Source organism: Heterodontus francisci, chromosome 10, assembly GCF_036365525.1.
Source record: "Heterodontus francisci isolate sHetFra1 chromosome 10, sHetFra1.hap1, whole genome shotgun sequence".
Classification (NCBI taxonomy): domain Eukaryota; kingdom Metazoa; phylum Chordata; class Chondrichthyes; order Heterodontiformes; family Heterodontidae; genus Heterodontus; species Heterodontus francisci.
Genome location: NC_090380.1, coordinates 59,893,237 through 60,037,415, shown reverse-complemented (window position 1 = coordinate 60,037,415; position 144,179 = coordinate 59,893,237). Strand labels below are relative to the sequence as shown.

At 44.3% G+C, this 144,179-nt stretch overlaps 1 protein-coding gene across 4 annotated transcripts; it reads left to right on the top strand.

Moving 5' to 3' along the window:
- The first annotated feature begins 46,763 nt into the window (after window positions 1–46,763).
- Window positions 46,764–120,409, top strand: LOC137374127 (nectin-1-like). 4 transcript variants are annotated; one of them, XM_068039892.1, is made up of 6 exons: window positions 46,764–47,013; window positions 58,477–58,797; window positions 89,903–90,172; window positions 95,540–95,578; window positions 97,469–97,564; window positions 119,568–120,409. In XM_068039892.1, the coding sequence occupies exons 1-6, from the start codon at window positions 46,941–46,943 to the stop codon at window positions 119,729–119,731; spliced, it is 963 nt and encodes a 320-aa protein (XP_067895993.1). In that variant the 5' UTR covers window positions 46,764–46,940; the 3' UTR covers window positions 119,732–120,409. The 4 variants fall into 4 exon arrangements, with proteins under 4 accessions (XP_067895993.1, XP_067895994.1, XP_067895996.1 ...); XM_068039893.1 differs by having other exon boundaries at window positions 118,449–119,658; XM_068039895.1 differs by lacking the exon at window positions 89,903–90,172.
- The last annotated feature ends 23,770 nt before the right edge of the window (window positions 120,410–144,179 follow it).

Below are 144,179 nucleotides of genomic sequence, written 5' to 3'. Positions count from 1 at the left end.
GCACACTAAGTGGAAACACTTGTCCCTTGTAAAGTGTGACTCAGATTAAGAATGCCACCATAAAATACAGGCTTCCTGCATGATACTAAACTCACATAAGGTGGAATGTAGGCTCTATATGGGAGTGGCTGTTTCACCAGTTTTTGAAAGATTACCATTTGTAAATTTTGTGTGTCTTTCAGAAAAGGGCAGCACATAGCCTTTATACTGGAGAGACACCTCCCAAACTGAGTAATCTTTTGAGAATATGCACAACATCCTGCAAAGAGTCTCGTAGAGCTTGCAGAATTGCTCCAAGTCTCGACAATAATACATGAGGGATTCAAGTACTTGTGCAGCAACATCGAATAGTTGCAAATCCATGGCCAACTGCAGGGGAATGCTCCAGCAGTCCAGACACAGTGAGGTAGAAATACATTGCCCGTTTTCAAGCCAAGAATCAGGGCTGCTCAGGCAGCACCTTCCCCAACCAGGAGGCCTGAGGCTGGCACAATATTGTGCCTTCGGCCTCAGTTTAAAAATTTGGCTTATTGTTCCATTAGTGGCTGGCTGCTAGGCCGCAAAAGCTAAACAAGGCAGGCCACAGTGCCTACATCATTCAGGATAGCCCAGTTTCCTGGAGAAGACCTAAAATGGATATTAGATCCCTTATTAGCATATGCGAGTGCAGAAAGCCTGTTTTAGGCAGCTATCTCAGACACCTGAAAATTGGTCTGGTCCAATATGGTTTTTAGGAGTCCTTGTAGCACAAGGCAACAACCTTCAAAGTTGGTAATTTTTGTTCCTGTTTCCATCTGGAAAATGGATGCATCAATGACCAATTGTACCTCAGTTTCTCACAAACACTGTTGCTGGGGCTTTTCTGAAATTTGGTTCCAATTTACAGTCAGATTGGGCAACTAAAGGACTCACTTAAGAGACTCCTGAAGTATCAGGCAGTTTCTAGACACAGGGATAACCACTGGCATACAACATAAATCTCCAACAGTTGCCAGGTATCCAACCAAGGGCCTGATTTTCAAAGAGCCGCGGGATTAGGAACCAGTGCTGGCGCCATTTGAAAATTGCAGCACCGGAGGTCTTCTTAGGATTCTGATGCCTCTGGGACAGTTTTGAATTTTCAGTGCTGGTGGGGAGGAGGAAACAGGAAATATGCATGCCGCCAATTAACAGCCAATTAAGCTTCTTTAGGAGCTTGCTCAGGGGCTGGGGCATTCGGTAAGGCAACTTTTAAATCAGATATCGCCAATCCCGAACAGTCTGGCTGCCCGAGGCAAAATCAAGTTTTTTTCCATGTGTGCTGAGATTAAATTTGAGGGACCAACTAGTGCCGGGTCGAGAGCTGTACTTCCGCTTGCGTCCATGGACACTGTTGTTACTGACCTGGCCCTTTCCTGAGCTGCCTGTTCTCCTCAGCAAGGCAGCGCAAGCTCCCAACATGGCTACCATCTGCCTTTGCCTCCGGCATCAGGCATGCAGCTTCCGTCTCCTGGAGGTATTCGGAGGTTCTAATTGGGCACCGAGCTCGCCTCCTGCTCAATTAGGACATTAGAATTCAAAGATTGCATTACGAGAAAGACGCAGCTAAAGCGTGGGGTCGGGACCCAGAATTCATCAGGGTTTCGGCTTCCCAACCCCATTTTGAAGATCTGGCCTAAGTGTGTCACGAAGAGCCCATGAAAGAAATGAAGCATTTTTGCTCTTATTAAATTATTCATCAGATTCTTTCTTGGTGGTCATGGCATACACAAGTTATATGCCACATTAAAATGCATTACTGTCTGGGTTGAAAAAGTACAACCTCTGATGCATTATTCCTAAGACATTTCTTGATACTTTTCTGCTTAGATGTTATTCTATCTGATTTGGTGAGTTTAACATTTAGGTTAGGTACAGAAAAAAAGGCTAAGAAGTGTCTTTGAAATTTACCGTAAAGTGCTGGATGTGTTTGTACGCACAAACATCTGATGCAATTGACAACCAGTAAATGGTTGTTAACTAATTTCATTTTAAGAGTTACAGTTTTTTTTATTCCCTTTGGATCAATACATCTTCAAAGAAGTTTGAATGCTATATCTGTGGGTAACTTAATCCCAGTCAGCAGTCACTCTGATCCCATTGGGAGTATGAAGTTACTCAGTGACTCTGTGGTAACATTTTACTATGTAAGAAGAGACACATTGTGTTTCAAGTATAAAGTTTATTTTGATGATTAGCGCAGGAGATGCATATTTGTCTCTGAATTGCACTCAGTACATTCCCAGTGCAGAGGCACTTTATGCAGTGCACTTTGCGCAGCCAGTGCTTTGAGAGGATCTCAGGATGTTGTACAACACCCTTATTGGCATGTGGGAGTGCAGAGACAGGAGGAGGGGGGATTTCCAGTGAAAGCATTTGAAAATGAGCAGCAAGTCTGGCAATTCCCAGCTTCTAAGCAGAATAACTCCCATTACTGAGTGGGCCTTGTAAATCAAGTTGAAGAAAGTGGGTGCAAAATATGGTGGCAGGTACGCACGAGCCATGCACCACCACGCCGCCACAATCTTGAGCCCGGTGGCTCATTATCATATACAGGGCGGCCACCACCCCCCAATCACGTGGCGGGGCGGCCTCGGTGACATGATGAATGGTGTCAACTGTATCTGCACAGGCACTACGCCATTTTCAAAGAGATGCCAGCCCTGCGTAGAAACTGCAGAGTTTCCCCCGCTCCCCCTCCAACTACACCAAAAATGCATATTTGCCCCATTCTCCTCCCAACTACACTACCAATACAGAGTTAACCCCTTCCCACCCTCAACTGCACAAAGTGTAGAGTGCACCCCTTCCCCCCACTACACTAAAAATGCAAAGTTCAACCCCCTCCCCCACTACACTACAAATGCAGAAATACCCCCTTCCCCACCTCAGTGGCGCCAACTTACCCTGGACGGGAAAATGAAGGCTGAGTGAATGCTGCCCATCATGCTGAATATATGGAACTGCAGGTAAGATTGCTGCGGATTAGGTTTTAATGAATGCAAACAGGTAATTCAAATATGTAAATTCAGGTCCCATCGCAGAGCAGTGGAGGGCCCGCCATGGAGCTTCCCCGCCACTGGAAAGATTGGGCACAGCAATCTGGCATCGGGTTCCGTGGCGGGCCACTGTTGCTCTGATCTTCTGGCACCCCCTCTGCCATGGAGCCCGGCGTCAGGAGGGGAACAAAATCCAGCCCACTGGGTGCAAAACTCAGATTTGTCATGCCCGTTTTTGGGGCGCTATGAGTACCTTTAGAGGTCCAAAATAGCAAACATGCACACACTTCTGGTGCGAGTCATGCCAGACACCATATTGTTGAGCGTGTTAATGAGCATGCAGTGAGCATGCAGAGTAGCCAGCTCATGAAGTCAATTCACAATGCTGATTTGATGCCAGAACTGCAATTTTGGAGCTCAATGTTCCAGCTAACGCCCTCTCTTAATCACAAGTTCAGCAACAGGAAGGAGCTCCCCCACAACCAGTACTATTTAAAAAGGTCATGAACTACTTTCAAGTCAGTTGCTGATTGATTCTTGTTGGCTGTTGCTACAGTTGTACAAGCGTTTGGTGCTTTCCAGAGTTCTATAAAGTTGCTAAGGTCTACAGGGAGTGTTGTTGCATGTGCTGAAGGACTTCAAGGATTTTACACAAACCAGTTGCTCCTAGACATGGGTGGACTAATAGGCATTCTCCTGGGAAAGGAGCATGACTTGAAGAACGCACAGTGACCAAGCAGAACAGGACAAGCTACTGGAAGAGGGAGGACAAGGCAGAGGAGAAGGGTTCTAAGCAGGAGGCCATATTAACTTAGGGCATTCAGGGTGCAATTCTCCAACCTGAAGCTCTGCGAGGTACAGTGTGTGAGATGTCTGCAGTTCAGTAAATACATCCTCACTGAAATCTGCCATGGGCTGCTCTCACAACTGCAGCCTCAGAGCAGGGCAAGGACACCATTGCCAGTGGCATCCAAGGTGACCGGGGCCATAACTTTTATGTGTTGGGCTTCTTCCAGACTGGAGCTGGAGATATTTGCAACATCTTTCAGTTTTCCATCCACTGTTGTGTAAGGGAAGTCACTAAAGCTTTCTATTCAAAGGGAGCTAACTACATTTCATTCTCTCTTGCCAGAGAGCAGCAAGTGGAGCGAGCATGCAGCTTTGTGAGGATTGCAGGTTTCATCATGGTGCAGGGGGCCTTTGACTGCTTTGTGAGCACCGCAGCTCTTCTTTGAGATATTCCAAAAGCAAAAGGGATTCCACCGCCTCAATGTCCAGCTGGAGGGCGACTATACACAGTGGATCATGCAGGCCAATGCCCAGCAACTCGGCAGCAGTCATGATGCCTTCATTCCTCAGCAGTCCGCTGTGTCATCTATATTTGAACCACCATGATAATCCAAAAGGTGGCTACTGGACGACAAGGACTATCTGTTGATGACATGGCGCGTGCCTCTGGTGTGCAACCCACACACCTGTGTGCAGCAAGTGTATAATGAAAGCCATACTTCCACACAAAATGTGGTAAAGCAGACAAATGGTGTGCTAAAACAATGCTTCAGCTGCCTGGAATGCTCTTGTGGAGCCCTGCTGTTCTCGATAGTGTGCATGTCAAGTTTCGTGATGATGTGCTGCATGTTGCACAACCTTGGCATCATGAGAGCTGAGCCCTTGTAGTGAATTATAATCCCAGCCCCTTTTTGGGGTTATCCCAGATCAGGCGTACTTCTCAGATGATCACTGTCTCAAGGTTGAGAAAGATAGATCCTAAAGACACTTGAATGGGTCTGAAGGACTGATTCAACTCTCCCTAAAGGAAAGGAAGCAGCTGAGAATATTACTGTCCTCGAGATAGCCTTACTAACACGTTTCAGCCAGATTATAATAACTCGGATATTATCAGGGTCTGGGAATCTTTCCTCAGTAATGTACCTCCCCACCAAAGAATGTATGGAGATGGGTTCACGTGTTAGTGATACAGAAGACTATGTGAGACAATATAAGTTCGAATTTATATAAAAGTTTGGTAAAGAACCGAACATGCAATTCACAGTTGGTGAGACAGTCAATCACAACGTTATTAGTTCTAGGAAAAGATATAAAGCACAATCTTGTTTCTAGTAGAGAATCTAATTTTTAAATCTAAATATTGTTACAGTAAAATATTTAAGTAGGGTATCCATCAATTATTAAAGTAACATTTATCTTAAAAAACCCCGTACAAGACTATAGAGTTAGCAAGATATGTCTGTCCCTGTTAAGGGGAGAATTATCATCACCTTACTCCAATAATCATACTTTTACCATAAGAGACGTTGGAGGGACTCCAATGAATCTAAAACTCCAATGTCTAATTCCAATATTTATACTGTTTTCCAATTTACATAACTAATTTCATATGCATGGGGGCATTACCTCAACTGTAAGTAAATTTGTCCCCCTTTGCTTTCCAAATAAAGCTGTATAACTGTTAATTTCTAGGTAAGGTCCATCTGTTTGATTCCTAAGCAAGATTGTACAACTATTAATTTCTGGGAAAGGTCTGTCCTCTTTGATTCCTAAGAAAGGCAAGCTGTGAACCTCATTATTGTCAATATTCCATTAGTCATCTAATTGTGTTTCAAGACTATAATTCCATTTTTGGGTTTGGTTAGCTTTGCCAAAAATTCAATTGACTGTGGTTTAGGATGATCAGCATAAAATCATCTTATCAACAATTACACTGTGGTAGATTTTGTGACAGTATGCAAAACCCAGTTAACAATGTTTTATTGTGTGATGATATTCGTGACTTTTGGGAGTGAATCCTTCTTATCAGAAGCTGCCTTTATGGTTCTAAGATGAAGCAAGCTTTCTCACTGAGGCTTTTAGTATTATCAAGATGAACTTTTTTAACCTTTTAGGAAGATGAACAATTTTTAATTTTTTTAAATCCCTCATTCAGAGGATAATAACTCTTTTAGGGGATTGGTTAGCTCAGTTGGCTAGAAGGCTTGTGCGTGATGCAGAAAGACACCTGCAGCACGGGTTCAATCTCCGTACTGGTTGCGGTAGCTCATGGAGACCTACCTCCTCGCTTTGCCCCACGCTTGAGGAGTGGTGAGCCTCAAGCTATACATTACCAATTGTCTCTCTAATGGGGAGAGATGCCTATGGTCCTTTAGGATTATGGCTAGAGCAACTCTTTTAAACATAAAACCCTCACCACTGGCAATATGGCAAGGATCTGAGAAGAAGAGGAGAATAGCTGGAGGAGGAGGAGCAGAAAGATGAAGATGAAAAAGACAACCTAGACATCCCTTTCTAGCTGGGCTGTCTGTGAAGAACTCATCCAACTGTGATAGCAGTAAATGCAATTCCAATTCTCCAATCACCAACTGTCCTACACCTTACCTTCCCTTTGTCACTGACCGTCACAGAGTTCACTTGGCCACAGTGCAAAAATTATATCCAATACAAAATAGAAATTCCAAACAAATTATAAATCAGATTGTGCCATATTGCACAGAAACATAAACCAATAACCCTTGTGCATTCCCTTAGTATCTGTCCTCTGTGTGCTTTTGCCTGTCCGAGAACTCCCATGCAGTGCTACCCCAGTGATTACACCCTGGTTAGTGGAAAGCTGCTGACTTTCAGTGATTGCGACTGCAGATGGCCTTGCAGAATTATCAGCTCTGGGCTTAGAAGACTCGGTTTTGGACTGCACCATCACAGCATAGGCAGCAGCAGTCTGGGCTGGCTGTTTGACAGGCAGCGGTGAGGGCACTGGCAGAGTGGCAGTGTTGAGAGAACAAATGCTGCCATCCTGAGAGAGAACAGCAGGCTCTTCCTTCGTGGAGCACTGCCACTCCCCGGGACAGCACCTCAGCAATTCTAGTAATCTGTCGGAAGACAGATTGCTGGACTGCTGTGACCCCCTTTTACCATTGGTATCCGCAGTGATGATGGCAGCAATCTGAGCTTCCATGGCAGCAAACTGAACTTGCATGACGGAAGTCTGAGCTTCCACTGCAGCCACAGTGTGTGGCATCTGCTTGTGCTGCAATGGAAGCTGAGACATCAGCCACCAGACGCTGCATCATGGTTGTATCTGCAAGTGCACTGATGGAGTTAGCCACCAATTCCATGCTGGAGAGGATGGGCTCCAAGTTCTGTGAAAATCCCTCTGTAAAGTTGATGCTGGACTCTTCCTTGGTCCCTGACATTGCATTCAGGCTTTCTGGCAGACCTGTCAATGCATCAAACATTTCACTTTGCATGCCCATCAGCTCTTTTCTACATGCCGACCCATTGAAGTCCTCATCTAAGTCCTCTGCAGCAGAAACTGTGTGCACGTTCGCCCTCTGGGTGTTGGCACCTTTGTTACCCTTGCCTCCTGCCCTAGCTGCAGGCCACTCATGCTCAGAGTCTCGCCACGTGTAGATCCCACCTCTAAGCAATCCTCTAAATTGCATACTGTGTCAGTATCTGAGCTGGCGGCTGCGAGCATGAAATTGAAATTGATGATATTTCTTTATCATCGGTGTCTTGTTGCTCTTCCATTTGTTCCTCTTCCACCACTGTCTGACTAGATAGCAGTTCTTGGGTATCTGAAAGGAGAAAAGTGCAGGAGTAGGGCAGTGGGTGGGGGATGGGCAGAGCAAGAGGCGCATGCTTACACCATATGCAGTTTGTAAATCAGAAGAGATTATGGGATGAGGGAGAAGTGGAATATGAGAAGGAGGATTTGGTATGAGGAGAGTATTATATTCTCCTGTTTCAGACCTGCCACTTCAACGATGGTGACAACCATCTCCTCCACGGGGGTAAGGAAATGCAGCCATGCTGGTCAACACTGCCTATTAGCTCCTGTTGCCTGCAGTTGTGCACTACCTTGTCCTGCAAGAGAAAGAGATTGTGTCAGCGAGTGTTGTACAATCTGTTTATGAAATGTGGCTGTCATGGTAAATTGCTGGCAATGTGTGAAAGCTGTGAGAGGGGAGTTAGAGGTTTGCAGCAAGGCTAAGTGTGTGAGGATAGGGTGTAGCCAAGAATGTTAGGTAAGAGTCCTGATTGAGATTGTTGGTAGGTGAGTGTTGGGGGTGTGGTGCACTGAGCAGTGTCTGAGGCTACTGGTGAAGTTGGTGGGATACGGCATTTGAAGATGCATTCACTGACCTTAGCCACTCTTATGAGGTCATTGACCTTTTAGTGGCACTGTATCCAGGTCTCCAAGCCTTGCTGGCCTTGACTGGCATGGCTATCTGCTCCCACTGCCTTCTGAGAGTATGTCTGGAGGGCCTCTTGGCCCCTAGTGGATACAGTACTTCTCTTTCTCTTTGAACCTCCTCCACCAAGATCAGTCGTGTACCGTTCGGGATCCTTGGAGCATGCTCTCTCCCAAGTTGTGCTGTTACTCAGCATTTTTCTGTACCAGAATGACTTGTAGAAGGTCTTCCAGCACCTGCTCTAGTCACACTGCAGTTCCCCTTTAAAATGTGCAGGCTGGCTTTAAGTAGTGCAGGCTAGCTTTTGATTGTGCTCACCTTTCACGATTTTCGGCTCCCAGCTCAGCCATGCAGCCACTCAAATGCGTGGTCAGTGGTTGCTGCCTGCTACAATCATGGTAATGAGCAGGCAGCACATTGAAAGGGGTAATTGCGAATCGTGAGCCCCGCGCCATTTAGGGGGATGTCTGATTTAGCCCCCGACATCTGGAATGGTCATCACCAGTCAACACTTTGAGTTGGATCTTTTGACCAGTCTAATTACATGACATAATCGTGTTGTTTTGTCACTGGCTAGCCTGACACAGACATATATTTCATGAGTGATAGACCATCCAAGTTGTGTGATATATTTTTGTTGCATCAGCAGGTGTCAACTCATTAAATTTTAAAATGTCTTCTCCAGTCCCATTTTGCTCTTATGAACAAAATGGGGCGGATTTTCCCAAAGACCCGGAGACATTTAGAGGCAAAGGGGGCCAGTAAAATCACAGAGAAAGAGATGGTGCTAGTTCCTGATGTACTCCCGCCTCAAAGAACAAAGAACAGTACAGCACAGGAACAGGCCATTCGGCCCTCCAAGCCTGCGCCTCCTTGTGCTTTTCCTGGAGGCAGCTTCAGTGCAGTGACAACAACCCACCTGGCATAGCCGATGTCAATTAAGGCTCATCAGCAACCAATTAGCAGTAATTTTCCAGTCTAAATAAGATTTTACCAGAATTGCACGGGACGCTCACTGTGTCTGCAACTTGTCAGGTAATAGGTGGTGCATGCAGAGTGAGAGGCCAGAGCAACATGACAAATAAGTTAACTCTCTTGCCTGAGGATGCAAATTAGCAAGCCTGAGGTCCTCGCAGGCAGAGGAGTGCAATTTCCTCCCAGTCTCCTGAAGACTGCAATAAGGAACAGTGCTGGTGGTGAGAAAGTGGCAGCCGTTGCATCCAGCCATTTCACTCCTCCATTTAGTCCGGCCCTCTCACGTCTCATGCATACACAGTGAAGGCTGCCGGCTGGCCTTGCAGTCTCATGCACTGACTCGCCCTCCTGCCTCCACAACCTGCCTGCCACCCCTAATGGGAAGGCAATCCTAGAGGTGGCCTCTCAATTGGGCGCCTCCTGTAAATTTACCTGGGAGGTGCGCTACTGCTGTGAATGGGGTTGGAACCTGAAAATGGTCCCAATTACCGAAAATTTTCTAATTCTGGAAGATTCAGCCCAATATCTTCCTCATCACTTTTCAACTTTTGTGAAATATTTTGCTTTAACTGAAATTGGAATTTATAAATATTTGAAATTCTTTTCTAACAAGAGGCTAGCCGCCTTTTAAAAGTCAGGAATTTAAATTAACTGAGTTATGGTTGTTGTACATAAATATCTCCTGTAATTTTCTTCCAACTGTTAACGAGAAACACATTTCCATGCTACTTATGTGGTTCTTCTGATGCATATGTGAGGAGTCCAAACTTCCTGTAGTATAAATTGGCACAAGTGTTTCTATTTGGCATAATGCACATTCCAATTTATCAGCCGTGTAACCTACAAAAAGCCTGAAGAATATCACCCAGTACTTCAGAGTTTAAAATGGCATTTGTTGCAATATTTATTCCTATACAAATGCAATCTAGTTATTAATTGTGGTAATGCATGCATAAAATAATTTGGGGTTGAAGCTGGTCTTTGGCGATAGCATGAACATGGAAAAGGAAATGGGGCCTCGTTGAAAACAGGCTGTTGATTAACTTCACACTACCGCCAAAGACTGCTTTCACCTCCTGCGAGTTTCACTTTTTACTGAAATTTCCTGAATTATATGGACAATAAGGTAAGATTTCTGAAATGAACAATAAGCTCGAATCAATTTGGATCCAGGTTTACTCTGATTTGTCACTACGTTTTCAGATCAGAACTCATCATTTCCTCTTAGAAAGGACAGTACAAATACATAGAATGGATTACAAGCAACTTTAAACTGCAGTTGCCTGGTTTATTTCTGAAGCTACAATCTCACATGACCTTGCTGAATATTCCAAGATTTCTGTCGATTGCAGAAGCTGCACTACAGAGACTGTAATGGAAACAAGATCAAGCTAGAAAACAGACCACAAACAGAAGCAACAAAGAGACATGCCTGTGTATTGCTTCTGCTATTCTTATAGTAGTTTCTTTGTTGCCTGTTGGGTTGGTTACTGTGACGCAAATCTGGTGAAAAAGATTGGCGTGCTGCTGCAGGGGCCAAATCACTTCATTTGCAATACTGACCAGCTGATTAACCTACTTTTTGTTCTTCATTTTAAATTTGCTTAAAAAGCACAAAACCTAGAAAAAGGGACACTTTGAGTAAATGACAGGTTACCCCAGTCTGTGAGTAATGTGCACTCTTACCTCAAGAGCTCTGACTCCAAAATAGTTGCATTGAGGTACTCAGTCCCTAATTGGGCACTCCTGGTGAGGATTGGCACTTGTAGTGAGCACTTGCTGGGAAATCACAGGCCTGCAGTACCTAATTTTCTGCTTATTAATTTAAATAGTCAGAAAATCGGGCACTGCAGTCCTGAGATTTTTCTACCAGCAGTCTTTGCAAACGCTGCTCTTCTCCAAGTGTGGCTGATTGTGCAATCAGCCCTGACAGCTCCTTGGATGCAACTTAGAAACCCTTGACACAAAAAATCATGGAAACCTGAGTGAAACAGAGTAAATGATGTTTGCTTCATTTTTCTGGAGTTTCTGAGGCTGTACTGTTACGGTGGATGAGCCGGAGAACCCTCAGTGAAATTCATCCCCAGTAGAAACAATAGAGGTACCATTATATTGTTGGGGTACTCTATAGGCCACCAACTAGTGGGAAGGATAGAGTGGAACAAATTTGTAAGGAAATTAGATCGAGTGCAAGAATTATAGAGTAGTTATAATGGGGGACTTTAATTATCCTAATAAAGACTGGGATAGTAATAGTGTAAAGGGCAGAAAGGGGCAAGAGTTTCTGGAGTGTTCAGGAACATTTTCTACATCAGTATGTTTCCAATCCAAAGAGGGAGGGAGGCATTGCTAAATCTGGTTCTGGGGAATGAAGTGAGTCAAGTGAATCAAGTGGCAGTTGGGGAACTTTTCGGTGAGAGTGACTATAACATCATAAAGTTTAGGTTAGCTGTGGAACAGGACAATGAGCAATCCAGGGTAAAGATAATTAATTGGGGGAGAGTCAACTTCACTGGACTGAGAACGGATCTGGCCCAAGTAAACTGCATCAAAGATTGGAAGGCAAAACTGTAACTGAGCTGGCTGCTTTTAGAGAGGAGATAGTTCGAGTACCATCAAGGTACATTCCCACGAGAGGGAAAGGTAGGGCAAACAGATCCAGAGCTCCCTGGATGATGAAAAAGATAGCGAGTAAGATGAAGCAGAGAAAGGGTGCATATGACAGATGTCAGGAGGATAACGAAATTGAAAACAAGGTTGAATAGAGAAGGTTCAGAGGGGAAGAGAAAAATCAAATAAGAGAAGCAAACAGAGTATGAGAAAAGATTTACGACTAACATAAAAGGAAATATAAAAGTCTTCTCTGGGCACATAAATAGTAAAAGAGTGGTAGAAGGAAAATGGTGGCTGATTAGGGACCTAAAAGGGGATTTAGGTATGGAGTCGGGGGCATGGCTGAGGTACTAAATGAGCACTTTGCATCGGTCTTTACCAAGGAAGAAGATGCTGCCCAAGTCATGGTTTAAGAGAAGGTAGTTCAGAAACTGAAATAGAAACAGAAAGTGCTGGAAAAACTCAGCAGCTCTGGCTGCATCTGTGGGGAGAGAAGCTAGTTGACTACTTTGCGGAACACCTCCGCTCAATCCGAAAGCAGGACCCTGAGCTTCCGGTTGCTGGCCACTTCAACACACCCCCCCTGCTCTCATGCTCACATCTCTGTCCTGGGATTGCTGCAGTGTTCCAGTGAACATCAACACAAGCTTGAGGAACAGCATCTCATTTACCGATTAGGCACACTACAGCCTGCTGGACTGAACATTGAGTTCAATAATTTCAGAGCATGACGGGCCCCCCATTTTACATTTATCTTTAGTTATTTTTTCTTTTTTGTGTGTTTATTTTATTTTAGTTTGTTCAGTTTGTTTCTACTGTGCCTAACCACTGTTTTTTTCATGTTTGTGCTTGTGGCTGTTCAGTTTTCAGTTCATTAACACCCTCTCTGTACTAATGCTTTGTCTTTCAGCACACCATTAACATATTATTTGCCATTGCTCCATGACCTTCTGGTCAGTTATTCTCTGTGACCTTGTCCTATCAACACCTTCTATTTTGTTATCTCCTGCCCCACCCCCACTTTACTTGCTTAAAATCATTTTACATTTTTTATATCTGCCCTTTCTGAAGAAGGGTCACTGACCTGAAACGTTAACTCTGCTTCTCTCGCCACAGATGCTGCCAGACCTGTTGAGCTTTTCCTGCACTTCCTGTTTTTATTTCAGATTTCCAGCATCCACAGTATTTTGCTTTTATTGAAACTGGCAAGGCAGGTTGAGAAAGTAGTTAATAAAGCATATAGGATCCTGGGCTTTATAAATAAGGGCATAGAGTACAAAAACAAGGAAGTTATGATAAACCTATATAAAACTTTGGATTGGCCTCAACTGGAATCTTTTGTCCAGTTCTGGGCACCACACGTTTGGAAGGTTGTGAAGGCATGAGAGAGGGTGCAGAAAAAAATCACGAGAATGGTTCCAAGGATGAGGAACTTCAGTTACATGGTCAGGTTGGAGAAGCTGGGGTTGTTCTCCTCAGAGAAGGGAAGATTAAGAGGAGATTTGATAGAGGTATTCAAAATCATCAGGGGTCCGGACAGAGTAGATAGGGAGAAACTGTTCCCATTGGCCGAAGGATCCTGAACCGGAGGACTCCGATTTAAGATAATTGGCAAAAGAAGCAACAGCGACACAAGGAAAAACTATTTTACGCAGCGAGTGGTTAGGATTTGGAATGCACTGCTGAGAGTGTGGTGGAGGCAGATTCAATCGGGCCCTTCAAAAGAGAACGAGATAATTATTTGAGGGGAAAAAATTTGCAGGGCTACAGGGAAAAGGCAGGGGAGTGGGCCTCGGTGAGTTGCTCTTGCAGAGAGCTGGCACGGACGCCTTCTGTGCTACAACAATTCTATGATTCAATGAGAAAAATCTTTTCTCTAGACTTACCTAAAGGCATTTGCAGCAAGCTGCTAAAGGAACTGCCTGTGTGGTTTTTCTAATCATACTAAATCTAATTGTTAATCTTAATTTACAATTGCTAAACTTAAGTTATCTGATTTACTTTTCCATATTATTTACTTTGTTTACAACAACAACTTGTTTTTACACAGTGCTTTTAATGTAATAAATCATCCCAAGGTAGTTCACAGGCGTGTAATCGGATAAAAAATTGACACTAAACCAAAGAAAGAAGCATTAGGACAGGGACAAAATCCTTGGCCAAAAATATTTGAAAGACTGTCTTAAAGGAGGAGACAGAGGTGGAGATGTGGAGTGGTTTAAGGAGGGAATTTCAGAGCTTAGGGCCTAGAGGGCTAAAAGCATGGCCGCCAGTGGTGTGGCAAAGGAGTTTCAGCATGTACAAAAGCCTGAAGTTGGAGAAACCCAGTGTTCTCGGAGGCCTGTAGGGTTGAAGAAGGTTACAAATTTACTAATGGGCAAGGCCATGGGCTCCATGTCCGTGGGTGGAATTCTATGCGCCTGCTGCCGAAATTGACAACAGGCAAAAAAAGGGGCGGGAGGCACACCAAAGAGCCGCCATGATTCCGAGTGCGGCGGCTCATTTAAATTGCTGGAGTGGGCTGCCCCACGATCTCGGGGGCTGGCTGTCCATCCCCGGCAATGGCGTCAGCTGCCTGTGCACAGGCGTGCCACCATTTTTAAAGGGTTGTTAGCCGTATTGGCAAATCTAAATATTTAAAGAAACATTAAATGAAATTAAATAAATACATCTTTTTGCCCTTCTCCCACCCCACCATGACAATTAAATTAATTATTTGCCCTTTCCCCCGCAAAACACTTACCTTTACCATCTGACCTTCCCCCTCCAACTACACAAACATTAAACTATAACCCTTCCCACCATCCCCAACAGCCATGACCTAATTTGACCCCGATCCGCATCCCCCCCGCAATGGGAAAAATACGTCCACCACCCCCCTCCCCACCAGTGTCACGCCTCGTTTCCCCTGACGAGGATCCGAAGGCAAGGCTGTGCCAGCCACCGGGCTGAAGATCATAGTGGGACATTAGGAGGTGATGGGAGAGCAATTAATTCAACTATTTTCATTTATTTAAATATTTAAATTGCAGTCCCTTTGCTGAGTGGCGAGGGGGTGGTGGGGTGGGCCGCCACGAGGCCTCACCGCCCCCGGCAATATCGGACCCTGTCCTGTCACTTCTGGGGTCATCTTCAGGCTGCCCCCCCTCTCCTACCACCGATCCCGACTTCGAGGGCTCTATAGAATCCATCCCCATAAATCTAAATGTCTAGATCGACAACACAGGGTGTTTGCTGGACACTACCATGCACCAAGACTTCAGTGAGTAAGGCTGGACTTTTACACTTCCCAAACGAGCAGGCTGGTGATGGCTGGCGGGGCATATAATTGAGTGGGAGGCTGGGCGGGGGCTGTTCCAGACACCCTCTCGCCCCCACTACAATTTTACGCCGGGCGACAGTGGCGAGAAATGGCCCGCCCACTCACCCCAGGCTAATCAAGGCCCTTAAGTGGCCAATTAACTGGCATTTAAGCACCTCCACCACCGCCGCGGGTATTTTACCCTTGCTGGCTGGATGGCAGAAGCCACAAAAAGCCTGCCTGGTGAAACCAGGCAGCCTTCTTGTGGGCTGGTGGGGGCTCTTCTGATCGGGCGTTCTGTGCCCCACAGAGGGCCTCCCCCAAATCCCCAACCGCCCCCAATGCACAACTCTACCCCCTCCCCCCTAACTGACCCCCCCTTGCCTCGCCGGGGCGTGACCGATTGTTGCCGGCGAGGCCCCAAAAACTTATCTCCTTTCCCGGGTCATCCTTCCTCTTCCTCCTGAAGCTGGGTGTAGTATTTTTTAGAATTAGAACATTACAGCGCAGTACAGGCCCTTCGGCCCTCGATGTTGCGCTGACCTGTGAAACCGTCTGACCTACACTATTCCATTTTCATCCATATGTCTATCCAATGACCACTTAAATGCCCTTAAAGTTGGCGAGTCTACTACTGTTGCAGGCAGGGCGTTCCACGCCCCTACTACTCTGAGTAAAGAAACTACCTCTAACATCTGTCCTATATCTATCACCCCTCAACTTAAAGCCATGTCCCCTCGTGTTTGCCATCACCATCTGAGGAAAAAGACTCTCACTATCCACCCTATCTAACCCTCTGATTATCTTACATGTCTCTATTAAGTCACCTCTCCTCCTCCTTCTCTCCAATGAAAACAACCTCAAGTCCCTCAGCCTTTCCCCGTAAGACCTTCCCTCCATACCAGGCAACATCCTAGTAAATCTCCTCTGCACCGTTTCCAAAGCTTCCACATCCTTCCTATAATGCGGTGACCAGAACTGCACGCAATACTCCAGGTGCGGTCTCACCAGAGTTTTGTACAGCTGCAGCATGACCTCATGGCTCCGAAACTCAATCCCCCGACTAATAAAAGCTAACACACCATACGCCTTCTTAACAGCCCTATTAACCTGGGTAGCAACTTTCAGGGATTTATGTACCTGGACACCAAGATCTCTCTGTTCATCTACACTACCAAGAATCTTCCCATTAGCCCAGTACTCTGCATTCCTGTTACTCCTTCCAAAGTGAATCACCTCACACTTTTCTGCATTAAACTCCATTTGCCATCTCTCAGCCAGCTCTGCAGCCTATCTATGTCCCTCTGTACCCGACAACATCCTTCGGCACTATCCACAACTCCACCGACCTTCGTGTCATCCGCAAATTTACTAACCCACCCTTCTACACCCTCTTCCAGGTCATTTATTAAAATGACAAACAGCAGTGGCCCCAAAACAGATCCTTGCGGTACACCACTAGTAATTAAACTCCAGGATGAACATTTGCCATCAACCAACACCCTCTGTCTTCTTTCAGCTAGCCAATTTCTGATCCAAAGCTCGAAATCCCCTTCAACCCCATACTTCCGTATTTTCTGCAATAGCCTACCGTGGGGAACCTTATCAAATGCCTTACTGAAATCCATATACACCACATCCACTGCTTTACCCTCATCCACCTGTTTGGCCACCTTCTCGAAAAACTCAATAAGGTTTGTGAGGCACGACCTACCCTTCATAAAACCGTGCTGACTATCGCTAATGAATTATTCTTTTCAAGATGATTATAAATCCTGTCTCTTATAACCTTTTCCACAACCGAAGTAAGGCTCACAGGTCTATCATTACCAGGGCTGTCTCTACTCCCCTTCTTGAACAAGGGGACAACATTTGCTATCGTCCAGTCTTCCGGCACTATTCCTGTCGACAATGACAACATAAAGATCAAGGACAAAGGTTCTGCAATCTCCTCCCTGGCTTCCCAGAGAATCCTAGGATAAATCCCATCTGGCCCAGGGGACTTATCTATTTTCACACTTTCCAAAATTGCTAACACCTCCTCCTTGTGAACCTCAATCCCATCTAGTCTAGTGGTCTGAATCTCAGTATTCTCCTCGACAACATTTTCTTTCTCTACTGTAAATACTGACGAAAAATATTCATTTAACGCTTCCCCTATCTCCTCTGATTCCACACACAACTTCCCACTACTATCCTTGATTGGCCCTAATCTAACTCTAGTCATTCTTTTATTCCTGATATACCTATAGAAAGCCTTAGGGTTTTCCTTGATCCTATCCGCCAATTACTTCTCGTGTCCTCTCCTTGCTCTTCTTAGCTCTCCCTTTAGATCCTTCCTGGCTAGCTTGTAACTCTCAAGCGCCCTAACTGAGCCTTCACGTCTCATCCTAACATAAGCCTTCTTCTTCCTTTTGACAAGCGCTTCAACTTCTTTAGTAAACCATGGCTCCCTCGCTCGACAACTTCCTCCCTGCCTCACAGGTACATACTTATCAAGGACACGCAGTAGCTGCTCCTTGAATAAGCTCCACATTTCGATTGTTCCCATCCCCTGCAGTTTCCTTCCCCATCCTACGCATCCTAAATCTTGCCTAATCACATCATAATTTCCTTTCCCCCAGCTATAATTCTTGCCCTGCGGTATATACATGTCCCTGCCCATCGCTAAGGTAAACCTAACCGAATTGTGATCACTATCACCAAAGTGCTCACCTACATCTAAATCTAACACCTGGCCGGGTTCATTACCCAGTCCCAAATCCAATGTGGCATCGCCCCTGGTTGGCCTGTCTACATACTGTGTCAGAAAACCCTCCTGCACACACTGGACAAAAACTGACCCATCTAAAGTACTCGAACTATAGTATTTCCAGTCAATATTTGGAAAGTTAAAGTCCCCCATAACAACTACCCTGTTACTCTCGCCCCTGTCGAGAATCATCTTCGCTATCCTTTCCTCTACATCTCTGGAACTATTCGGAGGTCTATAGAAGACTCCCAACAGGGTGACCTCTCCTCTCCTGTTTCTAACCTCGGCCCATACTACTTCAGTAGACGAGTCCCCAAACGTCCTTTCTGCCGCTGTAATACTCTCCTTGATTAACAATGCCACACCCCCTCCTCTTTTACCATCTTCTCTGTTCTTACTGAAACATCTAAATCCCGGAACCTGCAACATCCATTCCTGCCCCTGCTCTACCCATGTCTCCGAAATGGCCACTACATCGAGATCCCAGGTACCAACCCATGCTGCAAGCTCACCCACCTTATTCCGGATCCTCCTGGCGTTGAAGTAGACACACTTTAAACCAAGTTCTGAAGTAGACACACTTTAAACCAAGTTCTTGCTTGCCAGTGCCCTCTTGCGTCCTTGTAACCTTATCCCTGACCCTTATCCCTAGTCTCCCGGTGGTGCTGCTGGGACTAAGAGCTGCCGGCCCCCTGATTGCCCAGCAGCTCCAATAGGCAGGACTTCCTGCCTCAAGCAGGTGTAAGTCCCGCCCCAGACCAATTAAAGGCCTGGGGAGTGAAAAGTCCTGGTCTGGCTCCCCAGGCCTGGTGGAGGTGGGCTCGCCACCGACTTTTTGGTCAGTGGACGGGGCCTCCCGCCCAATGAGAAATTCAGGCCTAAATTGCTGTCTGCTCATATGCAAATCACAAGAGCTGCTGAGGGAATTCCCAGCAGCAGAGGTATGATAGGATTTGGAGTTGATGATGGAGATGTCTCTCAGGGTGACACCGGATCCTTTCCATCCAGCCACTCAAATGATGTGCAACGTGTTAGATAGTGTACAGGACCTGCAGCAGTTGTATCTCATAATTTGTGCATAAGCAAATACTGGACCAACCTTTTCCTGAAAGACATAAAGTGACACTCATCGGCAAGTCACCACTGGTTTCTTCTGCCACAATACTTTGTGTACAGTGAGATATATTAGGAATCTAGGTACACACCCTGTTTGTATAACACTATTTGTTCATCATCTGATCTTAATAAATGGAAAATCATACATGTTATTGAATTCCTGATATGTGCTCTCAACATGTGGAACTTCGTGCCAGGAATGCTAAATAACCTCATGGCACACATATGCACCTCATAGTATTAGAGTGAGTAAAATAAGTTTATTTTGCCTCAATTGTATCTTAAGAGTTTACTTAGGATGGGGCAGAATAAGATAGCAGAAGCTGAATGGATTGATATCTATGGTAGTTGAGGTAAAGCTGAGGGCAGTGTTGGGGATAGTGTTTAGCTTGACTTTATCAAGCACATGTGGACAGTACTGTTTGGGCGTTAGGCAGAACAGACACTTACTTAAGTGAAGAGTCTTTTGATTATAATGTGCCCTCAGATTCTTCAGCCGAGATTTTCCCCTCTATTGGGATTAGTGCTAAACTAATACCAACCTACCCAATTTTCCTGGGTCCAGTTTCCTTGCACAGTTATGGGTGGGTTCTCAGGACTCTTAGCCCTCTATTGATGATCAGCTTCTAGATGGGAGAAAACTACGGTGCAGCTTCAAAGCCTGCATTATCAGGAAGCTCATCTTGGAAAAGCCAAACTATTGGAAGAAGAGGAGCAAATATTATAAGCTTCAAGGTAAAGTGTCCATTAGAATGAGACACTCTGGGCACTAATTACAATAACTGAATTAAGAAATGTCAGTGAAATGGTAGATTCTTGTTTCACAGTTATCTGTTGGTCTCTTGGTGATTCATCTAGAATTGAGGGTAATATGGTTCCAAGTTTTATAGATGATAATGATAAATGTTAATCCTCTTATCTAATTCATAATTCATAGTTAAGTGGAGCACAGTACTGCCCACCTTGCATTAACAGTGTTCCACATCATGTCTTACTAATATCTCTGAGGAACCATGCCCTCACATGTGCAGATGTAAAAGTCACACAGATGTTATGATGCAATCCTTCATTTCGAATCTCATCCATTAAGGAATACTTGCTGACACCTGGTTTGCACTGTTCGTGAAAGGCTGACAGAGTGCAGTCACATTCAGTCCTTTCTTCTTGGAGGAGAAACTTGCATACAACTTCCAGTTGGCATGAAAGTCATCATCACCTTAAATTTCTATGTGTCCGGGTTCTCCCAGGTGGGAGCAGGAGACATTTCTAACATATCCCAGTATGCTGTCCATCAGAGCAAACAGGTGTACAAGGAGGTCATCTACTCCAGATGATTGTCTTCTCCCTCAGCAGGTAAAGCAGGATGACAGGGTTCGTGGCTTCACCATCGACTGCATGCATGTGGCTCTGTGGATTGATCCCCATGACAACGGTGATAAGTGCAGGACTATAAGGGGTCCCATTCCACAAAGATGCAGTTAGTGTGCGGCCATGCCGAATGGCCTACTCCTGCTCCTATTTTCTATGTTTCAATGTTTCTACGATCTTACAGAATGGCAGAGCAGACTAGAGGGACTTAATAGTCTACCCCTGCTCCTAGTTCATATGTTCATATGTAAAGGGGCAGGGAGAAAGGACCCTGTACATCTTGTAACTAAGTGGAATGTCAGAGAGCACATTATCAGATTCTGTTTTCAATTAAACTACTTCCCCTGACCACCATGGACTCACCGCTCCCCACTGTCTCATCCATCTGAGATGCCCCATTACAGCATCCCCTTGGCCAACGTCCAACAATAAGGCTACCCACAAAAACCTTCTTAATAACATCTTTATCCAGCAAAACATCCAATTACACAAACAGAAGTGAACTATTAATCTTTATGCAATCCCCAGTGCTTGTCATGTTGGTGCCGTTGTCTGTCCTAGTGCTTCTACACAGTGCTATCCCAGTGCCTGCAGCATGGTTGGTGAAAGATGCTGACTTTCAGTGGGGAAACTGCAGATGGCCTTGTAGGATGACCTCAAGCAGTTTTGGGCCTTGAGGGCCTAGCTTTGGACTACACTAACTCAATATATGTGTCAGCATGTTCACTGGCTGGTTGAGAGGCAACTGCAAGCATACTGGTGGAGTCACATCGATGGGAGCCTGAATGCTGTCATCCTGAGAACAGGTTCATGCACCATGGTGCCACTTCCACTTCCACTCCCACTCCCACTGGGCCACACCTCCACAATCCCAGTAATCTGCTGGAGGACTGCCGCAAGAGTCTGCATTTATCTTTGAGCACTGAGATCCGCAGTCATGATGGCAGCAGTCTGAGCCTGCATGGTGGCAAGCATGGATCTCATGACTGAGCTTCCACTGCTGCCTGTGCTGCAGTGGAAGCTGAGACAGTGACCACCAGACATTGCATCACGATTGGGTCTACAAGTGCTGTGATGGAGTTGGCCACCACTCTCACATTGGAAATGATGGACTCCAAGCTCTGTGCAATGCCCTGTGCCAAGTTGGAGCTGGACTATTCCATGTTCCCTGACAGTAACAATAGGCTGCCTAGCAGGCCTGCCGATGCACCAAGCATCTTGATGTGCATGCCCATCAGCCTTCTCTTATATTGTCCCATCAAAGTCCTCATATGAGTCCTTTGTCTCATCTGGGACCTTGCCCTCCAGTGAGCTGGCACATGAGTCCCCTTTCTCCTGGCCAGACTAGAGCCCACTCATACCTGGTGACTCACCACCTGTTAACCCCAGTGTATACCAGCCTATAAGGTATGGGCAGTGCCAGTACCTGAGCTGGTGGCTCCGATTGTCACATAAAGTGATGGTGCTTCCTTATCACTGATGTCAGGTTGCTCTTCCTCTTTCTCCTGCATATGCTGTGGCTGGCAAGGCGGCAGGTCTTGGGTATCTAAAATCAGAAAGGGACAGTTGGGGTGAGGGAAATGGGGTGGCAAAGAAAGCAGGAGATTCATGGTCACACCATCTGCACTTTCACTTTATGCCAGATATCGGAATGAGGGTGAGGAGGGAGTTGAGAAGGGTATAACGCAGTAACAAACCATGATCCTCAATGGTCTCGGCTCAGTCACAGCCGGCCACATGATTAGCAGCAACATCTTCTCCATCTGGCTTAGTGGATGAAGGCATGCCTGTCCTTCCCTACCAAGTCTCTGCTGCTCCCTCCTGTTATGGTCGACCTTGTCCTGTAAGAGAGAGGACAGAATGTCAGAGGTTGTGTGACACTGTTTTTGGGTGATGTGCCTGCCATAGCTGAACTGCTGGAGGCATGTGGAGGCTGCGCGAGATGGGTGTGAGGCTGGCATCATTGGAAAGAGTCTGAGGGTGAGGTTGAGTATGTGAACGTTCGGCATGATTTCATGAGTGCTTGTGAGTGCAGATGGGTGAGGGATGGGGGAGTATGGTGTATTGAGCAGTATCAGAGGCTGGTGTTTTGTTGGGTATGAGATGTCATATGAAGCTGCATTCATTGACCTTGACCACCCACGTGAGATCATTAAACGTCTTTCGGCACTGCTGTCAGGTCCTCGGGGCCAGACTCCAGACAATGACCTCCCTTGCCAGCTACTCCCACACAGCCTTGAGGGCCTCCTGCCCTCCATGGAAACATGTCTTTCTTCTTGAGTCACTAATGCCTCCAATACCACATTGGTGAACCTGGAAGCCTTCTCCCAGGGCTGGTGCTCCAGTTCCCTTATGTAAATTTGCACCAATATCATTTAGCAGCAGCCTGCTGTGATCCAATGCAGCTCGGGTGCATGCCCCTATCATTTAAATGATCAGGCAATACAAAATTGACATGCTGCCTACCTTCACAGCAACAGGCACAGGCAGGTCCCGAATCCTGACCGCCGCACCCAAAAAATGGTGTGGAACAATTTCTAGCCCGATGTACCTCAAAAGTCTGCCAACCTGCTCCTAGGGTGCAGCTTCATGTGAAGTGAGCACATCCTCCAAGATGTTCCAACCATTAATTTTAATGGATAGAAAATGATGCCAAATTTCTGATCTGCACTTGCATTGGCCATAACATTGACCCATTGGGAATGTTAATCTGTAAAATCTACTCAGTTTTTTCTTCTATGCAATTGGCCAAAATGGCAGACTTTCAATTAAGATTTTAGAAAAGGCCATTCCTGGAACCTCCAGTGTGCAACATCATCAAATGAATATTTAACATACTTCAATGCCATTACTTTGCTATTTTAACAAACAGTTCACACAATAATATTTGGGCTCAGGAATTTAGTTTCCTTCTAAAATTTTCCAGGACAACACAGCAATACCCAATTCCAATTCAAGACTGTCCTTAAGTGTCATTTTCTACATTTAAATTTGTGATTTCCTCATCCTGCCCCCTTTCCGTTTTTTCCCATCTGCTACTTTGTCGTCCTACTCAGTCAGAAGAATGTATTCTTGGCCATGGATTTCTCCAAGGATGAATCAGTGCTGCTCCATATGGACTGACAGGATCTGAGCTTGGAACAGATGGATGTTTCCTACTGTTGCTTACCTTTCGTGTTCCGATAAGTGATCTGTTAGTACAAGACATTCCATCTATCAGCCTGAATAAAATTCTGCAATCCATACCATGAAGGGTGACAGAGTTCAAGCGTCACCAAAGACTGGGATTTAATTCATGTTGACTGATTAAGTCTCTGAATCCTAATCAAAATCTTACCTGTTAGTTCCTTGGCCGATGGTGCAGTTAATTAACAAACCCACTAATAGCAGCTATATAATGCAAGAGGCAATCAGTAAATGGGATGTAAAACAGGATTTATTATTGCTGTATGCCAAGCCCTGATTTTCCCCATTAAAAAGTACTTTCGTTTTGCTGTTGCCATAGCTCCAATAAATTCTCAGCACATTTCACCTGATGATATGCAAATACATCATGCATCGTGAAATGTGAAGATGCCATGGGTAACAACAATTTGGCAGATGCCCTAGTACTATGCAGTGACTGTCCCATGTGAAATCAAGAGCAATGAAAACATATTTTAAATTCTTTTCACTTTTCATCTGGTTGAATCTGCATAACTATATTCATCTTTGCTTGGGTTGAGGGTTGGCTTTAGAAATATGAACCATGGCTTCAGATCATAGCCTTTGTCACCTAAGAATAAAACTAAGAAGTTAGACATGAAGACTCGAGACCATTCTGAAAAGGTACTTATACCAAATAGCGAGTACCCACTTGCTACTCCCTTTTGAAAGTTCCTACGCAAAGACTGATTATTTTAAAATGGATGACTCACATCTGGAAGCTGGGAAATTCTTTAAATCAAAGACTATTTTTTGTTAGTTATGAAGTGGAGATATTTCCTATTGCAATAAACAACTTCAGCAGATACAGATAGCTGATAAACTGGTTAATAGAACCCAGAATGATGGAAAAGCCAGAAATAGCAAATTGGTTTCCACCTGCTGTTGGTCAGACATTGGAATGGTAAAATTTCCTGAGCACCTTTTTGTTCTCTTTAAGGTCAGGACAAATCAAACCTGTTTAGGTAAAATTCAGATAATCTGGAAGGAAACTTGATATGGGCTTATGTTGAATGTTCCACTGCACAGCCCCGTATAGCCTTTTGGAGAAGGGAGCCAGACTCTTGGCGATTATGAGAATGTCCACTGTCTGGAATGAAAGGTAAACAACAGCTGATCTGCAGAGCAGTTTCCCCCAAGATATGGCACATGGACACCCAGGTAACAATTTATCTGGACACATTTTTGTGCCCAGAATTGGCGCAACATCGAGGGCCAAAGGGCCTATACGCGCTGTAATGTTCTAATTCTAATTCTAAGCACATGCCCGAAACAGGAAGACAAATGCCCTCCCAAAATTAGACGTTAGGCTCCTCTAAATGATATGGCACTGCTGGCACCTGCAACTACCCATTTCAGACAACCTATTGGGTGTTAGCCCCGCTGGTAGCGGCTGTCCGGCATGTGCCAAGTGATGGGGTTCGATTGTGGCCGCAGTGAATGTCAGGATTACTGTGTGAACACAAGGAGCACCTCTGTTTCTCCTGGCTCTGTTTGCATTTAAAAATAAAATTAAACTTACCTTTTTGGTGGTTGTCACATGTTCAACTGTATCCACACCAGGATAAGCTGAACAGCACAGGTCCAATGCCTAGTCCTCTCAGGGTGGCCCAATTTCCCTATGGGGCATAAAACAGGTGTTATACCTCTCATTAGCATATGCAAAGGCTCTAAAGCTTGTTTTAGGCGATAGACCAAGATGCCCGACCATTGCCTAGATGGCCAACAAAGACATTTTGTGCCAGGGTTACCTTAGAATTCTTCCCTTCTGCGTTTGCAAGACATTCCCCTGATGACTTACTTAAGTGCCAGTTGGGTGGCCTCTGACCCAGATACAATTTGCCAGCTGGAATTAATGAGCTGCCCCTGGATTCTCATTTCAGGTGGGTAACTCACCACATGTACGATAAGGAGGGCCAACAATTAAAATGGCTCCTGTCAGCAACACCTGAATGGCAGTCCCATATATCCCACCAGCTGACTTCCTGGGTGTTAAAACTCTCCCCTCAAGTGTTCATAAATGTATTGAGATGTGGGGCAACACAAGAGGGGAATCACAGAATCACAGAATAATACAGAGCAGAAGAGGTCCTTCGGCCCATCGAGTCTGCACTGATGCATTAAAGACACCTGACCTGTCTACCTAATCCCATTTGCCAGCACTTGGCCCATAGACTTGAATGTTATAACGTGCCAAGTGCTCATCCAGGTACTTTTTAAAGGATGTGAGGCAACCTGCCTCTACCACCCTTCCAGGCAGTGCATTCCAGAACATCACCACCCTCTGGGTAAAATATTTCTTCCTCAAATTCCCCTTAAACCTTCTGCCCCTCACCTTAAACTTGTGTCCCCTCGGAACTGGCCCTTCAACTAAGGGGAACAGCTGCTCCCTATCCATCCTGTCCTTGTTCCTCATAATCTTGTACACCTCAATCAGGTCACCCCTCAGTCTTCTCTGCTCCAGTGAAAACAACCCAAGCCTATCCAACCTCTCTTCATAGCTTAAATGTTCCATCCCAGGCAACATCCTGGTGAATCGCCTCTGCACCCCCTCCAGTGCAATCACATCCTTCCTATAATGTGGCGACCAGAATTGCACTCAGTACTCCAGCTGTGGCCTTACCAAAGTTCTATACAACTCCAACATGACCTCCCTGCTTTTGTAATCTGTGCCTCGATTGATAAAGGCAAGTGTCCCATATGCCTTTACACCACCCTATTAACCTGCCCTTCTGCCTTCAGAGTTGTATGGACAAACACACCAAGGTCCCTTTGTTCATTGGAACTTCCCAATGTCAGGCCATTCATTGAATACTTCCGTGTCACATTACTCCTTCCAAAGTATATCACCTCACACATTTCAGGGTTAAATTCCATCTGCCACTTTTCTGCCCATTTGACCATCCTGTCTATATCTTCCTGTAACCCAAGACATTCAACCTCACTGTTAACCACTCGGCCAATCTTTGTATCATCCGCGAACTTACTGATCCTACCCCCCACATAGTCATCTATGTTGTTTATACAAACGACAAACAATAGGGGACCCAGCACAAATCCCTGTGGTATGCCACTGGACATTGGCTTCCAGTCACTAAAACAGCCATCTGTCATCACTCTCTGTCTCCTACAGCTAAGCCAATTTTGAATCCACCTTATCAAGTTACCCAGTATCCCATGTGCATTTGCTTTCTTGATAAGTCTCCCATGTGGGACCTTGTCAAAGGCTTTGCTGAAATCCATGTAAACTACATCAACTGCACTACCCTCATCTACACACCTGGTCACATCTTCAAAAAATTCAATCAAATTTGTTAGGCATGACCTCCCTCTGACAAAGCCATGCTGACCATTCCTAATCAAATTTTGCCTCTCCAAGTGGAGATAGATTCTCTCCTTCAGAATTTTCTCCAATAGTTTCCCTACCACTGACATGAGACTCATTGGTCTGTAGTTCCCTGGCTTATCTCTACACCCTTTCTTAAATAGTGGGACCACATTAGCTGTTCTCCAGTCCTCTGGCACCTCCCCCGTGGCCAGAGAGGAATTAAAAATTTATGTCAGAACCCCTGCAATCTCCACACTCGCCTCCCACAGCATCCTGGGACACAAATCGTCCAGACCTGGAGATTTGTCTACTTTTAAGCCTACCAAAACCTCCAATACCTTGTCACTCCCTATGACAATTTGCTCAAGAACCTCACAGTCTCTCTCTGAGTTCCATATCTACATCCTCATTCTCTTGAGTGAAGACAGATGTGAAGTATTCGTTCAACACCCTACCAATGTCCTCTGGCTCCACCCACCGATTTCCCCCTGGGTCCCTAATGGGTCCTACTCTTTCCCTGGTTATCCTCTTCCCGTTGATATACTTATAGAATATATTGGGATTTTCCCTACTTTTACCAGCCAGATCTTTCTCATATCCCCTCTTTGCCCTCCTAATTACTTCCTTAAGCTCCATCCTACACTTTCCGTACTCCACTAATGCTTCCGTTGATTTGCTCTCCTTGTATTTGCTAAAAGCCTCTCTTTTCCTTCTCATCGTACCCTGAATGTTTCTGGTCATCCATGGTTCTCCGGGCTTGTTGCTCCTACCTATTACCCTAGAGGGAACATATTGGGCCTGTACACTCCCCATTTCCTTTTTGAATGCCCCCCACTGCTCTTCTGTAGATTTCCCGACAAGTAACTCTTTCCAGTCTACCTTGGCCAGATGCAGCCTTATTTTACTAAAATTCGCTCTCCCCCAATCCAAAACCTTTTTTTCCAACTTGTTATTTCTTTCTCCATAACAAGCTTAAATTGTACCATGTTGTGGTCGCTATCACCAAAATGCTCCCCCACCAACACATCAACCACCTGTCCGGCTTCATTCCCCAGAATTAGGTCCAGCACTGCACCCTCCCTTGTTGGATCCTCTACATATTGAACTAAAAAGTTCTCCTGTATATATTTTAAGAACTCCACTCCATCTAAGCCCTTAACATGATGACTATCCCAATTAATGTTGGGAAAGTTGAAATCACCTAATATAATTACCCTATTATATTTACACACCTCTGCGAATTGCGTACATATTTGCTCCTCAATTTCCCGCTGACTAACTGGGGGTCTATAATAAACACCTAGCAATGTGGTTGTCCCTTTTCTATTCCTAAACTCTACCCATAAAGCTTCATTTGATGCCCCCTCCAAGATATAATCTCTCCCACTGACTCCTTAACTAATATTGCAATGCCCCCTCCTCTTTTACCCCTTCCTCTGTCTCGCCTGAAGATTCTATATCCCGGGATATTGAGCTGCCAATCCTGCCCCTCCCTCAACCATGTCTCTGTGATGGCTACGACATCACAATTCCACGTGTCAATCCTTGCCCTTAACTCATCCGTTTTACCTGTAATACTCCTGGCATTAAAGTAGAGGCCATCCATCCTGGTCTTACTCCCCTGAAACTTACTTCCACTGTATTCCTTCTGACTTGTTTGCTTTCCTGGGTTTAGCTGTGTCCCTATTCTGCTAGGAGTCTGCGTCCCCTCCCCCTGCCGAATCAGTTTAAACTCCTCCCAACAGCACTAGCAAACCTGCCAGCAAGGATGTTAGTCCCCCTCTGGTTCAGATGTAGACCGTCCCACCTGTACAGGTCCCACTTTCTCCAGAAATGGTCCCAGTGATCCAGGAATCTAAAACCCTCCCTCCTGCATCAACTGTTAAGCCATGTGTTCATCTATGCTATTCTCCTATTTCAAGACTCGCTAGCACGTGGCACTGGGAGTAATCCAGAGATTACAACCCGAGAGGTCCTGCTTTTTAGTCTACTGCCTAACTCCCTGAATTCCTGATGCAAGATCTCATCCTTCTTTCTATCTATGTCATTGGTACCAACATGTACCATGACCTCTGCCTTATCACCCTCTCCCTTCAGGATGCCCTGCAGCCGTTCAGTGACATCCCGGACCCTGGCACCAGGGAGGCATCACACCATCCTGGAGTCACGTTGACAGCCAAAGTAGCACCTATCTGTTCCCCTGACTACAGAATCCCCTATTACTATTGCTCTTCATCTCTTTCCTCCTTCTTGTGCAGACAGGCTGTTAGTGGTGCTAGAAGCTTGGCTCTGTCCTTACTTCCTGGAGGAACCAGCCTCATCAGCCTCCAAAATGGAATACTGATTTGCAAGCGGGACCCAGGGGACTCCTGAACTACCTGCCTGTTTCTCTTGGACTGCCTGGAGGTCACCTATTCCCTTCCTTCCTCAAGTCCCTTCAGCTGCGGTGTGACCACCTCTCTATACTTGCTATCCATGATGCTCTCAGACTCGCGGATGCTCCACAGTGTTTCCAGCCACTGTTCCAGCTCTGAAACCCGAGCTTCCAGGAGCTGCAGCTGGACACATTTCCTGCACACATGCTGGTCCCGGGGACTGGAAATGTTCCCGGATTCCCACATGCAGCAAGAGGAGCAAACCACGGCTTTAAGCTCTCCTGCCATGACTAAACCCTTTAAATGTAAAACTTTAGAAGACTATTATAATAAAAAAAAATCAACTAAGTCTTGCTAAAACAATGACTAACAATTCAATCCAGTTTGAAAAATACCCACCAAGACTTACTCACCAATCAGCTGTACTCTTTGGAAACTCTCGGCTCCCCTCACACTCTTTGAGGACAGGTAGGAAATGAAAAGAGCTCCTCAATGAACTCCCTCAGTCACAAAATTCCCACTTTAGCACTCCGATGCAGCCCCAAGTCAGCAGTCCAGTGCAAAGGAAGATTTCCTACATGCTGCTTGTAGTGAAATCATAAACCTTTGTATGACGAATGCATTTCTTATTTGCCATACATAATACACAGGTTAAATCATTCCCCATTGTGTTTATAAAGAGACTGAATAGGCATATGCTATTGATGAAATTGATGGGATTGAAATATCTGCAGGTTTTTGGACTTTTCCCAGCATTGTGATACTTTGTATAAGAGTTGTCATTAATATGCATAACATAACTAAGTTAAATATCCCAGAAAACCCTGTTTGCTGTCTGTTAAGTGTATTGGAAGAATAAATTAAGAATTCCCACCTGAAATGAATTTATGGATTTATGTTGATCACTGCTATCAAACTCCATTGGAAAGTGAACAGCCCTCCAGCATTTGGCCCAGGATCAAGTGTTCTCTGGGAAACAATAGCTCTGGAGAAATTCTCCCACAGGCTATGATTGTATCAAGACCTGCTTAAAAAGGGCTGCCTTTGAATAAACAAAGGGCAATTTTTACGTGCAACTACTACATGATGATATATCTTTAATTATAATGCGCCTATTTTGATGGGATTAGCAAACTTTGTGGAGATTTACAAGTTTTGATTGTCAATGGGCCAAATTTACTATATTCATTTTGTAGTTTGATTTGCTCTTTGCATATTTTGTGTGCATAAACACGAGAAAACATTTGCAGTATTCTTTTATGTATTTAGGTCTTTTTTTTTACACTATACATAAAAAAATTATCTTTTCTAAAAGAAGCATTTATTCTTCTCACTCCTCTAAGATGGAAAAGCAGGAATTGTGTACTTTGAACATAATGGTAAATTTTCCAGTTGTGTGCTTCTTTACAGAGCCTTGTACATCAGGAGCACAAATCAGCAAATCATGCACATGCAGTCTGTGATTTCCCTGTAAATGGGTTTTCTGATATACAGACTCAGTGGACAAGACCCCAGACTAGAAATGAACAATCAGAAAATATACCTGTATAGTCTGACATTAACATTTTTAAAAGTAGAGAGATTGTGGAGGGTCTCCCTAAGATTTACTGGTTAACTGTTTCCACCACTGCTCAGTGGTAGCTGAAGATCCCAGATTGGATCCCTGGACTGGGTTGAGTTAGTTAATCTTATGCTTATTGCTGGGCTTAGTTTGTAACACTCCCAGCTCTCAATCAGAAAATTGTTGGTCCAAGGTCCACTCCAGAGAATTAAGCACATAATCTAAATTGACACTTCAGTGCAGTAGTGAGAGAATGCTGCAATGTCAGACGTGCTGTCTTTCAGATAAGATGTCAAATCGAGGCTCTATGGGCCCTCTCAAAAAATCCAATGACATTATTTGAAGAGCAGGGGAGTTCTGGTGACCTGGCAAACATTTATCCCCCAGCCAGTATCACTAAAAACAGATCTTCTGATTATTTATCTCATTGCTCTTTGTGGGACCTTGTGTGAAACCTAGCTGTTACATTTCCTTACAGCGACTGTTCAAAAATACTTAATTGGCAGTGAAGCATTCTGTGATGTCCTGAGATCAAGAAGGTCGCCAAATAAATAGATGTTCTTTATTTTCTTTCTTTGATAAGGGTGAATCCCTAGTCCAGACCTTGAGCGCATAATTTGGGCTGACAACTTAATGCACTACATTGTCAAAAGTGCAATGCTTCAGATAATCTCTCTTTCAATCTCAATCTTTGGCCTCCTTGTCTCGAGGGACAATGGGTAAGCGCCTAGAGGTGGTCAGTGGTTTGTGGAGCAGCACCTGGAGTGCCTATAAAGGCCAATTCTAGAGTGACAGACTCTTCCACAGGCGCTGCAGATAAAATTGGTTGTCATAACACATTAAATTAGGGCCCACATGCTTCTTACTGTGTTAAAAATCTCATGGAACTCCTCAAAATAAAATTTTCCTCGTGTCCCAGGTAATATTCTTCCATCAGCCAGTGCCACCAATGAAGAATAATTGGTCCTTATTATTTGCGAGAATTTTGGAATGTGCAAAATGACTGCCACACTTGCCAGTATAATAGTTAGTGCACAACAGTAATCTATTCATATGAAGCACTTTGAGATTTTTCTAAGCGACATGAAAGGTGATATATAAACACAAGTCTTTGTTCAACCAATGACAGAAATAATTCCATATTTGCCTTGGCTGGATCTCTTTAGCTCTGTTGCCCATGTAATTGGTCAGTGTGTGCAAAGCATACCAGTTCTGTCCTAAAATGGCAACTGGGTTGCTGGATATTAAAGCAGGCTTACCATCAAATACAAGTGGGTGTTTCGGGCTCTCAGTGGTAGAGCCTTTTCAAAATGTTGCAGACCTCTTCACCTGTGCTAATAGGGCCACGAGGCAACTGAACCCATTAATGCCAGGCAGTAGAGGAGGAAATTGGCCTAGATATGTGGCTTTGGCATTTAAATAGAACTTGTTTCAAATGTTAATTGTAATTTTCAAACAATGCGTAATACCAACCTATGAATCACTGCATCCTGTATTAATGTTCAGCCTGTTTTGACTGAGGTGGGAGGAGTGCACTGTCTTTTCTAGTTCCACTTCTCCGCAGGTCACAACATATATTTAAATGTTTACCCAGATACCGATGCGGTCAATCATGTACTCTACTTTTTAACCCTGAATAAAATACACCAACAACGTTTCTTTAATAAACAACAAAATTATCAGTTTGTTATAAAACAAGTCTTAACCAGTAACGAAGCAAAGCATTTACACACAGATTGAAATATGAAAGTTCCTTTTTGCCTTAGCCCCTGTTTAAAAAAAAAGGAAAAGAATACTTTGGCCAAATACTTGCTAATTCTTGACAAAAAAAAAGAGAAGATATGGAAAGATGTCAGATGTCCTTTTTTTTTGGTCTTGTGTCTGGGTATATGGTGATAGGTTCTCCTTCTACTTTGGCCTCCTTGTCTCGAGAGACAATGGGTAAGCACCTAGAGGTGGTCAGTGGTTTGTGGAGCAGCGCCTGGAGTGGCTATAAAGGCCAATTCTAGAGTGACAGACTCTTCCACAGGCACTGCAGGTAAAATTGGTTGTCGGGGCTGTTACACAGTTTGCTCTCTCCTTGCACTTCTGTCTTTTTTCTTGCCAACTGCTAAGTCTCTTCAACTCGCCACTCTTTATGACCGTCCGCCAACTCTGGCGATCACTGGCAACTGACTCCCACAACTTGTGGTCAATGTCACAGGACTTCATGTCGTGTTTGCAGATGACTTTAGAGCGTAGGCATGGATGGCCGGATGCGGCTCACATGGCCAAGCCATCTCAAGCACCACTGGGTGTATATGCTGGGGAAGTTGGCCGCCTCAAGGACTTCTGCGTTGGAGATACAGTCCTGCCACCTGATGCCAAGGATTCTCCGGAGGCGGCGAAGATGGAATGAGTTGAGATGTCGCTCTTGGCTGACATATGTTGTCCAGGCCTCACTGCCGTAGAGCAAGGTACTGAGGACACAAGCTTGAAACACTCAGACTTTTGTGTTCCATGTCAGTGCACCATTTTCCCACACCCTCTTGGCCAGTCTGGACATAGCAGCAGACGCCTTTCCCATGCGCTTGTTGATTTCTGCATCGAGAGACAAGTTACTGGTAATAGTTGAGCCTAGGTAGGTGAACTCTTGAACCACTTCCAGAGCGTGGTCGCTGATATTGATGGATGGAGCATTTCTGACGTCCTGTCCCATGATGTTCGTTTTCTTGAGGCTGATGGTTAGGCCAAATTCGTTGCAGGCAGCCGGAATCCTGTTGATGAGTCTCTGCAGACACTCTTCTGCGTGGAATGTTAATGCAGCATCGTCAGCAAAGAGGAGTTCCCTGATGAGGACTTTCTGTTTTTTGGTCTTCGCTCTAAGACGGGCAAGGTTGAATAACCTGTCATCTGATCTTGTGTGGAGGAAAATTCCTTCTTCTGAAGACTTGAATGCATGTGAGAGCAGCAGTGAGAAGAAGATCCCAAACAGTGTAGGTGCGAGAACACAGTCCTGTTTCACGCCACTCAGGATAGGAAAGAGCTCTGATGAGGCACCGCTATGCTGAACTGTGCCTTTCATATTGTCATGGAATGAGGTGATGATACTTAGTAGCTTTGGTGGACATCCAATCTTTGCTAGTAGTCTGAAGAGATCACGTCTGCTGATGAGGTCAAAGGTTTTGGTGAGATCAATGAAAGCAACGTAGAGGGGCATCTGTTGTGCGCGGCATTTCTCCTGTAGCTGGTGAAGGGAGAACAGCATGTCGATGGTGGATCTCTCTGCTCGAAAGCTGCATTGTGCCTCAGGGTAGACACGCTCAGCCAGCTTCTGGAGTCTGTTTAAAATGATTCGAGCGAAGACTTTCCCCACTATGCTGAGCAGGGGGATTCCATGGTAGTTGTTGCAGTCACCACGGTCACCCTTGTTCTTAAAGAGGGTGATAATATTGGGATTGTGCATGTCCTGTGGTACTGTTCCCTCATCCCAACACAGGCAAAGCAGTTCATAGAGTGCTGAGAGTATAGCAGGCTTGGCACTCTTGATTATTTCAGGGGTAATGCTGTCCTTACCAGGGGCTTTTCCACTGGCTAGAGAATCAATGGCATCACTGAGTTCCAATTTTGTTGGCTGTTCGTCCAGCTCATCCATGACTGGCAGAGACTGGGCTGCATTGAGGGCGGTATCAGTGACAACATTTTCCCTGGAGTACAGTTCTAGGTAGTGCTCCACTCAGCAGTTCATTTTCTTGCATTGGTCAGTGATCGTTTTCCCCTGATTTAGACTTGAGGGGGGGCGATCTTCTTGATGATTGGCCCAAAAGCTCTTTTAATGCCATCATACATTCCTCTGATGTTTCCGGTGTCGGAGGCCAGCTGTATACGACTGCATAGGTGTTGCCAGTAGTCATTTGCACAGTGCTTGGCTGTTCTTTGTGCAGTGCTTCTAGCTACTTTCAGTGATACGGAATTTAACTCGCTGGGGGCTTTCTTGTAGTTCAACAGTGCAGTACCTTTAGCAGCTATGACAGGTTCCAGCTCTTCAAAGTGAGATTGAAACCAGCCTGCATTCTGCTTCTCACGTTTGCCAAAGGTGGTCATTGCTGAGTCATAGATGGCGTCTGTGATGTGACGGGTTACTGGGATCCTTTTCAGGAGCAATTTGTTCAGGCGATGTTGAGGATTTATCCGGCAGCATCTCAGGAGAAATGCGGCGTCAAGGGTTTCAAGGAGGAATGCAGCATCAATTTCTCTATTTCTTACACTAGCTTCTAAGAGCATTTCAAAGAGATGGAAATATTGGCAGGCTTTTCAAAGAGCTGGAAAAGGCTGAGTTGGGGGTTTGTCCTTGGCACGTTGATTTTCTAACTCCTCTTCAAAACACTGTCCCTAGCCCAACTGACTGTCTAAAGTGAAACTAAAACAATATCTCAAGAGTCAAGCCTCCTGACCCCCAATAAATCTTGACCTGTCACTTCTCTGTAAACATCTTTCCCAGATCAAAAAGTCCCTGCTAGGTACTTATCTGAAGACAGGTGAATTCCAGTAAGAGTTGTTTACAAACCATGCCAAAAGAGTCATAGAGTCATACAGCATAGAAACAGACCCTTCGGCTCACTGCGTCCATGCCGACCATAATGCCTATCTATACTAATCCCATCTGCCTGCATTAATTCCATATCCTTCTATGCCTTGCTCATTCGAGTACCTGTCCAGATGCCTCTTAAATGTTGTTACTGTTCCTGCCTCCACCACCTCCTCAGGCAGCTCATTCCAGATATCCACTATTCTTTGTGTGAAAAATTTACCCCTTTGATCCCCTTTAAACCTCCTCCCTCTCACCTTAAATCTATGCCCTCTAGTTTTAGTCACCCCTACCATGGGAAAAGACCTTCTAATTACCTCTTTTAAAAAAAAACACCAAGTCCAGCATTTATAAAATCTTCACAATTTAAATATAAGTCCTCAAAAATGCTTAAAAATATAGAAGCACCATCATAACAAGCCAGATCAGTGATATTTGAATTATCAACAAAAATATATTTCAGAAAAATCTTATATGAATAGAGGAAACCCACACAGATAACATTTGGAATATGGAAAATAAAGTGACAGGAAGAATAATTTATCACATTTCAAATCACATGAATATCTCTCTATTTTTAATGGTACTTTTTGAAATGTTGCTGGTTACTTTAAATTTTATTTATCCCAACAAGAACTGAACTGAAATATACACTAGACCATACTCACTTGGGAGGCAAGGGATTATTCAAATGCAATGCATTTTGAATGCAAAACAAGTAGAAAACAATAAACAAAGGCTTCATACTTTGTCTTGGTTACCTAATTGGTGCCTAGCATTTAGATGAAATTCAAGAACTTAACTTGGTAAGCTTTGTCCAACTGTGGAAGAAATATTTTAATATCTTATACTCCAGTGACAACTATACCACCTCACAAATGGTGATACTGTGTCAGAAAGGTTTTAATTACCTCATCTAGCTAGCGAAGGTACAAGATCTTGTGTAGATGCTGAAAAGTATGACGCACCTTCATATCATCCAGAGACAGTGAGGGAAAATGTTATCTATCCCTCTACCTGCCCCCTTCCCTGCCTGCCTTCTAAACGGTGATGGGGGTGTGCACACTATATGTGATATCATTATCTTCTGGGCTACCATGGGGAAGGAATTGGTAGGCCCTTTGAAGGTGCTTCTGACTTCTGGTACTGCAGGAGGAGTCCCACTGCAGTGCCAGTAGAAGTTCCCTCTTCTACAGGGCAGGCTACTCATGATGGGAGCATGTTTTACATACCAAATTATCCCTGATCCAGGAAACTGGGTTATAGTTCCAGCAGTGTCAGATAGGGGCATAACACTGCTGCTGGGAGGAGAGTCTTGGCCAGTGTATTAACTTACTATATTACCTAGATCTCCCGAGTCAGACACACATTGCAGTTACTGGATCCAAGCTGTGGCTTTGACATTACAATAAAAGTAATAGCAGATGCTTCTGGCAAGGGATACAATGCTTGCTAATACAGTTAAATACTATCAGATTGAGTGTCTACAAAATAACTAATCTGGTTGCAGCCTCCATCCTCATTGCCTTAATGATATTAGGTCTGTTGCTTGTGATGAGGATTTCTGGTAACATGTTGAGATATATTAATTTAGTGAAAAAATCTGTATCATTTGATGCTCACTTTAGACTAACATTTCCTGGCAAACCACTTACAGGAGTGCAATAGCATTTCACACAGCTTTTTCCAGGCATGAATCACCCTTAAAAGTCAGTCAGTATACGATCAGAGAGACATGTTTTTAAAGCATTAATGATGGTCCATATGTAGATGGTGATTGTTATGTCTTTGGGCTTTTAACCGAGGTATTTTCCAACAGTCAGTATCTCAGTTCATCCCAAATAGGTGAGCCCCTCACTCCTTATGGCCTGAAATGTACCTTCAACATAACATTAGAAATAGAAGTAAGGAGTAAGGAGTAAGCCATATGGTCCATCAAGCCTGCTCCAAAATTCATGAAGATCATGGCTGACCTTTTATCTCAATTCCTCTTTCCTGCCCGATCCCCATACCTCTTGATTTGTTTGTGTCCAAAAATCAATCGATATGATTCTTGAAAAACTGTACATTAATATCTTAGTAATTTGTAGCAACCCCAGGGATCAAAGAAAAATTCTTGTTACAGTATTTTGGGAACAGTAGAGGCTGATGGGCTGGAGAAAGAGAAAGGTAGAGCAGGGTTAAAGGGAGAAGGAAAAGAAGGGTAGAATATAGTCAAACGCCAGGGGAGAAAAGTTAGAGGGCTCCAAAGAATCGAAGAATACCTGAGGCTGTCAGAGCAAGAGTAGGACTAGAGGAATCAGCTATATTGTTTAAATCGGTGATGCAAATACCTTAAGGAGGGGGGAACGGGAAAGAGAGGGGAGAGCAGAAGGGAAGGTGAATCAGGGAGGAAATGCAGAAGGGGAAGAGATGGGGAACATGGAGGGGGTAGGGTATGAGGAGGATGATGATGGGAGAGGAGGGAAGGCTGGAGGGAGACGATGATGGGGAACAGGTCAGGAGGGCAGTTTAGGATGAGGTCAGTCAGAGAGGTTGGAGGAGATAGGGGACAGGCAGGGGGAAAAAGATGGAATAGTCAAAATTAAAATGGATATGAGGAAAATGAATTGAATGAAGATGGATAATTTATGAGTTTAAAGCAACTTTATGCAGAATGGGAGAAATGGCACCATATGAAGAAAATAAAGTTAGCAAAGGAGGAGATGAATGAATTAAATAAGTTGGACAGAAAGTTGACAAAATTAACTAAATAAAGAGTTGGAGGTAATTTCTACTTAATCCACCCAGTGGGAACAAGTTCACCCATTTTCACCCTGCCCAAAATTGATGGGAATTGGCGTGGGTTAAGTTAAAATCAGGGTTTTGGTGTTAGTAAATTGAAAGGGCTGTTATACATGAATAACACTAATTAAATAAGCACCAAAATAGTTCAGTTAACAAAATTAGGGTTTCACTGGGGGAATTAACATTGCAGTGGAGTGGTTCATCTATTTGGGATGATCTGAGATATTGACTGTGGGAAAATACCTAGGTTGGAAGCCCAAAGACATAACAATCACCATCTACATATGGACCAGTGCTTTAAAAACATGTGGAAATATTTAAGTAAAGATCAGGACATCTCTGGGACAATGAATTAAAAGTACGAGTGAATAGATTCAGCCGTAATATTTAGAAGCTAGTATTGTGTCTTCAAAAGATTAGAGCTGAACCGAGTGAATATGCTATGGTTGCATGATTAAAGAAAATAGTTATTGTTTGTGTATCATGAGTCCCAAACATTATACCATAAATATTACTCCTTTTTGATTGAGTTTTTTTCTTCAATTTTGAAAAATGATTTTATGCAGTAACTGGAACAGCAGCAGGCAAAGGGTGGTGTAGGACTGGCACTAAACCACAACTATAGTGTTTTAAATGGACTCAACACTATTACCCTTAGACTTCTTCTGCAAACCTAAAACTGTGGTTGGTGGGATGGGTCACTGATCTGAGCAGCCATTCCAACTTAATGTCGGCTGCTCCACTTAATCTGGTGCACTTGCAGTGCATTTAGAACTCAAATAGCAGAAATGGGCATGAGCCCTCTGTGGCTAACACCTGCATAATACTATTGTATTAAAGGGATCAAATGAGGGCCAAAATCTTTTGATGCTTAAACTTCAGTATTGTTTGTACAGAGTTAAATGTTGTCAGTCTTCAGATGTGAGACTTCAGTTATGTGGAGAGACTAGAGAAGCTAGAGTTGTTCTCCTTAAAGCAGAGAAGATTATGGGAGAAATAATAGAGATTTTCAAAATGTTGAACGGTATTGATACAGTAAATAAGGAGAAACTGTTTCCAGTGGCAGAAGGCTCAGTAACCAGAGGAAATGGATTGAAGGTAATTGGCAGAAGAACCAGAGGCAAGATGAGTTTTTTTTTCACACCGCAAGTTATTATGATCTGGGATGCATTGCTGGAAAGGGTGGTGGAACCAGATTCAAGAGTACCTTTCAAAAAGGAATTGGATAAATACTTAAAAGGGAAAAACTTGCAGGGCTACGGAGAAAGGGCAAGGGAATGCAAGAAATTGGATAACTCTTTCACAGTGCTGGCACAAGCAGAATAGCTGAATGAGCTCCTTCTGTACTATATAATTCTATAATTCTATGACTCGATGAAATTAAAGGCTATCAAGAGGCTGATCGGTGGGACACAGGAAAACAAACAACTTTTCCCACTGATTACCACAGAGCTACTCGGGGCCTCAGCAGTGAAGGGGACAGCTGCACTATTGAAAACCAGTGAAGCAGATAGGCAGGCAAGCAATTGATAGAGGAAAGCTCCAACTGTAGTACACAGAATGGTTCATTGGTCAGGACAGCCATTTAATAAATGCTGGGGAAGGGAGACACCGTAACAGTAGCAATATTGCAACTAAACAGAGGGACCTGGCAGGGTGAGCAGACCATTGGAGTTGTACCGATGTTACTCAGCAAAAACAGGAGTGGGTGGAAAAATAACATCAATTTCTGTGGGCTTTGAGCTGAGTACATTGAACTTGCCTCAACATATCTTTAGAAGGATGCTTAGTGTTCTCTAGGACATGTACTGCCACAGTGCCACTCTTTGACAAATACTAAATAATACAACCAGAATTGACATAAAAGGTTTGAGTTCAGTTGATTGATGGATGCAATGTTAGGTGCAATAATGTTCCGCTCATGATTACAATACCACTAGAGTGTTGGGACCACTTACGATTTTGAACTATATAGTAGATAATAAATGAATAAATTAACAAAGGCACAATGTAGATTTTCAGTAGTTACAGGCTAAGCTATCCATCCTTGGAAGATAGAAAATAACAAACATTAACCTTTATATGACAATTTGTAGCTGAAAATCGATGGAGTTGGTCTATCTATCTATTTCTCCGACAGTCCATCCATCCATCCATGCATGCATGCATGAACTGGAGTTTCCTCCAGTGAAACATTTAGCAGACCAAAATGATTGTCTTTCACCTGCAAGACAATCTCCATGCCCTCACAACTGATTCCATCCACCTCCTCAGCCACTGTCTCAGGCTGGACGAGACTGTCCAGGATTCTATTTAACCTATGGACGCCCATGTCCTCACTGTCACAAAGACGGCATAGATCCACCTCCATAATTTTCTGCATCCCTGCCACTGCTTCAGCCCACCTGCTGTTGTAACCCTTATCCATGTCTTTGTTGTCTTCATGCTCAACTATTGAAATCTCCTCTGGCTGGTCTCTGATCCTCCACTCTTCATAAACATCAACTCATTCCAAATACTATTGCTGGTATCTTAACCTGCGCTACGTCTCACTCACCCAACATCCTTATATGCTTGCTGAGCCACATTGGCTTCTGTCCCCAAATGTGTCAAATTTTACATTTTCATCTCTGTTTCAAATCACTTTATAATGTCACAACTCCCTATCTCTATATCCTCCTTCAGCCCACCACTCTCTGACAACCCTATATTTCTTTAACTCCAGTTGTGTAAATGCACTCCCATCAGGCACAACTGATGATCGTGCCTTCAGCCATATATACCCTAAGTTCTGGAATTTCCTCCTTGAATCTCTGTCTCTTTACCATTCTACTCATTTAAGAATCTCCTTAGAACCTACCTCATTGACCAAGATTTTAATTACCCATCCTCATACCATCTTGTTTGGCCTAGTCTCACTTTTTGTCTGATTACACTTCTGCCTTGGAACTTTGGTTACGGTAAAGGTGCTACATTAATCTAAGTAGTTGTTGTTGTTGTTGTTATGATCAGTTTAGGAGGGGTCACAAAGCTCCCCACTTGTCGTTCTCCTTGTTTGGCCACAACAGGGTTTATTCCTTTTTGAACAGTGGATATGATTACCATTTCAGTGAGTATTTAACCTTTCACCTTTGTTGTGATCATAAAAGAACCAACGGGACAGGTTTTCTTGAGTTTATACAAGAAAGAAGTGAGTTTATTGTATTTAACCAAAAACCTAATCTAAGTGAAATAACAAACTACTCTACACTTTCACTCACACACACACACACACACATGAGAATCACACACAAATAGATTACAGAGTGATGAGGAATATTTGGGTTGGATTAGAGTCCAGAACAAATAAAAATAATATACAGTCTGATGGAAGGTCACTGACATTAACTCTGCTTCTCTCTCTACAGACGCTGCCAGACATGATGAGTATTTCCAGCATTTTTTGTTTTTATTTCAGATTTCCAGCATCTGCAGTATTTTGCTTTTAAACAGTCTATGGGGTTTGATAATTCGGTTGTCTTCTGGCTGAAGTTGTGATCCTGAAGTCGGTGGTGGGTAGATGTTCTTGGAGACAGTGGAGCAGGTGGTTTTCTTCCTGGGGGTCTTTGTCTTGGATCTTTGTCAGCCAGCAGGCAAGCTTTGAATGCCCCATGGTCACCTGCAGAGAGAGAGCGAGAGAGAGACACCCCACGATGGATTCTGCCACTTCAAAGTCGCAGGAGATTCTCCCTTTGGAGCAAAACGTTGCTAGTTTTCCACAGATGGGGAGGCAGCCACATGATTGTCCAGTGTCCTTGTTTGCGATTTAATTAGATTCAAGTCTAGGAATTCTCAATCTCTCTCAGGTCTCATTGTTTCAATGCTCCTCCTGGAGATGTCTCCACTAATGAATGCTACAAGATGGCTAGAATGTCCCACCTGACAAGGGCAATATTGGATAATCTACTCAGTTATCCAAGCCATTGTCCTGGCTGAGTGCCTTGTTAGACATGCATCTCCAATTCAATGTTCTGGAATGTGAGGTATTTCAATGCAAATTGTGGTGGCCATCTTAGCTGCCAGCTTTTTACAAGTTAAATGTAGGATCCCAGCTTTCCTTTATAAAAGTTTAATGTAGGTTTCCAACTGATGGATCAAAAATTCCTCATTCAGCATAGCATGTTTTCTTGACATTGTGGATACCTGATGAGAGGACTACACATAGAGGGCTGAATTTTGCATGAACTTGGGGATGAAAATGGAGATGGGGGGGGGCATAAAATCAGGACAGGAGACATCAGACAGGAAGTCTGACATCAAGTCCAATGTCGTGACGTCCCATCCTGATTTTGTCCATGGCAGCAAACATGCAGGGCGGAGAACAGATATCAACACGGAGGGCAGGCAATTAAGGTACTTAAGAGACATATTGACAGCTATTTTAGTTGTGGTTTTAAATTTTGTTAACAGCGCACAGGACTCACAGGGCTTCAGAGCCTCACCAGGTTAAAGGAGGCGAGATGGAGGCAGCAGCTCATTGCTGGCTGCAAGGGGAGGCCATCAGGAGAGGTAGCATCGACTGCCAGGCAGGATGGAGACAGGCGGGCATCGGGCATCATCTGAGGAGTGGTGTCAAAGGTGCCAGAATTGTGGACGTACCATTCCAAGGGGGGCAACAGGCAAGTGCCACCTCGTCAAAGGTGACAAGAGGGGGTAGGGAGAGGTGCGGCTGGCACTGAAGGACTTGTACTTAGGGAGAGGCCAACTATCATGCGCCTCATTCATCTCGGCTTCGGAGACTCCATTGAAAGGAGCTGCAGCAGAGCGGGAGGGAGGCTCAGGCACCTGCAGTGGCACCAGAACAACCTGTGAGCCCACTGGAGGGTCAGCATCAGCCTCCAGACAGTGAAGGGTGCAGAGGGGAAAGCCAGCAGCCCTCCCCCACACAGAAGATGCTACCCTCCAGTTGAGGCTCAACTATCTGCAGATGTCCGAGAGGCTGCGCCAACAAAGACACTGCCACTCCAGGAATGCTGTCACTGACCTATGTGCAATGATGTAGGATGAGCTGTGCTCCAGGGAACTTGATAGAAATCCAATGCCAGTGGTGCTGAAGGTCACTGTGTCACTGAGCTTCCACGCCTCTGGATCATTCCAGGAATCCACTGGAGACATGTGTGGGATTTCACAGTCAGCAGCCCATTGGTGCATCAAGGAGGTCACCAGTACTCTTTTCAGGAGGGCCCTCAATGTACAACTGGTCTGTGACCACCGTAAGTCGATCCTGCAGATCTGTGCATACTTCCTGGTAAGTTGCCGCAATGCGGACATTTGAGGCAGCTCCAGGTGCCAGAGTTTTTCCAGTCACCCACGTGCCTTCAGGATGGATCCTTGGAGAAAAGGGCTACCCATTGAGGACATGGCTACTGACTGCTGTGTGGAACCCACGCACAGATGCATAGGAGAGGTACAACACTAGCCACAGGACAATGCATGCGACCATAGAGCAGGCCATTGGGTGGCTGAAGATAAGATTCAGATCCCTAGATCGGTCCGGTGGAGCCTTTCAGTATGCCCTGGCGAGGGTCTCACTTATCGTGGTGGTCTGCTGTGCACTGCACAACCTGGAGGTGCAGAGAGGGGAGACATTGAACAATGAGGATATCAAGGAGCGTTCTGCCTTCTCAGACGATGAGGATGCAGAGGAGGAAGCTGGCCAAGCATCGTCAGATGAAGGACCCCAGGGACAACAGAAGAGACGCCATGAGATACATGCAAGGGAGGCTCGCGATGCCCTTATAAATTTGTGTTTCCTTTGATTCTTACTGCCAGTTGTACTTTGACCAATAACGACTAACCTTTGTACAGCCTTGTGGTGACCTTCTTTCCTTCAGGGAACAAACACTCATTGATCAGTTGCGCAGTGCTGAGCTGGCAAGGCTCCAGACTGGACCCCTCACAAAATGATGCCTCGCCTCGAGCCTCTTCACAGAGGCAAGGTTAATATGAAATGTAAAAGACCATATGGAATAGGAAGGAGATCCTGTTTGTGGAAAAAAATTCTTTAATGACCGTGACAGCAAAAACTACCCTTTCCATCCACAATAAGCATTGGCCTGTGAATACCATGTGCTTCTAGGAGCTCTCCTTTATTCTTTTCCATGCATTCCTACAAGGTGCTCCCCTGCGCTGTCAACTGAAGTGGTGGCAGTCTGCTGACCTTGCTGCCCCTTGGCTTGGGATGACCTTGGCCGACATCCTCTGGTTGCCTTCAGCCTTGTGGGACCTGGCATGTTGGGGTCCTCCTGCACAGAATCAGTAGCACTCACTGTCATCAGGGATGAAGGAGACCCTGGCACCACTGGCAGAGGGGCAGAGAAACTGCTTGACCCACCAGGAGCACCCTGAGAGGAACCTCCAGTAGCGATGGGCAGCCATTCCTCCTTCTTTGCAAGGCACATTTGCGCTTCCCTGCTGATCTGAGAGTGTAGAGGATCTGGTGCTCCCTGTCTCATTTTGCTACTATTGCCTTGAGCTCATGGTCAAGACGACGGTATGTAGGTCTGCACAAAGATCTTGTAGACACTGAGTGCTCTGCTGGATGTGGCTCTCCAGGAGAGCTGCCAATCTCTCAATGAAGGACGCCACTCGTGCACCAGTCAGAGACAGTGCAGCACTGAGGGCCTGGATGGACTCATCCATTGTCCATGCTTGGGCACGCATAGCCTCTGGCATCTCTGCCAGATGTTGCAGGATCTCTCACTACAGCTGCAGAATTTCCTGTGATGCTGATGATACCAGAGGTACGTCATGAGCCTGGGGTTCAGCGTGGGCCTGGCCTCCCACAGCCTTCCGAATGTCAGAGGCCTGGGCTGTCACAGCCTCCATCAGCAGCTTGGGTGCACGTATGCAGGTTGTGTACCCGAATCTAACTGCGATTGCATACCCACTGATGTGCAAGTGTCTGTTCTGGTGGAGGGTGCAGAGGTATGAAGTGATGCTGGACCTTTTGAGGCTCCTTCCTCCTCTTCAGATGTGGCGGGCTCTCTCATAGTCTCACAGGCTCTTTGACCAGGCTCTGCGTGACCTGCATGAGAGAACAGAGACATTGAAAAATCAAGGGCCTCCACTCCCGACGTAGTAAAGACCCGTAATTTGGAGATCCCTGTAAGCACTGGATACCTGATGAGTAGCATGGCTCATTCACTGCAGATGCGCACTTGTGCCCCATGACGACCTTACTGACTATCTTGGGAAGATGTCCCATCCCTCCGTCTGCAATGCTTCTTCTCATCCTACAGTCGAGTCAGCTCCATGGCCTCATCCTCCATTGGGCTCAGGAAATGGAGATTTGGCAGCCCACCAGCAGTCTTGGCCTGTTTTCTGCAATTGTGTGCTATCTTGTCCTGCTGGCACAAGGATGAATGTTGTTGGTCACCCAGCGGGAACAATCCCAAGACATATGCTGGTCTTTGTCCATCAGTTACGGATGGAGGCAGACAGACGGCTCCTGCATCCGGCCCCTTTCCACGGACCTCGTGAGGGTCTCCAATGACAATTGGCCTTTTTTCAGGGCCATTTCACCATGCCTCAGGCAGTTTGTCTACATTCCTTGACCCTTTGCCCATGTCTGGGTGGGTACACTCCCTCCACGCAAAGCACCCTCCTCCTCTGGCAGATGCAAGACCCAAGTGGTGAACACTTTAAGAGGTACTCACTTTCGATGCCCGGATGAGGGCATTGAGTCATTTGTGGTACTGTATCCAGGTCCTTGGTGTGACCCCCATGGCTGCTGACTCCTCTGCAATCTGAAGCCAGGCTTGTTTGTTCAGGCTCCCAGCTTTCCTCCTCCTGTCCTTTGGGAAGAGAATCTCCTGCCTTTCCCTGGCAGCTTGTAAGAACACCTGGAGGGAGGCATCACCAAAGCATGGGGGCTACCCAGGGTCTACTGTCTGCCATTACTCTGCAGCCTTTCAGCACTCTGAAAATCCTATCACTGTACAAATAACATTGAATGCATGTTGAGCAGCCGTTTAAGAATTGGGGCAGGATCTGCCCTGGCTTCAGCTGATGCCAACATCTCTGCCTCTGTCACTGGCCATATAATTGGTCGACCCCAGCGCCTTATTGCCCTTAATTGGCCGACCGCCACTAGATCGTATGCGGCCGGCTGCTCCTGGCCTTGTCATAAGATGCACTAGCCTCCAGTCCCAAGGGTGGGACCAGCATCTTCAAAACAAAATCCGGTCCAGAAAGTGTGTGTTGGAGGTGAGTGTTTATGAATTGCTTGCTGGGAAGTAGCTGTCCTTGTTACCCGGAGTCTATTGAGATTTCTAAAGTTGTTAATTGAATGTGATTTGTGCTTTGGCTAGGATTTCCAAAGATACATTTTCATTTTCAACATCAATTTCTTGGTAAAAGAGTATATACAAATACATTGTTGCATGTTGCATCTGCAAAATATCTTGCAAGTTTATTAGCATATTTCGCATGCATTGTATACATAAAACTAATGGTTAAAATGATATCTTATTTGATCCTATTACATTATCTGGTAAAACCAATTGAAAAAAAACCTCAGTACACAAAGAACTGTTTGAGGAACAGGAAATGCAGTATACATCTACATAGTGTCTTCCTTATCACAAAAGGAAGTTATGTACATAAAATGCAAATCTTGCTGCCTCCAAAGTTTGTGTTTTTTGTAGAAGACCAACTGCACCAATGTGAAACCAAGAAAACTGTTTCCAGAGAAAGCAGCTGTCAAGATACGTTGTTGGTGCTGAAATGAATGGCTTGAAGGATGCCCATAAGCAAGCTGCGATGCTTGTGACTTTCTTCATAACTGTCCGTTTGTGTGGTACAGTATCTGCTTTTCTTTTTCAAAATATTCTATTTGAAGTTAATCTGTTTTATAACTGTTCCCGTTGAAATGCCAGCACATTGCTTACTTGCACAACTATTCCTTTCAAAACTAGCTAATTTACAAAACATTTTCTGAGTCTTGATTTTAAAGAACTTCTTTTTAGAGAAGTGTTTTTAGATGACAGAAGAACTGTTAACTAATCTTTATCTTTTGTAAATAGCTAGTTAAGCAGCTGAATTCAGAAATTTAGGATCCTGCTTTCGAACATTTCATACTTTTAAAGTTTTCTGCTGAAAAATATTATTTTTTGTGCTTTAATGCATTGTCTTCTTTTTAAATCATGCTTGTTCACTTGATAGGTTGGAGATTAAATCTGCTCATTTTTACAATCATACGTAAAATGATTTGCTATCTGCAAGAAGATCTAGGTCTAAAGCCTCTAAATAATTTTAAAAGAGATTTTTCATATATTTGAGAGCATAATTTATTTTAAAAGTATTACCTATTGCCTTAAAGTAACATTCGCACCACACAAGTGCCAAGCAATGACCATCTCAAACAAGAGAGAATCTAACCATCTAGAGACAGGTTACTGGTGATAGATGAGCCTACGTAGGTGAACACTTGAACCACTTCCAGAGCGTGGTCGCCGATATTGATGGATGGAGCATTTCTGACATCCTGCCTCATGATGTTCGTTTTCTTGAGGCTGATGGTTAGGCCAAATTCATTGCAGGCAGCCGCAAACCTGTCGATGAGACTCTGCAGACACTCTTCAGTGTGAGATGTTAAAGCAGCATCGTCAGCAAAGAGGAGTTCCCTGATGAGGACTTTCTGTACTTTGGTCTTCGCTCTTAGATGGGCAAGGTTGAATAACCTGCCCCCTAATCTTGTGTGGAGGAAAATTCCTTCTTCTGAAGACTTGAACGCATGTGAGAGCAGCAGGGAGAAGAAAATCCCAAAAAGTGTGGGTGCGAGAACATAGCCCTGTTTCACGCCACTCAGGATAGGAAAGAGGTCTGATGAGGTGCCGCTATGCTGAATTGTGCCTTTCATATTGTCATGGAATGAGGTGATGATACTTAGTAGCTTTGGTGGACATCCAATCTTTTCTAGTAGTCTGAAGAGACCACGTGTGCTGACGAGGTCAAAGGCTTTGGTGAGATCAATGAAAGCAATGTAGAGGGGCATCTGTTGTTCGCGGCATTTCTCCTGTATCTGACGAAGGGAGAACAGCATGTCAATGGTCGATCTCTCTGCACGAAAGCCACACTGTGCCTCAGGGTAGACGCGCTCGGCCAGCTTCTGGAGCCTGTTTAAAGCGACTCGAGCAAAGACTTTCCCCACTGTGCTGAGCAGGGAGATTCCACGGTAGTTGTTGCAGTCACCGCGGTCACCTTTGTTTTTATAGAGGGTGATGATATTGGCATCGCGGATGTCCTGAGGTACTGCTCCCTCGTCCCAGCACAGGCAAAGCAGTTCACGTAGTGCTGAGAGTATAGCAGGCTTGGCACTCTTGATTATTTCAGGGGTAATGCCGTCCTTCCCAGGGGCTTTTCCGCTGGCTAGAGAATCAATGGCATCACTGAGTTCCGATTTTGTTGGCTGTACGTCCAGCTCATCCATGACTGGCAGAGGCTGGGCTGCATTGAGGGCAGTCTCAGTGGCAACATTCTCCCTGGAGTATAGTTCTAGGTAGTGCTCAACCCAGTGGTCCATTTGCTTATGTTGACAGTGATTATGTCCCCTGATTTAGATTTGAGGGGGGCGATCGTCTTGATGGTTGGCCCAAAAGCTCTCTTAATGCCATCATACATTCCTCTGATGTTTCCGGTGTTTGAGGCCAGCTGAATATGACAGCAAAGGTGTTGCCAGTAGTTATTTGCGCAGCGCCTGGCTGTTCTTTGTGCAGTACTTCTGGCTGCTTTCAGTGCTGCGGATGTTAACTCGCTGAGGGCTTTCTTGTAGTTCAACAGTGCAATGCGCTTAGCGGCTATGACAGGTTCCAGCTCTTCAAAATGAGATTGAAACCAGTCTGCCTTCCTCTTCGCACATTTGCCATAGGTGGTCAAAGCTGACTCATAGATGGCGTCTCTGATGTGGGCCCACTTGGTCTCAGCATCCCCTGTGGGAGTGTTTTGAAGGGCTTTTACAAGTGAATTTAGAAATTTTTGTAACAGCTGTGGATGAGAAATTCTGCTCATGCTGATGCGCGGGTGGCCCTTCTGCTTGGAGTGATGCAGCTTCTTTGGTTTGAGTCTAACCTTGCTGCACACCAGGGAGTGGTCGGTGTCACAGTCCGCACTGTGGAAGCTGCGTGTGATTTGAACACTGTTTAAGGAGGCTCGTCTTGTGACAATGAGAAATGGGAATTCAGCAGTTCAGTTCAGCATTTGAAGCATCAAACTCTTCTTCTTTGTGGTGATGGACACAGTAGATCAAGAATTTGAAGCTTCTTCAGAATTTCGAGAGGGTATAATAAATAGGATTTAAATAGACTGAGAGAGAGCTCTGCTATTTCCTTCACGTGCCACAACAGCCTGTTAAGTGTGAGTCTCTGCCAGCCTGTTTCAAAGTCAAACAGCAACATTGTATTTTGTCTCTTTTTGATTTGTATGATTGTAGTTATGCAACCAGAGTGCACTTTCACTCAGTCTCTGGAGCTTGCTGCCGTAAAGAAGTACTGAACTTTTACAGCCTTAAAGGTGCACCGCTTATTTCCCGAGGAGAAAAAAAAAACAGGATCGTGATCAAGCCCAACATATAATTTGCCTTCCTAATTGCTTGCTGCAGCTGCATGCTAGCTTTTAGTGACTCATGAATAAGGACACCTAGGTCCCTTTGGATATCAACATTTCCCAACCTCTCACCATTTAAGAAATACTCTGTCTTTCTGTTTTTCTACCAAAGTGGATAATTTCACACTAATTCACATTATATTCCATCTGCCATGTTCTTGCCTGTCCAAATCCCCTGGAAGCCTCCTTGCATCCTCCTCACAACTTACATTCCCACCGAGTTTTGTGTCATCAGCAAATTTGGAAATATTACATTTAGTCCCCACATCCAAATCATTTTTATAGATTATGAACAGATGTGGCCCCAGCAGTGATCCTAGCAGTACCCCACTAGAAGCAGCCTGCCATCCTGAAAATGACCCATTTATTCCTACTCTGTGTTTTCTGTCTGTTATCCAATTCTCAATCCATACCAGTATATTACCCAAATCCCATGTGGTCTAATTTTGTTTATTAACCTCCTGTATGGGATCTTATGAAGCCTTCTGAAAATCCAAATATATCGCATCCAGTCATTCTCCTTTATCTATGCTACACGTAACATCATCAAAAAACTACAACAGGTTTGTCCAACATGATTTCCCTTTCATAAATCCACATTGACTCTGCCCAATCATATCAATATGTTCGAAGTGTCTAGTTATCACATCTTTTATAGTAGATTCTAACATGTTCCCCATCGCTGACATCAAACTAACAGGTTTGTAGTTCCCCGACTTCTCTCCCCCTCCTTTCTTAAATAGTGGGTTACATTTGTAACGCTAACTTTGATACAAAAAAAACTTGTATTTGACTATGGGGAGGGTCCATGGAATTTTTAAATAAAATATGAGGGGGGGTGCGGGTACAGAAAACCCAGAAAGAGACAAAAACACTAGCATGCAGGTACAGTATGCAATTAGGAAGTCAAATGCTGACCTGTGGGACAGAACATGTGCGGGTTCAGCAGTGCAGATCTTGTCATGCCAGCCATGCATGGTGTGGATCTCCAGAAGTGTATTAAAGGTCGAATAAAGACAATCCTCACTCTCTTGTGTTGAGACTCCAGTCTCACCATCCACTATTGAGTGGCTGCCCTGGGTCCCCACTAACTCCAGCCGTCGACAGAGGCCGTATATTTGGAATTCCTCTGTCAATCCTTGAGGTCTCCCTGCTGTTATGGGCCCACTTCTCCTGCAAGAGGAAAGAGAGAGATAGTAAGAGCTCGCAGGAAGAGTGAGAGAACAGTTCTGCTCATAGCAGCCCCTTTTCCCCTGCTGGGGTTTCCTCCATGGCTCCTCCCCACGTCCATTCTCAGGGGATGTAATGGGGGTGAGCAGTGAAAGAAGGTGGCAGGATGCGTTGACACCTAACCCCCTTTGCCATTACCTTTCTGGTGACTCCCTTCCATTGTCACACTGTCTCCCATGTAGTGACATACAAGCCCCAAAGAGGAGAAAGGTATGGAACACTCACCTTAGCAGAATGAAGGTTGTTCACTCTCTTGCTGCACTGCACCCATGTTCAGAGGGGAGTGACCGCACGGCTGCTGACCTCCTGTGCAATCTCCATGCAGGCTTGCTTGGTCAGGTGGGAGGACCTCTTCTTGCCATTCCTGGGGAACAGGACCTCCTGCATTTCCCTTGCAGCCTGGAGGAGAATCTCCAGATCCAGGTTCTTCAGCACTGATCGGCAAACAGTATATCACTCAAAGGCTGCGTGCAAGCAGGGCTGGCAGGCTTTAAATACAGTGTCATCTCACACTGCAATCAGCGCCTCGGAGCCAGCCACCACCATGAAATTGGATAGGCCCCGTGCCTTCATCATGAAAACTGGCCTCCTGCTGTGTGATCACGGCCAGCTGGCTACACACATGATGAGCAGAAATGGCGCCCACTTCCGGGTCTGCCACCAGGACCCACAACGGAGGCACTAAATTCAGCCCACTATGTGCAATTTTAGTCTCCAAATCTAAGGAAGGATATACTTGCCTTGGAGGCAGTACAGCAAAAGTTAACTAGATTCCTGGGTTCCTGTCGCTGGATCAATATTCTGGAACTCCCTCTTTAACAGCACTAGGGGTGTGTATGCACCACATGGACTGCCGTGGTTCAAGAAGGCAGCTCACCACCACATTCTCATGTGCAATTAAGGACGGGTAACAAATGCTGGCCTTACTAGCACCACCCACATTCCATGAAAGAAATAAAAAAATGAGAGGGTTGTCCTATCATCCTATCTGAGTAAATTGGGCCTATGCTCTCTGGAGTCTAGAAGAATAAGAAGTGATCTCATTGGAACATGCAAGATTCTGCAGGGGCTTGAAAGGGTACGACCATACAACCATATGAATTAGGAGCAGAGGTAGGCGATTCAGCCCAATGAGCCTGCTCCACTGTTCAATAAGATCATGGCTGATCTGTTTCTGTCTCGACTTCCACACTCCCATCTGCTCCCGATAATCTTTGATTCCCTTGCCCAACAAGAATCTATCTACCTCTGCCTTAAAAATATTCAATGACCCCTCCTCCACCACCTTCTGAGGCAGAGAATTCCAAAGTTGCACCACCCTCTGAGAGAAAACATTTCTCCTCGTCTCTGTCCTAAAAGGACGACCCCGAATTTTAAAGCAGTGCCCCCTAGTCCTGGATTCACCCACAAGAGGAAACATCCTTTCCACATCCACCTTGTCAAGACCGTTCAGGATAGACACTGAAAGTTTGTTTGCTCTGGCTGGGGAATCTAGAACATGGGGCACAGTCGCAGTATAAAAGGTCATTCATTTAGGACTGAGATGAGGAGAAATTTCTTCAGTCAAAGGGTTGTGAATCTTTGGAATTCTCTACTCCAAAGGGTTGTGAATGCTTCATTGTTGAATGTATTCAAGGCTGGGGTAGACAGATTTTTGATCTCTCAGGGAATCAAGGGACATGGGGAGTGGTCAGGAAAGTGGAGACGAAGCAGAAGATCAGTCATCATTGTATTGAATGGTGCAGCAGGCTCGAGGGGCCAAATGGTCTACTCCTACTCCTATTTCCGATGTTGTTAATCCCCTCTTCCAGAGACAACCCTGGTGGCAGGCTAAAACAGCCATTTGAATATGCTAATAAGGGGCCTAATGCTTATTTTAAATCCCTTTTTCAAAACTGGACAAAACCTGGGTAGAACTGGTTCAGGTGGAACAAAATCCAACTAGATTTTTTCAGTTTTACAGCATCCTAGCCAGCAGTCCTTAAAGGAACTGCTAGAGGCCAGCTAAGATCAGGTAAGTTTGTGTTTCAAAAAATGTTTAAACTTACCTTAGTGCGCAGACAGGCGGAGTAGGAGTGCCTTTCCTGCCTGCATAGCAATGCATGACCATACTCGTCTTCCTCTTGATCAACTTCACCCATCCCAGAACCTATTTGAAGGCTTCTGCTAGCGTTACACTGGCTCTAAATTCATCTCTGCTCACTAATGAGCTATCTGGGAACATAGAGTCATTTATGCCACAGAAGAAGGAGACTCATCCCATCGAGGCCATGTTGGCTCTCCTCGGAGCTATGCTGTCAGTCCCACTCCCCGGCTCAATCCCTGTAGCCCTGCAAGTTTATTTCTCTCATCAACTTCCTCTTGAAGCCATTGATTGTCTCCGCTTCCACCACCTTTGTGGGCAGCGCGTTCTAGGTCATTACCACCCGCTATGTAAAAAAGTGCTTCCTCATATTCCCCTGCATCTTTTGCCCAAAACCTTCAATCTGTGTCCCCTAGTCCTTGTGCCATTTGATAATGGGAACAGCTTTTCCTTGTCTACCTTATCCAAGCCTGTCATAATCTTGTACACGTCTATTAAATCTCGCCTCAATCTTCTTTGTTCTAAAGAGAACAAACAAAGCTTTTCCAACTAAACCTTGCAAATAAAATCCTCCATCCCCAAAACCATTCTGGTAAATCTCCTCTGCACCCTCTCAAGGACTCTCACATCCTTCCTGAAGTGTGGTGACCAGAACTGGACACAATACTCCAATTGGGGGCCTAACCAGAGCTTTATAGAGGTTCAGCATAACTTCCCTGCTTTTGTACTCAATGCTTCTATTTATGAATCCCAAAATCCTATGCGCTTTCCTAACCTCTCTCTCAATATGTCCTTCCACCTTCAAAGATTGATGCACATGCACCCCCAGGTCCCTCTGTTCCTCTTTAGAACTGTGCCATTAAATATATATTGCCTCTCCCTACTCCTTCTGCCAAAATGCTTCACCTCACACTTGTCAGTATTAAAATCCATCTACAACCTCTCTGCCCATTCTTCTAGCCTATCCATGTTCTGTTGCAGGCAGTTCATATCATCCTCACTGTTTGATACAGGCCTCCAGTCTATCTGTTCCAGCGCATGGATTATTTCCTGCTCTCAGTTTGTGCCAGCCCAATGGTGCGATTGAATTTCTACCTTTATTGCCTAATAAAAGAAGAAATGCTTCCATTTATCGAGCACCATTTATGGGGGCGGCACAGTGGCGCAGTGGTTAGCACTGCAGCCTCACAGTTCCAGCGACCCGGGTTCAATGCTGGGTACTGCCTGTGTGGAGTTTGCAAATTCTCCCTGTGTCTGCATGGGTTTCCCCCGGATGCTCCGGTTTCCTCCCACAGCCAAAAAGACTTGCAGGTTGATAGGTAAATTGGCCATTATAAATTGCCCCTAGTATAGGTAGGTGGTAGGGGAATATAGGGACAGTGAGGATGTGGTAGGAATATGGGATTAGTGTAGGATTAGTATAAAAATGGGTGGTTAATGGTCGGCACCGACTCGGTGGGCTGAAGGGCCTGTTTCAGTGCTGTATATCAAAATCAAATAAACTCTCACAAGATCAGGAAGTCACAAAGCACTTTACAGCCAATGAAGTACTTTTTGAAGTGTAGTTGTAATGTAGGAAATGCAACAGCCAAATTGCACACAGCAAACTCCCATAAATAATGTGTGATAATAACCAGATAATATATTTTTTGAAGTTGATTGAATGATAGATATTGGCCAAAGCAACAAGGACAACTCCCCTCCTCTTCTTCGATATTATGCCATGGGATGTTTTATATTCACCCAAGCAGGCAGGGCGAGGCTCAGTTTAACATCTCATTCCTCAGTACAGCACTAGAATATCAACCGAGATTTTTAAGCTTAAGCCCTGGAGTGGGGCTTGAAGCCTGAAAATGCGACTTAGAGACAAGAGTGCTACCCACTGAGCCACAGCCAACACCACTCCTATGGGTTAGGGATGGAAAGTGGAAGCAGGTTTCCACCTCTTGGTTTCTATCCAGTGACCCTCACCTGTCTGGCAGGAAAGTGTGAAAGTGCAGATGATGAGTGAGGGCTGGATTGCGTTCACTGTGATGACTCACATGGTGGAAAAGCCAACCAACCTGCACTATTTAAGCTTACACAAATTAACGTGCCCAAGGGTCACTTTCATTGTGCAATTTTAGCCCACAGCAATCTGCATCTAGAGGCAGAGAGGTGGGGAAAAAATATGAAAATGAAAAAGCATTGTGCTAAGAAACACTATTGGAGCTTAGAATGTATGAATAATAATAGTTTAGAAGACTACTACAAATTCTTTTACTAATTGTTTAAATTCTGCCATGCTAAAATCTGTGTAAACATCTTTATTAATATAGCACAGACTTAATTCGTAAAAATAATCCACTAAGCTGAATTTTTTGGGCAGAAGTTTCAATCAGTTGCACATAATGTACAGCTGTAAAGTAGATGTAATCAGTCGGAATAATAGCACAGACTTCCTCTAAACCATTAATCTGTTAGGCTCACCTATTTAGCTTATCATCCGATATTTCGGTTGTACTTTCTACGGGTATCAGAAGCATCTGCCAGTAATAGCAATACTCTGCGCTATTATGAGATCTTATCGGCAACCTCATAAATAGATGAAGACCTCCATAATTGGTTAAGACCTTCAGTAGGAGCCTTGCTGCCATCTTTGCAGTGCTTCTGCCACTTGAACGCCTGTTCTCACATATTCTAGTACTCCAGTGGTGTTCCCGGTGCAGCACCACCAGGATTCTCTGCCCTCACACTGCTGGGCTGTCTCTTAATGGTGGGAACCACACTGGAATCCCTTTGTGCATATGGAATGAACATGATGTAGGGTTGGGAACAAATCTGGAGGGGCCAGCCATTGGAAATCTAGCTGAAGAGGAGAATTCTCCTCCAGATCATTTTTTCCCACTTTAAGTAGTTGAAGGGTACTATGAAAGTTCCCTGTTACATATCAGCCTTTGAGGTCTTGTGGAATGTGTATCTGCTTGTCTTAAATGGAATGCACCTGTATAAATAAAAGAAAGTTGATATTTTTCAAATGTATAGCTCTTGGATAGTGCAGTTCTAAAACATTCATATTAATTTTATATAGTTACATAAATTGAATTTATTTTTCATAGAACAGCACAAAATGTGCATATTATTGCAATTTGGTGCCATACTAAAATGCCTCATTTCGAAATGATGAAGGGTGGCGAAAAATAACATTGTGTAGGTAAATGTTTAAATCATTGTTAACATGCAACCTGCGTTATCAGGTGTTCAGACAAAAACAGGAAAATATTCAAAAACTGAAAATGATCTAATTTGAAACACAGAGTTGGATTTTTCTGCAAGATGAATCTGACTTGTTTTTATTGAAACAGCAAAACACAAAATTTCATCTGTGTATGATATTTTGGCCTTTAATAACTTCGGGATACAGACACATACACACATCACAGATAATGGGTAATTGTTCTACTGAATTAGACTTTGCCTTCACTTTAAAAGAAGATTAAAGCAAAATCTTGGCCAAAAGAACCACACAATTTGCAGTGGAGATAGTTTAATTTAGTGTCTTACAATTGGCATGGTGATTATTGTGAGAAAAAAAGATGTCATCACACTCCAGTGTGGTGCAACATTTCAAACCTCATGCTAGCATTGCACCTGGGACTATTTTTCTGCTTCCAAAAGCAATGTAAAAGTATAGTACAAGTCTGCTGCAACTCACACTGTCTTCAGAGCTGTATCACCAATTACATCTCCAGCTATTCACATGTTTTACTTTGTGTGTACCTTTTTTTATGGCTGACAAACATTTTGACATCCATTCAAGCTGCTTCCAATGACACATCACACAAAAATTGCATTTCTCAAAGAGCCAGTAAGTATCATGATATTCTTACGACCAGGTGAGAAAGGGGTCTAGGGTTTCCTCTCAGCGTTCACCTGATCTTACCATAACAGGGTTTTATTTTGAACACATCATTTTTTTAGCTCCCCCTTAGTGAATCCTTGTTCACTAACCTCCAATTATAATGCAAAGAAACTAGCCAAACAGGTTTTCTTAGGTTTAAAGAAAAAAGTTTGAACCTTGTTAAACTTAAACTCTAGTTCGGTTAATGCATATGGATACGCGACACACCCACACTAGTATACATATGCGATACACATGCATATAGAGACAGAAAAGAGCAGAAGAAATAAAGTGGAAAAATTTGAGGCAATACCTGAAGATGGTTTTGGTTACTGTTCTTCAAACTCGCTGTAAAGTCCTCGATTTTAGATCGGTCCTGCTTTTCATTGGGGCCCAGTATTCTTCTTAAACCTTGTTCAATGTAGGAGACTTTTCTCTCTTGAAGTTCATGTCTCCTCAGTGGGTCCAGAGGCTTGTGAGAAAGAGATGGGAGCAAACAGGAGAGGTCTTCTCACTCCAAGAGCAAACAGTCTTTTTTGAGTTCAAACTGTTTGTACAATTCAGAAAAAAACCCAGGTTGCCAAGCAGGTTAGTCATGTGACCAGCTGGTCTGACCACGTCTGTTTGTGGATTCTCTTGTCTTAGCCGACCCTGTAAGGCCTGGTGCTCAAAGTCCATTGTGAAATAAATTGGAGCAGGGAATAGCTCCTTGTCCCTTCAAGCACCGTCTGTTAGTTATGCAAATGTTTTTTCCAGCCACGGCTGATCTGTTTAACAAATCATTTCCTCGCTCCAGCAACAGTTTAAAATCAATGTTCATATGACAAAATTAATATGCCTCATTCTTTGCAGGTGGGGTAGGGGGTCTGCATGACAATATACACAGAAAATGCCTCAGCATTTCATTGACTCATTATTTATCCAACAAATAGACTCAACCAAATGCAATACAAATTTGGGAGAATGTTGCTTTGGGTTCATTTGTTGGATAAGAAGTGTACTTACCAGAATGCTAATAGAGTCTCTTCCATAGCATACATAAATTGCACATTTTGAACCAATATTATTTAAACAACCTAATAATGTCCAATACATCCATCTTTTATATTTAGGTACATGATTACTATTTTAACAATTTATCAATTAAGTTGAGATATCTCACTTTCTTTGTTATCTAAAGTGATAGTTTCATGCCTCAGCAATGAGAGCATGACATTAAAACTGCCAGACTGCTGATGAAAGCAGATGTGATTATAAATATTTGCTAAACCCATGGGTTCCTGTTATCTGGAAGATTACATGTACAATAATGGATGATAATGAGTTAAGAGGATACTGATGATAAAGAGGACTTTGTGTTAATACCTTAATTGGTTTATAATGCTTTCTGGAAGTTCAAGTATGAATGATATGTATGTTTGTTTGAAACTATCTCGGCTCACTTACTTTTATCAATGTCTTTGCAGAAAATGGAGTATATGCTGTACATGTAACCACCATCCTGGGTGACAAGATCAATCTAAACTGCTTGACTAATCAATCCCCTAAAGAAATTACACTGGTCAAATGGAGTCGATCGATAACGGCAGCATCCCAAGACATAGCATCCTACAATGCTGATTATGGGTTGTTCAAATTCTTCAAAGATGACAGACTAACAGTTTCATCTTACAATGGAACTTGTCTTCAGATACAGCCTGTGTACCTGACTGATGAAGGGAATTATACATGTGAAATTACAGCTTTCACGGGAATTTTTCGAGACCACTTCTCTTTGTCTGTATTAGGTAAGATTACTATCAAGCTCTCCACACAACTGCAACCCCCTTTCTGGTAATCATTAAAATTATCACTTAATAATTGCTAGGGTATTGTGTAACAATTTAAATAAATATTAAAGTATTTTTGCAAAGGAAGGACATTATTCATGATTTGAAGGTATTTACATGGTTTAAGAGTGAGACTAAAGATTCCTTAACATGAATGCAGCTATACTAATGTTTACTTTATACTGCATATTTGGTGCAAATGCCAAGCAATGACTTTTTGTGTGCCAGGGATAAAAGTACACAACAGTTCCAATAATGCAATGGCAGGTGCCTGAAATGATGATGTGCATTTTAAGTGTTTGGAGCCTGTGTGCCAACATTTCAGCCAACAGTATTATGGTCCTCCTCATCATGTGGTGAGGGGGCAGGAATAGCACCTGATTAGATGTTCACCTATATAAAACCAGCATTTCTATAGTGGCCTGTCCCATAAAGACGGAAAAGAAAGACTTGCATTTATATAGTGCCTTTCACAGCCACAGGACATCCCAAAGTGCTTTCGAGCAAATGAAGTACTTTATTCGGTCACACGGTCATACCTCTTAGAACAGGGGTGGTGCAGTGGTTAGCACTGCAGCCTCACAACTCCAGGGACCCGGGTTCAATTCTGGGTACTGCCTGTGTGGAGTTTGCAAGTTCTCCCTGTGACCGCATGGGTTTTCACTGGGTGCTCCGGTTTCCTCCCACTACCAAAGACTTGCAGGTGATAGGTAAATTGGCCATTGTAAATTGCCCCTAGTGTAGGTAGGTGGGAGGGAATATGGGATTCCTGTAGGGTTAGTATAAATGGGTGGTTCTTGGTCAGCACAGACTCGGTGGGCCAAAGGGCCTGTTTCAGTGCTGTATCTCTAAATAAAATAAAACAGGTCATCTGTTTTGGTCTGCAGTGATGGACAGGAGGATGTGACCGTGGGTGAGGCAAGTAAAGGGACCAAGCAGAAAGTAGTGAAGGAGCCTCAGATTTTGCAAATGTCAAACAGGTTTGAGGTGCTCTCAACCTGTGTGGATGAAGTGAGGTCTGCAAGGTGGATGAGCAGAATGGCCAGGGCACTGTGGTACAGGGAGCCATTCAGTGGGGGAGAAAAAAGGAATGTAGTAGTAGTAGGGGATAGTATAGTGAGGGGGATTGACACAGTTCTGTGCAGCCAAGAGCATGAGTCCAGAAGGCTGTGTTGTCTGCCCGGTCGGGACATCTGGTCAGGGCTGGACAGGAAACTGGAGTGGGAGGGGGAAGGATCCAGTTGTTGTGGTCCATGTAGGTACCAACGGCATAGGTAGCACGAGGAAAGACGTTCTGCTGAGACAGTCTGAGGAGCTAGGCAACATGTACCTGAGCCACATGCCAATTGGCAGAGGGCACATAAAATTAGTGAAATGAATACGTAGCTCAAAGACTGGTGTGGGACAAGTGGGTTTTGGTTTGTGGGGCACTGGCACCAGTACTGGGGAAAGTGGGGGCTATACCGTTGGGGCGGTCTGCTCCTGAACCATGCTGGGTCCAGTCTTCTAACAAACGTATAACTAGGGAAGTAGAGGGGGCTTTAATCTAAACAAGGGGGGTGAGGGATCAAGCCTGGGTAGATGTAACAAACCAAGGGGTAGAGTCAAGGCAGGACAGCAGAAGAGTAATTTGAGAAATGAAGGTCAGAGAATGGCAGGAAGGGACGGAGAGAAAAATTCTAATAACACACCAACAGTCAAGACTAGATGTTACAAAGATAACAAGACAAAACTAAAGACTCTGTATCTGAATGCATGTGGCATTCATAACAAAGTAGATGGAATTGATGGCGCACATTGAAGTAAATAAATATGATCTGCTAGCCATTACGGAGACCTGGCTGCGGATGACAAGGTTGGGTTCTGAATATTGAGGGATACATGATGTTCAAGAAGAATAGGAAGCTAGGTAAAGGTGGAGGGGTAGCACTCTTAATCAAGGATGGCATTGGTGCAATAGTTAGAGATGACCTTGTTTCAGGAGATCAGGATGTAGAATCGGTTTGGGTGGAAATGAGGAATAGTAGGGGAAAGATGTCACTAGTGGGAGTGGTCCACAGGCCCCCTAACAGTAACCACAATGTAGGATGAAGTATACAAGAAATATTGAGTGCTTGTGATAAAGGGACGGCAATAATCATGGGTGATTTTAATCTACATATTAACTGGGAAAATCAGATTGGCAATCGTATCCTGGATGAGGAGTTTACAGAATGCTTTTGAGATAGTTTCTTAGAGCAGCACATTCTGGAACAACCCAGAGAGCAGGTTATATCAGATGTTAGATTATATGTGTAATGTGACAGGATTAATTAATGACCTCAGAGTAAAGGTACCTCTAGGTAGCAGCGACCACAATATGATTGAATTTTACATCCAGTTTGAAAGAGAGGGGAGTGGGTCTAAGACTAGTATTTTAAACTTGAATAAGGGCAACAACTATGTGGGCTGAGCTAGCTGAAGTGGTCTGGGTTACTAGGCTAGGAGATAGATCAAAAGAGAAGCAGTGGAAGACATTTAAGGGGATGTTTCAGAATACACAGAATAAGTATATTCCTAGTATAAAGAAAAATTCTAAGGGGAGGACCCACCATCCGTTGTTAACTAAAGAAGTTAAGGAAAGCATCAAAGTTAAGGAAAAAATATATAATGGTACAAAGATGGTGCAAATGGCAGGTCAGATGATTGGTCAGAATATCAAGAACGGCAGAGAATAACTTAAAGGTTAATCAGGATAAGAAGCTAGCTAGAAATGTGAAAATGGATAGCAAGAGTTTCTACAGGTATTTAAAAAGGAAAAGAGTAAGTAAGGTGAATGTTGGTTTATGGTGAGTGAGAATGGGGAGTTAATAGTAGATAATAAGGAACTCACAGATGAAATTAACAAATATTTTGCTTCTGTCTTCACTATAGAGGATACAAAAAACATTCCAGTAATAGCTGTAAATCAGGAGGAGGTAGGAAGAGAGGAACTTGGGAGAAATTACAATCACCAGGGAAGCGGTTGGAAACTGATGGAGCTGTAGGCTGACAAGTCCTCGCGTCCTGATGGGCTTCATCCTAGGCTCTTAAAAGAGGTGGCTAATGAGGTGGTAGATGCTTTGGTGTTAATTTTTCAAAATTCGCTAGATTCTGGAAAGGTTCCATCAGTCCAGAAAGTAGCAAATATAACCCCTCTATTCAAGAAGGGGAGGAGGCAGAAACCAGATAACTATAGGCCAGTTAGATTGACGTCTGTCATGTGGAAGGTGTTAGAATTGATCATTAAGGAGGCTATAGCTGGGCACTTAGAAAAACTCAAGATAATCGGGAATAGTCAGCATGGTTTGGTGAAAGGGAAATCATTGGAGTTCTTTGAAGGAGTAACATGCGCTGTGGATAAAGGAGAGTCCATTGACATACTGGACTTGGATTTACAGAAGGCATTTGACAAGATGCCACATAAAAGTTTATTGCGCAATGTAGGAGCTCATGGTGTAGGGGGTAACATATAGCATGGATAGAAGATTAGCTGGCTGACAGAAAACACAGAGTATGCATAAATGGGTCCTTTTTGATTGGCAGGATGTGACGAATGGAGTCCCACAGGAGTCAGTGCTGGGGCCTCAACTTCTTACAATTTATCTCAATGACTTAGATGAGGCGAGCGATGGCATTGTAGCTAAAGTTGCAGGTGACACAATGATAGGTAGGAAAGTATGTTGTGAGGAGGACATAAGGAAGTTGCAGACCGATATAGATAAGTTAAGTGATTGGGCAAAAATCTGGCAGATGGAGTATAATGTGGGAAAATGTGAAGTTGTTCACTTTGGCAAGGAGAATAAAAAGCTGAGTATTTCTTAAATGGGGAATGACTGCAGAATTCCGGGTGCAGAGGGATCTAGCGCATGAGTCACAAAAAGTTAGTATGCAGGTACAGCAAGTAATAAAAAAGGCTAATGGAATACTATCCTTTATTATGAGAGGAATTGAAAATAAAAATAAGGATGTTATGCTTCAGTTATACAGGATATTGTTGAAACCACATCTCGAATACTGTGTGCAGTTTTGGTCTCCTTATTTAAGGAAGGATGTGAATGCGTTGGAAGTGGTTCAGAGGAGGTTTACTATATTGATACCTGGAATGAGTGAGCTGTCTTGTGAGGAAAGGTTGGACAGACTGGGCTTGTTTTCATTGGAGTTTAGAAGAATGAGGGGAGACTTGATTGAAGTATATAAGATCCTGAATGGTCTTGACAGGGTGAATGTAGAGGGGATGTTTCCTGTTGTGGGTGAGTCCAGAACAAGGAGGTACTGTTTTAAAATTAGGGGTCGCCCTTTTAGGACAGAGATGAGGAGAAATTTTTTCTCTCAGTGGGCTGTGCAACTTTGGAGTTCTCTGCCTCAGAAGGTGGTGAAGGCGGGGGCATTGAATATTTTTAAGGCGGAGGTAGATAGATTCCTGATAAACAAGAGGGTGGAATGTTATCGGGGGTAGATAGGAGTGTGGAATTTGAGACAGAAACATCAGCCATGATCCTATGGAATGGCAGAGCAGGCTCGACAGGCCGAATGACCTACTTCTGTTCCTAATTCGTATGGTCGTATGGTTGTATGTGTAGTCACTATTGTAGCTTACGACCATTCCCTGGTCCCTGTAGGTCTAGTTAAGTTGCTCTTGCAGAGAGCCGTCACAGACATGGTGGGCTGAATGACGTCCTTCTGTGCTGTAACCATTCTGTGATTCTATGATTCTTAGTTTTATTCATGTAGGTTCTTATTGGTAAGGTACATTGCTGTAACTGCCCCTTTTCTTAACAACTAATCATTTCTGCAACGTTTTGGTCCTGTTGGATAAAGGAAGTTCTTGAAACTTGTTGGAACTTTCCTGGTAACGACTTAAAGCTGTATTGCATCTTTTTTCAGTGATTGTTATATGTGTAATTGTGGGATTTCTCATTCGTGACCAACTATGGATCTTTCTTTGGGAACATTTCAGAGGATGAAGATTAGAGGAAGCATGTCAGACAGATGTGCCTTAGGTGCTCAATACAGACACATTCTTACACTGTTACTCAAGTATACAGGGCTAGGGTCTCTTCTCCGAATCTGTCTGAAAAAAATCAGCTACTGTTGACTAAGATTCTTGAATTCTGCACATTCTTGCAGCCAGACTTGCTGACCAATTCCAATCCAGGGATAGATTTGTCTATGATTTTTGAGATTATTGTAGCTTTGAGCTTTTACACAACAGGCTGCTTCCAAACAAGTGCAAGAGATCTCTGTCTTATCTCTGGATCATCAGTCTACCATTGTGGGACCTGCACAGACCAGACAGGTTACACCTCAACAGGGCTGGGACCAATGCCCTCATGGGGTGATTTGCTAGTGCTGTTGAGGAGGGTTTAAACTAATTTGGCAGGGGGCTGGGAACCAGAATGTAGCATTAGGAAGGATAAAAAAAGATGCACAAAGGATTGGGAGAGGCAAAGCAAAACCAGTGCCAGGTATCTCACTAAATAGGGAGAAATGCATTTTAAATTGGATTGTGTTTTGATCGCATTAGGTTGGCTATACACTTTATATACAAATGAATTGCCCCCATGTCCGTGGCTGAGTCAATTATTTTGTCAAATGTCCATGGCGCATCATGTTGGTGCTTATTCCTGGTTAGAGTTAAGAAACGATAGAAATGCCATTACACCACTGGGTGTTTTCTATAAGCCACCAATTAGTGGGAAAGATATAGAGGAATAAATTTGTTGGGAATTTACAGAGTTGTAAGAACTATAGAGTACGTGTTAATGGGGGCCATTAATTCTCCCGATATAAACTGGGATAGCAATATTTTACAGGACACAGAGGGAGAAGAAGTTTTGAAGTGTGTTCAGGAGAATTTTCCTGATCAGTCTATTTCTGATCCAACAAGGAAGGAGGCAGTGCTGGATCTGCTTCAGGGGAATGAGGTGGGTCAATCTGATCAAATATCAATAGGGGAATATTTAGGGGACAGTGATCATAGTATCATAAGGTTTAGATTAGTGATAGAAAAAAAGGCAAGAAGCAACCTAGAGTAAAAATACCTAATTGAATGAGGACCAATTTCAGTGGATTGAGAATGGACCTGTCCCGGGTAAATTGCATGAAAGATTGGCAGGCAACCTGTAATGGAACAATGGGTTCCCTTTAAAGAGATGGTTCGGGTACAGTTGAGCTACATTCCCACAAAGGGGAAAGGTAGGGCAAACAAAGCCTGAGCTGCCTGGATGACAAAAGAGATAGAGAGTAAGATGAAGCACAACAAGGGGACATGTGACAGATGTCAGGTTGATAATACATGTGAGAACCAAGCTGAATATAGAAAGTTCAATTGGGCAGTGAAAAGGGAAATTAGAGACACAAAGAGCAAGTATGAGAAGAGACTTGCAGCTAATATAAGGCAAATCCAAAAGTCTTCGCTAGGCTTATAAATAATAAAATGGTAGTAAGAGGAGGAGTGAGGCCAATTAGGGACCAGAAAGGGGATAAATGCATGGAGGCAGAAGACATGGCTGAGGCAGTAAATGAATACTTTGCTTCTGTCTTTATCAAGGGAGATGATGTTAATGAAGGAGGCAGTAATTGAGATGCTGGATGGGCTAAAAATTGATAAGGAGAAGATGTTAGAAAGGTTGGCTGCATGTAAAGCTGATAAGTAACTAGAACTGGATGAGAAGCATCCAAGAATGCCAAGGGACGTAAGGGTAGAAATTGCAGAGATATTGGCCATCATCTTCCAATCCTTCTTAGATATATGGGTGGTGCCAGAGTTCTGGAGAAATGCCAATGTTACACCCTTGTTCAACAAAGGGTATAAAGATAAGCCCAGCAACTACGGGGCAGTCAGTTAAACCTTAGTGCTGGAAAAGCTTTTAGAAACAATAATCCAGAACAAATTAACAGTCACTTGGACAAATGTGAATTAATTAAGGTAATCCAGCACAGATTTGTTAAAGGCAAATCGTGTTTAACTAACATGATTGAGTTATTTGCTGAGGTAAGAGAGGAGGTTGATAAGGGTAATGCAGTGGATGTGGTGTATGTGGACCTCCAAAAGGCATTTGATAAAGTGCCACATAATAGGCTTGTCAGCAAAGTCGATACCCATGGAATAAAAGGGACAGTGGCAGCATGGATATGAAGTTGGCTGACAGGAAACAAAGAGTTATGAGAAACGGTAGTTTTCAGACTGGAGGAAGGTATATACAGTGGTGTTCCCCAGGGTCTGGTACTAGGACCATTGCTTTTCTTGATATATAGGTTCATGACTTAGATGAGTGCACAGGCCATAATTTCAAAATTTGCAGATAACACAAAACTTGTATCGTGAACTGTGAGGAGGATAGCGATAGACTTCAAGAGGACATAAACAGGCTGATGGAATGGGTGAGAAGTGACATTTAATGCAGAGAAATGTAAAGTGATACATTTTGGTAGGAAGAATGAGGAGAGGCAATATAAACTAAAGGGTACAGTTCTAAAGTGGGTGCAAGAACAGAGAGACTTGGGAGCATATGTGCACAAATCATTAAAGGTAACAGGGCAAGTTGAGAAAGCAATTAATGAAGCATATGGGATCCTGAGCTTTATAAATATAGGCAAACAGTACAACAGCAAGGAGGTTATGATGAACCTTTATAAAACACTTGTTCAATCTCAACTGGAGTATTGTGTCCAGTTCTGGGCACCACACCTTATGAAGGATGTGAAGGCTTTAGTGGGTACAGAAAAGATTTATGAGAATGGTTTGAGGGATGAGGGACTTCAGTTACGAGGATAGGTTGGAGAAGCTGGGGTTGTTCTTCTTAGAGAAGAGAAAGTTGAGAGGAGATTTGATAGAGGTGTTGAAAATCATGAGGAGTCTAAACAGAGTAGATAGAGAGAAACTGTTCCCATTGGCTGCAGCATCGAGAACCAAAGGACACAGATTTAAGGTGATTAGCAAAAGGACCAAAGGCGACATGAGAAAACAATTTTTTACACAGCATGTGATTAGGATCTGGAATGCATTGCCTGAGAGTGTGGTGGAGGCAGATTCAATCGTGGCTTTCTAACGGAAATTGTATAATAGCACCTGAAGACAAAATATGTGCAGGGTTACGGGAAGACGGTGGGAGAGTAGGACTAGTTGAATTGCACTTACAAAGAGCTGGCATGGCCACTATGGGCTGAATGGCCGCCTTCTGTGCTGTAACCATTCTATGATTCCATGTTTAAACAGGCAAGAGTTGTCACATTGCAACACATTCAGGCAGTCAGGCAACACAAATGTTGCAGAAATCCTCCAAGGATTTCCCAAATTATGCAAGCAGCATGGCACAAATTCAAATGATTTTATTGCTAATGTTGAGCTACCAAAGAACAATATGTTAGAGGTCCAAATCCCTTTGCATAGCACCTGCATGAGGCCTTTAGTTGGTCCTGCCTCACCTGCTGTATCTCTTGAAGTTCGACCTGTATTTTTCTCCCCCTCATATGTGCTCAACCAAATGGTCTATCCTCCAACTCACACTTGTAACACTCATCTCCCAGACTGAAAATATCTGTGATGATACTTTCCACTCTAAGAGTGGGTGATGCAGGTGTTGTGAAGGGCTAGACTGAGGCTGTATAGTTGCTCACCACCTCTTCTTCTTAGGCACCTTCAGGAGCACAATAAGGACATACTTTATAACACTTGCAGTAAGAAACCTCTTACAACACAGCTGCATATGGTAGTGTGCTACACTGAAATCCTGCAAGATAAGCTTTTGTGACCATGACAAAATGAGTGAGTAAATAAAATGATAAGCAATTTAAAGAAATGGGCATTAGTAAAGAGCTTGCCAAATTTACCCTCCTACTTCTTTTATTGTCTACATGTAAATCGTTTTGATTGTCCTTTTTTAAGAGATTAAGATTAATTTGTTCACCCCTGTCCCATCAAGGACGGCCTTCCCCTCCCAGGCTAATTGAGACCCTTAATTGTTTCCATTTCAATTTTGTGGAGGACGGAGGGGCCTGCCGCCATGTGGAGACATTGCCAGCTGAGACCTGGCAGCATTCTAGTGGTGTCAGTGGGTTGGGGGGAGGGGGTTGCTGGGATCTCTCCTTTGGGGGCAATCCATAGCTCCTGGTGGGCTCCCCCAGTGGCAATGGCTGCCCCCCACCCCCAAGAAGACCTCACCACCCTCATCTGCCCCCTCCACTCCATCGCCAGGGCCTGCCTGACTAGCCCCAGCAAACACAGCCCCACTCACCCCCCCCAGGGTCTCCAACGTCTTCAGTACTGTCAGGCCAGCAGCTCTGGAGGTGGGAGTTCGTCCCTTAAAGGGACGCATTCCCGACAGCGGGCAGTTAACTGGCTGCCCACCATTAAATTGTAGTGGTAGTCTGACTGGGCCTGCTGCCAGACCCACATTGCTGGAATAAAATCTGGCCCATAGTGTCTCCTGCTGTGTGCAGCTTTCTCTCGCGAGCAGATATAATGGGCATATTTAAGAAAGGGAATTGTGAGCGAAGACAAGTTGTGCTTCTGTCCCAAGATGGTATTATATGAATCTGGTACTTGTTACTTAACCCATTTGATAGACAACATTAGCAGCATTACAATATGGCAATATGGAGAGTGAAATTGCAACCCTCAAGTCTTCAGGCCCAACTTCCTTATCCAAGGATATTTGAAAGAATATCGTGGAAGCCTCTGCTATTTTCTCTTTGACTTCCCTTAATATTCCAGGATGCATGTTATTACAGCCCAGTGCTTCTTTGACCTTGAGTTTCTTTAGTATTACTTCGTTATTGATATTTTATCTAATTGCTTTACTTCTTCCACTTGTACCATTATTGCATTTACCATTTCAGTATTACTTTATCCTTCATAAGAAGATCTCTTTTTTCATCTTCTATTCACCCTACCCTTTCTTTATTTATTCATTTACTTTTTGTATTTTAAGTATCCTCATTATTTCTCTTTACATTGTCAACCTTTTTTTACATCTCCTCTTAACCTTTCTAAGCTTCTTTTCTTCCCCTCTATATTTTCACTATCCAGTTTGATTTCATTTTGTATTAGTCCTAGTTTTATTTTATGCCTCTTTGTTAAGTGTTACAATCAGGTGAGGAGGGGTCAAAGGGCTCCCCTCTTTACCCACTCCTTTTTTGACAACAGGTTTATTTCTTATTTAAAGTGGATATACTTGCCAATTCAGTAGTGTTTAACTACTTGCATGCTATGATCGTAAAAAGAAACAATCAGACAGGTTTTCTTGAGTTTAGGAAAGAAAGAGGTTAGCTTTATTGTACTTAAACAGATCTAAGTAAAATAATAATCTACACTCCAACTTTCACACACACACATACACACACACTCGAGGTTCACACACATGCACACATACAAATAGGTTGCAGAGTAGGGAAGGATAGGTTGATCGGATTAGAGCCCAGAGCAATAAAAAGGGGTATACAGTTTGTGGAGGTTGGTGACGTGGCTGGCTTGAGGCTGAATTCAGTGGTCCTGAGGCTTTCGGTTTGCAGATGTGCAGCTGATTCAGTGGTTCTCCTGGAAACAGCAATGCAGATGATTTCCTTCACAGGGTCTCTGTCTGGAGCAGTGAAGGCCTAGTTGATTAAGGCCAGCAGTCAGGGTTTGAAGCTTGCAAGGTGGACTGGAGTGAGAGAGGAGGGACCCCTTTTGGTTCATCTCTTGTCAGTCTCTAGCTGCGTGTCTGGCTGCTGCAGAGAAAACACCAGCTTAAGCACACAGATAGTGGTCCTGTTGCATGACTGTCACCCAGTGATTCAACATGATAATTATCAGTGTATATGCTCTCTTGCAACATAATCAGTTCATGTCTAGGAATTCCCTTCTCTCAACCAGGGTCCCATTGTTCAAGTGATTAGGTTTGAGTGGTTCATCTCCACTAATTTAATGTCCAAATGATAGCCTTAATGTCCTGCTAATGGAAGCAGGTAGTTCACTCAGATTCCCCAGGTCATTAGATTTTTTTTTTTTAGATTAGAGATACAGCACTGAAACAGGCCCTTCGGCCCACCGAGTCTGTGCCGAACATCAACCACCCATTTATACTAATCCTACACTAATCCCATATTCCTACCAAACATCCCCACCTGTCCCTATATTTCCCTACCACCAACATATACTAGTGGCAATTTATAATGGCCAATTTACCTATCAACCTGCAAGTCTTTTGGCTTGTGGGAGGAAACCGGAGCACCCGGAGAAAACCCACGCAGACACAGGGAGAACTTGCAAACTCCACACAGGCAGTACCCGCAATCGAACCCGGGTCCCTGGAGCTGTGAGGCTGCGGTGCTAACCACTGCACCACTGTGCCGCCCATTGTTCTTGCTGAGACTGAGCAGACACTTTCTCTCCACCTCGATGCATTGGAATGTGGAGTATAGTGATGCAAATTGAGATGGCCATCTTAGCTGCTAGTGAAGTCATCTCTTATCTGTTTCTTTTTTTAAAAGTTTAATTCAGGTTTCCAGCCAGTGGATTAAAAAAATCATCTTTCGACATAGGCCTCATTTTAATGTAATTTTTTCAACTAATCCAATCTACCATCCAAGGAATCCAATTTTAATTGTGCTATTTTTACTGCTTGTGGGAATATGTATAAATGCAATAACTCTGTTGGAACATAATCCATTCATTTTCCATTGTCTTATTTGGTAATTTTTTTTTTGATGTTTATCTGGACTAATTCCCTTCTTATCTTCATTTTCCAAAACCCAATTTTAGTTGAGCCTGGGCCTCCAGCATCTGGCATTGCTCCCTTTGAGAAGACTATTCTGCACCGGAAAGAATATCTACCCTATTAAATCAATTCTAGACACATAATAGAAACCTAGCCCAAATTTGCCATCTTACACGATTCTATCCTTGGAAAATTAACATAACACAGTATTAAAACCCTCTTACTCCTGCATTTTCTCTAATTTATTTACGTATCTCTTCCTCTATTTCCTTTACATTCTTTAGTCATCTATAATATATTCCCAGAGTAACAGTTATTTTCCTATTCATTAATTCCAATCCAGTTTATGCACCATTCCCTATACAATCCTGTGTTTGAGTGGTTTAATGGAATCTTTGATAAATACTGTCACTGTTTTTCCTTTTTTTCCTACTCTGTGCCTCATAAATATTTTTCTGAGCAGGAATGTTCAGATTACAGTCTTACCCTAAACCTAAACCATGTTAACGTTAATGCTTTATATCATATTCCCCAAAGCAATTTGTGTCTCTAATTCAACAATTTTATTCACAGAATTTATTTACATTTGCTTACTTACAACTCAGCTACTTTTTTTGATAATTTTATTTTACTCCCAAATCCTTCTGATCTGTTTTGCTCTTTTATCTTACCTACATTTATCTATTTTGCTCCCCTTTCTCCTTCCTTATCGTTTCTTCTGTTTCCTTTAAATGAGCAACAAACATATTTGAGGTAATGAAAAGGCATGGGGAAAATGTTCAGATTTACTTTTCTTAGGCAGAGTGCAGAAAAGAGGATCTTCCATAAATGATCACTTCCCCCTTACAGAACCTACCTGTTTGTCCTCCCTTTGATTTCAATTGAAGAAAAATGTGGTATGTGGTATTAGTACTATATGATCCTGCCTGCCAGAATTCCCCTCCTTTCCTTTACCCAATGCTCATGCCCAGGTAGTAAAAATGAAACTTTACTCCATTAATGTCATGAAAATAGCTAAATAAAGTGGCAACTGTGGAAATATGCACAAATAAAAAACAAATGTTGGCCATAAACATAGAAAATGCAGACACAGACAAGTCTTGGCCCATATCCTTACCAGAACTGTGATGTTAGCATTTCAGGTGTAGACAGTTCTTTTTAGAGTACAATGTCAATATGTTTATTTTTAATGTTGCACAGCATGATGCTAACTTGAAGGTTTTCATCTCCAAGTATGTTAACTCCAAAACATAGAATTGGAAAAATATAAAGAAAATTATACTCTGCAGTGCCACAGATTTTTCCATGTTACTTTTTCTCCAGAAGGATGAAAATAATCCACAAATTTCTTCCTGATCCTTGAAGTTAATCCTGTAGGAAATCAATCTAACATTACAATCTATTACAGATAGTGTGAAGGAGCAGAATAAATGCCAGTAAAGGGGCTGTCATTAACCAAGATGCTTCAGCAATCTTGCCATTTAAAATAAGGCTCAAATTTTATTTGCTTCCCCCACCACCTTTTCAGGCAGTCTCAGAATGCTTGAGTATTAACTGTCATTTCCCTGGCCCCTATTTGTCTGGCAAGATAAACCATTAGATAATGTCTTCAGATAGCATACAGGAGGCATTTGCAAAATTTGTTATACAGTCTTTAATTAGCCGTGTGCCTTGCAAATGATTTTGTATGCTAGTCTGATTGTACTTCTACGTGAGCAGTGATATTTCTTTCCTTGTAGTATCTTTGTTATTATAATGAGATTGAAAGTTCAATAAACCTAAAAAAAAACTACCGGAAAGAATGGATGTTAAAGTTAATCTCATTTCTTTCGACAGCATTATTTTTAAAAGAGATACTGGTGATAAAACCCAACCACTTTGAAAAATGCAGAAACAAATTGGTGGTTATTAATTCTAAAGCCAGTAAAATACAGAAAAAGCTGTGCTGCCATCTTCAATATTGCTTCATTAGAATCCCAATTAACACCTAAAATGGACTGCATCCTTCTGGCACTTATCAGAATTGTCAGGGGAAAATAAATGTCATTTCGTATCTAAATTTAACAGCTATGCAATTTGCAGATAAGAATGTCTCCATTTTGTAGATAACACAAGTTGATTACTAATAAACCAAGGGGTATATAACCTTTACGAAGAAACTGTAGAAGACTGCACACATCAAAGGACATCCAGCTTTAGGGATTATATTTGAGAAAACTCTCCTTAATCAATCATGACTGATCTATCTGTACCTTTACTGTCTAACCCTGAGAAAAGGAGCGTCTATGAAACCATATGTAAATTTAATTCTGCGGATCAGAAGTCTAGAATGAATAAGTCACAATTTAAAATATTTGTAAACAAAAACATAGATATACTACATACAAATGAAGTCATAGGAACAGGAGTAGGTCATTCAGCCCCTTAGAGCTGTTCGGCCATTCAATTAGATTATGGCTGATCTGCACCTCAACTCCATTTATCCACCTTTGTTCCAGCAAACATTTGTTCAAGTTGTTAGTCCTTGGAAGGTTATGAATGGAGAACTGGAACAATTGTTGACACTGAAGTCAGAATCCATATTTGTGCTAGATATATAAAAGCTGGTGAGACTGCACTAGATTCCAGGTTGGATTTCCTGAGTCCTTAACTGCATAAGGTACCTTGCACACCACAAAGGCACATTGCAAAGTCATACCAGTATGTGCTTGTCCTGTGTATGAACTAAAAAAAAATCTAATCTTCCATATCAATCCATGGCAAGCCAGGGGTGAAACTTCACCTAGCACCACTGCTGCTTATGGGTCTCTCTAGATAGTGTTGTCACTTGGACCTCTAGCCATAATATTGCAGAAATCTAAATGCAGAGGGAACCATTATTAGCCGAACTTGGGTTACTGGATGTGATGAATTAGGCTGTGGAACTCTTGCTGTTGATTTCCAGTACAGCAACCAGCAGGGTCAATTACATGACATTTCGATGCTTCTTTTGCACTGCAAGTCTATCTCACATTTCAGCACAAATGTCAATACAATTCCCTGAAATGCCTCATGCCCCATCCAGAGACAACAGTGAATTCAAAGCAGATGCAGAAAATGCAGAACTTGTATGTCTTGTTTGCTTTCCTGTGTCTCTGGCAACATCTGATACAAGTTCAATGAGCACAGGATGGGTGTGACTCACACCTTAGACACAGGGCCCTCCTGGAGCACCTGAGATATTATTCTACTTTGTTCTTCTGAGTTTAATTAGTACAGTATAACAAACCAATCTAAGAGGCAATAATAAAGAGCATTTACAGAAGTCTAGGTGGCACCAATATGCCATCCTATGTTTTTTATAAAATAAAATCTATGTTAGTTTTGAAGTTAGATGGAGAACATAAAATATATACAAGGCTAAATTTACTGTCGTCAACATGTATGTAGCCATATGAGCACCGAACGTGACACAACCATCAAAATGAACAAAATCCTAAACATATTAGTTGAAAATATTACCAATTTTCTGTTTATTTGTTTTTTTTATTCAGTCATGGCATGTGGGCATTGCTGGCTAAGCCAGCATTTATTGCCCATCCCTAATTGCCCTTGAGAAGGTTTGGCTAGTTTCTAAAACTATTTCACTTAAGCAAGGGATCCAACTCTCATCAACAGTTTGAGGGACTAAGCCAGTGTAAATGAGGCAGGGAGTCACCCATCATACGACTAAAGTGTGTTTTTTTTTAATTAGTGTAATTTATAAAGGACTTTAGATTGTAGTGGGTAGTGTTTGGAGCAAAACAAGGCCCCTAATGTAATTAGTATTTTTTATAGGGAGTAACTAAGCAATCTAAAGGTAAGTCATGGCAGGAGAGCTCAGACCCATGATATGTTCCTCCTGCGCTACGTGGGAAATCAGGGATGCTTCCAGTGTCCCTGAAGACCATGTGTGCAGGAAGTGTATCTATCTGCAGCTACTGGCTACCCGCATTACGGAGCTGGAGCTGCGGGTGGATTCACTGTGGAGCATCCACGATGCTGAGGACGCCACAGATAGCACGTTTAGCGAGGTGGTCACACCGCAGGTAATGGCTGCACAGGCTGAAAAAGGATGGGTGACCACCAGGCGGAGTAGTAGGTGCAGGAAGGTAGTGCAGTAGTCCCCTGTGGCCATCCCCCTCTCAAACAGATATACTGCTTTGGATACTGTTGAGGGGAATGGCCTCCCAGGGGAAAGCAGCAACAGCCAAGTTTGTGGCACCACAGATGGCTCTGCTGCACAGCAGGGCAGGAAAAAGACTGGGAGAGCCATGGTGATAGGAGATTCAGTTGTAAGGGAAACAGACAGGAGGGGAACAGACAGGCGTTTCTGTGGCCACAAACAAGTCTCCAGGATGGTATTTTGCCTTCCTGGTGCTAGGGTCAAGGATGTCTCGGAGCGGCTGTAGGACATTCTGAAGGGGGAGGGTGAACAGCCAGTGGTCGTGGTACATATTGGTACCAACGACATAGGTAGAAAAAGGGATGAAGTCCTGCAAGATGAATTTAAGGAGTTAGGAGCTAAATTAAAAAGTAGGACCTCAAAGGTTGTAATCTCAGAATTACTTCCTGTGCCACATGTTAGTGAGTATAGGAACAGGAGAATAGACCAGAAGAATGCGTGGCTGGAGAAATGGTGCAGGAGAGAGGGATTTAGTTTCCTGGGACATCAGGACCTTTTCTGGGGACGGTGGAACATGTACAGGCGGGACGGGTTGCACCTAGGCAAGACCGGAACCGATGTCCTCGCAGGGGCGTTTGCTAGTGCTGTTGGGACCGATTTAAACTAGAATGTCAGGGGGATGGGAACCTGAGCAGGGAGACTGAGGAGGAGGAAACAAGGATAGAAAGGAAAGACAGGAAACAAAAAGGCAAAAGTGGAAGACATAGAAATCAAGGGCAAGAAACAAATAGGGCCATAGTGCGAAATAATGCTACGATGACTAAGAATGTTAAAAAGACTGTGTCTCAACGCGTGGAGTATTCGCAATAAGATAGGCGAATTAACTGCGTAAATAGATGGAAATGGATATGATATAGCTGCGATTTTGGAGACATGGCTGCAGGGTGACCAAGGATGGGAACTGAACATCCAAGGGTATTCAATATTTAGGAAGGACAGGCAAAAAAGGAAAGGAGGTGGAGTAGCATTGTTAGTAAAAAAGGAAATCAATACAATAGTGAGGAAGGATATTAGCTCACAGAATCTTGATGTGAAATCTGTATGGATGGAGCTAAGAAACACCAAGGGGCAGAAAACATGGTGGGGGTTGTATATAGACCCCCAAACAGCAGTGGTGATGTAGAGGACGGCATTAAACAGGAAATTTGAGACTCATGAAATAAGGGTGTAACTGTAATTATGGGTGAATTTAATCTACATATAGATTGGGCAAACCAAATTAGCAATAATACTGTAGGGAAGGAATTCCTGGAGTGTGTACATGATGTTTTTTTGGACCAATACATTGAGGAACCAATTAGAGAACAGGCCATCCTAGACTGGGTATTGTGTAATGAGAAAGGATTAGTTAACAATCTTGTTGTGCAGGGTCCCTTGGAGAAGAGCAACCATAACATGATAGAATTCTTCATTAAGATGGAGAGTGAGACAGTTAATTCTGAGACTAGGGTCCTGAATCTAAATAAAGGAAACTATGAAGGTATGAGGCACGAGTTGGCTATGATACATTGGGGAACGTTACTTAAAGGGTTGACAGTGATAGGCAATGGCTAGCATTTAAAGAGCGCATGGATGAATTACAACAATAGTTCATTCCTGTCTGGCGCAAAAATAAAACAGGAAGGGTGGCTCAACCGTGGCTTACAAAAGAAATTAGGAATAGTATCAGATCCAAGGAGGAGAAATATAAAATGGCCAGAACAAGCAACAAACCTGAGGACTGGGAGCAGTTTAGAATTCAGCAAAGGAGGACAAAGGGATTGATTAAGAAGGCGAAAATAGAGTATGACAGTAAGGCTGCAGAGAACATAAAAACTGACTGTAAAAGCTTCTATAGATATGTGAAGAGAAAAAGATTAGTGAAGACAAATGTGGGTCCTTTACAGTCAGAAATGGGGGAATTTATAATGGGGAACAAAGAAATGGTCGACCAATTAAATACATACCTGGGTTCTGTCTTCACAAAGGAGGACACAAATTACCTCCCAGAAATGTTGGGGAACATAGGGTCTAGTGAGAAGGAGGAACTGTATGAAATCAGTATTAGTAGGGAAATGGTGTTAGGGAAATTGATGGGATTGAAGGCCGATAAATCCCCAGGGCCTGATAATCTACATCCCAGAGTACTTAAGGAAATGGCCCTAGAAATAATAGATGCTTTGCTGGTTATTTTTCAAAATTCTATAGACTGTGGAACACTGCCAACAGTTTGGAGGGTAGCTAATGTAACCCCACTATTTAAAAAAGGAGGTAGAGAGAAAACAGGGAATTATAGACCTGTTAGCCTGACATCAGTAGTGGGGAAAATGCTAGAGTCCATTATAAGAGATGGAATAGCAGAGCACTTGGAAAACAATGACAGGATCGGACAAAGTCAACATGGATTTACGAAAGGGAAATCATGCTTGACAAATCTACTGGAATTTTTTGAGAATGTAACAAGTAGAATAGATAAGGGAGAACCAGTGGATGTGGTGTATTTGGACTTTCAGAAGGCTTTCAATGAGGTCCCATATAAGAGATTAGCATGCAAAATTAAAGCACATGGAATTGGGGGCAAGGTACTGACATGGATAGAGTACTGGCTGACAGACAGGAAACAAAGAGTAGGAATAAACGGGTCTTTTTCCGAGTGGCAGGCAGTCACTAGTGGGGTACCGCAGGGATCAGTGCTAGGACCCCAGCTATTCACAATATATATTAATGATATAGATGAGGGAATTAAGTGTAATATATCCAAGTTTGCAGACAACACAAAGCTGTGTGGGAGTGTGAGCTGTGAGGAGGATGCAGAGAAGCTCCAGTGTGATTTGGACAGGTTGAGTGAGTGGGCAAATACATGGCAGATGCAGTGTAATGTGGATAAATGTGAGGTTATCCACTTTGGTGACAAAAACAGAAAGGCATATTATTATCTGAACGGCGACAGATTGGGAAAGAGGGGGGAGGGGGGGGATGCAACAAAACCTGGGTGTGCTTGTACACCAGCCGCTGAAAGTAATCATGCAGGTGCAGCAGGCAGTTAAGAAGGCAGACGGTATGTTGGACTTCATAGCAAGAGGATGCGAGTACATGAGCAAGGATGTCTTGCTGCAATTATACAAGGCCTTGGTGAGACCACATCTGGAGCATTGTATGAAGTTTTGGTCTCCTTATCTGAGGAAGGATGTTCTTGGTCTGGGGGGAGTACAGCGAAGGTTCACCAGACTGATTCCTGGGATGGCAGGACTGACGTATGAAGAGAGATTGGGTCGATTAGGCTTGTATTCACTAGAGTTTAGAAGAATGAGAGGGGATCTCATAGAAACCTACAAAATTCGAACAGGACTGGATAGACTAGATGCAGGAAGTCTGTTCCCAATGGCGGGGGAGTCCAGGACCAGGGGTCACAGTCTAAGGATAAGGGGTAAGCCATTTAGAACTGAGATGAGGAGGGATTTCTTCACTCAGAGAGTGGTAAACGTGTGGAATTCTCGACCACAGAAAGCAGTTGAGGCCATATCATTAAATATATTCAAGAAAGAGTTAGACATAGTTCTTAGGGCTAAAGGGATCAAGGGACACAGGGAGGAAGCGGGAACAGGGTACTGAGTTTGGATGATCAGCCATGATAGTATTGAATGGCGGTGCAGGCTTGAAGGGCCAAATGGCCTACTCCTGCTTCTATTTTTTCTATGTTTCTATGTTTCTATCAAGATGATATGTCTGCCAGTGTGAGAGAATTGTTTGCCAGTAAGAGAAAGTCTTATGCCGTTGCCGGTATGCAGCCTGCTAGTGTGAGTAGGCTGCCTGCCAGCACAAGTTTATTTTCTACCACTACAAGCAAATAGTTTGCTACTGTGAGTAAGTCACTGCTAGTGCAAATGAAAGTCTTCCAGCACATGTGAGTGCCTGTTACAAAGCTACTAAGTATCATCACCTCATTCCATGACAATATGAAAGGCACAATTCAACATGGTGGCTCCTCATCAGAGCCCTTTCCTATCCTGAGTGGTGTGAAACAGGGCTGTGTTCTCGCACCCACACTTTTTGGGATTTTCTTCTCCCTGCTGCTTTCACATGCGTTCAAGTCCTCTGAAGAAGGAATTTTCCTCCACACAAGATCAGGGGGCAGGTTGTTCAACCTTGCCCGTCTAAGAGCGAAGTCCAAAGTACGGAAAGTCCTCATCAGGGAACTCCTCTTTGCTGACGATGCTGCTTTAACATCTTACACTGAAGAGTGCCTGCAGAGTCTCATCGACAGGTTTGCGGCTGCCTGCAATGAATTTGGCCTAACCATCAGCCTCAAGAAAACGAACATCATGGGGCAGGACGTCAGAAATGCTCCATCCATCAATATTGGCGACCACGCTCTGGAAGTGGTTCAAGAGTTCACCTACCGAGGCTCAACTATCACCAGTAACCTGTCTCTAGATGCAGAAATCAACAAGCGCATGGAAAGGCTTCCACTGCTATGTCCAGACTGGCCAAGAGAGAGTGGGAAAATGGCGCACTGACACGGAACACAAAAGTCCGAGTGTATCAGGCCTGTGTCCTCAGTACCTTGCTCTATGGCAGAGAGGCCTGGACAACGTATGTCAGCCAAGAGCGACGTCTCAATTCATTCCATCTTCGCTGCCTCCGGAGAATACTTGACATCAGGTGGCAGGACCGTATCTCCAACACAGAAGTCCTCGAGGCGGCCAACATCCCCAGCTTATACACACTACTGAGTCAGCGGCGCTTGAGATGGCTTGGCCATGTGAGCCGCATGGAAGATGGCAGGATCCCCAAAGACACATTGTACAGCGAGCTCGCCACTGGTATCAGACCCACCGGCCGTCCATGTCTCCACTTTAAAGACGTCTGCAAACACGACATGAAATCCTGTGACATTGATCACAAGTCGTGGGAGTCAGTTGCCAGCGTTCGCCAGAGCTGGCGGGCAGCCATAAAGACGGGGCTAAAGTGTGGCGAGTCGAAGAGACTTAGTAGTTGGCAGGAACAAAGACAGAGGCGCAAGGGGAGAGCCAACTGTGCAACAGCCCCACCAAACAAATTTCTCTGCAGCACCTGTGGAAGAGCCTGTCACTCTAGAATTGGCCTTTATAGCCACTCCAGGCGCTGCTTCACAAACCACTGACCGCCTCCAGGCGCTTATCCATTGTCTCTCGAGATAAGGAGGCCAAAGAAGAGAGTGCCTGTTACTATTATGAGCTGAATTAACAAACTAAATTGAAGTTAAAGGATCACTAGACTAATGACTGTGTTCCAGTTGATACTACATTCAATCTCCACACACATCAAGTTTAATAATTCTTAAAAGTTAGTTTATCCTATGGTGTATTCAGCACTAGTTATTCAAATTAAAATATCTATATTGTAAATAAAAATCAGACAGCCAGAAAAAAAACAATGAGATAAAAAATGAATTACATGTCTTAGTTCCAATTCAATATAAAGGTATTAATGTTGCACCTTAAAGCTGATTTTCTGGTCAGCAAATTTGGGTCTAAAAATCCATCTATGCTGTTAATTGGGCATGGATAAGGGGGTCAACATCTGCAACCAGCCAGTTCTGTTGGAAGTAGGCATCACGCAATCATTACCAGTATTTCCGCATGCAGCCCAGTGGAACCCATGCTGCTGGTTGGCTGCACGTACAATGGGGGGGCCTAACAGCATGTGAGGCGAGCAAGTGTTCTAGCTAGTCTCCAGCTCTTAAAGGCAGTCTATGGTTCTTAAAGGAAATCTGCATTGGACCACTCAAGTCGGAAAACAACTGAAGCAGCAACATTTAAGGTGAAGGAAAATGGGGCATCAGGCCAGCTCAAGGATCCCAATATTCACCGATGCCGCTGTGGAGACAACAGTGATGGAAGTGGATAGAAGGAGAGAGGCCATGTTTCCTCAAGGCCAGGAGGCCTTCAAGGCATTTCCTCAGAAGGGAACCGGAGGAGCTAGCCAGGGAGGTCAATGCCTGGAGTCTGGTCCACTGGATCTGGCAGTAGCGCAAAAAGAAGTTTACTGACCTCACACACATAGTCGAGGTCAGTAAATGCATCTTCCCATAACATTTCATACGCATCAGACCACCTGATGCGCCACACCCCTATCATTCACTCAGCAGTAGTCAGGCTCATGCATCTGCAGACGCCACCTCATCCACACCCGCATACCCACCTCTCTGCCTCCACAGACCTCCAGCTAGTCAGTTATGACAGGCAAATCACCCAGACACAATGGCACACAATCACGGATATTCTGCCCTCTCTCTTGCAGGAGAAGAGCGCCCATAGCAGGATAGAACCAAAAATGATGGGGGGAAGCAGACACAACATATCTACTTTCCCAGATGGAGGTGACGGTGCTGATGAACGTTGATGAACATGCACACTGAAATGGTTGGTGCATTGGGCAGGCCTCCTGTCACATTAAGGAGGATGGAGGAGTCCTGTTCTAACATAGCAGAGGGCATCACACAGAGTTTGAAGCCCATCCTTTCCACTGTGGAAGTGGTGGTCAATTCCGTGAATGAAATTGTGGTTCCAGGAGGGATGGAGCGTCTGGTGGCCACTGTCTCAGCTTTCATTGCTGTACAGGCAAAGCCACCCAATGTCTCAGTACTGCAGTGGAAACTCAGACGGAGGTCATGAGATCCATGCTTATTGCCATGCAAACCCAACCTGGTGTCATACAAGATTAAGCTGCTAATATTATTGCTATGGATCTCAGTGAACAAAGGGGCTTGCAGAGTCCCACAGCAGTCCAGCAAACTGTCCCCCCACAGATTGCTAGGATTGTGGAGGAGCCACCCTGTGGGAGTGGCAGTGGCGCCATGGAGTGCCAACCTGATCCCCTCTGTCAGGATGACAGTATTCGTGCTTCCACCAATGCTACTCTGCCAGTGCCTTTGCTTTTGCCTTTCAGGCAGCTCACCCAGACTGATGTTGCCTCTGCTGTGATGGTGCAGTCCAACAATTGGCCTTTAAGGCCTAGAGCTGCTTGACGGTGTCCTGCAAAGCCACATGCAGTTTCCCTCAGTGAAAGTCAGCAGCCTTCCACAAGTCATCCGGCCTCCTCCTCTTCCTGAGGTAGCTTCTGGATCCCTGGAGGTAATGGCTGTGCCCTCATAATGATGGGATTGTGGAGGACACAGCAGATCACTACAAACTTGATGACCTTCTCTGGGCTGTACCTCAGTACCTTGCTCTATGGCAGCGAGGCCCGGACAACGTATGTCAGCCAAGAGCGACGTCTCAATTCATTCCATCTTCGCTGCCTCCGGAGAATACTTGGCATCAGGTGGCAGGACCGTATCTCCAACACAGAAGTCCTCGAGGCGGCCAACATCCCCAGCTTGTACACACTACTGAGTCAGCGGCGCTTGAGATGGCTTGGCCATGTGAGCTGCATGGAAGATGGCAGGATCCCCAAAGACACATTGTACAGCGAGCTCGCCACTGGTATCAGACCCACCGGCCGTCCATGTCTCCACTTTAAAGACGTCTGCAAACACGACATGAAATCCTGTGACATTGATCACAAGTCGTGGGAGTCAGTTGCCAGCGTTCGCCAGAGCTGGCGGGCAGCCATAAAGACGGGGCTAAAATGTGGCGAGTCGAAGAGACTTAGTAGTTGGCAGGAAAAAAGACAGAGGCGCAAGGGGAGAGCCAACTGTGCAACAGCCCCGACAAACAAATTTCTCTGCAGCACCTGTGGAAGAGCCTGTCACTCTAGAATTGGCCTTTATAGCCACTCCAGGCGCTGCTCCACACACCACTGACCACCTCCAGGCGCTTACCCATTGTCTCTCGAGATAAGGAGGCCAAAGAAAGAAAGAAAGGAGACTACAATACTCCCCCTGAGTAGTCATGCAGCAGAACTGCTGTTTGAGCAGAATGATTGCCTGCTCCATGATGTTCCAAGTGGCTTTGTGACTCTGGTTAAAGGCCTGCTCTGCTTGTACAATGTGATGGCAGAAGGGGTCATCAGCCACTTGCAGTGGGGGTAACCCCTACCTCCAGCAGCCAGCCTCTGTTTTTTTCTAAAATGGCTGAAGACAGTGGGTAGGGGTGACTGGCACAGGATAAATGCATTGTGGCTGCTGCCAAGTTATTGAGCATTCACTGAGATGAAGGTCTTGACATGGTCGCACACCAACTGTACATTTATCGAATGGAAGCCCTTGTGGTTCCTGTATTTTTCCCCATTAACATGCGGGGCCTGCAGAGCTACATGGGTGCAATCGATGGCGACCTGCACCATCGGGGATCCTCCTAACCTGGCAAAACCACGTGCCCTTGCATCCTGTCTGCCCCTCCTGAGCGAGAAGATGATGAACTCCCCTCATCTGGTGTATGTGGCCTCTGCGACCTCCCAAGTGCTACAACGAACGCATACTGGGAAATGCTGGTAACGTTTCCCGAACCTGCCTGGAAGGCTCGGAGGTGTAAAAGCTGAGGGCAATGGTGATCTTGACAGCCACTGGAAGGGCTGTCCTCACCCTGGTGTGAGGCTCCAGGTTGAGTTGTAGGAAGTGACAGTTCAGTGACCACCTCCTTTTGAACCTGAAATGCCACAGGCATTTCTCCTTGGACAGATAAAGGTAGAACCGGTCTTTGAAAAGGTGGGTAGTGCCTTCTGTAGAGATCCTTCTTCCTCCTCCCTCTTTGTAGAGCTTCCCCTCTTTGCACCCTCTGCTCCATGTCCTGATCACTGCAACAACTGTCCCCATTCCTGATTCAGGTATTAATCTGCCCTCCCTGGCTGTAAACACCAACTGCCAAAAAACAACTCCAAAAATCAGCACAGTACCTCCACAAACTCAGCCTGAACAACAATAAATCAAAAGCACCTCACCTGAAACTTGTTGAGTGGCCCTTTAAATAGAGCTGATGCAGGGTCCCTCTTGCAGCTGAACACTTGATCGTTATGGAGTGATGTGTGCATTCACCCAATGGACCTGCCTGGTCCAAATTTTGTAGCTGAGCATCACATCAGCCAGTAGGGCTGTACGATGTCAGGATCATGGCGAATTAGTTGCTTTTGGCGCCCTATGGGAACTTCCACATGAGTACCCTTCTCATGAAGGCGCATCGCATGGGCCATGAGGAAGCTATTCATGGTGCAGCCTGCCCCAGAAAAAGGCCACATGTTGCTACAGAAATCAAATTCACGTTCTGGTTCTCGCCAGTAGAATTTGAGTGTGTGAAACAAGGAAATTGAGTGTCACTTTGCCCAGTCCCCACTCAAAAACTCTCCTTCCCCCACAAGTTATTTTCCTTTGGGCTGTATGCTCACATAATTTTCTCTCACACATTCATTCAAATGAAGAATTTTAAGAGCTGTAAAGTATTTCCTGGTCATTGGCCACCCAGCATTGCTTCGGGTCATTCTTATATGCAATCAATATACACAGTATCTGGTAATGTAGCATTAGCCAGCAGTCAAACAGAAACCCCCATTATAACAATTTGCTCACTGAATTGACATTAGCCTCTTTAGAAGAATAAATAATCTAAAAAATCTTGCAATTTAAACCATAAACTGCAAATTAGTTTTATACTGTGGAGAATCAATACAGCAGATTTCACTTGATTCCTGAAATTTTGACTTATACCTCCTTGGGTACAAAAATAATATAAAGCACCACATATTAGTACATTAGTAATGCTAAACCTGGATCAGAATCTGTAACTTTTCTGTGAGGTTTCCTTTACTAACATGAAGTCTCCAGCTTTTATCATAGTGGGCACTGAAAAACTGGGAGACATTGTAACGTTTAACTTCAGAATCAGCAGCTCTTTGATACAGAGCTGTCTAAGGATAGGTGCCCTTTCATCTCAGAAACCTGCCTCAAGTCCTCCACCTGCTTCTTTATGTTGAAGGTCAGACTGGAACAAGTGGATTCAAAAAAGGGTGTTTCACAAATGAATAAATAGGGTTAATCAGATTAAGCTGATTAAAGTGCAAAGGCTTAATCATCATTTAAAATGTGGTACATTTCACTACTTGTCACCTCTGGCTCTTGCCAATCTGCATCTCTGAGGGTAGATTTTAACTATGTATGTTTGTATAAAGCAGTGATAGCAATGCAAATAAAAACCGGGAGAGATGTAAAACATCTGACATTTTTCCCTGCTGGGGGGAGTCTAGAATAAGAGCCAAGCCATTCAGAGTTTGTCTTCTTTTGAAATGAGAGCCAGGCCAATTAGGAGAAAAGTTAGGAAATGCTTCTTCACACAAAAGATGATATAAGTGTGGAATTCTCTCCCACAAAAAGCAGTAGATAGACGCTAGTGCAATTAACAACTTCGAATCCGAGATCAGTAAATTTTTTGCCGGTCAAGGGATAAAAGATATGGAGCCAAGGAACATGGATAGACTTAAGATAAAGATCAGCTATGATCTCATTAAATGGCAAAACATAGATAGGCTAGCAGAATGAGCTAGCAGATTGAATTTAATACAGAGAAGTGTGAGGTGATGCATTTTGGCAGGAGGGATAGGCTGAGTCAATAAATACGTAATGACACAGTTCTAAAGAGTGTGCAGGGACAGAGCGACCTGTGGGTTCATATGCATATATCCCATATGGGATCTTGGGCTTCATAAATAGCAGTATTGAGTACAAAAGCAGGGACGCTAGACTGAACATTTATAAAGCTCTGGTTAAGCCAAAACTAGAGCATTGCGTCTGGGTCTGGTCACACTTTAGAAAGGATGGGAAGGTCCTTGAGAGGGTGCAGAGGAGATTTACCAGAATGGTTCCAGGGAAGAGAGAATTTAGCTACAAGGCTAGTTTGGAAAAGCTGGGGTTGTTTTGCCCAGAGCAAAGGAGCTTGAGGGAAATCAGATAGAGGGGTACAGGATTATGATAAGTTTAGATAAGGGAAACAAAGAAAAGCTGTTCCCATTAGCTGATGGTATAAGGACTGGGGGACACAGATTTAAGGTTTTGGTTACGAGATATGGGGTGGGGGGGGATGTGAGGAAGAATTTTTTTATGCAGCAAGTGGTAATGACCTGGAATTCGCTGCCCACAAGGGTGGTGGAAGCAGAGACGATCAATGACTTTAAAAGGAAATTGGATAGGCACTTACAAGGCTACAGGGATATAGCAGGGGAATGGGACTGACTAGATTGATCTACAGAGAGCTGGCATGGACTTGATGGGTGAAATGGCCTCCTTCTGTGCTGTAATTACCCTTGACTCGATGACTCCATAACAGGCTCAAGGGCCTTTCCCTGCTTCAAGTGTCTGTAAGACGTAACCTTCTATCCTTGACAGGTTACTCTACTGTTCAGATATGAGGATTGGGAGAAATAATAAGACAACACCCAAAGCCAAATTAAACACTAATGTCTTTACTTGGTTTGGTAGAAATACCAGTTAATACCAATACAATACAATACACCTGTAGTCACAAATACGTTACAAGAAGTTATACATACAATCACCAAGTGAACAGTCACTTCCCATTGATTGTACTCTTCAGCAACTGACTAAGTTGCTTGGCTGCAGCGTCAAATCATTTCTAAGAATAATCTTTATACCCTTCCTTCCAAGTGGTAGGATGTTCTGTTGACAGCTTTGTACTGTCCTATCAAAATCCACCGTACGCTACAATTGTCCAATGATATTTTAAATTCTTTGTTTAAATAATAAGGTTAAATCCCTTGACAAGTTCCATGTTTCTTAAACTTTTTCCCAGTAAAACTAGCTTGTGGAATCAGCTGCTCTGCATTTCAAAAGAAGACAAACTCTGACATCATCAATCAATGTTAGTTTCTGCTATCTTCTTGTAGCTTCCAACTAAACTTTACACCAGTTAAATTAGCTAAATCTCTGTTGTTGAGTTTGATAATCCCCCTGAAACAGACATTTTGGCTCGGTCCAGTTTCATTTCTTATCAGACTTACCGAAACATGAAGTTTCATGAAGGTTTAACTTTGCATCCAAAGCAAAACAGAGCTTTGAAGTATGGTTGTTGATTGGTTTCAACCCAATTTATGACCTTTGGGCCTCTAAGCCAAATATACCACAGCCTAAAAATGTTGTCTTTCACTACAGACCAGTGACTTTTGTCAAGAAAACCTACTATGTCAAATGAGGATTTTTAATTCATCGATTGGCCACCTACATTAAACTTAAAAAGGAAAGCCGGAATATTACAAGCAATTTTTACAAAGCCTTTGCCACAGATAGAAATGGCCACCACCATTTGCATTTGAACTCCCTTCACATTCCAAGGCATCAAAGCAGAGACACATGTTGGATTACCCTGTACCCAAAAACAATGGCTTGCCCTATTGAACTACCTGAGATTGCTTTCATTAGCAAGACATTCAAAGCCATCCTGGGACATTAACATTGAAAGAACAAACCCCTCCAGGGGTAAACATTGACACCATGAGGTCTGAGAGGGATTGATGCTCCTAAACCTGAATTTCTCTAGAAGGCACCAGAGAATACATTGAGACACTGGAAGTTTTCTCTTGGACAAGGCAGACAAGCCAGAGACTCAACCTATGGAGAAGCTAAAAGGGCTTTCTCTCTCTCTCTCTCTCTCTCTCTGTCTCTCCAGAAGACTTGGGGCTGGATTTTGTTCTCACCCAGGAGTTGGGTTACGTGGAGCTGGGAGGCCTGAAGATAGCTCCGAATGAGGCCCGCCATGGACCTCGATGTTGGGAAGGCCCAGCCCGATCCCCTCGGCAGCAGCGAGGCTCCACGGTGCCCACCTCCCACCGAGGCACCACACTGGTGGGGAGGGGGGGAAGAGACTCGTTTTTCAGTGCAGTGTGGGAGGTGACAGGGTCAAATAAACGTAATGGGTGCAGGGGCCGGTGAGAAGGGTTGAGCCTTAAACTTTATGCAGTTTGGGGGGTAAAGGTCAGATGTAAAAGGTAAGTGTTTTGGGGGGAAGGCAAATAGTTAATGTCATTGTTATTGGGGGGAAGGGGCATTATACATTTATTTATTTAATTTTTGAGATTACTTCTTTAAAAATTTAAATATGTCTGCAGGGCTAGCTGACCTTTAGAAATGGCACAAGCGCCTGTGCACAGGCAGTTGACACCATTGCCGGGGACGGACAGCCCACTCCCCCCCCCTTCTGTGATTGTGGGAGCAAGCCACCCTGGCTATTTAAATGAGCTGCCACGCGGGAGATTGTGGCTGCTTTTTGGCGTGCAGTCCGCATGGGCGGGCCGCTATCTTTTGAGCTCACCACTGAGATCGGCGGCGGGCTCTTAAAATCCAACCCTTGGTGTGGAGCATGCAAAGCCTAGCTAGATCCAAGACAAAGACCCCGGGAAGGAAGCCCTCTGCTCAACTGTCTCCAAGGACAACTATCAATGCAGAACTTCAAGACCACAAATTCAACTGGAAGACCACTAAAGTTACCAGACACCAGAGACTGTGTATTAATTTTATTTGTTCTGGACTCTAATACAACACAAATCTATTCCTCATCACTGCGTAATCTATTTGTATGTGATTCCCGTGTGTGTGCATGCATGAAAGTGTAGTGTAATTTTATTATTTTATTTAGATCTGGTTTAGATTTTTTAGTGTAATAAACTCACCTCTTTCTTCTTTCAACTCAGGAAAACCTGCCTGATTGGTTCTTTTACAATCACAACAAAGGTAAAACACTCACTGAAATGGTAAGCACATTCACCGTTGCGGTCAAATAAGAGGAAGGGCAAGAGGGGAGCCTTGTGACCCCTCCTCACCTGATAGTAACACTTTCTTTATATTTTTTATAAAAACAGCATGCAGATTTTCTCTTTTGATCTTGCAAAACATGCTGGTAAGCCCTCTGTTCAACGGGCTAAAGCAAGAAACACTGCACCTTTTATCTGAACTGTCAATGCACCCCTGGGTTGAATATCTTTCACAAAGCTCAACCACAAATTTCACTTAAAGTACTATCAGGTGTCAGACCCACCGGCCGTCCATGTCTCCGCTATAAAGACGTCTGCAAACGCGACATGAAATCGTGTGACATTGATCACAAGTCGTGGGAGTCAGTTGCCAGCATTCGCCAGAGCTGGCGGGCAGCCATAAAGACAGGGCTAAATTGTGGCGAGTCGAAGAGACTTAGTAATTGGCAGGAAAAAAGACAGAGGCGCAAGGGGAGAGCCAACTGTGCAACAGCCCCGACAAACAAATTTCTCTGCAGCACCTGTGGAAGAGCCTGTCACTCCAGAATTGGCCTTTATAGCCACTCCAGGCGCTGCTTCACAAACCACTGACCACCTCCAGGCGCGTATCCATTGTCTCTCGAGATAAGGAGGCCCAAAAGAAGAAAGGAAGAAAGAAACTATCAGGTGAGTCAAGAATATTACAGATTCTTACATGTCCTTAGAGGGAGAGAGAGTACACTCCATAGCAAGTCAATGCAAAATTTACATCTGTGGATTTCTCTGTAGTGTAGTTTAGAGATGCTTATCTGTTCTACTTGAATCATCTGTTCTGGCTTACCTCACCTTTGCATGGGTGATGATCTCTTGGCCAGTTGTCACAACTTCCTTGATCTCAGACACTTGTACGGTAAGTGACATTCTTATCTCTGCCTGGTATACCCATTCAATTTTAATTCTGCAACCTCTTATTTTCTGTTCTGAATATACTTTATACTTGTAAATTACTCGGTAAATGAAACTTCCAGAGAAAACTAGAGAAAACAAAAAGAAACATCTTCTAGCTAGAAAAAAGAAACTACACATAGTGAAGCCAAAAGGAATCTGAAAGAGACTGCTGAGAAGTGTGTCAAGTACATTTACTTTGAACAGTCCACAGATTTTTTGGGAAATCTCAAGTTAGTAAAGCATGGATGTCTCGACATGTCGGTTCCGTTCTATAACCCTGCTTACTTTTCAGTTTTTCCGTTAACAAAGGGTCCCACATAGGACAAGGTAAGATTTCCAGCCATTCTCCAACACTCAGTTCAAGTCCTGACTCCATTTTGAATGGACATCTTTAAGTTAAAGTTCAGAACACATCAGACAACATACAGAGCAATTTTTCCTAACCCAAACTAAGAAAGCAAGCTGAAACCCCAACGTGTTCTACTCAGAAAGAAATGCTCATTTGCCAGGCACACCAGATCATTCATATTATTTCTCAACAATTTTTATCCCTCTTTTACAGTTCCACCGACTATTTCATTGAGTGTCAACTCCTTACCAAATGGCCTGAAGAATGTTCATTGTATTGCTTCGAAGGGTAAACCAGCTGCAACCATTACCTGGAAAGAAAATACTTTTGGAAACCTGACGCATATTTTGGTTGATAATGTTGATGGTACCGTGACTGTGGAAAGCCAGTACCATACGGCCATCAACTTAACTGAACAAGAGCAAACCTGCATTGTAAATCACCCAGCATTTAATGCAACTCAGAACCTTACCATTTCCCTTGGTGTGTTTGTATTCTGGTCTTTTTAATCTAGACTTTCTGTCTGTGAAAAAATATAATGGTTTGCTTTGCAAAGTGTACTCCTGCTACATAGACAACACATTTTCCATAGATAATATAATTAGCACAACATAAATTTAAGAGGCTATGAAGCATTCCATAGCTATTTGGAAAAATTAGCCCTTTAGGGTTTCATTAATACAAATGTTTTATGAGACATATAATAATAAACAATTTATTCTCTAAATATATTGGCAGTGAATTTTCAAATGTTCCAACTCACTAGTTGTAAGTTTGGCTTGGTGCCCCTGTTTATGGAGGAAACTCATGCGCATACGATTTGTGCCACTTCACCTTCTGAGGAACTGTGTGTCAGGACACTGTGCTACATAGAATCATTGAATGCCTACAGTACAGAAAGAGGCCATTCTGCCAGTTGTGTCCATGCTGGCTCTTTGCAAGAGCAACTCACCTTGTCCCACTCACCCACCTTTTTCCTGTAGTCCAGCAAATTTTTACTCATCAGATAATTAACCAATTCCCTTTTGAAAACCATAATTGAATCTGCTTCCACCACACACAGGCAGTGCACCCAGATCCTAACCACTCACTGTGTAAAAAAGCTTTTCCTCAGGTCGCCGTTGCCTCTTTTGCCAATCACCTTAAATGGGTTGTCTGGTTCTCGATCCTTCCGCCAAAGGGAACAGTTTCTCCCTATCTACTCTAACCAGACCCCTCATGATTTTGAAAACATCTTTCAAATCTCCTCTTAATATTTTCTTCTCCAAGGAGAATAGCCCCAGCTTCTCCATCCTATCCACATAACTGAAGTTCCTCATCCTTGGAACCATTCCCGTGAATCCGTTATGCACTCTCTGTAATGCCTTCATAACCTTCCTAAAGTGTGATCGAGTTTGGCCAGTTGAGGCCGAACCAGTGTTTTATACAGGTTTTTCATAACTTCCTTGCTTTTGTACTCTATGCCCCTACATATAAGGCCCAGGATCCCATATGCTTTATTGATTGTTTTCTCAATCTACCCTGTCACCTTCAATGATTTGTGCATATATACCCCAGGGTCTCTCTGCTCCTGAATTGTACCCTTTATTTTATTTTGCCTTTCCTCATTCTTCCTACAAAAATGTATTACTTCACACTTTTATGCATTAAATTTAATCTGCTACTTGTCTGCCTATTCCACCAGCCTGTCTATGGCCTCTTCAAGTTTACCACTATCCTCCTGACAGTTCATAATGCTTGCAAGTTTTGTGTCATGAGCAAATTTTGAAATTGTGCCTAGTAGACCCAAGTCTAGGTTATTCATATATTTCAAGAAAAACAGGGGTCCTAACACTGAGCCCTGGGGAACCCCACTATATACCTTCCTCCAGTTGATAAACCGTTGACCACTATTCTGTTTCTGTCACTCAGCCAATTTCATATCAATGTTGCTACTGCCCCTTTTATTCCATGAGCTCAAATTTTGCTGAAAAGCCTATTATGTGGCGGCACTTTATCAAAAGTCTTTTGGAAGTCCATGTACACCGCATCAACTGCATTGCCTCATTAATCTCATTGTTAAAAATCGCAACTTAGTTAAACATGATTTACCCTTAACAAATCCATGCAAACTTTCCTTAATTAATTTGTCCAAGTGACTATTAATTTTGTCTCAGATTATTGTTTTTAAAAGCTTTCCGGGCATTGAGGTTAAACTGACTGGCCTGTAGTTACTGGGCTTATCTTTACACTCTTTTTTGAACAAGGGTGTAACATTTTCAATTCTCCAATCTTCTGGCACCACCCTTGTATCTAAGGAGGATTGGAAGATTATGGCTAGTGCCTCTGCAATTTCCCCCTTCCTTCCCTCACTATCCTTGGATTCATCTCATCGGGTCCTGGTGACCTATCAACTTTAAGTACAGAACACTTATATAATACCTCCTCTATCAATTTTTTAGCCCATCCGTTGTCTGAACTACCTCCTCTTTCACTATGACTTGGGCAACATCTTCTTCCTTTCTAAAGACAATTGTAAAGTACTGATTTAGTACCTCAGCCATGCCCCCTGCCTCCATGAATAAATTCCCCTTTAGTTCCCTCATCAACTCCACTTCTCCTTTTATCACCATTTTACTTTTTATATGCCTATAGAAAACTTTTGGTTTCCCTTTTATGTTAGCTGCCAGTCTCTTCTCATACCATCTCATTGTTTCTCTTACTTGTTTTTTCACTTCCTCTCTGAATATATTCAGCCTGGTTCTGAATTGTGTTATGCACCTGATATGCACCCTTTAGCTGTTTCCTTTTACTCTCTATCTCTTTTGTCATTGAGGAGCTCTGGATTTGTTTGCCCTACCTTTCACCCTCATGGGAATGCACTTTGACTGTACCTGAACTATTTCCTTTTTAAAGGCAACCCATTGTTCTGTCACAGTTTTCCTTTCAGCATTTGATTTCAATTTACCTGGGCCAGGCAATGACCATCTCAAACAAGAGAGAATCTAACCATCTCTCCTTGATGTTCAATGCCTTTACCATCACTAAATCTCCCACTAGCAACATCCTGGGGGTTACCATTGACCAGAAACTGAACTGGACCAGTCACATGAATACTGTAGCTACAAGAGCAGGTCAGAGGCTAGGAATTCTGCAGCAAGAAACTCACCTCCTGTCTCCCCAACGCCAATCCATCATAAGTCAGGCATAAGTCAGGAGTGTGATGGAATACTCTCCACTTGCCTAGATGGATGCAGCTCCAACAACACTCTAAAAACTCAACACCATCCAGGACAAATCAGCCCACTTGATTGGCACCCCATTTGCCACCTTTAACATTCACTCGCTTCACCACTGACGCACAGTGGCAGCAGTGTGTACCATCTACAAGATGCACTGCAGCAACTCACCAAGGCTCTTTCGACAGCACCTTTCAAACCAACAAACTCTACCACCTAGAAGGACAAGGGCAGCAGGCACATGGGACCAACACCACCAGTGAGTTCCCCTCCAAGCCACACACCACCCTGACTTGAAACTATATCAGCATTCCTTCACTGTCGCTGGGCCAAATTCCTGGAACTCCCTTCCTAACAGCACTGTGGGTGTACCTACACCCCAAGGACTGCAGCAGTTCAAGAAGGCCGCTCACCACCATATTCTCAAGGGCAATTAGGGATTGGCAATAAATGCTGGCCTGCCCAGCAACACCCACATCCCATGAATGAATAAAAGAAAGATCCATTCCCACACCTTTGAGCTGGTCCTTCCCCAGTCAATTAATTTTATGCTGAATTGCTCCTTATTCTTTTCCATAGCCAGCCCTTATGATACTATGTTCACTGTCCCTTAAATGTTCCCCTACTGACACTTGATTCACTTGACTCACTTCATTCCCCAGAACCAGATCCGACAATGCCTCCTTCCTCATTGGTCTGGAAACATACTGATGTAGAAAATTCTCCTGATCATGCTCTAGAAACTCTTGGCACTATTACTATCTCAGTCTATATTAGAATAATTAAAGTCCCCCATTATAACTACTCAATAGTTCTGTAATTTCCTTGCAAATTTGTTCCTCTGTACCTTTCCCATACACCCAGCAATGTAATGGTAGCTCTTTTGTTTCTTAGTTCTAACCAAATAGAGTCTGTCATTGACCCCTCTCTATCCAGAGAGGACACCCGCTCTATCCAGCACTGTGATATTCTCCGTAATCAATACTGCTACCCCTGCTTCCTTTCTTTCCTTCCCAATCTTTCCTGAGTAGCTCGCATCGAGGGATATTTAGTACCCAGTCCTGCCCTTTTTTGAACAGGGTCCATGTCATCGCCACAACACCATATTTCTATGTGGCTATCTGCGCTTGCAGCTCACCAGCCTTATTTACCACGTTCTGTGCATTCACATACATGCACAGTAAACATACTTTAGAACTTATTACATTCCCTCTTACTCTGACCCCAGCTAATACCTTACTATTTCCTACTCTAGTGCTAGCTGTCCCTTCCAATTCTCGGTGCACCTTGATTTTCCTCTCGAATATTATCTCTTGGTTCCCACACCCATAGCAAGTTAGTTTGAACCCTCCCCATTAGCACTAGCCAATCACCCAGCAAAGACATTGGTCCCAGCTCTGTTCATGTGCAACCTGTCTGGCCTGTATAGGTCCCATCTCCCCAAGAACCAGTCCCTATGTCCCATGAATTGCAAGTCCTCCCTCCATTGGCTATCTGCGTTACATTCAGGAAGAAGGCCTCAAGCCACTGTGAGCTTCTCACAGACTGTTATTATAAACAAATGAAGGCCACCACTGACCTGTATTTTTACCGGATCCTTGCAGTCAGTCATGCACTGGCATACATAAACAGGAAGGAGTTCCACTCACTGAATGTGCAGATTGTCTGCAGAACCCAGAAAGGGATATTGCACCATTCAGCCATCACACAGCTAATAGGGAGGAGAAGTGAATTATAAAATTAATTTTATCTGCACAGTGCACTTGAGTAGTTTACATGTAATACACTTATCTAAAGTGTTTTATTCAGATGTAGTGATCTGATGCATTTCTTCCACTTAGTACCAGGAAGTGAGATTTTCTTTGGTTGCTATGTGTAGTGGCATCATAAATCCATTCATGAGAATTTCCTCTGTTCAAAAGTTTTAGTTTTATTGTCGACATATTTAAAATTGCAATCCACTGAATGCTGCCAATGGTAGTCATGATACTGTGGTAGCATTCTTCCCTCTGAATCAGACAGTTATGGGTTCAAGTCCCAGGCCAGAAACTTGAGCACAAAATCTAGACTGACACTCCCAATGCAGTATTGAGAGAATGCTGCACTACTGGAGGTGTTGTGTACACTGAACCATGGCACCATCTGCCTGCTCAGGTGGATGTAAATAGTCCCATTGCACTATTTTGAAAAAAAGAGCTGGGCATTTTCCCTGGTGTTCTAGCTAATAATTATCCCTCAACCAATACCACAAAGAAGTAGATTATATGGTCATTGTCACAATGCTGTTGTGGGACCTTGCTCGGTGCAACTTAGCTGTTGTGCTTCCTACATTACAACAATGATTACACTGCAAAAGAACTTCAACTGTAAAGCATTTTGGGATGTCCTGAGGTTGTGAAAAAGCACAATATAAGTGTGAGTTTTTCTTTTAAAACTGTGGAAATTATTTTGCTAAATAATAGTTTTACATTTGTACCTCATAAATCAGTCAATTTTTTTACATGCTTTTTCTCTTTTCTATATTTCCTGTTCTCTTCTCCATCATTTTCAAACAATGCTTGAGGCAAGTACTTTTTAAACCACTTAATAAATACATTCATAATTGTATTTTTATATTTTATACACTCTACAGGAGACAATACCAAGATGATGTCACCTCAAATAAAATTCAGTAAGTCAAATTACCAGGAATGTATCTTCAGATAATAGCATGCAAATTTTCCGTTTCCATAAGATTTCCATATGTTTTGCCTTAACTGTTGGGATCCAAAATGAGTTCCTATTCAATATGATTTAAATAACAAATATTATGGAACTAAATCCAAAGCAGGAATAATCGGAGGTGTTAGCCAACTTGCACAGGATGACTATGACTGAATTTACCCCATAGATTTCATTTTATTGATAGGGTCCTTGTCAGGAATTAAGCAACAATAGTGTTAATGGCCAGAGTTATTGATTCGTCTTTAATCAAGTTTACCAACCAAATTAGTTCCCATTGTTTGTCCACAGGGCTTAATGTTCGCGTGGGTGTTTTATGTAAATCATGTCAGGAGGCAGGTCATTGCTACCACTTGTGTTTTTCTGTTTCTGAGTTCAGGAACAATATTAAAAATAACTTAAAGCAGGCCTTAACAAATCTACTATCTCTGTATTCCCCTTCTTTTGTGAAAAGGAAGCGTGGTTTCAGATATACCACTTTCTTTGCTGTAAGTGGAGAACCTAAATATTTGGACATGAGGAACAACTCAAAAAAGATCTTAACTGATTCTGGTCGGCCACAAGGTCTTGTGGTCACACAGCCCGATGTAGATTCCAATATTTATCTAGCATTGTTACGGCTACCTGTAATCAGTTAAGGACTGTGACAGGCATCTTACACTATGCACTTGCCAACTTTTGATCTTGCTGTCCATTAAAATGAATGAGGTGCTGGGGGAATCATGAGCTGGAAAAATCCAGTCTAATTGTCAGTCATATATTATTGCTTCAACTCTGGTAGTGTTATTATGCACATTATCAGAAATAGCCCTGTTAATATTGCATTACATTTAAAATAAAATGGAATTGTCTGCTCATCAAGGGATGATAATGAACATAATGAACACAGTAAATAAATATTGACTGGTAAATACTTCTGTAACTACCGCGGAAATACACAGCAAGTCCGGCAGCATCTGTGGAGAGAGAAACAGGGATGATGTTTGAAGTTGATGACCTTTTGTCAGAACTGGAAAAAAGTTAGAGATGTAACAGGTTTTAAGCAAGTACAAAGGCGGGAAAATGGGTGGGTGGGAGTGGGGCAGCTGGAGGTGGGGGAGAAGAACAAAAAGTTTGCATTAGGGTGGAAGGCAGGAGAGGTTAGATGGCAAAGGGGATGTTGCAAGGCAAAAGGAGATGGTAATAGAACAAAAGATGGGTAACGAGGAGGTGTAAATTTGAACAGCAGAATCATTACCAACTGCTGCTGTACAAGAAAATGGTGGAAGAGTTTATAACTTGAAATTGTTGAAGTCAATGTTGAGTCCAGAGGACTGTAAAGTGCCAAATGGAAATGTGAGATGCTGTTCCTGAAGTTACGATGCTTTTAGTTTGGGAAGCTGAGGACAGAGCGGTCAGAGTGAGAATGGGATTGAGAATTAAAATAACAGGTGACCAGAAGCTTGTGGTCGCACTTGAGGACTGAATGGAAGTGTTCTGCAAAGTGGTCACCCAATCTGTGTTTGGTCTCCCCAGTGTAGAAGAGACCACATTGTAAGCAATGAATACAGTATTATGAATTGAAAGAAGTACAAGTAAATCGCTGTTTCACCTGGAAGGAGTGTTTCGGGCTGTGGACATTGGGGAGGGAGGAGGTAAAAGGGCAGGAGTTGTTTCTCCAACACTTGCACGAGAAGGTGCTGGGGGACAGGCAGGGGGTGTAGGGGTGATTGAGGAGTGGATCAGGGTGACAACTGCTGAGTATTTCCACATTTTTGTTTTTATTTTATTTTCCAGCACTTGCAGTAGTTTGCTTCAGTAATTACCTTGAGCAATTTATGTCTATGTTTTTTTTTGGCAGTTTTAATAACATGTGCTTCAGCCATGGCTGTTGTTGGGACAGTTTTACTGGTGATATGGATTATGAAGAAAAAAATGAAAAAAATAGCAAAGCCAGGTAAGCACAAAAAACCTTATGTTACGAAAAACACTAAGGGATAGCCCTCAAGAGGGAATGCAGGGACCACGATGCGGGATTAACCCACACCCATTCCTTCTGAAGCAGGCAGCATGCAAACTTCATGCTGCCTGCTCATTGCCATGACCATAGCGTGCAGTCAATGGTTCAGTGGCAGCATGTCTCAGCAAGGGCTCGAATTTTCCAAGGTTAGCACCACTTAAAGGTAACCTGCACTATGATGAGTGCAGCTGCAACAACACTCAGGAAGGCCAACACCATCCAGGCTAAAGCAGCCCAATAGATTGGCACCCCATCCACCACCTTAAACATTCACTCCCTACACAACCAATGCACAGTGACAGCAGTCTGTACCATCTACAAGATGCACTGCAGCAACTCACCATGCCTCCTTCGACACCACCTTCCAAACCCGCGACCTCTTCCACCTCGAAGAACAAGGACAGCAGACGTATTGGAACACCACCACCTGCAAGTTCCCCTCCAAGCCACACACCATCCTGACTTGGAACTATATCGCCATTCCTTTACTGTTTCTGGATCAAAATCCTGGAACTCCCTCCCTAACAGCACTGTGGGCGTACCGGCACCAGTGGACTGCAGCAGTTCAAGAAGGCAGCTCACTACCACCTTCTCAAGGGCAATTAGGGATGGCGCAACAGGACAGAGAATGGGCTCGAAGGTTCTTTGACACAGCGCTAGAGTCTATAAAAAGGAATGAAACCGGACGGACCACCCGACATCGACATAGGCACCAGAAACGACAACGGCAAACCCAGCCCTGTCGACCCTGCAAAGTCCTCCTTAAAAACATCTGGGGGCTTGTGCCAAAGTTGGGAGAGCTGTCCCACAGACCAGTCAAGCAACAACCTGACATAGTCATACTCACGGAATCATACCTAACAGACAATGTCCCAGACACTGCCATCACCATCCCCGGGTACGTCCTGTCCCGCCGGCAGGACAGACCCAGCAGTGGTATACAGTAGGGAGGGAGTTGCCCTGGGAGTCCTCAACATCGACTCCGGACCTCATGATGTCTCATGGCATCAGGTCAAATATGGGCAAGGTAACTTCCTACTGATTACCACCTACCACCCTCCCTCAGCTGATGACTCAGTACTCCTCCATGTTGAACACCACTTGGAGGAAGCACTGAGGGTGGCAAGGGCACAAAATGTACTCTGGGTGGGGGACTTCAATGTTCATCACCATGAGTGGCTCGGTAGCACCAATACTGACCGAGCTGGCCGAGTCCTAAAGGACATGGCTGCTAGACTGGGTATGCGGCAGGTGGTGGGGGAACCAACATGAGGGAAAAACATACTTGACCTTGTCCTCACCAATGTGCCTGTCGCAGATGCATCTGTCCAGTACTATATTGGTAGGAGTGACCACCGCACAGTCCTTGTGGAGACGAAGTCCCACCTTCCAATTGAGGATACAGTCCATCATTTTGTGTGGCACTATCGCCGTGCTAAATGGGATAGATTTCGAACAGATCTAGCAATGCAAAACTGGGCATCCATGAGGTGCTGTAGGCCATCAGCAGCAGCAGAATTGTACTCAACCACAATCTGTAACCTCATGGCCCAGCATATCCCCCACTCTACCATTACCATCAAGCCAGGAGACCAACCCTGGTTCAATGAAGAGTGCAGGAGGGCATGCCAGGAGCAGCACCAGGCATACCTCAAAATGAGGTGTCAACCTGGTGAAGCTACAACCCAGGACTACTTGTATGCCAAACTGCGTAAGCAGCATGCGATAGACAGAGCTCAGCGATCCCATAACCAACGGATCAGATCTAAGCTCTGCAGTCCTGCCACATCCAGCCGTGAATTGTGGTGGACAATTAAACAACTAACTGGAGGAGGTGGCTCCACAAATATCCCCATCCTCAATGATGGGGGAGCCCAGCACATCAGTGCGAAAGATAAGGCTGAAGCATTTGCAACAATCTTCAGCCAGAAGTGCCGAGTTGATGATCCATCTCGGCCCCCTCCTGAAGTCCCCAGCATCACAGATGCCAAACTTCAGCCAATTCAATTCACTCCACGTGATATCAAGAAACGACTGAAGGCACTGGATACTGCAAAAGCTATGGGCCCTGACAACATTCCGGCAATAGTACTGAAGACCTGTGCTCCAGAACTTTCCGCGCCCCGAGCCAAGCTGTTCCAGTACAGCTACAACACTGGCATCTACCCTGCAATGTGGAAAATTGCCCAGGTATGTCCTGCACACAAAAAGCAGGACAAATCCAACCCAGCCAACTACCGCCCCATTAGCCTACTCTCAATCATCAGCAAAGTGATGCAAGGTGTCATCAACAGTGCCATCAAGCAGCACTTGCTGAGCAACAACCTGCTCAGTGATGCTCAGTTTGGGTTCCGCCATGGCCACTCAGCTCCTGACCTCATTACAGCCTTGGTTCAAACATGGACAAAAGAGCTGAACTCAAGAGGTGAGTTGAGAGTGACTGCCCTTGACATCAAGGCAGCATTTGACCGAGTATGGCATCAAGGAGCCCTAGCAAAACTGAGGTCAATGGGAATCAGGGGGCAAACCCTCCGCTGGCTGGAATTATACCTAGCACAAAGGAAGATGGTTGTGGTTGTTGGAGGTCAATCATCTGAGCTCCAGGACATCACTGCAGGAGTACCTCAGGGTAGTGTCCTAGGCCCAACCATCTTCAGCTGCTTCATCAATGACCTTCCTTCAATCATAAGGTCAGAAGTGGGGATGTTCGCTGATGATTGCACAATGTTCAGCACCATTCGCAACTTCTCAGATACTGATGCAGTCCGTGTAGAAATGCTGCAAGACCTGGACAATATCCAGGCTTGGGCTGCGAAGTGGCAAGTAACATTTGTGCCACACAAGTGCCAGGCAATGACCATCTCCAACAAAAGAGAATCTAACCATCTCCCCTTGACATTCAACGGCATTACGATCGCTGAATCCCCCACTATCAACATCCTAGGGGCTACCATTGACCGAAAACTGAACTGGAGTAGCCATATAAATACTGTGGCTACAGGAGCAGGTCAGAGGCTAGGAATCTTGAGGCGAGTAACTCACCACCTGACTCCCCAAAGCCTATCCACAATCTACAAGGCACAAGTCAGGAGTGTGATGGAATACTCTCCACTTGCCTGGATGGGTGCAGCTCCAACAACACTCAAGAAGCTCGACACCATCCAGGACAAAGCAGCCCACTTGATTGGCACCCCATTTACAAACATTCACTCCCTCCACCACCGACGCACAGTGTCAAAAAATGTGTGTACCATCTACAAGATGCACTGCAGCAATGCACCAAGGCTCCTTCGACAGCACCTTCCAAACCCGCGACCTCTACCAACTAGAAGGACAAGGGCAGCAAATACATGGGAACACCACCACCTGCAAGTTCCCCTCCAAGTCACACACCATCCTCACTTGGAACTATATCGCCGTTCCTTCACTGTTGCTGGATCAAAATCCTGGAACTCCCTTCCTAACAGCACTGTGGATGTACCTACCCCACATGGACTGCAGCGGTTCAAGAAGGCAGCTCACCACCACTTTCTCAAGGGCAATTAGGGATGGGCAATAAATGCTGGCCCGGCCAGCGACGCCCACATCCCAAGAATGAATTAAAAAAAAGTCGGAGGTGCAAGAAATGAACAGAAGGAGAAAGGTCCTCTATCCACAATGGACCAGGAGTCCCTCCAGACAAACACTGAGAAAGCAATGAGAGCAGATAGCCACTGTAGTCTACGTTGTGGGACGACCTTTAGAGGACCATCTTAAGAAGCTGTAAGGAAAAGTTAACGGAGGAAGTAATATCACGTCACACATGAGCAGAGAGTTGTGGGTGTAGCCCAACAGAGTGAGATGTGGGTTGGTGTGGCTCCTGCAGTAGTTTAAAGTATAATAAAGACCTATGTTTTCTTTGGATATTGCTTGGAGTCCTGTGAATTTTACAATAGTTCACATACCAAAGGAACAAGTAATATTATATGGTGGCAATGTTTGGGATATGTTTTTTCCGAAGACCACCAAATCTTACATCATGGCAACGGTTGTTTTTTTTTCTGAAGAACACACCTGGAGAGAACAAGGGACAATTAATTCCCTACCTGGTGTGGTTGAAGGTTCAGGTGGAGAGCAGTTGGCAGAAAACCCCACCACAGTGAAGAGAGATAGGATCACAGACAGGACCCTGGGAGGTGTTGAAACTCTGTGAGTACAGTGGGCAATTTGCTAGGAGAGCGGAGCTTTCAACAAATCTGTTATTGGATCAAAAAATCAAAAAGAGGTAGTACAGTCATAACTGATTTAGTTTTCCCTTTGTTTTGCTTCATGGGCAGGGCCAAAGTTGAAAAGAGTGGAAGAGCTCAACAGCACAACTGGAGGTCCAGCACAAATAAAAAGGCTGCTTATGGCAGCTGCTGGTGCTGCAAGCTGCAGCCCTCTGTAAAAATAAACTGCTCTGAGCTTTAAAAAAGATTGAACAAGCTGAGTAAACTAAGAACTGCTCTCTTGGTTTAAAAAAACAAAGCTGTGTAAACAAAAGCTGCTGTCAGTTCACTCTTAAAGGGCAGGTCTGCAAAAATGAACCTGTCTAAAAGAGGAAACATAAATCTGTACCTGTAAAATAAGTCCTATATTTATAAAACAGCAGGATCATACTGAAAATAGCTTTCAGGTATCCAGTTATAGACTGGAAGGTGTTGGATATAACATTTGAATTTAAATTGTTTCAACAATGGATGGAATTGTGTTTCCTGGATCAAGAAGTGAGTGAACCAGAGAAACAAGCTATCAAAATCAATATCCCACTGGGCAATGAGGGCCTGCAATGGATGAACACATCAGGATTGTCAGCTGAGGATCAGAAGGACCCCAGCAACATATGAACATTCCTGGAGGAGCAACCTAAGTTCAAGGTAAATTTCCAAGCACTGAGGCTTGAGCTTATGACGTATTGGCAAAGGTAAGATGAGTCCATTGACCAGCTTGTTGCAAGGTGTCAAGATAAAGCTCAAGAATGAATTATCAGAATGGGTTGTAAAGCTAGCAATTGCATCCACACAACAAAAAGCCCTTCAAAAAAAACTGCTAGAAAAGAAGAAAGGGCACACTATCTTCTTCTTCTTCTTTGGCCTCCTTGTCTCGAGAGACAATGGGTAAGCACCTGCAGGTGGTCAGTGGTTTGTGAAGCAGCGCCTGGAGTGGCTATAAAGGCCAATTCAAGAGTGACAGACTCTTCCACAGGTGCTGCAGGTAAAATTGGTTGTTGGGGCTGTTACACAGTTGGCTCTCCCCTTGCATTTCTGTCTTTTTTCCTGCCAACTACTAAGTCTCTTCGACTCGTCACACTTTAGCCCCGTCTTTATGGCTGCCCGCCAGCTCTGGCAATCGCTTGCAACTGACTCCCACGACTTGTGATCAATGTCACAGGACTTCATGTCACGTTTGCAGATGTCTTTAAAGCAGAGACATGGACGGCCGGTAGGCCTGATACCAGTGACGAGCTCGCTGTACAATGTGTCCTTGGGGATCCTGCCATCTTCCATGTGGCTCACATGGCCAAGCCATCTCGAACGCCGCTGGCTCATTAGGGTGTATAAGCTGGGGATGTTGGCCGCCTCAAGGACTTCTGTGTTGGAGATACGGTCCTGCCACCCGATGCCAAGGATTCTCCGGAGGCAGCGAAGATGGAATAAATTGAGACGTCGCTCTTGGCTGACATACGTTGTCCAGGCCTCGCTGCCGTAGAGCAAGGTACTGAGGACACAACCGTGATACACTCGGACTTTTGTGTTCCATGTCAGTGCGCCATTTTCCCACACTCTCTTGGCCAGTTTGACATAGCAGTGAAAGCCTTTCCCATGCGCTTGTTGATTTCTGCAGATTACTGGTGATAGTTGAGCCTAGGTAGGTGAACTCTTGAACCACTTACAGAGCGTGGTCGCCAATATTGATGGATGGAGCATTTCTGATGTCCTGTCCCATGATGTTCGTTTTCTTGAGGCTGATGGTTAGCCCAAATTCGTTGCAGGCAGCCGCAATCCTGTCGATGATTCTCTGCACTCTTCAGTGTGAGACGTTAATGCAGCATCATCAGCAAAGAGGAGTTCCCAGATGTGGACTTTCCGTACTTTGGTCTTCGCTCTTGGACGGGCAAGGTTGAACAACCTGCCACCGGATCTTGTGTGGAGGAAAATTCCTTCTTCTGAAGACTTGAACGCATGTGAGAGCAGCAGGGAGAAGAAGATCCCAAACAGTGTAGGTTCGAGAACACAGCCCTGTTTCACGCCACTCAGGATAGGAAAGGGGTCTGATGAGGCGCCGCTATGCTGAATTGTGCCTTTCATATTGTCATGGAATGAGGTGATGATACTTAGTAGCTTTGGTGGACATCCAATCTTTTCTAGTAGTCTGAAGAGACCAATCTGCTGACGGAGTCAAAGGCTTTGGTGAGATCAATGAAAGCAACGTAGAGGGGCAACTGTTGTTCACGGCATTTCTCCTGTAGCTGGCGAAGGGAGAACAGCATGTCAATGGTGGATCTCTCTGCTCGAAAGCCATACTGTGCCTCAGGATAGACGCGCTCAGCCAACTTCTGGAGCCTGTTTAAAGCGACTCGAGCGAAGACTTTCCCCACAATGCTGAGCAGGGAGATTCCATGATAGTTGTTGCAGTAACCTGGTCACCCTAGTTCTTATAGAGGGTGATGATGTTGGCATCGCGCATGTCCTGTGGTACTGTTCCCTCGTCCAAGCACAGGCAAAGCAGTTCGTAGAGTGCTGAAAGTATAGGAGGCTTGGCACTCTTGATTATTTCAGGGGTAATGCTGTCCTTCCCAGGGGCTTTTCCGCTGGCTAGAGAATCAATGGCATCACTGAGTTCCGATTTTGTTGGCTGTACGTCCAGCTCGTCCATGACTGGCAGAGACAAAGCTGCATTGAGGGTGGTCTCAGTGACAACATTTTCCCTGGAGTACAGTTCTAGGTAGTGCTCCACCCAGCGGTCCATTTGCTTGCGTTGGTCAGTGATTGTGTCCTCTGATATATATTTGAGGGGCGCGATCTTCTTGATGGTTGGCCCAAAAGCTCTCTTAATGCCATCATACATTCCTCTGATGTTTCCGGTGTCAGAGGCCAGCTGAATATGACTGCATAGGTGTTGCCAGTAGTCATTTGTGCAGCGCCTGGCTGTTCTTTGTGCAGTGCTTCTGGCTGCTTTAAGTGCTACGGTTGTTAACTCGCTGGGGGCTTTCTTGTAGTTCAACAGTGCAATGCGCTTAGCGGCTATGACAGGTTCCAGCTCTTCAAAGTGAGATTGAAACCAGTCTACATTCCACTTCACATGTTTGCCATCGGTGGTCAATACTGAGTCAGAGATGGTGTCTCTGATGTGGGCCCACTTGGTCTCTGCATCCCCTGTAGGAGTGTTTTGAAGGGCTTTTTCAAGTGAATTTAGAAATTTAGAAACAGCTGTGGATGAGAGATACTACTAGTGTTGATGCGTGGGTGGCCATTCTGCTTGGAGTGATGCAGCTTCTTTGGTTTGAGTCTAACCTTGCTGCACACCAGGGAGTGGTTGGTGTCGCAGTCCGCACTGTGGAAGCTGCGTGTGATTTGAACGCTGTTTAAAGAGGCTCGCCTTGTGACGATGAGGTCCAGCTGGTGCCAACGACGTGATCTTGGGTGCCTGCAAGAAACCTGGTGACAGGGTTTAGTGTGAAAGAACGAGTTGCTGATGCAGAGGTTATGATAGGTACACAACTCAAGCAGTATAGATGCACCATTAATGATGGAAGGAACTTAAAAGCCATTGTGGCTGGGCACCAACAGTTACAAACATTGGGGGTGCCTTGTGACATGTATGGCCTGACTCACCCAATTCACAGCTGTCTGGTGTACCAGGACCCGTGCAAAGCTTGTGGCATGCAAGGACATTGGGCAAGGCAGTACATGAGGCTGAGCTCAGATACTGCACACAGGAATGGTGGCAGATCACATGCAGAGAATGCAGAGAGTAAAAATTGACACTGGAGCGAATGTAAATATTCTGCCCATCCGTAAACTGAAGGACATGTAGCTCTTTCTTTTGGGCCTCCTTATCTCGAGAGACAATGGATACGCGCCTGGAGGTGGTCAGTGGTTTGTGAAGCAGCGCCTGGAGTGGCTATAAAGGCCAATTCTGGAGTGACAGGCTCTTCCATGTAGCTAAAGAAATGGGAATATGAGGTATGACCCATCACAACTAAGTTGACTGCCTACAATAGTTCTTCAATCAAGTACATGGAATGATAACCTTGCAGTGCAGCTATGGGAGCTCAGAATGGCTACCACAAATGTTTTATATTGTAGACACGAATGGACCAGCTATCGCCGGATTTCCTGTATGCCAAGATTTACAAGTTGTCACAATACATGAGATCAGCACCGTATCAAAAGCTACAGAAGGTTGCAACATGGATTGCTTGATTTGGTGAGAGACCTGAAACTACTTTACTCAGACAAGTTTGACAAAATCGACAATTTCAGCGGTGATGCCATTTTGCACGTGAGGGAGGATGCAGTTCGTACTATCGACAAGCCAAGGAAGTGCAGTGTGCACATTCAAGAGAAGCTTAAAATCCAACTGGATGAGATGGAGTGCAACAGAGTAATCCATTGAGTGCACAAGCATTCCGATTGGTGCAACTTCATTACCTGCATGCTGAAGAAAGATGGCAATCTCAGGATTTGCTTAGATCTGCGATGACTGAATTTAACCCTCAAGAGATGCCCACATAAAATCCTGACCCTGGAGGATCTGGATCCTAGGTTTACTGGTGCTAATTATTTTTCAAAGCTCAATGCAAAGCATGGCTACTGGTCTGAGCACTTAGGAAAGACGTCCCAGCTACTCATACGAACATATAAACATACGAATTAGGAGCAGGAGTAGGCCACTTGGCCCCTCGAGCCTGCTCCACCATTCAGTAAGTTCATGGCTGAACTGATTACTCCACATTTCCACCTACCCCAATAACCTTTCACCCCCTTGCTCATCAAGAATCTATCTACCTCTGCCTTAAAAATATTTAAAGACTCTGCTTCCACTACCATTTGAGGAAGATAATTCCAAAGACTCACGACCCTCTGAGAGAAGAAAATTCTCCTCATCTCTGTCTTAAATGGGCGACCCCTTATTTTTAAACAGTGACCCCTAATTCGAGATTCTCCCACAAGGGGAAACATTCTTTCCACATCCACCCTGTCAAGACCCCTTAGAATCTTATCTGTTTCCATCAAATTGCCTCTTACTCTTCCAAATTCCAGCGGATACAAGCCTTGCCTGTCCAATCTTTCCTCGTAAGACAGCCCACCCATTCCAGGTATTAGTCTAGTAAACCTTCTCTGTACCGCCTCCAATGCATTTGCATCGTTCCTTAAATAAGACCAGTACTGTGCACAGTAGATTTTTTTTTTTAGATTTAGAAATACAGCACTGAAACAGGCCCTTCGGCCCACCGACTCTGTGCCGACCATCAACCACCCATCTATACTAATCCTACACTAATCCCATATTCCTACGACATCCTCACCTGTTCCTACATTCCCCTACCACCTACCTATACTAGGAGCAATTTATAATGGCCAATTTACCTATCAACCTGCAAGTCTTTTGGCTTGTGGGAGGAAACCGGAACACCCGGAGGAAACCCAGGCAGACATAGGGAGAACTTGCAAACTCCACACAGGCAGTACCCAGAATTGAACCCGGGTCGCTGGAGCTGTGAGGCTGCGGTGCTAACCACTGCGCCACTGTGCCGCCCTACTCCAGATGTGGTCTCACCAATGCCCTGTATAGCTGAAGCATAACCTCCCTACTTTTGTATTCAATTCCCCTCACGATAAACAATAACATTCGATTAGCTTTCCTAATTAGGTGCTGTATCTGCATACTAACCTTTTGCAATTCATGCACTAGGACACTCAGATTCCTCTACATCTCAGAGCTCTGCAATCTCTCACCATTTAAATAATATGCTTCTTTTTTATTCTTCCAGCCAAAGAGGACAATTTCCCATTTTCCCACATTATACTCCATTTGCCTGGTCTTTGCCCACTCACTTAACCTATCTATATCCCTTTGTAGCCTCCTTATGCCCTCTTCACAAGTTACTTTCCTACCTATCTTTGTGTTATCAGCAAATTTAGCAACGATACTTTTGGTCCCTTCATCTAAGTCATTTATATAAATGACTTTTAGAATGCCATTCGGGAGATACTGTTACAGATGGTTACCATTTGACTCTGCATCAGCCAGGACATTTTCCGACAATACATGGACAGGATAACGGAAATGTCCCGGACTGTATCTGTATACCCAATGATATTGCGGTGATGGGGCAGACCAAGGCAGGGCATGACGAAAACTTGCTAATTTGCTAATTTTTTTTTATTCGTTCATGGGATGTGGGTGTCACTGGCTATGCCAGCATTTATTGCCCATCCCTAATTGCCTTTGAGAAGGTGGTGGTGAGCTGCCTTCTTGAACCACTGCAGTCCATGTGAGGTAGGTACACCCACACTGCTGTTAGGAAGGGAGTTCCAGGATTTTGACCCAGCGACAGTGAAGGAACGGTGGTATAGTTCCAAGTCAGGATGGTGTGTGACTTGGATGTTCCCATGCATCTGCTGCTCTTGTCCTTCGAGCAGGTAGAGGTCGCGGGTTTGGAAGGTGCTCTCGAAGGAGCCTTGGGGCGTTGCTGCTGTGCATCTTGTAGATGGTACACACTGCTGCCACTGTGCATTGGTGGTGGAGGGTGTGAATGTCTGTGGATGGGGTACCAATCAAGTGGGCTGCTTTGTCCTGGATGGTGTCGAGCTTCTTGAGTTTTGTTGGAGCTGCACCCATCAAGGCAAGTGGACAGTATTCCATCACACTCCTGACTTGTGCCTTGTAGATGGTGGACAGGCTTTGGGAGTCAGGAGGTGAGTTACTCAGCACAGGATTCCTAGCCTTTGACCTGCTCTTGTAGCCACGGTATTTATATGGCTACTCCAGTTCAGTTTCTGGTCAATGGTAGCCCCTAGGATGTTGATAGTGGGGGATTCAGCGATCGTAATGCCATCGAATGTCAAGGGGAGATGGTTAGATTCTCTCTTGTTGGAGATGGTCATTGCCTGACACTTGTGTGGCACAAATGTTACTTGCCACTTAGCAGCCCAAGCCTGGATATTGTCCAGGTCTTGCTGCATTTCTACACGGACTGTTTCAGCATTTGAGGAGTTGCAAATGGTGCTGAACATTGTGCAATCATCAGCGAACATCCCCACTTCTGACCTTATGATTGAAGGAAGGTCATTGATGAAGCAGCTGAAGATGGTTGGACCTAGGACACTACCCTGAGGAACTCCTGCAGTGATGTCCTAGAGCTCAGATGATTGACCTCCAACAACTACAGCCATCTTCGTTTGCGCTAGGTATGACTTCAACCAGCAGAGAGTTTTCCCCCGATTCCCATTGACTCCAGTTTTGCTAGGGCTCCTTGATGCCATACTTGGTCAAATGCTGCCTTGATGTCAAGGGCAGTCACTCTCACCTCACCTCTTGAGTTCAGCTCTTTTGTCCATGTTTGAACCAAGGCTGTAATGCGGTCAGGAGCTGAGTGGCCCTGGCGGAACCCAAACTGAGCATCACTGAGCAGGTTGTTGCTAAGCAAGTGCTGCTTGATGGCACTGTTGATGACACCTTCCATCACTTTACTGATGATTGAGAGTAGACTGATGGGGTGGTAATTGGCCAGGTTGGACTTGTCCTGCTTTTTGTGTACAGGACATACCTGGGCAATTTTCCACATTGCCGGGTAGATGCCAGTGTTGTAGCTATACTGGAACAGCTTGGCTAGGGGTGCAGCAAGTTCTGGAACACAGGTCTTCAGTACTATTGCCGGAATATTGTCAGGACCCATAGCCTTTGCAGTATCCAGTGCCTCCAGTCGTTTCTTGATATCACGCAGAGTGAATCGAATTGGCTGAAGTCTGGCATCTGTAATGCTGGGGACTTCAGGAGGGGGCCAAGATGGATTATCAACTTGGCACTTCTGGCTGTAGATTGTTGCAAATTATTCTGCCTTATCTTTCGCACTGATGTGCTGGGCTCCCCCATCATTGAGGATGGGGATATTTGTGGAGCCACCTCCTCCAGTTAGTTGTTTAATTGTCCACCACAATTCACGACTGGATGTGGCAGGACGGCTGAGCTTAGATCTGTTCTGTTGGCTATGGGATCGCTTAGCTCTGTCTATTGCATGTTGCTTATGTAGTTCGGCATGCAAGTAGTCCTGGGTTGTAGCTTCACCAGGTTGACACCTCATTTTGAGGTATGCCTGGTGCTGCTCCTGGCATGCCCTCCTGCACTCTTCATTGAACCAGGGTTGGTCTCCTGGCTTGATGGTAATGGTAGAGTGGAGGATATGCTGGGCATTAGGTTACAGATTGTGGTTGAGTACAATTCTGCTACTGCTGATGGCCCACAGCACCTCATGGATGCCCAGTTTTGCATTGCTAGATCTGTTCGAAATCTATCCCATTTAGCACGGCGATAGTGCCACACAACATGATGGACTGTATCCTCAGTTGGAAGGTGGGACTTTGTCTCCACAAGGACTGTGCAGTGGTCACTCCTACCAATATAGTCATGGACAGATGCATCTGCGACAGGCAAATTGGTGAGGACAAGGTCAAGTATGTTTTTCCCTCGTGTTGGTTCCCCCACCACCTGCCGCATACCCAGTCTAGCAGCTATGTCCTTTAGTACTCGGCCAGCTCGGTCAGTATTGGTGCTACCGAGCCACTCATGGTGATGGACATTGAAATCCCCCACCCAGAGTACATTTTGTGCCCTTGCCACCCTCAGTGCTTCCTCCAAATGGTGTTCAACATGGAGGAGTACTGACTCATCAGCTGAGGGAGGGTGGTAGGTGGTAATCAGTAGGAGGTTACCTTGCCCATGTTTGACCTGATGCCATGAGACATCATGGGGTCCGGAGTCGATGTTGAGGACTCCCAGGGCAACTCCCTCTCTCCTGTAGACCACTGTCCCACCAGTTAGCTCATGGAAGTTAGCTCTGTCAAGTCAAGACAGCATGCTACAGTATTATGACCCGACCAATGAGACCACGCTCGAGGTCTACGGGTTCCAGAAGGGATTAGGCACTTGCATCATGCAGGAAGGGAAGCCTATCACTTTAGAGTCAAAGGGTTTGTCGCAAACCCATTCCAATTACTGTAACATCGAATGTGAAACTTTAGCTCTGTTTTTTTGGTATCGCTGGGTTTCACACCTACTTGTTCGGAAAACGTTTTACCATGGAGACTGACCACGAGCTACTTGAAACCATATGGTGCAAACTGGTCACAAGTGCTCCTCCACAGTTGCAGAGGCTTTTGGTTAATGTCCAGGGCTACGACTGTGACATCCGATATAAACCGGGCAGCAAAATGGTCACATTGGACACCCTGAGCAGATTGCCTAACCCGAATAAAGATGCAGATGTCTCACTAGATTTGTATGTTCACAGTGTGGATACTGAGATTTAGGATGTCCTGAAGATCGACCTCATGAGTTTTGGACCCCATGAATGTGAGCAACTAAGAGATGAAACAACACATGACCCTACTCTATCATTGTTGTGGAAGGTGATTGTCGAAGGATGGCCTGACACCGTACAGGAAGTAACTGAATGCCTAGGCTGTTTCTGGCCGTATCGACATGAGCTCAGTATAACACAAGGAGTGATTTTCAAAGGGAAACACATCCTTATACCCAAAGCTCTGTGTTCTGATATTCTAACCCAACTGCATCAAGGACATTTAGGAATAGAACGTACCAGACGCCTTGCCAGAGAGACTGTCTATTGGCCAGGAATCATCAGTGATGTTGAGACAGTGGTGAAATCCTATGAGGCCTATCCAAGTTGTCAGCCAAATCAACAGAAGACTAATACCTGGAATGGGTGGACTGTATTATGAGGAAAAATTGGACAGGCTAGACTTGTATCTGCTGGAATTTAGAAGAGTAAGAGGCAACTTGATTGAAACATGTAAGATCCTGAGGGGTCTTGACAGGGTGGATGTGGCAAGGTTGTTTCCCCTTGTGGGAGAATCTCAAACTAGGGGTCACTGTTTAACAATAAGGGGTCGCCTTTTTAAGACAGAGATGAGGAGAAATGTTTTCTCTCAGAGGGTCGTGAGTCTTTGGAATTCTCTTCCTCAAAGGGCAGTGGAAGCAGTCTTTGAATATTTTTAAGGCAGAGGTGGATAGATTCTTGATAAGCAAGGGGGTGAAAGGTTATCGAGGTCGGTGGAAATGTGGCGTAATCAGTTCAGCCATGAACTTAATGAATGGCGGAGCAGGCTCAAGGGGCTGAGTGGCCTACTCCTGTTCCTAATTCGTATGTTCGTATGTAAGCCTTGATCCCACATGAAACACCTTCATGTCCATGGGCAAAGATCGGCACTGATTTATTTCACATTCAAAGTGATGATTTCCTCTTTGTTATGGATTACTTCACCAAGTTTCCAATCATCAGGCTATGAGAAATGTCAAGTGCAATGGTTGCTGATACAGCCAGTGCTCTATTTGGAGTTCCAGAAGAAATCATCTCCAATAATGGGCCACAATATGCAGGTAGACCATTCAAAGATATGCGTGCCAGGTGGGGAGTCCGACACGTGACATCATTGCCACCTTATCCAAAGTCCAACGGCATGGCTGAATCCATGGTACACACCCTCAAATTGCTAATTTTAACGTGTAGGCAGACGGGAATAGGTCTCAAGGTTGCAATGCTGCACCTCCAAGCTACTCCATTGGACATGGGCTTACCATTGCCTGCAGAGTTGATGTTTGGAAGGCAGGTAAGAACCACCCTATCATCTCTCTAGGTTTTCCACATGTGCATGAATTGCACACCAGTCATGAGCCAGTTAGACAGGGGATAGCTTTTGTCATCCAGTTTCTGGGCTTCTTATTGTTTTGATTGATGGTACAATGGACAGCTACAGAATAAAGGCAGTATGACTGCTGCCAGGATGCCGAACAATGACATACACTGAGTATGTCCATAATACAGCTGGACATTGAGGGAGTGAAACTCTTCCGGTTGCAATATATCTCTGAATTTACATGCAACAAAGCATGTGCAGTCACCCTGCACCATGGGGAATCCCACTATCCTGGCAAAACTGCGTTCTCACTCTGCCTGTTTCTCTCAGGCAAGAGAGTAAAATGTACTCAGCTCTCTGGGAATGCAGAGCCTCAGTGAACTCCCTCATGCAACAGTCAGCTGTGGAATTGTAGATGTTGTAAATATCACCTGCACCAGCCTGTGAGGAGCCTGACGCAAGAAGATTCATGGTCAGCCTCACGGCCGCTGGCAATGCTGTCCTCGCTCTGCTTTGAGGCTGCAATCTGCCTGCAACAGGATCTCTTTTGTGAAGGAGAGACATCCCACACACTACTGCTTGCTGAGATTGAGTTAGGTGAAATGATCCCTGAAGACTGTGGGTGGATATGACCTGCTGTTGAGAGCTCTTCGCCTCCTCCTCCTTCCTCTCCTCCTCCTCCTTTAAGAAGCTTGTCCTGCTTTGTATCACCTCTACTCATTCTTCCTGTCATACTGCAGGCCCGGGGGTTAGAAACTACAGCACCCATGGATGGGAGCAAGTGTTCTGAGCAGAACCCTTGAAGAGAGAACCAAGGCCATCACCATGTGCCACACGACTCCCTGTAGATTCTGCCAACTTTAAATAAGAGTACAAACCACCAAACATTTCTACTAACTCAGCAGCAGCCAGTAGAAATCAATCAGTAACTAACCTGCAAGTGATTGATGAAGCCTCTAAAAAGCACTGGTGGGAAGGTCCTTCCTGCTGCTGAACACATGTTCAGCTGTGCGAGGTTAAGAGAAGGCGTTAGCTGAAGCACTGAGCTTGAAAATAGTACTGCTGGCATCAAATCAGTGTTAAACACTGACTGACATCACAATCTACCTACTCTGCATACTCTGGCACACACTCCCAATACCCAGACCAAGGACTGACCCAAAAAGGCATTGGGTAAGACCAACACTAGAAGTGTATGCACACAACGCAGACACCACTTTGGTACAAAAACGGTACCTATAAGTGCGATGCAACCAGATTCTGTGGCATAAGTTTTCTAACACAGCGATGAATATATTCATCACGTTGTTAAATTGTATCAAGCTGTGATATTTTTAACAACATTGCAATGGCAACATGTAATCAAATGAACTAATCTAGCAGGACCAGAGCCCTCCTGCCTATGTGCAGTCATTTTCAGGTGCATAGATAAGTAACCACTTAAAAGCACTATGCGTTTCTCTGTAAATTATGGGGACAACAAGTAAACAGCTGCAAACTGCAGAATAAAATGGCTACATATATGAATTATTTTTATCCAAAGAATAGTTGTGACCTGACTATTATTGAAACTAAAGCAACATTTGGAAGTAAGCAAACCTATACAACAGAACAAATTAGAAGTTACTGCCCTTGACTTGTAAAGTACTAAACAAAATAGAATTGAAACACTGAGCCTGGAACATATTCACAGGTGAAGGCACATCAATAGCAAAACAGAAGAACAAAGATGAGCACAGCAAAGCTTCATGCTGGTAGCTCTGAAATTAAACAATTTTCCATGTGCAAATTCAGTTAAAATACCCCACCTGCTTCCAATAACCAACAAATAGACAGTTTCGACATAATTTCAGACAAGCTTCGACTATTGAATTCCTCATATATCTCGGAATCCAATGACAGAAGCTTGGAAATTGTGTGGAAAAACTTGTTAGTTAATTAAGCTGCTGTATGAAATTCCCCAGAGACACCTGGATTCCCTCTCCCTTGTCGGCTTAAACACAATTGTGCACTGATATATCTGCTGGGTGCACGCCCACACTATAGCATTTAGACCCTATAAGAAATAGGGGGATGGTAGTAGAAAAGATCATCCGATCCTGTTCCACCCACACTGCAATCCAAGAAAGCCCTGAGAGGAAAATCTACCCTAGGGTCTCCTGTCAAGCATGCAAAACTGATGAAAATTTTTATTTCTTTCTGAGTAAGACTAGTGAAATTGAGGTGTAGAATTTGTTGTCTGTGAAGTTTAGCACATGCAGTGCAGAGTGTGCTGTGTGGCATCTGTGGTCTGTGGTGTATAAATGTGTGATGTATAATGTGTGCTTGATATAGTATGAGTAATGTGTGTACTGTATTGCATGTGTGATGCAAAATGTGCATTCTGTAGTGTCACGCTCATGAGAAGTGCAGCAATGAAAATACAGAAACAAACTGAAGAGTTATAAAAATTGACTTTTCCTTTAAAAAAGTGGACAATGTGCTGCAAAATGGCCACCTGGCTCTGTATATTCAACTGTCTACTGTCTGTTAAGGACAAAAGGATACATTGCAAGCTAAGAGGTGTCAATAGCATCCATCCTGAAACCATCAAGGGATATTCCTGAATTGAATGAGCTCTTCTGAAACAAAGAAGATGTGGACTGGCCACATATTGATCCATTGTTGGTTTCCAGAGGGAAGGGGTCATGCGTCTCCTAACAGAGGCAACATGTCAAGAGATTTTTACCTTAAAAAGTAGCTCTTTGGAGGTAAAAGGGAGATATCACAACAATATCCACATAAATCCTGTCTGGCCAACAGCTATGAGAGATTGAGTAAAAACCAAAGAAGGAGACCTGCTGCAAATTCTACCCTTCAACTCGGTGCAGCAGAGTACTGAAGGTGACCACCATCTCTAGGTGAAGTCTCAACAACCAGAAAATCTACAAACAACCCGGGCCTATAATTTTAAAACAGAAACTGTCCACTGAGAAGATTCAGCAGGTTTACCATGAACCCCAAACACCTACCTCACTTTCCCTTACCCTTTTCTTCTCTATCCATTTTTTCATGTGTGTGTGTGTGTGATTGAATGCATGCAGAATGGGTACAGTTGTGACCATTTAAGGAATGAATAGTGTTCAATAAACAATTAATCTTCTGTATTAAACCTACAATAAAACCTATGACTGTTTATTTGACAAATAAAACACAAGGAGTTAAAGCTGTGGTCAGTTGGGAGGTAAGGAGTGGGAACCACCCAGACCCCTTACCACCTGGCCGTAACAGTAGTGTTTACTGTATAGCATTTGTGGGGTGCAGTATTTAAATGTGTAATGAACAGCATGTGGAGTGCGCAGTGTTTATGGTGTGTAGTTTGTGGTGTATTGTATGTGCATTGTGCGCTGAATATAACGTGTTCTGTATAGCACGTGTACTGCATAGTGTCTGGCATGTGTAGTATATATGGTGCACAGATTGTGTGGCATGTAGGATGTGTTATGTATAAAGCATGTGCAGTGTGTAACATTTGCCATGTTCAACCTGTGTAGTTTATAACATGTGCAGTGTGTAACACGTACAATTTGTAGCATGTGTGGTCTGTATCGCTACACGGGTAGATTTTAATTTTCCAACAGAGATCTCTAATAGCAATCAGGGGTAGTAAACCTTGGCCGGGGTTTTGTCTTGGTGACAGGGGTCTTGACCACTGGCAAAAGCACCAGTGAGAGCCCCGTGTCACCTACGCTGGGAAGGCCCAGCAAATCAAGTGCCAATTAGGCACTTAAGTGGACAGCGGCGGGCCTTCCCCAGGATCAAGGACCCTGGTGACAGAAGTCCTGCCTGCTGAGAGCTGCCAGCCATTCAGAGGCTGGCAGCTTTTTAACTGTGCAGCGCCACCGCGGAGGCAGTGGCTGTTGCCAGTACTGGACTTACCCCAGGCCCTGGAATCAGGCCACAGGTAAGTCACAACGGGAGCCGTTTCGCAGGGTGGGGGTCCTGGGGGAGGGATTGTAGGGGGGTCAGTAGCAAGGACAGGGGTTGGCTCTCAGCAGGCTCTCCCCCGCCCCCCCCCCCCCCCCCCCCCCCCCCACCGCCTTCCCGATGCTGGATCCTTTATTCAGGCACTAAGCACCTTTAAATGAGAGAACCCCCTCCCACCCCCCCCCCACCCCGCAGAGCTGGAAAGCAACCCCCTCCTTTGTTTACCACTTTCCTAGTCCATGCATACTTAATCCAAGGATAACATCCCCACCACTGGATGAGCTCAGCATGAATTCATGTATTTCATAATTGCTTAATCTACAAATGTCATGCTTTTGTTATTTATCTGAAGAGAGAACCATTTTTGAATTGTTAACCATCAATGTGTAGATTTCTTGAGCAGACGTGAACAAAACATCTCTGATATTCTGTGGAAATTGTCAGAAGTAGCAAACGCTGTAGAAGTACTAGCAGGAAAGGTTGTATTAAAGAATACCATTTTTCTAGAATCTGCTGGCAACAGCATCCTAGAAGATGTTCAAAAATCCACTCAGACATTCAAGGTTACTGTGGCTGGTACAGTTAGAGTCTTAAGCCTGTTGTTTGTGTAGCTGCAATATCTTTCGAGATAAGCGTATCTGCATTACTGCCTTAAGGCCATCATTGCTATAGATGAGGAATCATTTTCACCCACTGATACCATAGAAATCAATAAGTCTTTGGAATGCTGATCTGATGTAACTTTGTGTAAACCAAGAGTAAAGGTCACACAAGGCAGAGCATGATGTCATGGACTTTCAGCTGTAGAATAAAATGTGGTCAGCATCACAGGAAGTTAGGGAAGATCCAGGGCTAATCACTCCCTATCTGAGTTCAACAATAGTAACATAATATAAAAACAGAAAATCCTGAAAATACTCAACAGGTCTGGCAGTATCTGTGGGGGAGCAACAGAGTTAACATTTCAGATCGCTGACCTTTCATCAGAATTGTAACATGAGGTTTCCTGCAGCACTCATAACATCATGTGTGCTGATTATGAGTATTATTTCCTCTAATAAATTTATAAGGAAAAGTTTCTGACCTAAAAATTGCTTCACGCTGACCTGTAATGTTCTTAGTCAATCCTGCAGCTGATAAACTTCCTGGTTCCACATTCAGGTAAGTAGTTGTTAGCGAGCTTACTTTTTCGCCAGTGACTTCCAGTAATCCCTTTAAGGACCATTGGTTAGGTTATATGTAGACCATGTTTTGCTGAATGCAGCAATCCTGTCACCAGCTGAATTCAGGGCAGCCCAATCTTGGGAAGAGGTCCTCAAACAGGCATTAGACACCCTATGCGCATACACAAAGAGTCTAAGACCTGTTTCAGATGCCTCATTTTCACCCTTTACTAGGCCTCTGTATCTAGAACCCTCATTCCATGGCACAGAGACAGCAGCTCAAAGCTTGTCTCCAGCAGCATTATCTAATGCACTCATTACAGTTCATTGGTGATGCCCATTGACTTCGGTGCAGTGGTTAGCACCACAGCCTCACAGCTCCAGTGACCCGGGTTCAATTCTGGGTACTGCCTGTGTGGAGTTTGCAAGTTCTCCCTGTGACCGCGTGGGTTTTCACCCAGTGCTCCGGTTTCCTCCCACAGCCAAAGACTTGCAGATGATAGGTAAATTGGCCATTGTAACTTGCCCCCAGTGTAGGTAGGTAGTAGGGAATATGGGATTACTGTAGGGTTAGTATAAATGGGTGGTTGTTGGTCGGCACAGGCTCGGTGGGCCGAAGGGCCTGTTTCAGTGCTGTGTCTCTAAAAAAAAAAATAAGGTGCCATAAATATGTTGCTAAGCCTTTTCAATGGTAGGTACAACTAATTAGTGTTGGGTGTTACATTTGTTGGTTCTATGTGGCAATTTTTTATACAAAAGAGACATAAACAGACTTGTTCCTTTCCTTAACAGAAAGAAGAAAACAAGTTCAAGTTTTTGAAGATCGAATTTATCAGAATGTACATGACATGAAAATGTCCCAGTATTCAATACAAATCAGATAATCCAGCAAGTTTAATGTAAATAAAAACAAATCAAACATGTAAGGGGTGACAGAAACAATTTAAATAACTCAAAAACTAAGAATATTTAAGTTATAAACCGTATAGTTAGGGTCTTTAAGAACCAGAGGGCTGGAGTCTCCTCTAAATTATGGCCCATTTTGAAGCAATAATTGGAGTAAAATGGGTTCATACAGAATATCGTGACAAATCCACAGCCTGCAATCTGGACCTGAATTGTTCTCTTTCAAAAAGCAAATCACTAGACCCCTTTAAGTCATGTTGAAAGTTTCTTCACCATTTCCCCCCAATTTCTGTCCCAAAATAACATCAAACTATGACTATCGCTATATAATTGGTGGTCGGAGCAACACAAAAGTACCCCTGAGGTTGATACCATTCCGAGGAGGCTGTTTTGTTTGCTGGTACTAAAAGTTGATGGAGGTTCAGGCAGGACTTTTGCTGCCAGCTTTACTCAGCTCTGCTCAAAGAATGGCTTTACATTGAGGACACAAATATAATGAGGCCCATGCCATGGCAGGCAGTGCAGAGAGCAGAATCCTCAAGCTCTGATTTTAGGTGCCTGGATAAATCTGATGGTAGCTGTCCAATGAAAGTTTCATGAAATGTTGTCATTTGCTGTTTCTGCACAATATCACAATGAAGGAAGACTTACTGCTGCCAGAAATTAAAGGCAATGATGATGAAGAGGGGATGGAAGGTCCTCCCTCTCCACAGCAAGGGAAGGTGCACAGGAAGGAGAGGACATGGGACAGGACAATCATTAGTCTCCTAAAAGGAGAGCGCAACTGATAGGTCACTAATTTCAATGAATAAAGATCGATTGTCCAATAAAAGTTATTTTACATCTCTAGTGTGAAAATTACAGTCCTTCTATTTTCAGGGAAGCAAGAAGGGTGCAGGGGAAGCCAAAAACGGCCCAACCTGGCAAGGTCGGGGGTCACAGAAGTCCTTCCTAACTAAACAACTGAAGTTCTTTACTCTTTTTCTTGTTCTGTTTCTCATTCAGCAACCAGCCAAATAGACCTCCTGGTCAGCAGCCAGGAGGGAAGACCAACACCAAGAGGTCACAGCCAAGGATTCTTGGGGATAGTCCCTATCACTTGGCATGTTGTGCCAGAGGTTGAGAAGACAGGTCGAAGAGCTGAGGTTGGGGGTTCAACAAAGGTGTAGGGGGAAGATAAAAGGCCATTATCAGCAGCTGAAGGCTTCCTTGAGAGGGCGTGAGAATGCTCTGTTCCTCCTGGCTCACAAGGAGGAACGTATCTTGAAAAGTCGGCAGTTCCTGCCTCCCTTTCACTGCCAGGTTTCCCAACCCCAGGGGGAAATGTGTGCAATAACAGTCTATTTTAAAGTGGGCTGTTCCACCTCTTGACAGAGGGACACTTCGACATGCTGATGTCTGCCACCATAAAAAAGATTGCAGTTGTGTGTATGGCATCTTGGGACCACATTCTCCATACTTAACACCTCTCCCGGCCCTCTCCTGCCCACCTTGGGGCTAAAGATCGAGACAAAAGTATTCATTTTACAAGACTGCCATTTTCTTATTATCATTATAGCCTCACCTGCATTTTTCTTTAATGGATGCACAGTTTCCTCTTCCTTTTAATATATTTATAAAAACTTTTAGGTTTAATACCGCTTGCAAGGTATTATATATGTATATATTGTTATGCTACCTGTAAAGTGTTTGGAACTAATTAGCTAGGAACTCGTTATTATGTGTAAGTGTTCCAGTGAGGGCCTCATTCACAGCTACACTTGGGCATCATGTTATATGTAACACAAGAACCAGTTCAACCAGGTTCTACAGCACAAAGCATGGTGCTGAAATAAACAAGACTGACTCCTGCCTTTTCCAAGTTTAAAGTGTGATTCTTTCCAACAGCTGGGAACCAGAAACAACATAAAGGCGAAACACAGGGTTTTGTTCATATTCTCTTTTGGACCTGTTATTACTTTCTTTGTAACCCTTAACTGTTTGATTATAGTCAATGTTCCCTCCAAGTTGCATGGCCATGTAACAACCCAGAAGTCCTAATACATGCTGTGCACAAGTCGGCCCCTTTAAATTGCTGCCCATGTGCATCTGCACAAACAATTTAAAGAGACTGTACACTTAAAGAAAACGCCCCCACACTTGAAAAACATTAAGGGATTGTTGGTTATCGTTATCCCAGTCTGCTGGATTTCTGATTTTTCTTGTATTCCAGTAAGCTTTTTCTTTTAGCTTAATATGTCTCTCAGCTTGCTTGTTGACCATGGTTTCTCAAATGCACAAGTGAAAATTTTCCCTTTTAGGGGTATGTGCTGTTATTCTATTCTACTGTTACAACCAGGTGGGAAAGAGGTTCAGGGGTCCCTTTCAGCCTTCACCTGGTCTTACTGTAACAGGGTTTTATTTTTAAACGCATTGTGTTTTTAGCTCCCTCTTGGTGAATCCTTGTACACATCTTTCCAATTATAAGGCAAAGAAACCAGCACAAATAGGCTTTCTTAGGTTTAAAGAAGAAAGGTGAAATTTTATTAAACTTAAACTTAAAACTCTAATTCGGTAACGCCTACGGATACACACCACGCCCCATGCCAGCATGCATACATGATAGGCACATGCAAATAGAGACAGAAAAGAGCAGAAGAAAAATAGAGTGGAAAGGTTTGAGGCAATATCTGAAGAGTTTGTGTTATGGGTCTTCGAGCTCTCTGTAGAATCCTTGTTTGTCGGTAGATATTGCTTTTCGTTGGGGCCCAGTATTCTTCTTAAAACTTGTTCACTGCAGGAGACTTTTCTCTCTTGGGGTTCATGTGTCTTCAGTGGATTCAGTTCCATGAGGAAAAGATGGGAGCAGACAGGAGAGGCTGTGGTGAGCCAGCCAGGAGAGGTCTTTGCAAATCCAGGAGCAAAAAGCTTTCTGCAGGCTCTCAGTTCAAAACAGAACAATTCAGAAACCAAACCCAGACTGCCAAGCAGGTTAGTCATGTGACTAACTTGTTTGACCAGGTCTGTTTGTGGATTGTATTGGAGCAGGGGATAGTTTCTTTGTTCCAACACTGTCTCTGTTAATATGCAAAAATGTCTTTCCAGCCAAGGGCTTTGCAACCCCTTGTCAAAGGCCTTCTCATCTTCACAGCAACAATTTGATATTTAATGTCCATGTGGCGAAATTAATGTGCCTCCTTCTTGGCAAGTGGGGGCATGCATGACACCTCCACATCCAGGGGAATGAAATGTGATTTGAGAAAAGGCACACTTCATTAAAAGAGTTGAGAGAAAATATATAAGATACATGAAAAAACATACATTTCTCTCATTGATTTCCATTCATTCATAAATCCTAAAGCTTATTAAATTTGCCTGTCTTTACTTAGTGCCAATGCTGCTGTAATCGTCCGCAGTAAACATGTGGTTCTTTGGGGAAGTTTTTCTTCAGTTTGCCCATTGCCATGACGGCCTAGGGTCTTTGTTCCTGTTGAGGTCTGCCAAGTGGAGGGAGGGGGTGGGGGGGGGGGGGGGGGTAGATTTAATTAACCCTAAATTGGATTTTTTTTCCAAGAGAATCAGTAGTGGTCAAGTCTATCCTGAACTCTCTTTCAGTGCTTTGCTGAGTCAGGCTTTTGACATCAGGGGATGGGTGGTTCACTTTTTCTCTGACTGTGGGGGAGGATTCTTTGTCACAGGCCTCCCAACAGCGAGCGTGAGATAGAGGTACAAATATGTAAACAGATTATGGAAAGATGTAGGAGCAACAGGGTGGTGGTGATAGGAGATTTTAATTTTCCCAACATTGACTGGGATTCACTTAATGTTAGAGGTCTAGAAGGAGCAGAATTTGTAAGGAGCATCCAGGAGGGATTTCTAGAGCAGTATGTAAATAGTCCAACTCGGGAAGGGGACATACTGGACCTGGTGTTGGGGAATGAGCCTGGCCAGGTGGTTGAAGTTTCAGTAGGGGACTACTTTGGGAATAGTGATCAAAATTCCGTAAGTTTTAGAATACTCATGGACAAAAACGAGAGTGGTCCTAAAGGAAGAGTGCTAAATTGGGGGAAGGCCAACTATACCAAAATTCGGCAGGAGCTGGGGAATGTAGATTGGGAGCAGCTGTTTGAAGATAAATCCACATTTCATATGTGGGAGGCTTTTAAAGAGAGGTTGATTAGTGTGCAGGAGAGACATGTTCCTGTGAAAATGAGGGATAGAAATGGCAAGATTAGGGAACCATGGATGACAGGTGAAATTGTGAAACTAACTAAGGGGAAAAAGGAAGCATACATAAGGTCTAGGCGGCTGAAGAAAGACGAAGCTTTGGAAGAATATTGGGAATGTAGGACCAATCTGAAACGAGGAATTAAGAGGGCTAAAAGGGGTCATGAAATATCTTTAGCAAACAGGGTTAAGGAAAATCCCAAAGCCTTTTATTCATATATAAGGAGCAAGAGGGTAACTAGAGAAAGGATTGGCCCACTCAAGGACAAAGGAGGAAAATTAGGCGTGGAGTCAGAGAAAATGGGTGAGATTCTAAACGAGTACTTTGCATCGGTATTCACCGAGGAGAGGGACATGACGGATGTTGAGGTTAGGGATAGATGTTTGATTACTCTAGGTCATGTCGGCATAAGGAGGGAGGAAGTGTTGGGTATTCTAAAAGGCATTAAGGTGGACAAGTCCCCGGGTCCGGATGGGATCTATCCCAGGTTACTGAGGGAAGCGAGAGAGGAAATAGCTGAGGCCTTAACAGATATCTTTGCAGCATCCTTAAACACGGGTGAGGTCCCGGAGGACTGGAGAATTGCTAATGTTGTCCCCTTGTTTAAGAAGGGTAGCAGGGATAATCCAGGTAATTATAGACCGGTGAGCCTGACGTCAGTGGTAGGGAAGCTGCTGGAGAAGATACTGAGGGATAGGATCTATTCCCATTTGGAAGAAAATGGGCTTATCAGTGATAGGCAACATGGTTTTGTGCAGGGAAGGTCATGTCTTACCAACTTAATAGAATTCTTTGAGGAAGTGACAAAGTTGATTGATGAGGGAAGGGCTGTAGATGTCATATACATGGACTTCAGTAAGGCATTTGATAAGGTTCCCCATGGTAGGTTGATGGAGAAAGTGAAGTCGCATGGAGTCCAGGGTGTACTAGCTAGATGGATAAAGAACTGGCTGGGCAACAGGAGACAGAGAGTAGCAGTGGAAGGGAGTTTCTCAAAATGGAGACGTGTGACCAGTGGTGTTCCACAGGGATCCGTGCTGGGACCACTGTTGTTTGTGATATACATAAATGATTTGGAGGAAAGTATAGGTGGTCTGATTAGCAAGTTTGCAGACAACACTAAGATTGGTGGAGTAGCAGATAGTGAAGGGGACTGTCAGAGAATACAGCAGAATATAGATAGATTGGAGAGTTGGGCAGAGAAATGGCAGATGGAGTTCAATCAGGGCAAATGCGAGGTGATGCATTTTGGAAGATCCAATTCAAGAGTGAACTATACAATAAATGGAAAGGTCCTGGGGAAAATTGATGTCCAGAGAGATTTGGGTGTTCAGGTCCATTGTTCCCTGAAGGTGGCAACGCAGGTCAATAGAGTGGTCAAGAAGGCATACGGCATGCTTTCCTTCATCGGACGGGATATTGAGTACAAGAGTTGGCAGGTCATGTTACAGTTGTATAAGACTTTGGTTCGGCCACATTTGGAATACTGCGTGCAGTTCTGGTCGCCACATTACCAAAAGGATGTAGATGCTTTGGAGAGGGTGCAGAGGAGGTTCACCAGGATGTTGCCTGGTATGGAGGGCGCTAGCTATGAAGAGAGGTTGAGTAGATTAGGATTATTTTCATTAGAAAGACGGAGGTTGAGGGGGGACCTGATTGAGGTGTACAAAATCATGAGAGGTATAGACAGGGTGGATAGCAAGAAACTTTTTCCCAGAGTGGGGGATTCAATTACTAGGGGTCACGAGTTCAAAGTGAGAGGGGAAAAGTTTAGGGGGGATATGCGTGGAAAAGTCTTTACGCAGAGGGTGGTGGGTGCCTGGAACGCGTTGCCAGCGGAGGTGGTAGACGCGGGCACGATAGCGTCTTTTAAGATGTATCTAGACAGATACATGAATGGGCAGGAAGCAAAGAGATACAGACCCTTAGGAAATAGGCGACAGGTTTAGATAGAGGATCTGGATCGGCGCAGGCTTGGAGGGCTGAAGGGCCTGTTCCTGTGCTGTAATTTTCTTTGTTCTTTGTTAATCACCCCTTTGTTCTCTGGGACATTCCTGCCTGTACTCCCCTGACACTCTTTGACTAGGTGAGGCATCGGTTTCTCTACCCCTTGGAGATCATTCTTTGCCTGCCAGTTCCTGTAAATACTGTTAGCAAATCTGGTGGGGTGCTTCTAATGTCTGCATTTACATAAGAGGATGTGCGGTCTAGGTTTTCACTTTTTCCGGGGTTGGCTGACCGGACAGTAAGGGTTTTCATCCAGGTTCCTCCCGGACTTCCTTTAACCTGTCCTCTTGGTCACTTTTTCCCCCTTCCCTATCAAATCTTTTGCAAACCATGTGCCTGCCTGTCCCCTTTAGTTCTCGGTGGGGGTCCCTTACAATTCACCAGCCCTCTGCTGGAGGGTCCCCCTAACACCAGTACAGGCATTTGGGGTGCAGGTTTCACTGTAGCTTGAGGCTTCCCCGCAACCTGGCACATGTGGTAATTCTTGCAGTACTCCACCACATCTTTGTGGAGTTTTGGTCAGTCAAACTGCTGTCTTATACAGGCTTTGGTCTTTCGTATACCGGCATGTACAGCCACTGTAGTCTCGTGGGCCTTTCTTAATATTTCTCCCCAGTACTTCTGTGGCACCACTAACTGGTGAACTACTGTCCATTCCTTGCTCTCAGGTCTGTGAGGAGAACTTAATTTCCTCATCAGTGCCTCATTCTTTAAATAGTGGCAATCAGGGACTCACTCTGCTTCACTTTCAGACGGGGTACCCTGTGCTAACTCTCGCAATACTGGGTCGGCTCGCTGACCACACCTAGGGAAAATCCATTCAGTTCATTCCCTGGGTCTCCTAACTTTCCAAAGAAAGTCTCGGGCAGGCAGACCTCATGGTCATCTGCCTTCAATGCCAATGCAGTCTTCTCTGGGGGAGCTGGTTTGATCATGGCCTGATCCACGACACATTCAGGGAAACTGCAGGGGTCGGTCTCCTGCCACTGCCCTGTCTCTCTGACCTCCTGCGGTCTTTCTTTCACTACTGGGGTGGAGGGGGGGGGGGGGGGGAAACGGGGCTACCACCTTCACCCCCGCCAGATTATTACCTAGGAGCAGGTCAACCCCATCCATAGGCAAACTAAGGACAATCCTTACGGTCACCCATCCCGAAACTAGGTTGCACTCCAAGTGCACCTGGTGTACAGGTACAGGCATACACTGCCCTCCAATACCATTCACCGCCATTCAGGTGTTCACTACACTCTCTGGGGGAAAGGTCAGGCCTTTTCCCAGTAAAAGGGATCTGTTGGCTCCAATGTCCCTACTATGGGCTTGCTGGTCCCACTCGAGGGATATGGGGTTACTTTCCCATCAGATACAAAACCCTGATAACCTTCGCGACTCCTATTAAAGGTTCCTGCACTTGCAGCAGTAGACATCCTGGGTCTCACCCCACAGCTTGTTCTGCTTGCTTTCCATCAGGTTCTCTTCTTCATTGAACGGGTGTGCCCTGATTAACCCTACTGGTTTTCCCTTTAGTTTCCAGCAGACAGCTTTTAAATATCCTGCTTAATTATAATGGAAGCACACAGGTCTCTGGGTCTCACTGTTGCTCACAGCACCTTCCTTTTTAGCTGGAGGAGGGCTGTCTGTGTCTTCTGCTTTCCTTTCTCCCCCAGGACTGCCTGGGCGGATATCACCTTCCCACCCTTTGTCCTTTTCGGCTTTGTGGGGGTGATTAGGAAAGGTTCTCCCCAGAAAAGCAACTTATAAATTAAAGCAAACTCATCGGCCAGAACGGCCGCTTGCCGGGCTCTCTGAACCTGCTGCTCCTCTACATGGGTCTTTATGGAAAGTGGGAAAAGTTTTTAAATTCCTCTAACAGAACTATGTCCCTGAGATTATTGGCCAGAACGGCCGCTTGCCGGGCTCTCTGAACCTGCTGCTCCTCTACATGGGTCTTTATGGAAAGTGGGAAAAGTTTTTAAATTCCTCTAACAGAACTATGTCCCTGAGATTCTCAAAGCTGCGCTGTACTTTAAAAGCCTTCCGCCACTGGTCCAAAGCCAGATAAATTTGATTAGCTTGCTTCTTAAGGGTTCTAAACATTTGGAGATAGGCTTCGGGTACTAATTCATATGCCCCGAGGATAGCATTTTTGTTCAGTTCATAATTTGATGAACTCTCATCTAGCAACAAGGAATAAACCTCATGGGCTTTTCCAGTTAGCTTGCTTTGTAATAAAAGAGACCAGGTCTCAGCTGGCCATTTTAGCTGCCTTGCCAGTTTCTCAAAAGACACAAAAATTCCTCCACATCTTCCTCATTGAATTTTGGAATTAGTTGAACTAGTTTTAATAATTTTGTACCCAGCCCTGAATTATGCTCCTCCATATTTGCTATGCTTTCACTGGCATTACTCTGTTGCCCCCTAGTTAACTCAAGCCGTCTTAGCTCTCTCTCTTCACATTCTTTCTGGAAACTTCTTTCTCTCTCTCCCTCCTGCTTCTCTCTTTCTTTCTCCTGTCTTTTTTTTTCTTCACTTTCCTTCTGGAAGGCTCTCTCTCCCTCTCCCTTTCCTCAAATTCTAGTTTCCTCTGTTCCAGTTGTATCTTTGCTAACAATACCTGTAGGATGCTGCGTCTAACCCTGTTTCTGCTTCTTCAGATTCAAGGGAAAAATGGTTGTCCACTAGCCTTAGGAGTTCAGACTTCCTAGCCTTGATCCCACACCGCTAAGCCATTTTTCTCAACTCCTCCATAGACATTGATTTTAACTTATCCCAAGTTATTTCACCCTGGCTTGGAGAGCTACTAGCTTCAGTTGCAGACATGATAGTATTCAAGCACACACAAGAAAACCTGTATTGAAAACTTGATCTTTTTTTGCTTGGGAACAATTTGGCTTCCCACTTCCAATTTCTCGTTTGTCTGTGGGTCAATTCTGGACATTAGCACCCAAATTTCTGTTACAACTAGGTGGGAAAGAGGTATAGGGGACCCTTTCAACTTTCACCTGGTCTTACTGTAACAGGGTTTTATTTTATTTCACTGTGTTTTTAGCTCCCCCTTAATCACTTTCCAATTATAAGGCAAAGAAACCAGCACAAACAGGCTTTCTTAGGTTTAAAGTAGAAAGGTGAAATTTTATTAAACTTAAACCTCTAATTCGGTTAAAGCCTATGGATACAACCGTGTCCCACACTAGCAAGCATACGTGATACGCACATGCAAATAGAGACAGAAAAGAGCAGAAGAAATAGGTTTGAGGCAATATCTGAAGAGTTTGTGCTATGGGTCTTCGAGCTCTCTGCAGAGTCCTTTTTTGTAGGTAGATATTGCTTTTCATTGGGGCCCAGTATTCTTCTTAAAACTTGTTCACTGCAAGAGAATTTTCTCTCTTGGGGTTCATGTGCCTTGAGTGGATTCAGTTGTGTGAGAAAGAGATGGGAGCAGACAGGAGAGGCTGTGGCAAGGCATCTAGGAGAGGTCTTTTCAATCCAGGAGCAAACAATTTTCTGCAGGCTCCCAGTTCAAAACTGTACAATTCAGGAAAAAAACCCAGACTGCCAAGCAGGTTAGTCATGTGACTAAAAACAAGAAATGCTGGAATCACTCAGCAGGTCTGGCAGCATCTGCGGAAAGAGAAGCAGAGTTAACGTTTCGGGTCAGTGACCCTTCTTCGGAACTGGATTTCCAGCATCCGCAGTATTTTGCTTTTATTTTAGTCATGTGACTAACCAGGTTTGACCAGGTCTGTTTGTGGATTGTATTGGAGCAGTGGATAGTTCCTTTGTTCCAACACTGTCTCTATTAATATGCAAAAATGTCTTTCCAGCCAGGGGCCTTGCAATCCCCTGCCTCAGGCCTTCTCTTCTTCCCAGCAACAGTTTGAAATTTAATGTCCTTGTGGCGAAATTAATGTGCCTCATGCTTGATAGGTGGGGGCCTGCATGACAATACCAAATACTTCTTTGAATACTTCCTACTATTTGTTCATTTGTTCACCCATTAAAGGCTTAATCAGTTTACTGTGTTCAATTTATTTCTGATCCCTTCAAAGTTGCCTCCCCACCTCATTTCTCTTGTCAGGCCATCTCTATACCACAGAATTGGATGGATTTCAGCAGAAATATCCTTGCTGCTTAACAAGCAAAAACAAACATCACCAGGTCCATTTGTTAATATATTTGAAATTAGTTTGTTACAAAGGAGAATTTGTGAAAGATAAGCAAAGTTAAGTGGCCCTGTCGCTAATGATAAAACATAAAAATTACAGAATGCATAATGAATACTTGTGCTGGCTTTAAAGAACAGAATCATTTTTTGTCCTTTATGAAGTAAATATTAAAAAGTAGTCAAACAAGCAGGTTAATGCTACCTGTCCATTATTAGTGCCACATTAGTATGAATCTCCTCTGTTTACTCTTCTTACGAAGGCATTGGCCAGTTCAAAATAATTCAGTAAGTGCCTTCATAAAATAGGAGACAAAAGAATTTCATAAGAACACATTCAGTCTAATCTTTCTGGACCAACACCTAGAGTAACACTAGCTGTTAACATTGGTAGTTAGACTTGCCCGTGTTTTGTTGACCTTCATGATATTTTCTCCTTGCAAGTTGCTGTAAATGTGAGATGGAAATGGTGCAGTGCCCTCTACAGGACATCTGGGATCTGAGTGAACAGGGCAAGCAACTGTATAGCTCCTTTACCAATCAGATTAAAGGATCGTGAAATGAACAGCACAAGGTTTGAACAAGAATATGTGAATTAGAATGGGCGAATTCAATATCAAATCAGGTACAAAATGAGAAATAAAGAGAGGAAAAGAAAGATGGGATTAATTGTGAGAGAGAAATAAAATGTTAAAAATTGCATTGGTACAGATTTTGTGGTCAGCGATGAAGTAACGATGCTCGCCACTAACCTTGAAGAAAGTTGCCCAAAAAAATCTACTGGTCTCTGGGATGTGGATTTCACCTTTCCCAATGTTAATTTTGTTCCATGTCAGCTCAAGGGCATCTCCGGCATCCAGCAACAGTGATGTCATCAAGCAAACTAATCAGCCAATCATATTGAAGAATTCTCACAGGCATCAAACCAGGAAGTAAAGGGAACTTAACTTTTTGATCATTTTATAGAGAGCAAAATAAAGATTGCAATGTACACATAGGATTAAGGTAGAAGCTGAAATATTATAAACAAAATTTAAAAATATCCTTTTTATATTACAAATTTGTGAAACTTTTATAATAATGGAGAAATTTGACAATCCACAAATATAAAATTCATTTCAGGGCCAGAGAGGTCGTTCTACAGTAATTATGACTTAGTACACCAATAAAAACCCAGTTACACTTCATTCAACAAGGCGTAACATTTTCAAAGTTTTAACAGTAAGACTAATAGCATAAAGTGGAAGTTCATGTCAAATCAAGTATTTTGAAAAGATGTTCATCTGCAGAGACTTCAACGGCGCACCCTGAAGAGCTGTAGGGAATGACTGACAGCAAATTCTGGATTTTTGTGTTTAACTGTGCATGTGCAGATGCTGGAATTTGCTGCCAGTTTCACAGTTGTAATGTCGATGCTAACAGTCTCATCATCATTACAAGTTTTGCTGTTATTACAGTTGCAAAACATGGGTCATTAATTTTTTTAAAATCTCCAACAATTAAAAACTGGAGAAATGAGACTCCACACCTGTAATTGTTATTTTTCAGTGCCAAAGATGTTGACTGACAGTAATTAACATTTATCACGTTGCAAAAAAGAGTACTTAGACTGAAATTACTTGAGTTGAGTGAACTTGCTGTGGTGCGTTTATTTTGTATCTACAATTTAAGTACAGGAACTTCGCGCTGTTTAATGTATTTGAATGGGGAGCTAGACAGTGAGATGATGTTTTTGCAAAGCTAACAGTGGATATGTGCATCTCCAACAACAACTTCACGTTTTCCATTTTTAATCACCTCTGCCCTTGCCTGAAGGTATTTGCACTTAAATAATGCCTCTCTATTATTGACAGCAATTTAAACCATTATGATTAATAACAGTGTAATTTTAACCCCAGGATGAGCAGGTTATCAAGAAAGAAGTTATGAATGACAACATTACCTTTGTTTTTCACTACTGAAGCAAATCCTCTCACAGATTCCTGATTTACTGAAAAATATTTATTTCAACCATTCTTTACTTAGGGCATATTCATCTCCATAGGTTTCACATCAATGCAAAGCCAAAACGGGTTTGAAAGGTTCTGTCAAAGGAACCTTGGCCAGGTGCTGCAGTGCAACTTGTAGATGGTATGCTCTACTGCTACTCTGCATCAGTGGTGGAGGGAGTAAATGTTTAAGGTGGTGGGTGGGGTGATAATCAAGTGGGCTGCTTTGGTCTGGATGGTGTTGAGCTTCTTGAGTGTTTGTTAGAGCTGCACTCGTCTAGGCAAGTGGAGAGTATTCCATCACACTGCTGACTTGGGCCTTGTTGATCGTGGACAGATTTGGGGAGGTGGGAAATGAATTACTCACCACAGAATTCCCAGCCTCTAACCTGCTTTTGTAGCCACAGTATTTATATGGTTACTCCAGTTAAGCTTCTGGTCAATGATGACCCCCAGGATGTTGATGGTGGGGGATTCAGTAATGGGAGTGCCATTGAACATCACGGGAAGGTGGTTAGATTCTCTCTTGTTTGAGATGGTCATTGCCTCGTTCTTGTTTTGCACAATTGTTACTTGCCACTTATCAACCCAAGCCTGAATGTTGCCCAGCTCTTGTTGCATAGGGCACGGATTGCTTCAGTATTTAAGGAGTTTTGAATAATACTGAACACTGCAATCATCAGCCAACATCCCCACTTCTAACCTTATGATGGAGGGAAGCTCATTGATGAAGCGGCTGAAGCTGGTTGGGCCTAGGACACTACCCTGAGAAACTCCTGCAGAATGTCCTGGGGCTGAGACGATTGGCCTCCGACAACCACAACCATCTTCCTTTGGGCTAGGTAAGATCCCAACCAGTGGAAAGTTTTACTTCTGAGTCCCACTGACTTCAATTTTACTCGGGCTCCTCAATTCCACTCTCAGCTAAGTGCTGCCTTGATGTCAAGGGCAGTCGCTCTCACCTCATCTCTGGAATTCAGCTCGTTTGTCCATGTTTGGACCAAGACTATGTTGAGGTCTGAAGCCAAGTGGCCCTGGCAGAACCCAAACTGAGTATTGAGGAGCAGGTTGTTGCTGAATAAATGCCACTTGATAGCACTGTCAATGATACCTTCCATCACTTTGCTGATGATTGAGAGTAGACTGATGGGGTGGTAATTGGCTGGATTGGATTTGTCCTGCTTTTTATGGACAGGACATACCTGGGCAATTTTCCACATTGCCAGGTAGATGCGAGTGTTGTACACCTTGGCTAGGGGTGTAACTAGTTCTGGAGCACAAGCCTTCAGTACTATAGCGGGATGTTGTCAGAGCCCGTAGCCTTTGCTGTATCCAGTGCCTTCAGCTGTTTCTTGATATCACGTGGAGTGAATTGAATTAGCTGAAGACTGGCATCTGTGATGCTGGGGATCTCAGGAGGAGACTGAGATGGATCATCCACTCAGCACTTACAACATAGAACATAGAACAGTACAGCACAGTACAGGCCCTTCGGCCCATGATGTTGTGCCGAACCTTTAACCTACTCTAAGATCAAACTACCTACATACCCTTCATTCTACTATCATCCATGTACCTATCCAAGAGTCGCTTAAATGTCCCTAATGTATCTGCTTCTACTACCACCGCTGGCAGTGCATTCCACGCACCCACCACTCTCTGTGTAAAGAAACTACCTCTGACATCGCCCCGAAACCTTCCTCCAATCACCTTAAAATTATGCCCCCTGGTGATAGCCCTTTCCGCCCTGGGAAAAAGTCTCTTGCTATCCACTCTATCTATGTCTCTCATCATCTTGTACCCCTCTATCAAATCACCTCTCATCCTTCTTCGCTCCAATGAGAAAAGCCCTAGCTCCCTCAACCTTTCCTCGTAAGACATGCCCTCCAGTCCAGGCAGCATCCTGATAAATCTCCTCTGCACCCTCTCTAAAGCTTCCACATCCTTCCTATAACGAGGCGACCAGAACTGAACACAATATTCCAAGTGTGGTCTAACCAGGGCTTTATAGAGCTGTAGCATAACCTCGCGGCTCTTAAACTCAATCCCCCTGTTAATGAAAGCCAACACACCATACGCCTTCTTAACAACCCTATCAACTTGGGTGGCAACTTTGAGCGATCTATGGACATGGACCCCAAGATCCCTCTGTTCCTCCACACTACCAAGAATCCTGTCTTTAAGCCTGTATTCTGCATTCAAATTTGACCTTCCAAAATGAATCACTTCACACTTTTCCAGGTTGAACTCCATCTGCTACTTCTCAGCCCAGCTCTGCATCCTGTCAATGTCCCGTTGCAACCTACAACAGCCTTCCACACTATCCACAACTCCAGCAACCTTCGTGTCATCGGCAGACTTGCTAACCCAGCCTTCCATTCCTCATCCAAGTCATTTATAAAAATCACAAAGAGCAGAGGTCCCAGAACAGATCCCTGCGGAACACCACTGGTCACCGAGCTCCAGGCTGAATACTTTCCATCTACTACCACCCTCTGTCTTCTATGGGCCAGCCAATTCTGTATCCAGACAGCCAACTTTCCCTGTATCCCATGCCTCATTACTTTCTGAATGAGCCTACCTTGGGGAACCTTATCAAACGCCTTGCTAAAATCCATATACACCACATCCACTGCTCTTCCTTCATCAATGTGTTTTGTAACTTCTGGCTGAAGGTGATGCAAATGCTTCAGCCTTGTCTTTTACACTGATGTTCTGGGCTCCCCCATCATTGCAGATGGGGATGTTTGTGGAGCCTTCTCCGCCTGTTATTTGTTTAATTGTTTACCATCATTCAGGACTGGATGAGGCAGGACTGCGGAGCTTTATCTGATCCATTGGTTGTGGGATCGCTTAGCCCTGTCTATTGATGGATGCCAAGTTTTGAGTTACTAGATCTGTTCAAAATCTACCCCATTTAGCATGTTGGTAGTGCCACACAACACGATGAAGGGTATTCTCAGTGTGAAGATGGGACTTCATTTCCACAAGGACTCAGTGGCGGTCAGTCCTACCAATAGTGTCATGGGCAGATGCATCTGCAACAGGTAGATTAATGAGGATGAGGTTAAAGTAGACTTTTCTTTAGACTGTTGGTTCTCTCACCACCTGCTGCGGGCCCAGTCTGGCAGGTATGTCCTTCAGGACTCAGCCGGTAGTGGTGCTACCGAGCCACTTGTGGTGATGGACATTGAACTCACCCACCCAAAGTACATTCTGTGCCCTTGCTGCCATCTGCTTCTTCCAAGTGTTGTTCAACATGGAGGAGTACTGATTCATCAGCTGAGAGAGGGCAATAGGTGGTAATCAACAGGAGGTTTCCTTGCCCATGTTTGATTTTATGCCAGGAGACTTCTGGGGTTTAGAATCAATGTTGAGGACTCTCAGGGCCCGTCCCTCCTGACTGTATACCCATGTGCCACCACTTCTGGTGATGCAGGAATCAGGGACATTGGCTGTAAGGTATGATATAGTGAGAATGAATAGGTCAGGCTGTTGCTTGACTAGTCTGTGGGACAGCTCTCCCAATTTTGGCACAAGTCCCCAGGTGTTAGTGAGGAGGACCTTGGAGGGTTAACTGGGCAGGATGTGCCTTTTTCTTTTCCGGTGCCTAGGTCGATGCCAGGTAGTGCATCCATTTTTGTTCTTATTTGACTTTTCTGTAGTGGTTTTGATATGATTGAATGGTTTGCTCGGCCATGTCAGAAGGCAGTTACGAGTCAACCACATTGCTGTGGGTCTCGAGTCACGTGTAGGCCAGACTGGATAAGGACAGCAAATTTCCTTCCCTAAGGGGCATTAGTGAACCAAATGGGTTTTTACGACAATCTGGCAGTTTCATGGTCACCATTACTGGGACTAGCTTTTAATTCCAGGTTTATTGATGAATTGAATTTAAATTCCACCAGCTGCTGTGATGAAAATTGAACTCATGTCTCCAAAGCATTAGTCCAGGCTTTTGGTTTACTAGTACTATAACATTACCAATATGCAACCATTCCCATGTACTGCTTACACTTGTAAATACAGTACAAATGCCTGGCTGAATTTTACTTTCTTTCTTTGAATTTTATGATGCGGTGATGCATGGAATTGGGAATGAGGTGTGTGAATTCTTCCACCCATTTGACATTTGTGCTATTGACCCCCCACACTCCCCACCACCCCCACCCCGCACCCCCTGCCCCCCCTCCACCCCCCAACCATCCTAATTTCTGGAATCAGTTCATTTAATTATACCAAAAGCAGGTTTCTCTGTAGGAGTTAAAGCAGGAGTAAGTATTGTGTGTTGCAAGATTTTAAGTTTTGCAACACTCTGAAGGGAGAGGTTTCTGAAAACAGTTGTCCCTTTTGGAAAGAATAACAAATTCCTCAGAGTGAACAAGACATCCTGCCACAAAATTCTTTTTGAATCTCCAGGAAACAGGACATCTCAAGGAACAGGTGTCTGGCAGTAGCTTTGGCTGGTAGTGCCACCACCCTCACCCCACATACCTGTAATGTAGTGTAGTGGCGATTTCACCTTTAAGAAACTTCACCTTTAAGGGATCAGGCCACTGATGCAACTGATGACATTATCAGACATATATAAGGAGGAGACACAATTTTAAGAAACCAATCCAACACATGGCTTGCAAAAAGCACACCCACACCAGCAAGGAAAAGCCCTGGACCTGAGATCATGCAGTGTAGCTAAGTAAGACAATAAGTAGTGTTTGTGTTGAATCCCAGTATAAAGCCTATGGTTTTCATTGAACGAAAACTTAAGAAAACACAGCACAACACTACATTTTCTGGCGACGAGGTGAAAATAAAGAAAATAAAGAAGACAAGGCACAGAAGGATTCAAGAACAGAAAGCAAACAAAGACAAAAAAAATCGAGAGGAAACCAGGACTGGATCAGAGAAAAAACGTGGACTGGAACAGAAAAAAATTTTTGTTCCAGATTTAAGCAAAAGCAATCTGCCCGGGCTGAATTTTATTTGGGCGCCGCACTGCACAGCAGTGCCCTTTCAACCCAACGTAGCGCCCACACTTAGCAGCCACCGCAGAGCCCATGATTTTACGCGCAGGGGCTCATTAGCATCACTACGTCGAGCTGACCAACCCCCCCGCCCCCAATATTACATGGGGAGAGGCGGGACATTTGGCACAGTGAGGAACCCTTTGACAGTTGTGCAGCAGGTGATGGGACCCTATTTTAAGCACCCCAGCACCTGCTTCCTGACAGCTGTCAAAGAATACTTACCTGACTGCTGAAGAGTGGGGCTGCTGTCAATCTGGCAGCAAAACAGAAAGCACTGCAGACATCCAGCAGGTCAGGCAGCATCTGTGGAGAGAGAAGCAGAGTTAACTTGTCCAAGCTCACAGACCTGAAAGTTAACTCTGCTTCTCTCTCCACAGATGCTGCCTGATCTTCTGAGTGACCCCAACACTTTCCGCTTTGCTGCCACATACTTACCCTGCTGTGTCCCAGTGTCCTGTGAAGATGCGATCCTCTTCTCCCACTCAAGTGTAACATAACTTCTTGTAGGCCTGCTGCACCTGGGTGAATAATCTTAACTTTGCACATTCCAGGACATGAGACTTAAATACTACATAAAAGGTTTTACAGAGGTTTACAGAGAACACACTGACACAAATGTGAATGCACGGGTGTCACAGCAATGTAAATACGTCTTTCACTAAATGTTCCTCATCAACAAATGTGTCCTTTTCTCTGTGCGAATGATGTATGCCAGCTGTAGCGCCAATGTCACATCCCTTTGCCCTTCAGAAGAGCCAACGTATGCAATAACATCATGCCATGCCACCATTATTCATGAGCGTTTCCATGGATGTAGTGACATGGACATTGGCTCAGTCAGCTGCTGCCTCTAATAATTTACACAGGGATGCTGCAGATGTGGACTGGTACACAGCAGGTGAGCGAGGGTGATGTGTGGCTTGCAGAGCTCATGTCAGTTCCAATGGAGCAGACAGCCTTTGTCTGATAAGCCACTTCTGTACATCCCTAGCTCACTGCTAGCCCTGCATGCAGAGCCTGGGTGCCATCTGCCCTCCCATGTGTCTTTCATGTCGTAGGTCCTCAGAGTCCTCATAGTCTGAGGAGGAATCCTGTTGACATCTCTCTTCATCATGCCAGGCCTATTGGGTGCGTAGTTGTGCAGAGCAGCAAAGAAAGGAGATGGCCTTTTTGGCCCGTAGTACAGGGCATCAGCCTATCCATACAGGCATTGGAGATGCTCTTTCAGCATGCCGATCTCCTGCTCAACGGTGGCTCATGTAGTTCAGTGGCTGGTGTTGTATCTCTCCTCTTCAGCAGTGGTGGGGTCTCTCATCATTGCTGGGAGCCATGTCTGCAAAGGATAGCCCTTATCTCCAAGAAGCCACCCCTCCATCTGAGCCAGTTCAATCAACAGAGGTGGCAGCCGCGACTGGAGCAAGACCCAGGTGGCATGGAAGCTGTGTGAGAAGCGGTCATACATCCGCTGCAAGCATCTGCAATGTTCACATACCAGCTTCACCTAGATTGAGAGGGCTCCTTTAATGATGACGTCTACAGGTGGTAGCCTGGCAGTAGGCCTGATGACCAGATGAGTGCAATCCATGAACATTATAACCTATGGTTCTCCAGCAATGGCACCAGAGCCAATGGCCCTCTGCGCCTAGCTGTGAGAGTCCGTCCTGAAGTGAACATCCTCACTGGCCCTCCAGTGCAGGACATTAGTGACCTCCCTGATGCAGCGATGCACTGCTGACTGTGTGACCCCACAAAGGTCTCTGGTGGGCCCCTAAAAGGCTGCAGAGGTGTCAGGCTTGAGAACCGCTGCCACTACGAGGAACAAAGGCATGGAATGTCCAGCGGAACCCATGGGCTGCAGGTCGTCCTTGAGTAGGGCACAGAGACCTGTCACCACCCTCTCTATATGCACAATCTCCTCTGACACTGGTGCTCTGACATCCAATGGCATGTCATGTGGGGCCTGTAGATGTACAGTAACTGTAATGGCAGGGTCCCCTTGGGGGCTGCTGCTCATGACCAGGGGCCTCTACGTGGATCACACCTGCCTGTTGATATTGCCTCTGGCGCATACAGATCCTCACGTGCAGAGGATCACACACTGTAGGATGAGCCATACCTATTTCCATGTGATAAATAAAGTTGAACCCTACATGTATTTGAAGTTTCCTAACAGGAACCAGCTGCTTTCCTGGATCAACCATGTGGCGTGCCATGGCATTGCCCATCTTGGCCAACACTCAGAGTGGCACAGCATGACCACATCAAGATCCTACCAGCTGAATCGATTGCTCTCACCATCCATATAACCTTAATGTTCCTAACCTTTCTGGCACCCTCCCCACACACAGGGTGCCTAGTGTGCCATTGCCCCCTCACAAACACAGAGTGTACACTGTTAACAGAGGGAGGGTACACGGTACCTCCCTTCATGCCAGCACAGCTTTCCCTCCAGTAATCTCAGACCCCCTTCCTTTCAGAATGCAGAGTGCATCCCCTGTGTATTCCCCCTCCCTCCTCCCTTTAAGAATACAGAGTTAGACCCTTGCATATCCCCCCTCCCTTCCAGAATGCAGAGTTAGACCCCTGTGCATCCCCCCTCCCTCCTCCCTTCCGTAATGCAGAGTGTGGACCCGCCGGCTTTTCAGATCGTGAACAGGACGACATGTAACGGCCACCCGTTCAGCTGGTGGAGAGGCGGTGGGCTGCATAATCAGCATAGGTAAGTAATCATTCCCATATGTTGATTGTGGTGCCGGCGCCATGCGGCGGGAGGGCTGCAGCTAGCTCCCGCCACCACTGGTAAAATGCGGCGGGCCCGTTTCGACGTTGCGGGTTGAGGTGCATCTCTCCCTGCAGCATTTTACTGACCTCCGCACCGCGACAAGCGGCATCGAGGGGCCGGTAATATTCAGCCCCATGTGTGCGCAACAACTGCCAGTCTTTCCAGTCTTTACAAAGACGGACAGCAACCTAAGGCCCTACTGGGGCAAATAGTTAGGCAGAATCGAACACCTAATGGTTGCATTCAATATCAATATCTCCAAGAAAAGACAGCATTACTCCTACATTATTCTGGACCAAAAGTTGATGATATCTTCTAAACACTCACAGACACCAGAACCGATGATGATTATGACACAGCAAAGAAATTTCTAACAAGATATTTTCAACTGAGGGCAAATCCTCACTACGAAATTTATGTCTTTCAGGCAAACAAAACAAGTTAAGTGCAAGACCCTTGACTACATGATGCGACTCAGAAGTCTGAGCCAGAATTGCAACTTCACTGATGTGGACAAAGAAATCATCTCCCAGATCATTATGACCTGCCAATCACCAAGATAAAGATGGCAAGCTCTTAGAGAGGGTGAGTCGTTAAACTTGCAAAGGTTACTCAATATTGACAGAATGCTGAAAGCCAGAAAAAGACAAGCCAAAGTCTTCGAAGGGAAAGAGGCAAATAGCATAAGACAAGAATCCCCTGAGGCCAAGTCAGGATTGTCGACAAAATCCGTGAATGCCACAAGAAGAAGGTTTCACCAGACAAACACACCAAACACAAGGGCACAGAGGAAACCCAGAGAAAGTCTGAGGCATGTCAAGGAAGACCAAGACAGAGATTACAATCACATCATGTTTGAACATGCTAGCGTTGCAGTTCATATCCTCACTACAAGAGGAGGAAAGAAGTGTGAAGCCTGCGGAAAAATTGAACATTTGGCAAGAGTATGTTGATTGAAGTCTGCACAAGACATTATGAGAACTGAATGCCAGAAGGAAGATTGCAAATTCGCAGCACAGAAGAAGATTTTTATTGCTCACAACCCACAAGTACCGACACCTGCCCATGCGCAATGTGTTCATAGGCAATTTGACAATCTCTGCAATAATTGACTTAAGAGCAACAGTCAACATAATGGATGCCCCAACGTTCCACGAGTTAGAGAGAAAACAGAAACTGCAGTTGACCACATATCTAAAATCTTCTCCTATGGATCAGATAGCCCTCTACTAGTGCTCGGGGATCATCCAAATTACTCACAAATCCTCCCATGGGTCCACATGTCAGACTGAGTTCCATGTTGTAGGTTCAAACAAGAGAAAGCTGACAAGTTTCAAAGCTGCCAGTGAATTGAAGCTGATCATGATCAACATCATCAGAGGACAGAACTACCTGATGAAAGAAGAAATATCCACTGTCACAATTCACACCTACACAACCCTGCACGCACTCAACGGAAAGCTCGAGGGACAGAGTCAAAAGTCAAAACAGAAGATAAAGACATAAGCAGACTGATGGATGCACGCAAAAGATAGCGAGATTTCAGGAGACAAAGTCCGAGCTCGGCAAGAGAAAACATTGAGAATTAGTTACCATTTGACCCAAGAGTGCTTACAGTCGTTCAGAGAAAATGAAGCTTGATGATAGCAAAGAGAGGAAACTACATTGTGAAGAGAAATGGAACCTTTTTCAAAAGAGTCAATGCCAAAACAATTCCAGAAGAAAGAGACATAGACAAGGAGTTTTCATCTGGAATTCCTCCCGGACTTCCTTTAACCTGGTCACTTTTTCCCCTTCTCTTTCTAAACTTTTGCTAGCTGTGTGCCTGCCTGTCCCCTTTTGTTCTCAGTGGGGGTCCCTCACAGTTCACCAGCCCTCTGCTGGAGGGTCCTCCTAACACCGGTACAGGACTTAGGGGTGCAGGGTTCACTGTAAGCTTGGGGTCTCCCCTCAACCTGGCACATGTGGCAACTCTTGCAGTACTTCACTACATCTTTGTGGAGTTTTGGCCAGTCAAACTGCTGTCTTATGTGGGTTTTGGTCTTTCGTATACCGGAATGTACAGCTACTGTAGTCTCGTGGGCCCTTCTTAATAGTTCTCTCCGGTACCTCTGCAGCACCACTATCTGGTGAACTACCGTCCACTCCTTGCTCTGTGAGGAGAACTCCATTTCCTCATCAGTGCCTCATTCTTTAAATAGTAGCAATCAGGGACTACCTCTGCTTCACTTTCAGATTGGGCAGCCTCTGCTAACTCTCGCAATACTGGGTCAGCTCACTGAGCCTCAGCTGGGAAAATTTATTTAATTCATTCTCTGGGTCTCCGAAATTTCCAAAAAAGTCTTGGACAGACAGACCTCATGGTCATTTGCCTGCAGTGCCAATGCAGTCTCCTCTGGGGGAGTTGGTTTCATCATGGACTGATTCAGGAAAACTACAGGGGTCCGTCTCCTGCCACTGCCCTGTCTCTCTGACCTCCTGCGGTCTTTCTTTCACTACTTGGGGGGCTACCACCTTCACCCCCACCAGGTCATTACTTAGGAGCAGGTCAACCCCATCCACAGGCAAACTAGGGACAATCCCTACAATCACCAATCCCGAAACTAGGTCGCACTCCAGGTGCACCCGGTGTACAAGTATAGGCATGCACTGCCCTCCAATACCATTCACCGCCATTCTGATGTTCACTGCACTCTTTGGGGGAAAGGTCAGGCCTTTTCCCAGTAAAAGGGATCTAGTGGCCCCTGCATCCCTGAGACTTACTATGGGCTTGCTTGCCCCACTCGAGGGGTATGGGGTTACTTTCCCTTCAAACACAAAACCTTGATAGCCTTCAGGAATCTTATTAATTTTTCCTGCACTTGCAGCAGTAAACTTCCTGAGTTGCACTCTTACTACAGTTAAAACCACAGCTTGCTCCGTTGTGCTCTCCTTCAGGATTTCACCGAGCGGATGTGCCCTGATTAACCCTATTAGTTTTCCCTTTAGTGCCCAGCGGTCAGCCTTTAGATGACCTACCTTATTACAATGGAAGCACACAGGTCTCCATGTCTCACTCCTGCTCACAGCACCTTCCTTTTTGGCTAGATGAAGGTCCCCTGTGCATCCTGCTTTCCTTTCTCTCCCAGGACTGCCTGGGCAGATATCACCTTCCCACCCTTGGTCCTTTTCAGATTTGTGGGTGTGACTAGGAAAGGTTCGGACCTGGGAAACCGATTTGTATATTAAAGCAATCTCATCAGCCAGAATGGCCGCTTGCCAGGTTCTCTGAACTCACTGCTCCTCTACATGGGTGTTTATGGAGAGTGGGAGAGAGTGTTTAAATTCCTCTAACAGACTTACTTCTCAGAGATTCTCATAACTGAGCTGTACTTTAACAGCCCTCAGCCACTGGTCAAAAGCCAGCTGCTTACTTCCTTCGAACTCCAGATATGTTTGATTAGCTTGCTTCTTGAGAGTTCTAAACTTTCGGCGATCGGCTTCGGGCACTAATTCATATGCCCCGAGGATAGCATTTTTTGTCAGTTCATAATTTGATGAACTCTCATCTGGCAACAGAGAATAAACTTCATGGGCTTTTCCAGTTAGCTTGCTTTGTAATAAAAGAGGCCAGGTCTCAGCTGGCCATTTTAGCTGCCTTGCCAATTTCTCAAAAGACACAAAAAAACACTTCCACATCTTCCTCATTGAATTTTGGGAGTAGTTGAGACAGTTTTAACAATTAACAATACCCAGCCCTGAATTACGCTCCTCCATATAGGCAATGCTTTCACTGGGGTTACTCTGTTGCTCCCTAGTTAACTCAAGCCACTTCAGCTCTCTCTCTTCATATTCTTCCTGGAATATTCTTTCTCTCTCTCTATCCTCACTCTCTTTGTCTTCACATTCCTTCTGGAAGGCTTTCTTTCTCTTTCTCCTGTCTCTCTCCTATTCCTTCTCCTGTCTTTCTTTTTCTTCGCATTCCTTCTGGAAGGCTCTCTCTTTCTCCCTCTCCTCTAATTCAAGTTTCCACTGTTCCAAGTGTATCTTTGCTAGCAACACCCTGTCGGAGTCTGCTTCTAACCCTGCTTCTGTTTCTTCAGATTCAAGGGAAAAATGGTTGTCCATTAGTCTTAGGAGTTCAGACTTCCTAGCCCTGCCACATACAATGATCCCACACTGCTCCACTATTTTTCTCAGCTCCTCCATAGACAGTGCTTTTAACTTATCCCAAGTTACTTCACCCTGGCTTGGGGAGCTACTAGCTTCAATTGCAGACATGTTAGTATTCAAGCACACATAACCACAAGAAAACCTGTATTGTAATCTTGCTCTTTTTTGATTGGGAACAATTTGGCTTCCCACTTCCAATTTCTCGTTTGTCTGCGGGTCAAATCCAGGACAGTAGAACCCCAAAATCCTACCTCACTTCAAACTGCTTACCCCTTTTCCTCTCTATCTCTGCTTGTGTGTATGTGTGTGTGTGTATCCATATGTGTGTGTGAATGCGTGAGTGGATGTGATTGTAAGAATTTTGGGATATTGCTCAATAAATATTTAATCTTCTGTTGTAACCCTACAAGAAAACCTCTTGCTGTCTGTTTATTTGGCAAATAAAACACTAAGGGGTCAAACCCTAATAACAAAAAAACACTTGGTGCGGTCAGGTGGGAGTTGAACAGTGGGAACCACTCACACCCCTCACCACGTGGTTTTAACAATTCCTATAGCCCTTCAACACAAAGCCATAGACATTGATCCTACCCTGCAAGCCTGCCCTTAGTAAGTGTGATGACAACATGCACATGCTGAAACAAACATGATTTTTACAAAGTCAAGAGCACAGAATAACTGTGACAGGTTTTTACTATGCGGTGACATTGACAAAGATTAATTGGGCTTTTGGATGGTAGGGATTGGTGAAAAGGTTACATTGTGCTTCAGAAACTGATTGATGATCTTCAAGAGAAGCTGTCCCCAGCGAGGCTGCTTCCAGTCTGACAGGCATATAAATTATTTTTTACTCTGTATCCTCTTGGGCTTTATTCTCAGTAGCAGCCAGGTAGAGGAGAAAGGGACTGAGGACATGTGAGGGTGGAGTGGGGTTAATGCTGGGGGTGAGTGGGGGTGGGGGGGGGGGTTGAATTTTCAGGATAATCAGCACTGTAAATCTTTTATAGCTGTTGCTAAAGTGCAAGAAATAATGGCAAGAAAAAGAAGAAAATTAATGGAACTGAGCATATTACTACACCACATAGCAAATGGAAATTACTTCTGCCTTGCTAAATCATCTAGCATTCTTCTGTGATAAAAACAGAAAATGCTGGAAATACTCAGCAGGTCAGGCAGCAATCTGTGGAGAAAGAAACAAAGTTAACGTTTTAGTCTGTGACCTTTCATCAGAACTGAAACGTTAACTCTGCTTCTCTTGCCACAGATGCCGCCTGACCTGCTGAGTATTTCCAACA

What these genes read in the sequence shown, in the direction of transcription:
- LOC137374127 (XM_068039892.1), top strand. Translation starts at nt 46,941, where the DNA reads ATGAATGGCTTGAAGGATGCCCATAAGCAAGCTGCGATGCTTGTGACT. An exon ending in CTTCTCTTTGTCTGTATTAG is followed by an intron (nt 58,798 to 89,902) that starts GTAAGATTACTA and finishes CCTCTTTTACAG; the next exon opens with TTCCACCGACTATTTCATTG. An exon ending in GTCACCTCAAATAAAATTCA is followed by an intron (nt 95,579 to 97,468) that starts GTAAGTCAAATT and finishes TTTTTTTGGCAG; the next exon opens with TTTTAATAACATGTGCTTCA.